Source organism: Zingiber officinale, chromosome 1B (genome assembly GCF_018446385.1).
Source record: "Zingiber officinale cultivar Zhangliang chromosome 1B, Zo_v1.1, whole genome shotgun sequence".
NCBI lineage: Eukaryota > Viridiplantae > Streptophyta > Magnoliopsida > Zingiberales > Zingiberaceae > Zingiber > Zingiber officinale.
This window is the reverse complement of record NC_055986.1, coordinates 140104025-140248203: the sequence shown is the minus strand read 5'-3', so window position 1 is coordinate 140248203 and position 144179 is coordinate 140104025. Positions and strand designations below refer to the sequence as shown.

Genomic DNA, 144179 nt, shown 5'->3' with positions numbered 1-144179 from the left:
TGTTTGGATTTCTTGTGGACTTTGTAAAGATAAACTCTCACTCGATCATCCGAGGGATCCAAGTGACAGGTGCAAGCCCATGTAAGGACGTTTGAGAGATAATCTTGAAGAGGAAATAGGAATATTCAAGAGAGTAGGATGGATCTTGTGATTAGTTTCTTGTATCTTGATAGATTAATAAGTTGTGGGCTTCTATGTTGATATCCGAGGAAGGCATAGTAATGGGTGCGCTTCTGTGTAAGGACAACGTAGGTTCACGTCTAATTGATCATATTTAGATACATTTCTCAGTCCTTAGCCGGTTATCTATTGCAAGAGAGAACCGGCAACTTTCTACAAGTGTTTGGCAATTGAGGGATAAGAATTGGTGAACCATTTACATTCAAGAAATCTTACAAAGAAACCGAAACTCCTAGAATCTCCCTTTATCATAACCCAAAACACTAAACTCTTGTTTGTTGATCTTTAATATTAGATTTGTTTACCTTCACTTTGCATTTGAAACAATTGGATAGTTGTTTAGCTAATTCGCATTGAGACATTTCTAGTACTTATTCCAGTCCCTGTGGATACGATAATCTTTTATATTACTTGTGACATTTCCGTACACTTGCGGAGCGTGCCAAGGATCATTTGTAATATACTTCAAAAGCTTCCTTGAGTTTAAAGATCTCTTAATATGAGTGGCCCAAGAAAAGTAATTAGATGAATTAAGAATCATAGATGAAAAAATATAAAGTTGTGTTGAACTTGCTTGTAAATCTCTCATATTTGTACAACGTATAAAGGTTCGTCAAGGTTGATCGAACTAGTGCCCAGAATAAGCTTGCAACGTCCTATCGGAATCAATCAACTTGCTCTGATACCATGTTGAAAATTGACAATGATTCAGATTGCATGAGATGAAGCACCACTCTTAAAAACTCACTATTGTATTCATAAGATATGTTACAAGGAGAGTATTACAAAGAGGAATAAAAAATTTCTCTCACAAGAAGGGAAGATTGTCCCTCTTGTTTGAGGATAAGAAACGTGGAGAAGGAGATGCTTAGCCTTTTTGTAGAAAATAGAGAATAGAAAAATAGAATTTCTTAATTCATCCAATGAGAGATGCAACTCTCATTTTATAAGGGATGAAATGATTATTTAGCCGTTGTCATCCAGTTAAATATTAATTGTATTATAGTCAAAATAATGACAACAATTAATGACTGATGTGGCACCAATTAATAGTTGATAAACTTATCAAAAGAAATTGATTTGACAACCAAACAATAACTAAATGACTGACTAAAATGATAAATTTCTATATATTTTATCTTCCTTATTTTCAACCTATAGACCATGTTTTTTTATTAAATACTTATGACTGTTCTGGTCCCTTCACCTGTAGGAGAACCATCCGGCCTGTCTCATGCAGTGGCTTGAACATGCATGCACTATCACAATCAAACACCGCAAGACTCCAAATTACACATCAACCTTTTTTGGGGTTAAAAATTAAAAAGTAGTTTTTGTAAAACCTATGCACGAACTGAAGGTTAATTAATTCCAAAGAGAAATCTAAACTAATCCGGATAGTGATAATTGATACAATTCCATCACCACAAGAATATAACTGCTACCTGAGAGTATGAATCAAACTGCATCTACCAAATGAATACAATTAAAGCCATGCAACTTTTGCACGCAGTACACTAGTCTTGGGAGTATACGCTCGCTCATTTGTTCTACCTCATGAGTTTTGTGGCTTTGGACCATTAATGGCTGTGGAGAAGAACTCATCGATCTCGGGGGACTTGAAGAAGCCCACAGATGGCGCCGTGCCACGGTTCTTTGGTCTCAATTTCCGTGGTGGCGGAGGTAAGCAAGGAGGATGCTCAGGGATCCTGCAGTTCGCTCCCTTGGGCGTCCTGCACTTCTCATCCTGCTCCTCCTCTGCCTCCTCCAGTCCTCGACACGGCATGTTAATTGACTCCCTGAGCAAGGATTAGCTCGAAGAAGGTGAGGTAGAAAGAAATGATGTATATGGAAGAAGGAGAAGAATAGTTGGGAGAATAGTTAGAACAGATAATAACGATGCAAGGATAACTCAACTTGTATTACATGACAATTTGCATGATACATTTTAGCTCCAGCTGTTGTTTTCGGAGTGACTCGTAATTGGGCCCCTGATAACGAAATTTACAAATGGGCTGGGCTTGATCGATCCCTCTACTTCTTTAGTTGGATCCATCAACCCAATCAATTTGTTTGTAAGTTTTCAATTGACTCGTTTATCCTGTACAGGAGCTTAGGAATACAAGAAGTCGAGCAAAAGACGCAGCTAGCGAGAAGAACGACACGGAAGAGAGCCGACGGGCTCGGTCGTCCGACGGACGAGGTGTTGTGGAAAAGTACGCGGGCGGACGAGAAGGAAGCGCGCGACGTTTTCGAAAGACGAGAAGTCAGAGCGGAAGGTTGCTCTAGAAAGCCGAAATTGGGTTCGGGTGAGCCTTATTTTGGTTAGCCGAAATCACCCAAACGAACGGAGCCGGAGTGGAAGACCAGAATCGAGGCGAGCAGCACCGGAGCAGAGGGTTCGGATCGAAAAAAAGTCAACTGTGTTGACTTTAGTGGTCAGGGCACCTGGAGCAATTCTAGGCACCCGGAACCCGATTTTGACCGGATCACGTTTGACTGCAATCAGTTGCGAAGGAGAGAAAACTTTATCCCCTTCCAACCGCCTGGAACCCTCCAGGGACCCCGACCAAGGCTATAAATACAGTCTTGGTCCAAAAGCTTTTCAATTCAACAAGCATTTGTAACAACACTTGTGTGCTTTCCTGTTTTGTTTAGCTTTCTTCTTTCTGTGCTTACACTGCTGTAAAAGAGGTTTCTCCGCCTGAAGGAGAATTTAGTGTGATCATCTTCCTGTTAGAACCCCACGGTGTTTTGATGTGATCAAACAAGTTAAGTTAGATCCTGTTTTGTCTAACCCTTGTGTCTAAGTGTGCAGGAGCTTAGGAACATAAGAAGTCGAGCGGAAGACGCGGCTAGCGAGAAGGACGACACGGGGAGAGAGCCGACTGGCTTGGTGCGTCCAAGGGACGAGGTGACCGCAGAAGAGTACACCGGTGGACGAGAAGAAAGTGCGCAGCATTCGAGGGATGAGAAACCGGGGAGGAAGACTGCTCGAGGAGAAGGCCAGAACTTGGATTCGGGTGAGCCCTATTCCGGATGGTCGAGATCACCCAAGCTAGCGGAGCCGGAACAAAAGACCTGGACCGAGACGTGCTGAACCGGAGCAGAAGTCGCGAACGAAAAAAGTCAACTTTTGTTGACTTTAGGGCTCGGGGCGCCTGGAACCATTTCGGGCGCCCGGAGCAGCCCGGGGCGCCCAGAACCCTTCCGGGTGCCCGGAATGAAGATTTTGACTGGATCGAAGCTTATCGCGATCTGAACGTTGGGGATAAAATTTTATCCCCCAATGGCGCCCGGAACCCTTCGGGGTGCCCCGACCAGTGCTATAAATATAGCACTGGTTTGCATAGATCATTCAACTCACTTGTAATCAGTTGTCTCTGTGCTTTCATTTCTGTTTCTTTTATTTGTGCTGTCAACGCTGTAAAGAGGCTACTCTGCCCGAAGGAGATCATCAGATAGTGCGCTTTCCTTGGATTAGCAATCCCCTGATTGCAAACCAAGTAAACCTCTGTGTCTGATTTACATTTTATTAGTCTCTTTATTTTGATTACAAGTTATTTTGAATTAGTTGAATATCTGAGAAAGGTTTGTGTTTTTTTGTAGGGCAATTCACCCCTCCCCTCTTGCCGGCCTCCAAAGGGACCATCACTTCCTTGGATTAATAACCTCCCCGGTTCTAACCAAGTAAACTCCGGTGTCTCTTTTCTTTTAAGTTTAGTCTTTAATTATTTATGCAAGTGCTATTTTAAAAGTTTGAGAAAGGTTTTGTTTTTGTATTTGTGTAGGGCTTTTCAACCCCTCCAACAGCCAGCTACCAACGGTCCCCAACAGCATGCTCTCACGCTCCAACAACCTCTCGGTCGGGATCCCAGACTCTCGCCCCAGCATGAGTTATAAGTGAGCATTCTCTCATGACCAACGACTTCTCGGTCGACTTTCCAAAGTCTTGCCTCAGTATGAGTTATAAGTGAGCATGCTCTCAAACCCAACGACTTCTCGGTCGACTTTCTAGACTCTCGCCCCAGCGCGAGTTATAAGTGAGCATGCTCTCATGCCCAACGACCTCTCGATCAATGTCCCAGACTCTTGCTCCAGTGCGAGTTATAAGTGAGCATGCTCTCATGCCCTACGACCTCTCGGTCGATGTCCCAAACTCTCTCCCTAGTGCGAGTTATAAGTGAGCATGCTCTCGTGCCCTACGACCTCTCAGTCGATGTCCCAAACTCTCTCCCTAGTGCGAGTTATAAGTGAGCATGTTCTCGTGCCCAACAGCCTCTTGGTCGGCTTTCTAGACTCTTGTCCCAGTGTAAGTTGTAAGTGAGCATACTCTTAGGCCCAACGACCTCTCGGTTGGTGTCCTAGATGTTGGTTGCTACTCGGAAAACCTATAGGTTCCACTGTACAAAAATTTTGTACAAAGGTCTGAACATTTTCCTAGCTACCATGTGTTCTTTTAAATTAAATTTTGGATCGCCTGCAGAACTTAACACGTTTGATCCAAAACTTAATCTATTTGTTCTTTTAGGTTTTGACTTGGATCTCCTGCGGAACTTTACACGTTCGACCCAAGTCTCCTTAAGTTATTAATTCCATTAAATATTAATTTCCATAATTGGTTCCCAGTACTGACGTGGCGAGGCACATGACCTTCTTGGATATGGGAGCAACCACCACCGACTAGACAAAACCTTTTATAGAAAGCTAATATTTAATTTCCTAAAATAACTTTAGGTTAACCAAAGAGAACAATCAAATCACAAGGAAAAGAAAAAACAAAAGAACACAGCATCGAAAAAAACATATTCGAAATTCTAGAACATAAGCCTCTTGTATTTGGTATTATTTCCATAAATAACTAGCATGATGCGGAAATAAAAATTACTAGTTATACCTTGTAGAAAAACCTCTTGATCTTCTACCGTATTCCTCTTCTAACCTCGGACGTTGTGTGGGCAACGATCTACCGAGATGAGAAACCACCAACCACCTTCTTCTCCTCCAAGCAAGGTTCGGCCACAAAGGAAAACTTCACCAAGGAGGAAAAAAACAAAATACTAACCAAGCTCCAAGAGATGCTAGCTTTCTCTCCTCCTTCTTCTTCTTCTCCAAGTAGTATCCGGCCACCACAAGAGCTCCAAGGGAGAGAGAGAGGTTCGGCCACCACAAGAGGAAGAGAGGGAGAGGATGGCCGGCCACACCAAGGAACAAAAGAGGGAGAGAAATAATAGATGTTGTGTCTCATGAAGGCACCCTCACCCGTTCTTTTATATTCCTTGGCCTAGGCAAATTAGGAAATTTAATTACAATAAAATTTCTTTAATTTCCTTGACATGATTTAATTGAGAAAAATAAAATAAAATTTCCCAATTAAATCTACATTGGCCGGCCACATCATTGGAGAACAAATTGAACAAGTTTCAATCAACAATTAAAACTTCCTAATTTGTTTCCGGAAATTTTAAAATTAAAATTTCTCTTTAAAAATCTCTACATGGTTAATAAAAGAAATTTCTATAATTTTAATTTTACAACATGTGAATAATTTTTAAAGAGAAAATAAAATATCTCACCAATCTACAAATAAGGAAAGAGATCTAATCTCTTTCTTTAATCTTTTGTAATTAACAACACACACTATAAGTGATATCATTTTCCAATTTATCGGGCTTATTGATTTATCGAACTAAATCTCACCCATTGATAAATTAAAGAAATAAATATCAAATATATGTGCTTGTTATTATATTAGGATTAAGAGCACACACTTCCATAATAACCGAGGTCTTTGTTTCTTTATAAAGTCAGTATAAAAGAAACGACCTCAAATGGTCCTACTCAATACACTCTGAGTGTACTAGTGTAATTATACAGTCAAGATAAACTGATACCTAATTACACTACGACCTTCTAATGGTTTGTTCCTTTCCATTTTGGTCGTGAGCTACTGTTTATAATTTATAAGGTACTGATAATATCATCTTCTGTATGTGACACCACATACTATATTATCTACAATATAAATTAATTGAACAACTACAACTAAATGTAGAAAATTTGACCAAATGTGATTCTTTATTCATAATGAATGTTTACAAAGCTTAGGCTTTGAGTATACACTCCAACACTAGACTCTTGCCCCTGCGCGAGTTATAAGCGAGCATGCTCACGCGCCCCAATGACCTCTCGGTCAGGATCCCAGACTCTCTCCCCAGCGCGAGTTATAAGTGAGCTTACTCTCATGACCAACGACCTCTTGATCAGTTTTCCAGACTCTCACCCCAGTGCGAGTTATAAGTGAGCATGCTCTCACGCCCAATGATCTCTCGGTCGATATCCCAGACTCTCACCCCAGTGGGAGTTATAAGTGAGCTTTCTCTCACGACCAACAACCACTTGGTCGGCTTTCCAGACTCTCGCATCGGCGTGAGTTATAAGTGAACATGCTCTCACGTCCAACGACCTCTCGGTCGATGTCCCAGACTCTCACCCCTGCGCGAGTTATAAGTGAACATGGTCTCACACCCAATGACCTCTTAGTCAGTGTCCCAAACTCTCTCCCCAGCATGACTTATAAGTGAGCATGCTCTCACACTCAACAACCTCTTGGTCGATGTCTCAAACTTTCGCCCCAACGTGAGTTATAAGTGAGCATGCTCTCACATGCAACGACCTCCTAGTCGGTATCCCAGAGTCTCTCCCTAGCGCGAGTTATAAGCGAGCAAGCTCTCACGGCCCAACGACCTCTCAGTCAGTGTCCCAGACTCTGGCCCCAGCACGAGTTATAAGTGACCATGCTCTCATGACCAACGACCTATCAGTCGGCTTTCCAAACTCTCGCCCCAACGTGAGTTATAAGTGAGTATGCTCTCACGCCGAACGACCTCTCAGTCTGGGTCCCAGACTCTTGGCCCAACACAAGTTATAAGTGAGCAAACTCTCACGACCAACATCCTCTCAGTCGGCTTTCCAGACTCTCGCCCCAACGCGAGTTATAAGTGAGCATACTCTCATGCCCAACAACCTCTCGGTCAATGTCCCAGACTCTCACCCTAGCGCGAGTTATAGGTGAGCATGCTTTCACATCCAACGACCTCTCAATCGGTGTCCCAGACTCTCGCCCCAGCACAAGTTATAAGCAAGCAAGGCCTTCCCAACTACCTCTCCGTCAGTATTTTAAACTCACTACATCTGGGGTGATAGACGGGTAGGGCCCTCACCATGGCTCAGAGAAGTAGTTTTTCTGGGGGCAATCAGCGTCGCTATCGTCACGTAATCCATGGATATTCAAAAATGTCCTTTCTGTTAAAGATGTCTACATGAAGCAAGGGAGTTCCAGTGGGAGAGTAGTAAAGAGATAGGAATAAAGACTGAAAGACGATCAGATCTACATTTAATTGATAAATTATAAGGGAGCACCCCTCAAAATCTCATTTTTAAATCGGTAAGAATATAGAGGTCATCTAAGTGCTTAGAATTCTCTTCTGGTGCCAGCCGTGAGTCGACACCTCGGGCAAAAGAAACCTACTTGATCTGCTTTCTCAAGATGGATTCGAGCCTGTTCTAGCTCATCTTGAGTTAACTGAAGAATGCGCTATTGTTGAGCAATTTTTTCATCTTTAATCTTTGCGTCTTCCTACAAAAGGGACATGGAAGAGGCGTTTTTCTCTTTCAAATAGATGATGAATGGAGTTTGGTTCTCCAGGTCTGAATGGGCTTTCTGTTTCAGCGCTACCTCAGCACAGGCCCGCGATTTAGCAACTAACCAGACTTCTTCAATTTCCCTATGAAGGGAAGACTAAAGATCCCTCTCTTGCATCATCTCTGCTAAGGTCGTATCCTTCTGGGCAAGCAGTGGGTCATATGAGTCAGTTGCTGGTGAAGGTGTTGCAGTTCATCAAACTCGGAGTTCAACTCCATGATTAGGGGACGACAGTTAAAGGAAAGTATGTCTTTGTGGGTGGAGGTTAGCCCCTTTTAAAGAGGAAGAGGGAGGAAGTCAACTTCTATAGAGATTAAAGTGACCCTTCCCCCGAGGTTGATTGAGCAATTAAACAGGTTACAATACCGATAGTCTGGGAAAAGAAGCAGCATTTATAGTCATAATAGCGAAGTAAATGAAACTCGAGTTTGGGTCTAGTCAGTCGGACTTGAACCTCCTTCGACTAGACTTGGAGGGGAGGCTTGTGATACGATGCATAAAGGTGGGGTTCGATAAGGCCAGATAGTCAGAAGTCAAAGGGACGTGGCAGTCAAAGACGGTCCAAAGTCAAGGGGATGTGACGGTCAGAAGTCAAAGGGACGTGATAGTCAGTAGTTAGGAGGGGAAAGAAAGAGTTAGACCGCCTAACGTCATCAGCCGCATAATTCCCGGTCGGGTATAGATAGATCAGGGGCCCAGACCTGAGACACAATATGCAACCTGAAGTAATACCTGACCTGCCCTGACTAGTCGGGTTTCCTCAGCTCGGGCCGCATAGCCAGACCTTATACTTTCAGTAAGATAACTCCTAGTCGGCCCTTCAACGATCTAAGCATGAAAGATGGGAACTTCGTCACAGCTCGTCTCCCTCATCAAGACTCGAGTCAGGTGGCACACCCAAACAGTCATCCCAAGCTGTCTGTAGCTAAACCCGGGCAGCATAGAAAACGCTAAACGACAAACAATGTCAAGGAATCGTAACTGCCTGTTAGAGAATAATTGTCATCAGCCAGGGAATATTCCAGTGGTCAGCCATTACCTGAGAATGGAACATTCTTTCAACCAATGAGAGGGCACCATGTGCCCTCCATCATTTGACAGACCCTGACACCCAACATTCTCTGACATCGGTCAGACTCCAAAGGTACACATTGGCATATAAAAAGGGATCGGAGGTCCTCTCCCTTGAGCAGGTACGTGCATATTCACACTCGTCTTCTACAATTATTTTTTCCTTCGTACACTTTTTTCTGGGAAAAAAGTACCTAACTTGAGCGTCGGAAGGCCTACGTCGGGAATTTTTCCCCTGGTTTCTTGTCTCTAACGTTCTGGATACTTGTCTGAATGTGCGTAGAGCCTAAGTACTGTCAATCTTGTCACCACTATCCTTGAGCTCTACGTGGGGATCTGTCTTTCCGATGCATATACGCTAGGTGTGTCTAAGTCGTCTCTTCGTCAATACTGACATGATCTTAGTCGGTCTTCGTCTGACTCAGATTCCGAACAAGATCACCTTCCATGTGTCGCCATCATCCTGCGCAGGTATAGTAATTCCTATTAAAAGAGATAAAAGAGAATTACTAGAATTGACCGGATCAAATCATTAAATCAAATCAAATTAGTTTTAGGATTATTCTAATAATTCTGTTATAATTATTAGAATAATTCTCAGAATAATTTTTAGAATTATTCTGTTATTTATTAGTTGGTTAATTGACTAAGTACTTGTTTAAACCCTATATATTGTATTGTCTTGAGGATAAGTATCAATGAACAACAAGATTTATTATTGCTCCCACCTCTTCCTATTATTCTTCTATCATGGTATCAGAGCTTTAGAGCCTCTGCTTTCTTCCTCTTCGTAACGCCACCACCTCATATTATTATTCCTTTTTCTTTTTCCCTCAAGGCAAGATTTACTATATTCTAATTTTTCCTTTCTTCCACTACGGTTTCTCTCACGGATCTTCTCTCTCCACTTATATTCGATTCAATTCACTTTTCTTATCTCTCTCCTATCTCTTATTTTTTAATTAATAAAGAGAAAAAGGTCTGAACCTAATGGAAGGTGTTGGTTGCTACTCGTAAAACCTAATGGTTCTACTGTACAAAAATTTTGTACAAAGGTCTGAACCTTTTTCCTAGCTACCATTTGTTCTTTTAAATTAAACTTGGATCGCCTACGGAACTTAACACGTTTGATCCAAAGTTTAATTTATTTGTTCTTTTAGGTTTAGACTTGGATCTCCTGCAGAACTTAACACTTTCGATCCAAATCACCTAGGTTATTAATTCTATTAAATATTAATTTCCAAAATTGACTTCCAGTACTGACGTGGCGAGGCACATGACCTTCTTGGATATAGGAGCAACCACCACCGACTAGACAAAGCCTTTTAAAGAAAACTAATATTTAATTTCCTTAAATAACTTTAGGTCAGCCAAAAAGAACAATCAAATCACAAGGAAATAGAAAAACAAAAGAACATAATATCGAAAATAAATTCGAAATACTAGAATCGCATGCCTCTTGTATTTGGTATTATTTCCAAAAATAACTAGTATGATGCGGAAAGAAAAAATACTAGTTATACCTTTTAGAAAAACCTCTTGATCTTCTACCGTATTCCTCTTCTAACCTTGGACGTTGTGTGGGCAACGATCTTCCGAGATGAGAACCACCTTTTCACCTTCCTTCTTTCTTCTAGATTTCGGCCACAATAGATTTCTTCAAGGATGAAGAATTTCGGCCACCACCAATGCTCCAAGGGATGCTAGAGACGAGGCTTGCTTTCTCTTCTTCTTCTCCTTCCTTGATCCGGCCACAAACAAGAGCTCCACCAAGAAGATAGGTTTCGGCCAACAAGAGGAGAGGAGAGAAATAGGGTCGTCCACCAAAACCAAGGAAGAGAGGGAGGAAAAGAATAGAGGTTGTTCCACATGAAGGCTCCTCTACCTCCTCTTTTATAATCCTTGGTCTTGACAAATAAGGAAATTTTAATAAAAACTTCCTTAATTCCTTTACCATGAAAAGAAAAAATTTATTTAATTAAAAATAAATTTTCTTCTCATTATTATAATGGTCGACCACACCAAATCTCTAAGCAAATAAAAATTTTAAACACAAATTAAAACTTCCTTATTTGCTTCCGGAAATTTTATAAAAAATTTCTCCAATAATTTTTATCCCTTCATGATTGGTTAAAAGGAAATTTTATAAATTAAATCTTTCTTTAGACATGTGGATAATTTCCGGAAAGTTATCTCAAAAATTAAAATCTCCTTTCAATCTACAAATAAGGAAAGATATCAAATCTTTTCTTAATCTTTTGTAGAAACTAATAAAAGAGAATTATTAATTTTTAAACTTTCTTTTAAATCATGAACATGGTTAAAAGGAAAATTTTTACCAAAATTAAAATCAACCTTTTAATCTACAAATAAGGAAAGAGATTTAGCTCTTCTCTTAATCTTTTGTAGAATCTTATAAAAGGAAAGATTTAAATTTTTAAACTCTCTTTTAAATCATGTTATCCACATAAGAAAATTTTAAAAAATAAAAATCCTTTTATTTTAATTTGGGCCGGCCACACCAAGCTTGAACCCAAGCTAGGGTCGGCCACCTTGAAGCACCCATGAACCAAACTTTGGTCGGCCCTAGCTTGGTCTCCAAGCTAGCTTGGCCGGCCCCTATGGGATGAGTAAGAAGGTGGGTATAGGTGGGTATAGTACTCTATAATTAAGAGGCTACGATAGGGACCGAGAGGAGGAATTGGTTTTGGTCTCCCGATAAAATTAAGCATCCCGTGTTCGCCCCGAACACACAACTTAATTTTATCAATAATAATTCATTCCACTAGAGAACTATTATTGAACTACCGCACCAATCCCAAATTACATTTTTGGGCTCCTTCTTATTATGAGTGTGTTAGTCTCCCTGTGTTTAAGATAACGAATGTCCACTAATTAAGTAAGTTACTGACAACTCACTTAATTAATATCTAGCTCCAAGAGTAGTACCACTCAACTTCATCGTCATGTCGGACTAAGTCCACCTGCAGGGTTTAACATGACAATCCTTATAAGCTCCTCTTGGGGACATTCTCAACCTAGATCACTAGGACATAGTTTCCTTCTATAATCAACAACACACACTATAAGTGATATCATTTCCCAACTTATCGGGCTTATTGATTTATCAAACTAAATCTCACCCATTGATAAATTAAAGAAATAAATATCAAATATATATGCTTGTTATTATATTAGGATTAAGAGCACACACTTCCATAATAACTGAGGTCTTTGTTCCTTTATAAAGTCAGTATAAAAGAAATGACCTCAAATGGTCCTACTCAATACACTCTAAGTGTACTAGTGTAATTATATAGTTAAGATAAACTAATACCTAATTACACTACGACCTTCCAATGGTTTGTTCCTTTTCATCTTGGTCGTGAGCTACTGTTTATAATTTATAAGGAACCGATAACATGATCTTCTATGTGTGACACCACACACCATGTTATCTACAATATAAATTAATTGAACAATTACATTTATCATAAATGTAGACATTTGACCAATGTGATTCTTATTTCTAGATAAATGTTTATACCAAAAGCTAGGCTTTTAGTATACATCATAACATCACGGATCTTCTCTCTCCACTTATATTCGTTTCAATTCACTTTTCTTATCTCTCTCCTATCTCTTATTTTTTAATTAATCCTTCTCTTCTTCTTTCATTTATAAAAAAGTCTTGTGCAACTCACCCCACCTGCCACATGCTCGCTCAAGATGCTGTGATTTACCTCCCTCGTGATGACCCTGGGTCGGGTGCGGCGGGGGCGCTGGGGGCGAGCGATTTCGCCTTTTGCCACATTTTCTTATGCTTTCGTTGCAATTCCACCGTCTTCTATCGCAATAAACCACCAGCACTGTTCATGTCACCTGTTGGCAGTCCTAGTTTGGCATCGGCTAAGCAGAAGGCAAGAGATGGCAGCAACTTCTTCTTTCCTTCGGTGTCGCCGCTGCTCGCCGAGGGAACACGGTGCCGCTGCAACTTCTTCACTGCACTTCCGTCTCTGCCCAGGAAGCCTTTGGCAGGGGATCTCTCTTCTGCCAGCATCCCAGAAGAGAAGCTCCGGCTGTTCACATTGCTCACAACGCAAATTTGTTCTCTCCTTCACCACAGATAAGTTTGCATTACACAGCTCATTCCTTTTATAATGTCAGAACTTTCTTCTCCATCTTCCACCACAGAAGCAAATTTTGCGACACAACTCTCTTCCTTACCCCTAAATGTCATGTCTTATTTACCCATCAAACTCACCAATGATAATTATATGCTTTAGAAGATGCAATTTATTTCGCTACTTCGTGTTCATGATTTACTCGGAATTATTGATGGCACTTCTCTTAAACCGCAAGAAGATGATTTAGGCTCTACTATATAGAATAAGAAGGATCAACTAATTATGACATGGCTGATTTCAACAATTAGTGAGCCTATACTTCCTGCGATTGTAGGGCTTGTTAGCTCTCGTCAAATATGGGAAACTCTTGCTCGAACCTTTGCTTCATAGTCTCAAGCACGTGTGCTTCAACTTCACATGCAGTTACAATCAGTGCACCGAGGAGACAAGTCCATCAATGAATATATGCAATCAATCAGAACCATTGTCAATAATTTAGCTACGATTGGCCATCTAATTTTAGATCCAGATTTATTAATACATGTTCTTGCAAGATTGAGGCCTCAATATGATAGCTTTATTCCTAGCATAACTACTCGCATCGATCAAGTGTCACTTGATACCCTTCATGGCTTGCTCTCTTCACATGAGATACTTCTTCAATTACAATCTCAAAGGGTTTCAGATTCTCTTGCTCTTACGGCATGCAAGACTGATAATACTATCCACCAAGGAAATCAAGGAGGTCGAGGACGAGGACAAGGTCGAGGACGAGGTCAAGGACAAGGACGAGGTCAAGGACGAGGATGAGGACGTTGTCAGATTTGTTTCAAGATTGGTCACTTTGCTCATCAATGTTATAAGAGATATGATCCAAATTTTATTGGAGGTTTTGCATCCACACCTCAAGCATCAACCTCAACTTCATCATATCACCCAGGGACATTTTCTCTTGCAAGCAACCCTTATGTACCTACGACAAATTCTTCAGTCTCAGGATGACATCCAGATTCTGGAGCAACTCATCACGTTACATCAGATTATGACATTCTTACAGAGGCCTCCTCCTATCATGGTCCTGATACTGTACAAGTAGGCAACGGTTCAGGTTTGCAAATTGCTCACCTTGGAAACACATTTTTTCATTCATCTGGTCGACTCTTTTCCATCCGTAATACACTTCATGTTCCTTCCATCACTAAAAATTTACTCTCAGTCCGTCAATTTACTCTTGATAATAATGTGTTTTTTGAATTTCACCCTCACTATTGTCTTGTGAAGGATCCCACAACCAAAACCACCCTGCTCAGAGGAGAAATTAGAGATGATCTTTACTATCTTCAACCTACATCCGCCAAAGCTCTAGTTGGAGAACACACAAATAAAACCTCCTGGCATGCACGACTTGGTCATCCATCTCTACGTCTTGTTCAAGGAATCATTAATCGGTTTGGCCTACTGACATCTTTATCATCCTCATCTCATTCTTGTGAAGCATGTTTGAAAGCAAAAAGTCATAAATTGCTCTTTGTTTCTTCTTCTCATATGTCTAGTTTTCCTTTAGAACTTATTCACTCTGATGTTTGGGGCCCTGCTCTTATTTTGTCAAATCAAGGTTTCCTCTATTATGTGATTTTTATTGATGACTTTAGCAAGTTTACTTGGATATTTTTCATTTGAAGGAAATATGATCTTTTTGATATCTTTTGTTAATTCCAAAGACACGTAGAACGTTTCTTTAATCAAAAAATACTTTCTCTCCACTCTAATTGGGGTGGAGAATATCAAGCGCTTCATCGTCATCTGGGCTCTTTGGCCATTCTTCATCGAGTCTCATGTCCTCACACTCCCGAACAAAATGGCTCTGCAAAAAGGAAACATCGTCATATAATCGAAACTGCCTTAGCTCTTCTCAATCATACATCAGTTCCACTCAAATTTTGGGATGACGCGGTTCAAACTGTTGTTTATCTTATTAATCGTCTACCTACTCCATTGCTTCACCATAGAAGCCCTATGAAAAAACTCCATAATCAATCTCCTAACTATACCTTCTTACGTATCTTCGGTTGTGCATGTTATCCATGGCTACGACCTTACTCTAAACATAAACTTAATCCTCGTTTTCAACAGTGTGTTTTCCTTGGTTATAGTAATTTGCACCATGGGTACCGTTGTCTACATATACCGACAGGGCGCATATATATATATATATACCTCGGTATGTTATTTTTGATGAATCTCTGTTTCCTTTTGCAGCCACAACAACAACTCTATCCTCAAGCAGTGGTACCTTCTTACCACCACCTAATATCCCATCTGAATTACCACAGGTTGCTCATCCAATTAAACACACTGGAAATGTGAGAAGAGATGGCATCCTGGGTTCTGCTCCAGAATTCTTTACAAATTCTCCTAGATCACCAGAATTGACCCGAGTGACTACTCTATTAAAACCAGGGCATACTGATGAGAGGAATAATGCTATGGAACCTATTCCGTGTCCAATCTCGGAAGCCTCGCCAGCTATGGATAATATATTCTCTAACTCTGGATCGTCAAATAATACAAGTCCATCATCGGAATCACCATGTCAAACTACTTCCTCTTCCTCGTCAACAAGTGATTCGAATGATGGTCATCTTCGTCACATGCTTCCCTTAAGTGACATATATGCATGATGCCCTCAAATAACAACTCGACATCCCCTTCCTCGAGCTTTATTGGTTTCTTCTAAGTCTATTGAACCAACTTGTTTTACACAGGCAAACAAGGATCAAAATTGGCGTAATGCAATGACTATAGAATTTGATGCACTTCTTTACAATGGAACATGGAACCTAGTTCCGCGTACTCCCTCCATGAATGTGGTGGGCTCTAAATGGGTATTTCGTCTTAAGCATCGAGCTGATGGTTCTCTTGAAAGACACAAAGCTCGACTCGTAACCAAAGGATTTAGTCAACAACCAGGTATTGACTTCAATGACACTTTTAGCCCAGTCATCAAAATTACATCTGTCAGACTATTGTTATCAATAGTTGTTAGTTCTAATTGACCCGTACGACAATTAGGCATTCCAAATGTGTTTCTCCATGGTCATCTTGAGGAAACTGTTTTCATGGAGCAACCACCTGGGTTCATTCATCCACAATTTCCATCTCATGTTTGTCAACTCAAAAAATCCTGATACGGTCTTCGACAAGCTCCTCGTGCATGGTTTCATCAATTATCTAATTGGTTACAAACTCAAGGATTTTTTGGATCGAAGACTGACTCGTCTTTATTTTACAAAAATCATGATGGATTTATGATATTTTTTCTTATCTATGTGGATAACATCCTGATAACCGGTAATGATCATAAGGGTATCACAACTTTATTAAGTCTTCTCAATCAAGAATTTTCAACTCGAGATTTGGGCATTGCTCATTTTTTTTCTTGGTATTAAGTTTATTCCACATGAGGATGACTATCTTCTCTCTCAGAACAAATACATTACTGGACTTTTTTAAAACCCCAAAATGGATGGGGCACGTCTGGTCTCTACACCAATTGCTGTAAACAACTCTCCATCTTCATCCTCTCCTGCTCTGTCTGATCCACAAATTTATCGACGTATTGTTGGAGCCTTACAATATGTCACTATCACACGCCCCTGATATTACTTTTGCAGTAAATCGTGCTTGTCAATTCATGCATGCTCCGACTGAACAAAATTGAGCTAATGTAAAAAGAATACTTCGCTATCTCAAAGGTATTATTTTGCATGCTTGTATATCGCCAATCATCTCGAGATCTATATGCTTTTAGTGATGCAGATTGGGTTAGTTCTCCTGAAGATAGACGCTCTACTAGCGGATATGCGATATTTCTTGGATGAAATCTTATCTCATGGAATTCAAAAAAGCAACCTACGGTATCTCGTTCAAGTACTGAGGCAGAATATAAAGCTATAGCAAATACAACATCTAAGATTATTTGGCTTCAATCACTTCTCTCTGAACTTCATCTTGCATTAAATATTGCACCAAAAATTTGGTGCGATAATATTGGAGCAACATATCTCTCAGCAAATATGGTCTTCCATGCTCGTACAAAACATGTGGAGATTGATTTTCATTTTGTTCGTGAACGTGTGACAACTCAACAATTATCCGTCTCTTATATCTCTGCTGAGGATCAAATTGCTGATATCTTTACTAAACCATTATCTAGACAACGTTTCAACAAGTTAGCAAGCAAACTCAACGTCAAAGATCTCCCGTTAAGTTTGTCGGGGGGTAAAAGAGATAAAATAGAATTACCAGAATTGACCGGATCAAATTATCAAATCAAATCAAATTAGTATTAGGATTATTCTAATAATTCTGTTATAATTATTAGAATAATTCTCAGAATAATTTTTAAAATTATTCTATTATTTATTAGTTGGTTAATTGACTAAGTACTTATTTAAACCCTATATATTATATTATCTTGAGAACAAATATTAATGAACAACAAAATTTATTATTGCTCCCACCTCTTCCTATTATTCTTCTATCACCTATATCACTTCATGCGTCGTCAGCTCTTGGTCCCTCGTAGCTTCTACGTCACTCTACTCCATCTTCGTATACTTATCTGGATCGTCAGTATAAATACCCCACGAGCAATTAACTAGCTCCCAGGAGATATCAAAAATACCAAGCAGATCCATAGAGGATAAAGTAAGGAGGCAGTAATTAATTAGTTTGTTCCATTTATAAATCGATTCCCGAGTATGTCTGCGAAGGTAAGAGTTCGTTAATGGCCTGCACGTAGAATTAATTATATTTCCAATTGAAAACCATACATGCAGTTAATTAACGTGCTAATTTCTGCAGAAGATAGTACTGAAGGTGATCATCATGTGCAACAAGTGCAAAGTGTACGTGATGCGCACCATCGCCAAGTTCGACGGCGTCACGTCGGTGGCGTTGGACGTCGAGAAGAGCACGAATCGTTGGCACCGCTGACGCTGTGCTCATCGTGAAGGCCCTCCGGAAGGCCAAGAAGCAAGCGGAGATCGTCACGGTGGGAAAGGCAGACAAGAAGGACGAGAAGAAGCCGGAGTCATGCAAAGATCTGCCGCCGTGCTGCAGGGCTGGCACTTACATGGTGTATGATGATTACCAGCCAAATCTATGCATCATTACCTAATTAATAATCAATTGATTGATCAATGTGTACACCCTGTGCCTCTCATATACAAAATGAGCACTCTACCATATCAGCTAAACCCCCGCTCTACCAAATAATCCAAATTCTAGTGCTTAATGGTTCATAATTATCTTCGATAATTTATTAAAAAAAATTTCTGTAACAATGATATATATTAACCATTATAACGGTAGGTAAGTCGTTGAGTGAGTGGAACCGATCGAACGTGTGATTAGGTTAATTGGACTAGCCAAACTAAATTGACTTTTTGATAAAATTAGCTAAAATAAAACAAACTAATCAGGCAAGCCGGAAGAGTTGACTTATCGAAACGTTGGCAAAAGTCAAGTGGTTGATTCATTTTAGATTGAATTAAATCGTACAATTAATGCAGGACATAAATTATTCATAAGCACATAGTATAAAATTTTTAATCATGAAAATGTAATTACTTATCGATTTGTTTATTCAGTACTAAAAAGACATATATATATATTATTTCTTCTGTAATATTAATAAAATCTATAACAAACTCTCTTTGCATGATGCATCTCCTAAGCCTTGTACATTCGAAGAAACAAGCTTTAAAGTGTCAATTAAAGTAAAATAAAATAATCAGAAATACGGAGATAATTAATAACACAAGGCCACATCAAAACCAACCGAAGAACAGCTCAACAAAGTGAGACGACGACAGCAACCAACACAATCAGCGGATTTAACAAAAAGGCAAATTGAGGATTCAAGACGTTGACCTTTCAAAGGCCGCTTTTTTTGAAACCACTGAAATTAACTTTGGAGAAAACGAAGGTTGACTTATTGTGTAAAGAGAGGGCAATATCTCTCAACCTTTTTGAACCGCGGAAGAAGAGGAAGAGAGAAAAGAGATCGCGCGGAACAACAAGACAAAGACGCACAAAAGAAAGCAAACACCAGGAAGGAGAAGAAGAAGAGAAAGAAAAAGAGTTACCGTGGTTCGGCGACTTGCCTACTCCACAAAACGGCCGAAGCTTTATTAGAATTCTCTTCTCCACAAGAGAATCACATCTAATGATTCTTGTGTTGTCTGATCTCCAATGAGTTTACAATGATCCCTATAAATACTGCTAAACCTCCAGACCCGATAAAATCGTAACAGAATTTGTTATGAAAAACATAACAAAATTTTGTTATATAAAATCTTAACAGAATTTTATTACGAAAAATCTTAACAGATTTTTCTTCCATGACATCCCTTCATCCAAATATGAGCTACTCGTCAACAATCTCCACCTTGGCGAATATTCACCCCTTCGAAGAATACGAATATCTGGACAAAACTCCATCTGGATCTCTGGGTCTGGGCTTTCTTCCTCTAGCATCTAGAGATATGGATCAAGTTCAAGCAATGCTTAAACTTCTCTGTGGTCACTGGCTTTGTCAGCATATCTGCAGCATTGTCTGCAGTGTGAACCTTCTCAAGTTGGATTTCCCCGGAAGCAATCAACTCTCTGATCTTGTGAAACCTCACATCAATGTGTTTGGTTCTCGCATGATACACCTGATTCTTCGCCAAATAGATAGCACTCTGACTATCGCATAACAACTTGACTCTATCGTGCTGATCACCTAGTTCTCTGACCAATCCTGTAAGCCATATAGCTTCCTTCGTTGCTTCAGCTGCTGTCATGTACTCGGACTCCGTAGTAGACAATGCAACAATAGATTGTATCATAGATTTCCAACAAATAGGTCCTCCCGCCACGGTGAATACGTATCCTGTAGTAGACCTCCTGTTATCTAAATCTCCTGCATAGTCTATATCTACGTTCCCAGAACTAAAGGATCTTCCGGTTGTCTACTGAACATGATGCCATAATTAGTTGTATTTCTCAAGTATCTGAAAATCCATTTCACTGCATCCCAATGTGGTCGACCAGGATTTGAGAGAAACTTGCTTACCATACTAACTGCTTGCGCCAAATCTGGTCTCGTGCAAACCATGGCATACATCAGACAACCAACTGCACTGGCATAAGGAACCTTTGACATCTCTTGGATCTCGTCATCCGTCTTTGGACACTGTGTACTAGATAACTTGAAGTGATGCGCCAGGGGTGTGCTCACCGACTTTGCATTCTTCATGTTGAATCTATCCAACACCTTCTCCACATAGCTACGTTGAGACAACCATAATCTCCCTGCAACTCTATTCCTGTGAATCTCCATCCCAAGAATATTCTTGGCCTCTCCCAAATCTTTCATGTCAAATTCCTTGCTCAGTAGCCTCTTCAATTTGTCAACCTCTCTCATCTTCTTCGCAACAATGAGCATGTCATCTACGTATAGTAGTAAGAAAATCAGTGATTCATCTTCAAGGCCCTTCACATATATGCAGCAGTCATACTCGCATCTCCTATATCCGTTTTGAATCATGTATGAATCAAAACGTTTGTACCATTGCCTAGGAGATTGTTTCAGTCCATAAGGCGATTTCTTCAACTTACAAACCAACTGCTCTTGTCTGGACTGACTAAATCCCTCAGGTTGTGACATAAAAATCTGCTCCTCCAAATTTCCATGAAGAAATGCCGTCTTCACATCCATTTGCTCCAAATACAAATCGTGATGTGCCACCAAAGCCAATACCGCTCTAATTGACGTATGTCTTACCACTGGAGAGAAAATTTCTTCATAGTCAATCCCCTTTCTTTGTGAATACCCCTTTGCTACCAACCGAGCCTTAAACTTCACTTCTTCTCCCTCTGACATTGCTTCTTTCTTCTTGAATATCCACTTGCACCCTATAGCTTTCTCTCCTTCAGGAAGTTCCACTAGATCCCACGTTTGGTTCTTATGCAACGACTCCATCTCCTCTGCCATAGCACTCGTCCACCTGTCCTTCTCAGAGCTATGTATTGCCTCCTGAAAAGATGTAGGGTCTCCGCTACTAGTGGTAAGTGCATAAGATACCAAGTCTTCGAATCCGTATCTAGTGGGTGGTTTTACGACTCGTCTCGTTCTACCACTAGCTATAGTGCGATGCTCCATGTGCTCTGAGCTAGAATCATCGAAGTCATGAGTCTCTAGCTCCACCTGCACAATATCTTTCTCTTTGTTGCTTTGTGGTGTTTCCTTTCCTTCTTCCTGAGTACGTTGTAACATAGCTTTCTCGTCAAACACCACATCTCTGCTGATCACCACCTTGTTTGCCTTAGGATCCCAAAGCTTGAAGCCTTTAACTCCTTTCTGATAGCCCAGAAAAATGCATTGCTTTGACTTTGCATCCAGCTTTGATCTTTCCTCACTAGATATGTGCATATAGGCTGGACATCCAAAAACTCGAAGATGAGAGTATTCTACTTGATTCCCTGTCCATACTTCCTCTGATACTTTGCCTTCTAGTGCTGCCCTTGGTGATCTATTAATGAGATAACATGCCATGTTAACTGCTTCCGCCCAGAAATTCTTTGCAAGCCCTGCATTCAGCCTGAGACATCTTGCCTTCTCAATGATTGTCCTGTTCAACCTTTCCGCTACCCCATTCTGCTGAGGTGTCCTGCGAACCGAGAAGTGCCTCATTATCCCATGCTGCTCACAGAATTCCTGAAACTTTGAATCTGTGTACTCGGTCCCATCTAAGGCATTTGATCTTCCTTCCAGTCTGGTTCTCTACTTCAGTTTCTACATCTTAAACTTTGCGAAAGTTTCGAGCTTGAGATGCATAAAGTATACCCATACCTTTCGTGAGAAATCATCAATGAAACTCACAAAATACAAGTGCCCTCCACGTGATGCTACACTGGTCGGTCCCCAGAGATCCGTATGTACGTAGTCCAGAATTCCCTTCGTCTTGTGTATGTTTGTCTTAAACTATACTCTGCTTTGTTTTTCAAGAACACAATTCTTGTAGAACTCGAATTTGCACGTCTTAACACCCTTCAATAAATTTCTTTTATGAAGTCTAGCATCCCACACTCATTTATATGCCCCAGCGCATATGCCACAAGATTGTCTTATCTGATTCAGATTCCATAGCGACTCCACCTACAATTGCAACATGTAGATGTTTCTGCTACCTTTTGTCCTTTCATTACCGTAGAGCCCTTGCTGACTTTCATCACCCCACTCACCGATTTGTAATTACAACCAATACCATCCAGTGTGCCTAGTGAGATCAAGTTCTTCCTTAGCTCTGGTATATATCGAACATCACATAAAGTTCTGATCACACCATCAAACATCTTGATTCCGACATTCCTATGCCGATAACTCTTGATGATGCATCGTTTCCATCAACACCGAACCAGAATCCACTGCCCTATAGGTGTCAAACCAATCCTTGTTTGGAGTCATGTGATATGAACATACAGAGTCTAAAATCCATGCATCTGTCAGCTGCTCCGAACTTGACATAACTGATAGCATATCTCCATCACCGCTTTCTGAATTTTCTTCTTCAACTATGTTTGCAGACTTTACCGAACTACTTTTGTTCTCTGCAACATATTTCTTTATCTCTGGACAATTTCTCTTGATATGACCTTTACCTCCACATTTGTAGCACGTGATCACCTTCTTCCTTCTCGACTTAGAACGAGTCTTGTTGTTGTTGTCATATCCATGTCGAGATTTGCTCCTACCACGCTCTTGGTTGCTATTTACCACAAGTCCTTCTCCTTGAGAAATTTCATCGCTTGTTTTCTTCCTTTGGTGAAAACCTAGCAACGCACTTGTGATCTCCTCCAATTTGAGAGTTTCCTTACCCCACATCAAAGTAGTAACCAAATTCTCGTACGTAGGAGATGAAGGTAGAGAATTCAACAACATCAGCGCCTTGTCTTCGTCTTCGATCTTCACATCAATCCGCTTCAGATCACTTACAATCTGGTTGAATACGTTGATGTGCTGGCTCAGATCGGTTCCTTCTGTCATCTTCAGCCCGAATAATTTCTGCTTGAGATACAACTTGTTTGTCAATGATTTTGACATGTACCGGCTTTCCAGCTTTTGCCAAACTGTCACCGGTGACTCCTCGTCCATGACATAGTACATCACGTCATCCATAAGACAAAGCCTGATTGTTGCTACTGCCTTCGCCTGAAGTTCTTCCCAATCTGATTTCTCCATGCTTTCCGGTTTTCTTTCTCCTAGCGCCTTCACCATGCCTTGTTGCACCAACAAGTCCTTGACCCTTCTCTGCCATAATCCAAAGTTTCCGGTTCCGTCAAACTTCACCATATCAAACTTCGCAGAAGTCGTCCCCGACATGTTGAAGAAATCTGCCAAAAACCTGGATGATACCAATTGTTGTGCAAAGAGAGGGCAATACCTCTCAACCTTTCTGAACCGCGGAAGAAGAGGAAGAGAGAAAAGAGATCGCGCGGAACAACAAGACAAAGACGCACAAAAGAGAGCAAACACCAGGAAGGAGAAGAAGAAGAGAAAGAAAAAGAGTTACCGTGGTTCGGCGACTTGCCTACTCCACAAAACGGCCGAAGCTTTATTAGAATTCTCTTCTCCACAAGAGAATCACATCTAATGATTCTTGTGTTGTCTGATCTCCAATGGGTTTACAATGATCCCTATAAATACTGCTAAACCCCCAGACCCGGTAAAATCGTAACAGAATTTGTTATGAAAAACATAACAAAATTCTGTTATATAAAATCTTAACAGAATTTTATTACGAAAAATCTTAACAGATTTTTCTTCCATGACATCCCTTCATCCAAATATGAGACACTCGTCAACATGACTTTTATAGAATAGTGCCATTGACTAGCTAGCTACAACTATCAAACGAATACAAATTTTATGAAGCTGTTAGATTGGGTGAAAGTTGTTGATCTCGATTATTGACTAATAAAGTCATCTAAAATCAAATGTTAATCTCATGATTTATTCCCTTTGGAGCTATCATGAAGGGGCTGGTTACGGCTCCACCTCTATTTGAGTATTTGCCACTAATAATGGAAAAGTTGTTGTGACTTTATCGTCAGCTCATGGCCCCTCAATCAGGCAAGCATTCGCACGTTATAAATATCATCCATTAATAATCCATCGAGGAATAGATTAGGAGGCAGCAATTAATTATGTCAGCCAAGGTAAGGGTTCGTTATAAGTTAATCGAATCCTGCATGCATAGAATTCCCAAATTGAATTAAACCATGCACACGATATTAATTAATTAATGCGTTCGTTTCTGCAGAAGATCGTGTTGAAGGTGAGCATCATGTGCAACAAGTGCGCAGTGTGCGTGATGAGCATCATCGCCAAGTTCGACGGCATCACGTCGATGGTGTTGGACAAGGACAAGAGCACTGTCACCATCGTCGGGACCGTCGACGCTGTGCTCATCGTGAAGGCCCTCAGGAAGGCCAAGAAGCTGGCGGAGATCGTCACGGTGGGGCAGCCAGACAAGCCGGCGGATGACAAGAAGCCGGGCACCGGGAAGAAGCCGGACGATGCCGAGAAGAAGCCAGAGCTATGCAAAGATCTGCCGCCGTACTGCAAGGCCTGCACTTACGTGGTGTATGATGATTACCAGCCAAATCTATGCATCATTATCTAATTGTATAAATGCGATAAGGGATTAATTCTCGACGGATTCCCATGTTATGTTTTTGGGAAAAAAAAATCCTTCCACCCCTAATTAACTTAGCGATCAACTATAAGCTTACACTTCCTTTTACATAATTTAAGCGCTTGAAATTATTGTAATCATCTTTACTATAATAAACTGAAATAAATCAATCAAGATACATGTGCATGTATTAGCGTGAGTAAATATTTGTTCTTGGAGTAAAAGGTGACATTGTTCACCCTAAGCAATTCAGATATTAATCTAAGACCTGAATATCTACATTATAAAAAAATTTAAAAAAAAAATCTCATTGAGGCTTGAAGAGAGTTTGTTAGGGTTAGACTAACAAATTTGTCCTGATTTCAGCAAGGAAAGGAAATCACTGTAGTCAACTAAATTTCCATGGTTAATTAGGTTGATATATTGTTTGCTATTAGATTTGAACCAATGATTATGAAAGCAATACTATAATCACTCAATTAAGTTAAGTAGGTCTTCCATCACTTCAAAAATTATAGATAGAATAAAATTTACAAACAATACAAATTTCTTTATATTAAGCTTAAATAAAATTAATTAATTAATTAGAGAGCTATTATATATGTGGGATTACAAATATCTATCTTGGTAAGAAATTAATATATATATATATATATATATATTTTTTAATTTCTTACCGAGATAGATATTTGTATATATATATATATATATTTAAAATAGCTGTATTCTCTTCATTTACCAGTGGTTTTCAAAGAAGCTAAAATGCTTAATTACAAAGGGTATGATATGAACTCATTTATCTTGTGTATTTCAAGTATTGGACTTTGCTTGCCAAAGGCTCGAGCAGGGGTGTGATCCATGTTTGGGCCAAGTTATTATGGGTCGTGCCTGTCATGCTGAATACATGGTCAATGACTCGCACAGGTTCATGCATTGCCTTGTATGGTTCAAATCTAGGTCATGCCAAAGACCTATATATTTGTATAGTGGATATACATTAAGTGTCGTTGGGAAGGGTTGGTTTACATCAATTTAAGGATGGTGATTGGCTAACAATAATGTTTGTACATGACTAATCGAATGATCTTGTTCATACACTACAACAAATAGGTTTTCCACCAGACAAAACTGCCATGGCACGTCAGGGAATTTTTCATCATGTCATGTAAATTAAATTACGATTAATAACTAATTAATTTTCGTAGATTTATCGATAATTTAAAGTTTACCATGATAAAATACATAATGCCATCTAGGTATGGAAGAAAATGATAAACACCTTAGAATCAAGTAATCACATACACAATTATTAAACAGTAAAAATCATTGTGAAAATTATTTATGATACACCCTTTGTGTGGTAGTGCTTATGGTAACTGCGACAGAGTTGACAATCACATAACTTGAATTTTTTTTAATAATAAATACATAAGAAAGAAAGAAAAAAAATATATATTAGGCACTACAAGAATTTTTGCATTCAACAACACCCAATAGACAACGCTTTTTAATAAAAACGTTGTCGTTCTTTGTTTTACAACGCTTTTAGTGAAAAGCGTTGTCTATGGTATTTACTTTTTACTAAAGACAACGGTTTTTAATGAAGTATTGTCTTTAGTGTTGTTGTTTATGGTCAAAGACAACATTTTTTTAAAAAACGTTTTTTAAAGTGTTGTGTATGTTTCCCCTAAACTCACTTAAAATAAATTCGCAGCCCTCGCTTTGCTAAACTCTAAACCCTCAACGCGCGCGCGCCTTCTCCTCACCACTCCTCTCCACTCCTCTCCACGAGTGCCTTCTCCTCTCCTTCTCCTCTCCACGAGTGCCTTCTCCTCTCCACTCCTCTCCACGAGCGCCTTCTCCTCTCCACGAGCGCCTTCTCCTCTCCTTGCCGCGTGATCTCCTCTGAACCCTAATCTCGACCCAAACTCCTCACGCAAAACTCCTCACGCCGGCCCAACTCCTCCAAGTCGACCCAAACCCTCAGTCTCTTCCTCTTCCTCCTCTTTCTCCCTCTCCTCCGCCTCCCCCTTCTCCTTCGCTCCCACCGCCGCTGGCGCCGCCTCATCTTCCGCCACTGGTTTCTCCCTAGGCGCTTCTTCCTCCGCCGGTTCCTCCCCATCTCTCTTCGGCCTCTCAACCTTTGGCTCCTCATCGGCCGCATCCTCAGCCTTTTCTACCTCCAGTCTTTTCTCGACGTCTGCTCCATCTTCCGCCGCTTCTACCTTCAGTCTTTTCCCGCCATCTGCTCCATCCTCCGCCTCTACTACCTCTAGTCTTTTCTCGCCATCTGCTCCATCCTCCGCCTCTACTACCCCGGTCTCTTTTCCTCGCAGGCGGTCTCTTCTCCCAAACCCATCCCTTTTCCCTCAGCATCCGCCGCACCTTCCGCTTCCTCAAGCCCTAATTTTGGTTTTGGATTGGGGGCTTCGACTCCCAACTTCGGCTTCGGTTCGTCTTCCACTGCTGCCTCTCCGTTGTTTGGTACTTCTGCTTCCCCTCCGCACCTTCGGTGCCTTCGTTTGCTACGTCCTCATCTCCCCCCGCCTTTTCTGTGCCGACGACGTCTGCTCCAGCTCCATCCTTCGTATCCCCGTTTCCTGCCTCCTCCTCTGCGTCCCCTCTATTCTCTTCTTCTGCTACCGCTACCTCCTCTCCTGCCATCACCAGCATTTCGACCTCTCCTTTCTCCTTTGGAAGTGGCAGTTCCTTTGCTCTGAGTTCGTTCGATGTCGTGTCGTCTGGTAGTACTACTTCGTCCTCACCTGTTACTACCACGTCCACCTTGGCAACTGGCTTTTCTTTTGCGACTCCGACATCTGCTGTGTCCCAACCTTCCTTTGGGTTTACCAATGCTGCTACATCAACTCCCTCCAGTGCATCTATGTTCTCCGCTCCTACTGCTGCAAAGCCTTCAACTCTGTCATTTGGATTTGGGGTGCATGGGACAATTCAATTGATGACAAAGGCAGTTGCTCGGTGAAGTTTCATCAGAAGAATATTGAAGAAGATGACGTACAGATTGTGGGTAAAGACGAAGTTTTACAGGTAAAATACAAGTTATAGTGATATTCATTATTATTATAGCATTATAAACTAAATATAATCAACATGTTTTTTTTTTAATATTTTAGGGTCAATCAGTTGCATTGACATTGGAATCTTGCTCAAATATTGCTGCATATGGTACAATTGTTTGTTTCAATGGCATGGAAAAAATGCTTCATGGTATTCCATTTCCCAAGAATTGCATTCGAGTCTCCATTGATCAAGCAGTGGACAAATCCGCTCCTTTGCCATATCCAATTCCAAGTGAATGTGAAGTAATTGGTGATGCCATAGGAACTGTTGTGGCTTGGCCTGAACAGCAGATTGTGAAGCAAGATGAGGTATATGAGATATTATATTTCTAATTATATTGTCACTTTATTATTATATTTCTAATTATATTGCCACTTTATTATTATTCAACCTAGCTATATCTAACTTGTTTATATTTGAAATTATTAGAAGCCTAGAAGGAAGAAGTTTGAACGAAAAAAATCAAAACCTACTTTGTCAACAAGTGTCCCAAGAGCATTACATATGTTATATTGTTACTGGAAGCATGCTCTAGATGGAGGAAAATGTATATCAATGTGCTTAGATAATGAAGTGTTTGATGAAGATTGTGAACTTTTTCTTGACCTTGAGGACATCAATTTTTTGTATCATTTGGAGTCAATTTCAGGAAATTTGATCGTTGCCTACATATGGTAAGTAAGTTTATTTAAGCAATTTCAGCAACTTTTTCATCACATGTTTGCTTCCCAATTTTAGCAACTTATTATGGTTTATTGTTACAATTTCACCAACTTATTATGAGTGATCATTATTTTTTAATCCACATGATTGTTTTGTATCTAAATTTTATTATTTAGTATCTAAATATTATTTTCTCAGTTGCAACTGCATTGCTTTACTTATGCTGGGAAATTACTGCATTGCTTTATGTTTGCTGGGAAATTCTAATATCTAGCAAGACAGAAAATCCCTGATTTGAACTGCAAGAAGTTTACTAATATTGTTGTGTGAACAAGTTTACTCTTGAAAAATTCAACTTCTAGTAATTTTCTCATACCATGTTATTCTCATTAAGTTAATAGTTCATCATTTCTATTGAGAGGTTTACTAATATCAATTGATGTGGTACACTTTACATAAATATAGCTCATTCATTTTCAACCGGCCCTTAATGTTTGCCTTCTGCCATTTGTTCTTCTAGACAGGAAGTACTTTGCTCATATCTTTTTCTTGTATATTTTTAAGTATCTTAAATGTGCTTGTCCTCAAGAAATAAAAGAATTTGCATGTATACATTTCTGGTATGTTTAATATGCAAGACTGTTCATAGTAAGTTCTCATGTATGGATGTTACTATCATCGACCATAACTTAGTGTTATGAGTGATCATTATTTTTCCAACTTATTATGAGTGTTTTGTATCTAAATTTTATTATTTAGTATCTAAATATTTTTTTCTTTGCAATGATAGGTGTCTGTATAAAAGATGGTGAAAGATACCAAGACAAAGAAATTCAGATTTATGAATCCTCACAAACTCCCATATCTGGCAAAAACGGCACAAGACAAATCAGTTAAGCTTGAAACCCCGAATCAAAGGGCAACTCTTTTAGCAGATAAGGTGACAAGTGCATCAACAGATCAACTAGTGTTAGTGCCATGTAATGTCGGGTAAGCAAGAAGTAAAACATCACTTTCAATGGCTTCCTTTCGATAATTTATTCAATTTTCTGATCTAGTCCTATGTATTTGCCTAGTTTCCATTGGGATCTAAGGGTTATTGAGCCTTACAAGGATGCTATTTACTTGTTGGATTCCCTAAGTTGCCGCATTCGCGATGATGATTCAAAATACGTAATGGAAATGTGAGCTCAGACTTCTTTTAGTAAATATTTATTATAATAAAAATCTTATTTATCAAATATTCTTAACGTATGAAGGGCCTTAAAATTGTTTAATTCAACCAAGGAAAGGAAAGGAAGGAAAAATGTTCAGTGGGAAGTAGTTAAGGTATGTGTACTTTTGTTTAACATATATTGTAATGTATAATTTTCATTAACAATTTGACTCTAATTACTATATATAGGCTCCTCAACAACCGGATGCGAAACAATGTGGTTTTTTTGTGATGCGATTTATGAGAGAAATTATTGAAGAAGTTGAGACTATTGAGAGAGATTCGCTGCAATCAATAGTAACATTATTTAGCTTATCTCAAATTATTTGACATAAACTATTTAAAATTGCAAAGTGATCAGTGTTGATTATTTTTTCCATTAGCATAAATTGTGTATGCTCACAGTTCACAAAAATAGGGTACTCTCGTGAACAAATTGATGAGGTTCGGTCCGAGTTGGCGGAGTGCATACAAGATCATATTTATGAATAGGTATGGAATGATAGTTGCCATAATTCTATTTAGATTTAAGTTCATGGAATGGTGGTTTTTTTTTGTGGAATCATAGTTAATGCCAATTTTTTTGATGCAGTGCATAGTTACCAGATCGACCTTGAGCAGTTGACCCCAAAGAAAAGTTGTCACTGAAGTTTAAAAACTTGTGAAAATTTTTAGTGAATGATGATGTTTTGTGAATGATGATGTTTTGGAAAAATTGTCACTTAGGTGAAAGGATGTTTTCTGGATTAATATGCAAGTACAAAGCAGTGTATTATATGTTATTCTGTAAAGTTACGTCGGTGTAAATTATCTAGTTTCTTTATCTAGCTTTTGTTCCACTATTGGGTTTGTTTTTCTAATAATTACTCGTGCAGCAAAATACTGAGCAAGAAGCTGTAGATCTTATAATCAGGTAAAGTAGAAAAAGTTAACTACTTCATTATGCTTTCATCTTAGTATTTGTATATTTGATTTGTCTTCTTTGAACCAGCTTCAAGTCAAAAAGCCAGATCCTCTAGATAGCTGTTAAAAATAAGGTATTATTTGGTTTGTCAGTGATCTTAATATTTGGTAATATTTGGTCTTTGATGCTCACGACAGAGTTCCAACGCTGCATGATTACCTTGTTCAAGCAGATTGCTCGCTGCCTCAGTAGCTCGCATTTTCAGAGTTCCACAGCTCTTCTTTCTTATGATGATCTTGTTCTTGCAGATTTGTGTTTCCTCTGTGGACCCTTTGGCATTTCCTTCTGCAGTGGAAGCAGGTGCCCAAATGGTTAGGATGCGATGAACTTGACTGGTTTCGATCGGATTGTCTGTCATACCAAACATTAAAATCCTTGTGCTAAATGCAGGTGGAAATTGGAAATTATGATTCTTTCTACGAGATGGGAATTCAGTTTTCCCCTGAACAGGTATATGAATCATGATCGTACTTTTCCTTGCAGTTCCTCGAGTATTTTCAGCTATTTCTATCTCGTCACTATTCTGTGGTGCCATTGTCAGATTCTAAAGCTCACTAGAGAAACTAGAAGGATTCTTCCATCCATTACACTGTCTGTAACCGTGCCACACATGCTTAGTCTCCCTGATCAGGTAGCTCATTTATTTCCTCGTAAACTGAGATTTGTCACTAACACAATCTCTCGTTGTTTTTTGTTCAATTTAAAAAGGTGAAGCTAGCAGAGTTGCTGGAACAGGAAGGTGCTGATATAATCCAAACTGAAGGAGGGAAATACTCAAGTCCATCAAAACCTGGTGTCCTTGGTTTGATCGAGAAGGTAACAACAGTACGAATAAGAAATCTTAGCACACTTGTGATGAAAAATGTGATATTTTTCCTCTTTAAAATGTAGGCCACACCAACGCTAGCAGCTGCATACTCCATTTCCCGAGCAGTTCAGATTCCAGTTATGTGCTCATCTGGATTAAGCGCTGTCACTGCACCTATGGCTTTAACAGCAGGAGCAGCTGGTGTGGTATGCGTTCTTTTGCTTTCTAATCTAATCATTATCTGCTACTAGTGAAAGAAATATAGACTCTTTCAGATTCTCTTGTGTTCTTGATTATCTGCTACTACTTCATTGTCAGAAGTAGTTGAACACTAACACTTGGACGCCAACATTTTTGAGTTGGCGCCTAGATTTGACCATCTAACAGACACGGCTAAAGGATCAACTTCTATGAACACCCTTAATAACTTATACAGATATTTGTGAACAATTAGGTTGGTGGCTATCATTTATCCTCCCTTTTGTTGTTTTTTCCATGTACCCAATGCAGCTTTCATTTCAAAGGTTCCAAGCTGATGAACAAGGATGGGTGGACACAATCAAGTCAGTGCGATTTGGAGGAGCTGTCAGGATTAGTACCATGGATTGGCTTGGGCAATCTCAATATTTGCGTCAAACTGTCTTCTGGCCTTCCCTATCATCTGCAGTATCTGAGGTATACTATGCACATTTACCGTGAATTTTCCTTATTGAGCTTGGGCTAGTGATGATGAATGTATTTTATTTCAAGAACCGTATAAGCAAGTGTTCGTGCATCTAGTTTTATAACAATGCACTTCATATCTTTGATCTAAAAAGCTTCTGAAACAAGTCATCTTCTCCAAGCATGCCCTGGTCAACATGCTAGTCACCTACTGGAGTCATTTCCTCGATGGCACGGATGAATACCTGAAATCCATCCTCTACTCCACCATTCTTTGCCACTCCTCAAGCCGAAACAACTGCAAAGGTAGAGTCAACATCAAGTATTACATTGTGCCTGGCTACAAGAAGACCGGGGCCGCAAAATCCAATAAAGACAAGTCAAACATCAAGTAGCATTTTGTAACTTATTCCTCTTAGGTTATATGCTTGGTTAATATATATGCTTAGAACTTGTAAAGACAGGTCAAACATTAATATGCTTGGTTAATATATCCATCTACAACACTCCGCTTTTTCCTCTAAATATGATTTTCATTTAGCACAGAACTAATGCCAATTTTTTTATTTTGATGCAGTGTTTAAAGAGCTTGAGTAGAAGTTGGCCCTATAAAACTTGGTTATGATATAAACACACTTACGGTATGAATTACATGTATATATAACATTGACATATTATTTAGTACGAGATTTACATGTATGAAAGTTTTCATACAAAATTTCTTGATTGCCTACAACCCCAGGTGTCTTGATGACAAGTTGAAGAAGATGGCTCTAAGAGTGATAGCTGAAAGCCTTTCGGAAGAAGAGATTCTTGGACTTAAAGAAGCAATTCCATGCGATGGACACCAACAACGGTTAGTCAATGATGAGGTTTTGTAAAACGTGTGTGTTTGAAAAATTATTGTCATGAAGTTAAGGATAACTTGTATGATACAAATTTAATTTGTGGATCAATATGTATACATTTTGTTTGTATAATATAAAGTTTTATTTATTTGTTAAATAGTCTTATTATAAAAATGATTGTGGTTGTGGATATTCAATTATATGTAAATTTTGAGTATTTTTATAATTTTGCTATTTAGAAAAACACTATTTTTATAAATTTAAAAGACAACGTTTTTAAGTAATAAAAGACAACGCTTAAAAAACAATGTCTTTGAGACCAACCACAACGCTTTTAAAGCGTTGTCTTTGATATGTGCATTTTTACAACAACATCTTTAACAACGCTTTTTAAGAACGAATAGACAACGCTTAAAAAGCGTTGTCTTTGTGACCAACCACAACGCTTTTAAAGCGTTGTCTTTGATATGTGCATTTTTACAACAGCATCTATAACAACGCTTTTTAAGAACGAAAAGACAACGCTTAAAAAGCGTTGTCTTTGTGACCAACCACAACGCTTTTAAAGCGTTGTCTTTGATATGACTTTCTACAACACCATCTACAACATCACTTTTTAAGTACATATGACAACGTCAAAAAAGCGTTGTTGTTTAGCTTTTTTCTTGTAGTGAGGTATGGGATAGAGATGCACCAATTTATTCTTATCTTCATTTCGTAAAATATTATAAAAAGCACGTAAGGTGTATTTTTTACAATAATAATTATTTTATATAAAATATTTTATTTGACTTGTCTAACTCATCATAGACTTTATCAAGAATGGCTTACCTAACATGCAATTTTGGCTTGATCAACCAAACCAATGTGGCTATCTAGATCGGTTTCCTTAGGCCTAGCTAATCACTGCATTTCCCAATTAATCGACCATTTTGTTGGATCAGAGTCATCAGACTGAGATCAAATGGGTGGGTCAAGCAACGTAACTCATGTGGCACGAACCAATCATCCACTCGCTTGGCGCACTACTTTTCTTCTCTCATGACTGATTGGTTTGAATTGCGACCATTTTAATTTCTGCAGAAAATGGTTTTATATTGAAGTCTTCGGTGTCGTCAGCTCGTGTCCCACAGCTGCGCTGCGCCACTCGCTCTACTGACTACTCCCTCTTCGTCTTCGCACTTATCGTCAGTACAAATACCCCGCGAGGCACGAGCAATTAACCAGCAGTTCCCAGCTGGAGAGATCGATCAAATATAGCGACGACAATTGGCCAGCAGCTCCATCATTCCGATCCATCGAGGATTAAGTTAGCTAGGAGGCAGCAATTAATTAGTTTGTTCCGTATATATATATATAAGTTGATTCTAGCTCCAGTATGCCTGAGAAGGTAAGAGTTCGTTAATGGTCGAATTAATTATATTCCCAGTTGAAAACCATACATGCAGTTAATTAACGTGCTAATTTCTTCAGAAGATAGTGCTGAAGGTGATCATCATGTGCAACAAGTGCAAGGTGAGCGTGATGCGCACCGTCGTCAAGTTCGACGGCGTCACGTCGGTGGCGTTAGACGTGGAGAAGAGCACGGTCACGATCGTTGGCACCGTTGACGCTGTGCTCATCGTGAAGGCCCTCCGGAAGGCCAAGAAGCAAGCGGAGATCGTCACGGTGGAGAAGCCAGACAAGAAGGACGAGAAGAAGTCGGAGTCAAGCAAAGATCTGCCGCCGTGCTGCGGGGCCTGCGCTTACGTGGTGCACGATGATTACCAGCCAAATCTATGCATCATTACACAATAATCAATTGATCCATCAATATGCACAAAAGTTAATATATATTGGCTAAAGCCTTATTTTCTTCAAAAGTAAGTGGTCCTTTTTTTAAAAAATAAATTAATTTAAAAACCTCCAATTATATATATATAGAGAGAGAATTAGAGTTAATTCTCAATTTAGTCCCACATTATTTGACATGGTGCTGATTTCGTCCTAATTTTTCAATTGACCAAATTTAATCCTTCAATTTTCGAACTTTTTCCCAAATTGATCCTTTCGTCCAAATTCCCGTTAAAATAGACGGAAAGACTTGTTTAACCGATGGAAGTGACCAGTTACTTACTTCCTCCTCTTCATCCTCGTGGTGACCGCCTCTATTTTTGCTTTCTCACGCCTCACTCTCAACGTCGATCCCTCTGCTTCTTCCTCTCCGCTTTCTCGCTTCTTCTCTTTGCCTGCGGACTCTTCGCTCTCCACGCCGCCGCCGGCGTCGCGTTCCTCAAGAGAAGATGTGGCGGTGAGCGAGGGTTTGGCGGATTCGTTGCTGGCGAACCGAGGAGTTAGTTCCGAGAACGAAAATGGCGGTGCCAATTCTTTTTCTTTGGAAAAGACTTGTTTTGAAGGACGGATTTTTGAGAAGAGCAGAACTGAAGACCAAGATCTCCAAATTACACATCAAGAGCCTGATGAGAAGAATTGAACAGATGGAGAAAAGATTAGCGGTTTAGTCGTGAAGACTCCTCCTCCTCCTCCTCCTAATGCAGCCGCTACAGTCCTGTCGTTGCTGATGCTACTGCATTAATAAGGAACGAGTCCATTCCTCCTGCCGAGGTGAAGGCTCAGAGCATCAGCAGGCCTTGTTGCTGGCCTCCTATCCTCCTGGGATGAAAGTATTGAATCCTTCTTGTTAGAAATGAGGATAGTGGGGAACGTGGCCCATGTTCCCCACTACACATAATGGAAATGTCCATTATGCCCCTAGGGTATTTCCCTATATAAAGGGGGTCCGTCCAAGGCTCAGTGTGTGAAATCGCGATCGTGCGACGAGAGTCAGAGGAGAACATCCAAAGCGGCGGGATTTGGTTTGTGGAATTGCGGAGGGCTTTCCGATCCTGTGATCGCTCTTCCGATAGCAAATTTCGTCATTGCCGATTGCAGATCTGCGGGAGATCGCTGTAAGTTTTTACCGCATTTAATTAATTCGTCTATCATGCATTTAGAAAATATTTTCTACATTGGTATCAGAGCCAAGTTATTTGTTCTAAATGTATGTGCGATCTCCTGTTTAAAATTGCTGCCGTGAACGGAGTCCGTCTTCCGTCTAGTTTTGCCGTAGCCAAGCATATTGCGTTCATGTTGCAATCTGCTACAGTCGTCGGCATCAAAAGCAACCGTAATCAACGTCTGTTGAAAGGTCTCGAATGAACACTCATGGAGTTTGTCTCTGTGTGTTGGCCAACGGCGTACTCGAGGCTGCCTTTGAAATTTCTGTACAGCGTTCGTCGCTGTGAACGGCGTGCGTGGCTTGAGCGGCCTGTGCAACGTGGGCAGTTGCGAAGAAATCGGCAGAATAACGAAGCATAGTGCTTCGTGTGAGATAAAGTTTGATTTTGAAAAATCAAATAATAAAAAAAAAAACCGTGAACGAAAATACTGCATGCATATGAAATTAAGAAACATAATATGCTTATGTTTTTTAATTAAAGTATAATTTTTGTTTGCCATATGATGCATCGTTGAAATATGCTAATGCATGCTTATTGTTTCATGCTAATGTATGCCTACTGTAGCATTTTTTTTTTAATTTGGATGCATGCCTACCGTAGCATTAATTTCAATTTGGGTGCATACAGTAATTAATTGAAAATAAGTTCAATTAATTTCATCATTAATGATAAATGATCAAAAATAAATTTTGGTCCATTTAGATCCGGTTCAGGTTTAAATCATTAGTTGGTTTAATCGAATCAATTTGATCCAAACCCAAAATCAATTTGGGTTAATTAATTGGACTTAGACCAAATATGATCAAAATTCAGATTTGATCAAAACAATTAGATTTGTTCTAATTGGTCGGACTTAAACCAATGGACATTGGTTTGATCAAATGGATCTGAGTTTGATCAATAAGTCTGAAATTGGTTGAAATGGACTTAGAGGAAAATTAACAGAACATAGGTACAAAAATCCCTGTCCAATTAGATTAGTTCTAATTAAGGACAATGGACCAAGCTTAGGATCTGGATCCCTAATCAACCGATCCGATGGGTTTGACCAATTAGATTAGTTCTAATTGTCGATTTAACTCCTGAAAATCGAGAAGATTTGTTTTTCTTGATTGATTATGTTGTTGGTATTATGCCTGTATAAATTGAAATAAGCCGGTTTTGTACTGGTTAGTCGGTTTTGTACTGACTTATTTATTTTCAATTTTTCAGATGGCACGGACGATTACCACATTGACTCGTCGCGAAGTGCGACGAAATCAGCTCAGGGAGCAGATTCAGGAGATAGAGTATAACTCTACTTATGGAATCGACGGACACATTGGACGGCTTGATGATCTGTTTTGGAAACTTGAGCGAGAAGAGTTTCCAGTCCTGGACAGTTATAGGATTTGGGCTTTGATGCGTTCATTGCCAACAAATCCTAGGATGATAGCAGACTATATTTGGGGGCGTCATCAAGGACGCGTCACATATTCTGTATTATGTGAGGAACTGCTTTATCAGATGACTGAAGAGGATCCGGAAGAGTTTGAAGAGGACCCGGAAATGATCGAGGAGGAACCAGAAAAGGATCCAATTGTGGATCCAATAGAGAGCCTTGAAGCTGTCCTGCCTGTAATTACCCCAAATGAGTCCAGGCTGAGAGGGATTATATTAGCCACTGCACTAGTGTCTGTCCTAGTGGGAGTGGTAGTTGCCTATCTAGTTGATTAGAGTTCTGTTATTTTTATTGTCGTTTTGTATGAACAATAGTTAGTCCATTTCATTCATGTCAGTTGGTTATATGTTAACAATTTGCAGCATAATTTTATATTAATGATATGTTCATTTATTTATGCTGTTTGCTTGACATGATGCATGATTAGTTCATGATGTATTAAATGATTAGTTCATTTAATTTAAAAAAAAAATACATGATATGTTAAATGATTAGTTCATTTAATTAATGAATTCATGATATTATAAATGATTAGTTCATTGGTTGGGATGTATGTAATAGAATTGATCAATATTAATTTGATTGGTCATATGAATGATGAGTGAAAATATTGTTGTCACTTGATTTTGTAAACCAACTCAAATTAATATTGAGTCAATCAGAAATTGCATGCATATGAATTACATTGAATACTAAATAATGTGTTTATTTATGATAGATTATGGCAACCAAAAATATTATAGCTGAACTTAACAAGGGTGAAAAACTTAATAGGGATAACTATAAGATCTGGCACCTCAGGATACAATATGCACTTGAGGAACAAGAACTTCTAGAGGTTGTAAATCAGGTTATGATAGAACCTGTAGATGGTCCAACTGCACAACACAAACGAGATCTTGATGCCTATAAGGCATGGAAGAAAAAGGACTCCACTACGATGGGCATATTGATTAGTTCAATGGTAGACGACCTAGCTTTTGAGTATGAGTCGTATCTTTCGGCTCATGCAGTCTGGATAGCCCTTAAAGAAAAATATAGTGGAGTAAGTGTGAGCAAGCTTCGACAGTTGACAGTTAAGTTTGATAGCTACAAGAAGTGACCAAATATATCAATGGTTCAACACCTAAGGGAGATGTCGAATATGATTCGGGAGCTTAAAACTGCTGGTCATGAGTTGACCGATGAACAACAGGTTCAAGTAGTTATTCGTTCACTTCCAAATTCTTAGGAGATCATGAAGCATACCCTAACTCATAGTGAGAGTATCAAGACTTTCACTGATGTCTCACGCCATGTAGAATTGGAGGCGGAGAGGTTGAATCCGCAAGGATTTCTGGACAAGCCTATGTAGCTGTAGGTTCTGCAGGATCATATGGATCCAAGAAAAAGAAATGGTTCAAGAAAGGGAAGGGAAAGAAGAAGGAAGCTGCTGGTGTGGGACAGGGCCCAATCAAGAAGATAGTCAAGAAGACTGGAAAGAAACCTAAAAACAAGTTGACTTGTTTTAACTGTGGCAAAAAGGGCCACTTTGCTCGGGAGTGCACTGAGCCGAAAAAGGTAAATCCAAGTGTGTCTTCTTTTCAAGAGCTTTTTGTTGCTAGTTCAGTGTTGTTAGCTGATTCTTATCCTTTGTGGATTATAGATTCGGGAGCAACCAACCATGTAGCTCGGGAACGAGTTACATTTGTTGAGTACCGTCGGGTACCAGCTGGCAACAAGTGGATCTATGTGGGAAATAATGCAAGAGTTGAAGTCAAAGGAGTCGGCACTTGCAAACTCAACCTACGTGGTGGTAGAGTTTTATTTCTACATGATGTCCTGTATGCTCCTGAAATTCGACGGAATCTTGTTTCCGTTACGTGTCTTCTTGATTTAGGGTATTGTATTAATTTTTTCAGTCGGTCTGTTGAACTTAAGATTGACTCAGTGTCAATCGGATATGGTTTTTTTTAACAAATGGTTTTATGGTTCTTGATGTAGAACCAGATGTCAATTATGCTATTGATGGTTGTTTTTCAAACATTGCTTTAACTAGTGATGCAGATATAACTGATGAGGTTTTGCATGCTAGATTAGGACACATAGGACAAGAACGTATGAATCGATTAGCTAAAGAGGGTTTATTGGGCACTCGAGCTAAGATTCAATTGTCTATATGTGAGCATTGTCTTGCTGGAAAAGCAACTAGGAAACCATTTGGTAAGGCTATTAGATCTGAATCAACATTACAGTTAATTCATTCGGATATTTGTGGTCCAATGAATGTGAAGGCTAGACATGGAGCTTCCTATTTCATTACATTTATTGATGATTTCTCTAGGTTCGGTCATGTGTATTTGATTTCTCACAAATCCGAAGCATTAGATTGCTTCATTCGTTATATGAACGAAGTTGAGAATCAAACGGAACGTAAAGTTAAGACTTTACGCACTGACCGTCGTGGGGAGTATTTGTCTGATATGTTCAAGACAATATGTAATGATAGAGGGATTATTAGACAACTGACAATCCCTGGAACTCCACAGCAAAATGGGGTAGCTGAAAGAAGAAATAGGACTCTTCTTGAAATGGTTAGGTCTATGATGGCGCAAGCTAATTTGCCAATCTCCTATTGGGGAGATGCATTATTAACTGCAGCCTATATACTTAACAAGTCAGTTCCATCAACCCCATATGAACGTTGGACAGGCAGAAAACCAGATTTGAGTAATCTGAGACCTTGGGGGTCAGCTGCTTATGTTCATGATAGTTCTCACAAGTATGGAAAACTAGGGCCTAGAGGTAAGAAATGTATCTTTATAAGATATCATGAGACCTCCAAAGGTTATGTTTTCATAGGTGAGTCACTAGATGGAACCATCTCCGAAATAGACTCGAGAGATGCGACTTTTCTCGAAACAGAGTTCCCAATCAGAGGTGATGTTGATAAAAATGTTCCTCTATTTGAGGAGGATGAGATATTATCAACAAGAGAGGTGTCAAAAGGGATACCTGAGTCTAGTCAACCGAGTGGGAGTGATATGCCGAGTCATGAGTTGACTTCTCAACAGCCCAACTTACGGAGAAGTGTTCGTAAGATCAAACCTAAGAAGAGGTTTGATATTGAGAATGAGGCATTGGTTACACTTCCAATTGACGACGACGAGCCTCAATCCATTGAGGAAGCATTGGGATGTAGAGTTAGAGAAAAATGGAAAGCTGCAATGGTTGAAGAGATGGAGTCCATGATTCAAAATCATGTTTGGGACTTAGTCGATCTTCCTCCGGGCCGAAGGGCTATTGGGAATAAATGGGTTCTCAAAATAAAGAGGAAAGCAGATGGATCGATTAACAGATACAAAGCTCGTTTAGTTGCAAAAGGATATACCCAAATGGAGGGTATTGATTTTGAAGAGACATTTTTTCCTGTAGTGAAATTTGTATCAATAAGAGTTATTTTGGCCTTTGTGGCACATTATGACTTAGAATTACATCAAATGGATGTAAAAACCGCTTTCCTTAACGGTGATCTTGACGAAGAAATCTATATGGTTCAACCAGAAGGTTTCATTGCTGAAGGCCAAGAGCAAAAAGTATGTAGACTTAGAAAGTCTATATATGGGCTAAAGCAAGCGTCAAGACAATGGAACATAAGATTTAACGAAGTCGTTTTATCTTATGGTTTCGAGATGATCAATGAGGATCATTGTGTTTTCTGAAAAGGAAAAAGGAAAATATGTCATTTTATCATTATATGTTGATGATATCTCGATAGCTGGAAATGACATAGGATATGTGAATGAAATCAAGAAGTGGTGTCATCACAATTTGATACAACAGATATGGGAGAAGTGAATACATCTTAGAGGTGAAGATCATGAGATCGTCCTAAAAGACTTTTGGGTCTGTCACAAGAGTCTTATATAAATAAGATGTTACATCATTTCATGTCTAATTGCAACATAGAACATACACCTATTGTGAAAGGTATTGTGTTGAGCAAGAGTATGTGTCCTAAAACTCCAGAGAAAATAGTGAGATGAATAAAAACCATATGCCAGTGCTATTGGTAGTTTGATGTACACTATGTTGTGTACACGTCCCGATATCAGCTATGTTGTGGGCTTGGTCAGTCGCTTCCAGTCAAACCCAGGACCGAGACACTGGAAGGCAGTAAAAAGGATATTCAGATATCTGAAGGCGACAACAGATTATTGTCTCTATTTTCAAGGATCAGATATGAGTCAGAAAGGTTTTTCAGATGCAGATTGGGCTGGAGACCTGGATGATAGAAAATCCACATCAGGCTATGCATTCTTGCTGAATGGTGGCGCCATCTCCTGGAATAGCAAGAAACAAGCTTGTGTAGTTTTGTTGACTATGGAAGCTGAATATGTGGCATGTTCAGCAGCTGTGCAAGAAGCAGTCTGGTTGAGAAGGTTTCTGAAGCATCTGAAAATTACTGAGGATAGTGGCAGTCCAGTAACTGTCTACTGTGACAGTCAAGCTGCAATAGCTTTTTCCAAGGATCCCAAATATCATAGCAAAGGCAAGCATATAGAAATTAAATATAATTTTGTAAGGGATATTGTGGCTAAAAGAAAAGTCATTCTTGAGTATGTCCCTACACGTGTTATGCTTGCAGATCCTTTTACTAAGCCAATGACTAAAGAGTCATTTAAAGAACATGTAAAGTCTTTGGGACTTCGTAGAATGTAACAATATTGAAATAACAATCAGACTTTGTGTTATGATTATGTCATTTGCCATAATTTATTCAGTGTATATGTTGTATTTGTTACATTCATGTAAGATCTCGGTGAGCATGTTGGCAGGTGAAGATTGGTCCACTCACATGGACAATCATCTCTGTTTGTTAAGTACAAATAGGGGTAAGACCGTTACTTATGAAACAGCTTACGTAGCTGAAATTATGAAATTAGAGACAGATTCATAAGTTGAGGTCGTCTTGATAATTGTGTCAAGATGAGATCATTTATGTGTAAATAATGATCGAAGTAATGAACCCACCATTTACTGAACCTGTTGAAAGCCAGATTAGAATTCATATGTTGAATTCAGGATTAAACGTTAGGTATGTCTAGATCGAAATCTGTACGATGTTAAATTTGAAGACAACATGCACTCTTTTTAGTAAAGAGAATAACATCGTAGCATGTGATTCATACCACATGTGCTATTGCGACAATAAAGGTAGTAGGAGAATGAATCTCTGTTTCTCTACTATGTGAGACCTTTGAGATTATATGTTAATCTCAATTTTTGCCTTAGTGACTATTTAGCTGTCTACTTGAAGTTTTAATCTGTGTCTGCTACTTTAGCGTGTATCCTATGGCTATGGATGATTCGGTCTATGGAGCATAACTAGGAAAGCGACTGATTAAAATGAATTGATTCTAGCTAAAAAGGAAGATTAAATATATCTTTTGTTGTTATTCACTGGTCGACCCATTTTTGTTATGTACGGAAATGAATGTGAATATTGGATATGGAACATGCTCATGACAAAATGGTCATTATAAGGGATTAGAGATGTTCATATCGATGAAAATGAAAATTATTTAATCTGGGTAAATAGCAAGACATGGATATCTTCAAGATAATGACTGTGTGTCATTTGAAGATTGGATGGATCCTGGATAAAGGCTATGTGCCACCAGGAAAGTGGCTAAGTGCCATAAAGAGTGTGTCTCTAATTTATTTGAGCAGCTAAGCAAAGTGTAACAACTTTATTAGCATTGATTGCTCAACGAGCGGCTAAGTCAAGGTGTAACAATCTTCTTAGCAACTATCGCTCAGTGTGCTTGCTGTCGCACGAACCATTTTCTCTAAGTATGGATTGGATGTTCTCATATGGTCTATGGGACCAAACTCTCTAATAGTCTATGTGACTTATTAAGTCTTTGTGACTTACCTGAATGAACTAGTCTTAGTGACTTACCTTGGACGAGTGGGAGATGTTAGTAATGGGGATAGTGGGGAACGTGGCTCATGTTCCCCACTACACATAATGGAAATGTCCATTATGCCCCTAGGGTATTTCCCTATATAAAGGGGGTCCGTCCAAGGCTCAGTGTGTGAAATCGCGATCGTGCGACGAGAGTCAGAGGAGAACATCCAAAGTGGCGGGATTTGGTTTGTGGAATTGCGGAGGGCTTTCCGATCCTGTGATCGCTCTTCCGATAGCAAGTTTCGTCATTGCCGATTGCAGATCTGCGGGAGATCGCTGTAAGTTTTTACCGCATTTAATTAATTCGTCTATCATGCATTTAGAAAATATTTTCTACACTTCTATCCTCCTGGATCTTGTCCTTACATTGATGACGACTTCAATTGCCATAAGAATGGGAGCTTGTCTTGCCGAGGTGAAGGCCTCGTTGCTGGCCTTGATGTCTCAGTCAGTGCTTCTTCGGAGCTTATAAACCAACAAAGGAAACAAATTTCTAAATCTTGAACTCAATCAATGTCAGGATTAGGGAAATAGCGCAAGAATAATAGTAACTGATCATTTCCACTGGTTAAACAAGTATTCCCGTCTATTTTAACGGAGATTTGGACGGAAAGATCAATTTGGGAAAAAGTTTGAAAATTGAAGGACTAAATTTGGTCAATTGAAAAATTAAGGACGAAATCAACACCACATCAAATAATGAGAGACTAAATTGAGAATTAACCCGAGAGAATTATATTATTACCCTGCACATCAGTTCGATGAGCAATGTATGAATGACTAAGTGATTTGAGGTGTCCTTCCAAGTACCTTATGTTGGTGCAACATCCCTCAGGTCAAGGTTGACCTGGTTGACCAAGCTGAGTCTTGGTTTGGGTTTAGATGTTTGACAATAAGATATTGATTGAAGAAGAGTCAAGTAGGTCAAGGATGACCGGATACTTGACTGGGAAGTCCTAACTGGGATGTTAGGCAGGAGGAAAATCCTGGTGAGTGAAGCCAGGTGAAAGACCTAGTGAGTGAAGCTAGGCAATTGGGAAGTCCTAGTGAGTGAAGCTAGGCAGGAGAAAAATCCTGGTGAGTGAAGCCAGGTGAAAGACCTAGTGAGTGAATCTAGGCAATTGGGAAAGTCCTGGTGAGTGAAGCCAGGCAAGAGAAATCCAGATGGGTCAAGGTTGACCAGACATCTGGTGAGAGTCCAAGTAGGTCAAAGGGATTGACCGGATACTTGGCACGAGGAAGAAAAGTCCAAGTAGGTCTTAGGGAGTGACCGGATACTTGGCAAGAAGAGAAAAGTCCAAGTGGGTCAAAGGGATTGACCAGACACTTGGTGAGAGAGTCCTAGCTGGCCAAGGGTGACCGGATGCTAGGTCTTATGTACCAACAAGTCATGGTTGACTAGATGTTGGTTTAGGGGACTTTGGGCTTGGTTTTAGGCAAAAACCAAGGTTTGGATTGATCCGTGGATTGATCCAGCAGGTTTGGATTGATCCGTGGATTGATCCAGCAGGTTTGGATCGATCAGTGGATCGATCCAGAAGATCTGGATCGATCCGTGGATCGATCCGGTGAGTCCTCACGAACAGAACCTCTCTGGATCGATCCGTGGATCGATCCAGAGGTCCCAATCGATCAGTGGATCGATTGGGACGCTGCTGCTTCGCGCGATAAGTGCTGGATCGATCCGTGGATCGATCCAAAAGTTTTTCCAGAGCACAGAGGCGCTCTGGATCGATCCGTGGATCGATCCAAAGCCTCCCCAATCGATTGGGAGCAATCCAATCGATTGGGATTCGACCGTTGGCGTCGTTTATAGCTGTTGGCGTGCGATTTCTTCAGTAGAACTTCAACGATTCACTCCAGATCTCTCGCCAACTCCTCCACAGCGCTCTCAAAGATCAGATCGCCAGTTCTTGAAGGATCTTGGAAGCTTTCCAAGTCAAGAGGCGGATCAAAGGCAAGAAGAGAAGCTAGGGTTAGGGTTTTCTGTACTCATTGTAAGCTTTGCGCTTGTATTTTGTTTCCCTTTCCTTTCTTCTTGTACTGAGAGTCTTGTAGGGCTTCTCCGCCCTCGGTAGTTACCGAAAAGGAGTGTTTTCATAGTGGAGGGTGCGTGCGTGGTGTGGATCCTTGGACTAGTCACCTCTTGTGAGGTGGATACCAAGTAAACCAACCTTGTTAGCGTTGTGTGATTTGTTTCTTTGTATTTTCCGCTGCACATCTTAGAAGAAACAAGCAACGCCGAGCAACGAGCACGCGACGAGCTATTCACCCCCCCCTCTAGCTACTTTTGGTCCTTACAAGTGGTATCAGAGCAAGGCCGCTCTTCACCGGAATCATCGCCGGAAGGGTCAAGCATATCAAGAAAAGCTAGAGGGTGAAGAAGTTGGAGCAAATTCTTCAAGTTCAAGACTTTATCAAGCTCAACTTCAAGATGCAATTCCAAGATGGGCTTGGATTTGACACAAGGGTGGCTCCACCATACACTTCTACGAGTTTCGATTCTTGGAAATCAAGAATCGAAAATTTTCTTATGATGGAGATAGAGCAATGGTTTGCTTTAATGGAAGGCTTCAAGGCTCCAAGAAATTCAAAGGGCAAAGTTCTAAAGAAAAGCAAATGGAGCCCGGAGCAAGTCCAAAGGTGCGAGGCCAATGACAAAGTGACCAAGCTTTTGGTCAATTTATTGCCAAGCACCATCCTTTGCAAAATTGGAGAGTTTGAAGATGCAAAGGAGCTATGGAGCAAATTGGCCAAGCTTCATGAAGAGATCCCCTCCACTGTACAAGATCATGAAGAATCCAGAGAGGGTGACTCTTTGGAGCAAGACCAAGAGGAGGACTCCGAGGTTGAGAGATGCTCAACCTCCGAAGAAGAGGAAATCCAAGAAGCTTCATCCTCAAGGGAATGCAACGAAGGGAACAAGGAGGGAGCATACTCCTTGTTTCATGTTCAAGATGATGAAGCCTCCACCTCTAGGATTGAGGGGGAGCAATCCTTGGTGACGCCGAATCAAGAAGAAGGAGAAGCTTCTACATCCGGGTCAAGAGACGAAGAGGAGGAAGAAGATTCTACCTCCACAAGTCAAGAAAAAACAAATGGAGGAGAATCAAGGTCCGATCAAGAGGAAGCCTCTACCTCCGGATCCAAAGGAAAAGATGCCACCCCTACAAGCAAAGGTATAAATATTTCAATTAATAATAAAAATCATATTATATGCTTTGAGTGTAGGGAACATGGGCACTACAAGAGCAAGTGCCCTAAATTGGCCAAGAAGAAGGGCCAAGTGGCACAAAAAGGTAAGGTGAAGCCCAAGGAGACCATCCCCGGAACAAAGAAGAGCAAGGAGCACATTGTGTGTTTCTCTTGCAATCAAAAGGGGCATTATCGGAGTCAATGCCCTAAGGGGAAGAAGATGGTCAAGGCTCAAGGAGGAAGCTCAAGTCAAGGGGGAGCCTCTAAGGTAAAAAGGAAGGTAACATTTATTGAGCCTACCCCTTTACATTATGGTAAAAAGCATGATAGTTCTAACTTTTATCATTTTAATGCGATTTACCATAAGAATAGGAAGCATGAGGGCTTTAAGGAAAAGCATGTGGCCCTACATGTTAAAACTACTACACCTAAGGTTAGGAGTGTAGGTAAAAGTCTAGGCAAGAACTCTAAGGATTGTAGCTACAAGCCTAGAAACAAAAATGCTCATGAACTTAATGGAAAACCAAAAACTAAGGACTTAGTGATGGAAAATCAAGTCTTGAGGTCAAGACTTGATAAAATGGAAAAGACCCTAAAAAGGATGGAAAATATCCTATTAGGGCAAAATGAGCATAACCTAGGTTTAGGGGTACAAAAGCCATCAAATGGCCATAGAGGTTTGGGATACAAACCAAAGGCTAAGAAGGATGTGCCCTCTTACCATAGAGTTCCATATAGTTATGGAACAAACCCTAGGTCTAGTGGTCAAGCCAAAAATACTCGGGAAGTCATCCCTAAGAGTATTTTTGCAATAAATGTGACTAAGGCTTCTAAGAAGTCTAAGAAAGTCACAAATAAGGTCACAAGGGAGGCTATCCCTAGAGTTGACCTAGAAAGTGTGACCAAGGCCTCCAAGAAGCCAAAAAAGGTCACTAGGAAGGTATCTAGGGAAGTTATCCCTAGTGAATACCTAGAGCATCCAAGGAGCACCAATAGGTGTTGGGTTCCTAGGAGCATCTTCTCTACCCCATAGATGGGTTAGAGAGTGTCAACTCCGATTAGAAGGGTAGTTAACCCAACTTTGAGGAAATTGACACTCAAGGAGCATTTTCAAGGTTTTGTTAACCTTGGAAAATGAAATAGAATTATTATTTACTCCTTGAAAGAGTAAAATGTGCCTAATGGTGGAAAATTGATTTTATCTTAAAAAGGCATAAATTGGGAAAACCTAGAGAAATACCAAGTTGGGATTTTGGTATGTTCTTAGGAAATTTAAGGCAATCCGGGCCTTAATTTAAAAGTGCTACTCTTGAGGAAAAATGGAATATGCCAACATTTGAGGATAAGCTTAATTTCAATTGGCATAAATTAATCAAGAGAATTAGAAATGCCCATTTAGGTTTTGGCACTCTCTTGAAGCACTTTGGGCAATCTAGGGTTTAAGTTTTAGGATTAGCTAAGATTAACGATACTTAGATAGGTAATCTAGGTATATCTTATTTATGCTAAACCTTGCCATGATTGTTTGCTCATAATATGCCATGACATCATATTTTATCTTATGTGTATTTTGCATTCATGACTTATCATGAAAAATACAAAAATACCATGTCATGCCATACATACATCATGTAGTTATAGGAATCTTTCTTTTGAAAGCTATTTTATTTTGATGTATGCCATAACATTATCATGCATTATGTTTATTTCCTTAAAAATTAAGGACATATGGCATTAGTTAAACAAGTGACATTTGTTTACAACAAGTGGAATAAACAAGTGACATTTGTTTAACAAGTAAATCAACAAGTAACATCCTTTGTGGATGTCTACCTCTCAAAATGCCTAGATAGATATGCATGATCCCTAGAATAGGGCAAAACCAAAATCTTACATCTCACAAAGACCTATTAGATGACTTGTATGTGTTTCAGTGCACATTAGATACAAGTGAGATGTTAGGATGATGAACAAAACTCAAGATGTTGATTTAGTGCATTCTTTTGAGTTTTAAGTTCATCAAAACACATAGTTATGTGTTTTCCCATCATTGGGAAAGCTAATGTACAAGTCATGTGCATTATGCCCAAGGACCATGATGGGATATTGGTTTTGAAAATATTTTTAAATGTTTTTGGAAAACCTTGGTGAAGGCTGTCTTTTGATAGTAATCACCATTGAATAGTTAGACACAAACTTGAAGAAAACACTAAAGTTTTTGCAAGTTTTCAAGTTTGTGTCAATCTTTGAAAATATGATGTATTTTCATAGAAAACTATTTTTCCATGATTAAGTATGCCCTAAATAATGTCTACACGAAATTTCATGATTTTTGGATTTTTGTAGAATTTTCTAGGGGTTTCGAAGTTGATGAAATGGAATTTCAGCAACTATCAGAACTCCGATCGATCCATGGATCGATTGGAGTTCCTGAATCGATCCGTGGATCGATTCAGAAGGTAAATCTCGCGAGCAGAAGCTCGCTGGATCGATCAGTGGATCGATCCACACATACTGAATCGATCAGTGGATCGATTCGGTTGGTTCAATCGATTGGATCCCAACTCCAATCGATCCAAGTTGCTGATTTTGGCTGGGAAAGCCTGACTTCAGCATCTTTGAACCATGGTTAGTCTATGTAACCATTCCAAACCCTTAAAATACATTTGTATACATAAAAAGGGTGTTTTCGTATTGAAAACAAGGATGGAATGATTAAGGAAGACTTCATTGAAGTTTAGGTTGAGGTTTGTTTCAAATTTTGAACATTTGAACCTCAAAACTTCTAAATCTGGGTTTCCTAAAGGTTTAGGGATTCCAAGTCATTGTTGGTGCAATGACAGAAGTTACCACCATGTCTTTAGGGGGAGGGACTCTTTAAAGGCATGAAAATTATTTTTCATGAACCTTGGAAGGTGGTTAACCTTCTTTAAAGAAAATGCTCATGGACGAGCTCTTGAACTTGAAATGGGGAGTGGATATCCTCATTATTTCAAGTGGGAACTCAAAATGTTAGAAAATGCTTAAGGTTGGGTATTTGTCTACATTGAGGAAGAAGTTAAGGATAAATGAAGGGTATGGGACCTTCATTATCATGTTGGTTCAACGAGTGAAGTTGTAACCAATGATGAGCAACTCTTCAGGGGGAGAGTTTTCAACAAATGGATTTGTTGAAGTGTGCCCAAAGAGGGGGCATAGGTTGATGTGTGCCAATAGGGGGAGAATGAAAGGACGTGTGAAAGGGAGTAAGTTAGGCTTTCATTATCTAAGAGGGAGTTTTCCCTCTTAGGGGGAGAATGAAAAGCTTAACTTATGCTTTCATTACCTAGTGGCATGAAGAATGAGGCTATGGGATTAGCCTAACTTACATGTGGCATTGTAAGTGTTATTGTGGTATTGTCAAACATCAAAAAGGGGGAGATTGTTGGTGCAACATCCCTCAGGTCAAGGTTGACCTGGTTGACCAAGCTGAGTCTTGGTTTGGGTTTAGATGTTTGACAATAAGATATTGATTGAAGAAGAGTCAAGTAGGTCAAGGATGACCGGATACTTGACTGGGAAGTCCTAACTGGGATGTTAGGCGGGAGGAAAATCACGGTGAGTGAAGCCAGGTGAAAGACCTAGTGAGTGAAGCTAGGCAATTGGGAAGTCCTAGTGAGTGAAGCTAGGCGGGGAAAAATCACAGTGAGTGAAGCCGGTGAAAGACCTAGTGAGTGAATCTAGGCAATTGGGAAAGTCACGGTGAGTGAAGCCGGGCAAGAGAAATCCAGATGGGTCGAGGTTGACCAGACATCCAGTGAGAGTCCAAGTAGGTCAAAGGATTGACGGATACTTGTACGAGGAAGAAAAGTCCAAGTAGGTCTTAGGGAGTGACCGGATACTTGGCAAGAAGAGAAAAGTCCAAGTGGGTCAAAGGGATTGACCAGACACTTGGTGAGAGAGTCCTAGCTGGCCAAGGGTGACCGGATGCTAGGTCTTATGTACCAACAAGTCATGGTTGACTAGATGTTGGTTTAGGGGGCTTTGGGCTTGGTTTTAGGCAAAAACCAAGGTTTGGATTGATCCGTGGATTGATCCAGCAGGTTTGGATTGATCCGTGGATTGATCCAGCAGGTTTGGATCGATCAGTGGATCGATCCGTGGATCGATCCGGTGAGTCCTCACGAACAGAACCTCTCTGGATCGATCCGTGGATCGATCCAGAGGTCCCAATCGATCAGTGGATCGATTGGGACGCTGCTGCTTCGCGCGATAAGTGCTGGATCGATCCGTGGATCGATCCAGAAGTTTTTCCAGAGCACAGAGGCGCTCTGGATCGATCCGTGGATCGATCCAAAGCCTCCCCAATCGATTGGGAGCAATCCAATCGATTGGGATTCGACCGTTGGCGTCGTTTATAGCTGTTGGCGTGCGATTTCTTCAGTAGAACTTCAACGATTCACTCCAGATCTCTCGCCAACTCCTCCACAGCGCTCTCAAAGATCAGATCGCCAGTTCTTGAAGGATCTTGGAAGCTTTCCAAGTCAAGAGGCGGATCAAAGGCAAGAAGAGAAGCTAGGGTTAGGGTTTTCTGTACTCATTGTAAGCTTTGCGCTTGTATTTTGTTTCCCTTTCCTTTCTTCTTGTACTGAGAGTCTTGTAGGGCTTCTCCGCCCTCGGTAGTTACCGAAAAGGAGTGTTTTCATAGTGGAGGGTGCGTGCGTGGTGTGGATCCTTGGACTAGTCACCTCTTGTGAGGTGGATACCAAGTAAACCAACCTTGTTAGCGTTGTGTGATTTGTTTCTTTGTATTTTCCGCTGCACATCTTAGAAGAAACAAGCAACGCCGAGCAACGAGCACGCGACGAGCTATTCACCCCCCCCTCCTCTAGCTACTTTTGGTCCTTACACCTTAAGTAATGGAAATCACACTCAATCACGAGTGTTGTTATTTGTAAATTATCTTAGTACATTAACTTATATTTTTTTCCTCAATTTTTATCATGTTATTTACAAATTAATATTCTTAGTATATGAACTTACATTTTTTTTTTCTAGTTTTAGTCATGTTATCTACCCATTCACTTTTTTAGCTCCGTAACTTGTATTTTTTTTTTTTTTTCAAATTTTAATTATTTTTTTTACCCTGAATTCAAATTGATCATATGTAACTGCCTAGCTTACAACAACAATACTAATATGGAAAAAAATGAATTTAAGCATTTTTGCTTATGATGGAGAAGAATGGTGGATTGTCATTCAAGTTCCATACGTAGGGGTGAGTATTCGGTTAAAACCGAATCGAACCGAACCGAATTAACCGAACCGAACTGAACCGATTTGTTTCGAATAAACCGAACCGAACCTTCGATAAAAACCGAACCGAACCGAACCGAATTTCCAAGAAAACCGAACAAACCGAACCGAACAAACCGAATAAACCGATTTTTTCTAAAAATTTGGTTTAGCTTAATAAAAATTTGGTTTGGTCTAAAATTTATGGTCTAAAAAACCGATTTGGTTTAAAAATTCGGTCTATTCGGTTTATTCGGTTTAACCGAATAAAAAAAATCAAAACCGAACCCGAACCGAATTAACCGATTTTTTAGAAATAAAAAACCGAATTTCCGAATAAACCGAACTGAATTTTTAAATTCGGTCGGTTTAATCGGTTTATTCGGTTTAACCGAATTTTTGCTCACCTCTATCCATACGTGTATCGCCGCTATCAGCTAAGCAATTATTGATGATCAATTCGAATTCTAAGCCAAAAGAAAATTGAAATTGGAAAAAAAATGTTGTAAATAACAAGATCAAAATTAGAAACAAAAATATAAATTAATGTACTAAGAAAGTGAATTTGTAAATAAGATAACTAAAATTGAAAAATATATATATATAAGTTCAAGTATTAAGAATGTGAATTTATAGATAACATGATTAAAATTGAAAAAATATAAATTATTAGGACTAAAAATGTAATTTTCCATATATATATTCTTACATACCCTTGTTCTCCAGTATTATTATAGCCTATCTCAATATAAAGTAAAATTACTCCAACTCAATAAAAATTACTAGACAAATTATTCATTAATTAAAGTTATTTAAATTTAATCAAAATTACTTTGACATTTTTATTGCAGTTACAGAGTAGCTATAAGTTATAGTTGTTTTGGTCATAACCGCATCAATTTTTTTTTGATAAATAGTGAATAATGTTTTGATATAATAGTAAGTTGATTTACGTGTTGTAATAATTACATTTTTAGTTACTATAATAACGTTGAAAATAATAATTTTTTTTTGAATAAAATCGTAACAAGTTGTTCAAGGTACTGGAATTAATTCAAGGATATATGTGGAGCCCGACCTAGAAGGTCGTTAAGATGACGATTCCATCTTTTTGTAATGGAATTAATTCAAGCACGACCTCATAGGTCATCCGAGTTAGTATGTAGTGGGATGCTTGTCACATGAGGTCGCGGGGTCGAAACTCAGGGTAATCGGGGGTGTAAATCCGTGATGATCTTGGGTCGGATGCGATGGGGGCGCTGGGGGTGAGCGATTTCGTCTTTTTACCACATGAAATTAATTCAAACACTTCGATTTTTTTTTAAAAATTTTTTTTGTCGAGACGTCTGAATTTATTCTTTTTTTATATTTTAAAAAATAATTTTTTTTTTAAATCTTAAATTTAAAACATCCTAACTACAAATATTATATCTAATGAGCATGTAAAATTTTTAATCTTGATAATGTAACCTAAAAGAAAGTTTGAACTCCAGGAACAAACTGTATTGACTCAAATATATTATAACTCCATTCCTATATATATATATATATATATATATATATATATATATATATATATATATATATATATATATATTTTAAAAATAATGATACATATAAAAAATCATAAAGATAGACATATAAATTCATATATCATTTAGTCCTATTTATTCTTATCATAAAGATAGACATATAAAGATAGTATTTTATTAAGATTCTTTTATCATTTTTCATATTTTTTATCATGCATGTACCAACTATCGTAACGTCACAATAGTTTAGGTTTTAACTCTGCCTTCATCCAAATGCATGCTAATGCTTAAAGGTTTATAATTATCTTTTGTAAAATAAACATTTCTGTGAATTTTGTAAAATATTTATGGAACATTAGTGATATATATTAACAATTAATCTAATGCTAAGTGAGTGGAACAAGTCTAACATATTAATTGGACTAGTCAAACACTCATAAATTTAGTAAAAATAAAACAAATTAATAGGTAACCCAGAAGAGTTGACTACCATAAAAATACACTAATTATTTTTATCTTCATTTCATGAAACATTAAAAAAAGTAAATAAGGATACATGGTTTTTGCAGTGATAAATATTCGTATATAAAATATATTTTATTTGATTTGTGTAACTCATATAATTTGTCAAGAATGATTTGCCAATCACTTGGGCAATTCATTCGGCCTTGTTCAAACCTAGCTTTTTTTGGCTCGATCAGTCAATGGGGCTATCTAGATCGGTTAACCGCGGTAAGCCTAACGACTGCTTTTCGCGATCAGACCATTTTATCGGATTAGACGGACAGTTAGCTCGAATGAGGGTTTCGCCAAGCACCACGACTAATGCCTGTTTGACTTGAATTGCGACCAATATTTATTAAATGCATGGAACTGCTAGATGCATTCAACTAACGATCCTTGGCCTGTGTTACCCACCATGCATGTGATGGCATGGCAATAATGACCAATATCGTGCATTCTTTATCATCACCAATTTACAGAAATGGTCGAAGGAGCTTTCATGTGAACCCATGTTGTGTAATTAATTTTCTTTTCTAAAAGCAAAAAAGATTGATAAAATTATATTAAAATCGTACTAAAGCAAACAGTACAAGGACTAAATTAATTTGTTTGAGAGTTTAAACTTATGGCAAAGTGGATGAATACAGTACTGGCAAATTTATATTTCCTCTCCTTGAGGATCGATCGTATATGGAATATTGAGTTGTATTCGGCTGTAATTTTGAAGGGTGAAAAGAAAAAGCTAAACCAAAATATCACAACTGTTGATCTGTTGATGATCCAAACCAAAAACTACGTACTAAATCAGTTTCTGAATCTTCATGCATGTTTATGTCCTCGAAGCCAAGCCTCTTGCTTCAAATCCCTTCATTATCCTCAACTTCTTGCATGAAGAGATGAACATCCTACGACCCAAAAGTCCAAGGAAGGGATTACTATATGATTAATTAATTATCCCTTAAACGTGTTCGTAAATCAGATTAACAAGTGTATATATATATAAATTATACTTACTCCCATGGTACATCTCCAGCCAGCATCCAGTCCCCATCTTTATCCTCATATGTGATCGCGAATCCACACTCATCGCCGTGCCCTTCCAAGCTACCTGCAAATACATATTACGTATTTTAATCAACAATGTTTTCCCCTTTTTAGCCACTCATCATGTAATTAATTAATTGTCGAGATCATATGAATCTTTAACCTGGGGAAAAACATTCGAACATGCTGTTCAATGCGTGGGTGAGATCCTTGTAACCCTTACACAGCCTGAGATCCAGTTTCCTCAAGTAAGGAGCTCCATCCATGCTCACCTTCACGTATATTCCACCATTACTGCTCTTCTCCTTCTCTGCTGTGATCTCCATGTTCTTCCTTGCCCTGAAGCTGTTTGTCCTGCAAGATCTCACCGGCGGCCACCCCACTGCTTGTGCCCTGCATACAAAATCTAATTAATCTACGTCGACATTCAATAAGCCATCCTGCTACACTCAGATCATGCATATACTGCACGTACTTGGCTGGAGGAACAGTACTACTCTGCTCACTGTTGCAGCTCTCTTCATGAGATCGCTTGCCGGTCACCTGTGACGGCTTCCTCGGCGCATCGGAGCCGGGGAGACTAAGTGTGAGCTCAGTTGCCTTGAAGTTGTCGAGATCAACCTCCATTTCCGTTTCTAGTCGGCGATCCACTGAGCTGATCAGATTAATTGTATATATAAAGTCAAGGTTTGTTATCTCTCAGGCAACTGAGCAAACAGGTAGCGGGCAAAGGATCAAAGTGGGAACGGCAGCGTGTCGGAGGGAGCGGGTCCGGCGGGAGGGGGTTGCCGGCCATGTGGGCGGCAAGGCGGCGGTGGGCCGCGTGAAGCGCCTTTAAATATGAATGCCTCGAGCCAGTCAGCCAGCAGACTTGTCTCCTTGTTGAATGACATGATAAGTTGTTTAATGATTTCCATCTCTCCTCAAGATGCTTACTTTGAATTTATTTTTTATTGTACTAGGCAGAGTGATTGCTTGGTTGGGAAGTTAATTTGATCATGATGGCAGGATGACGGACATTATAAGTTACATATTCACATTAATTTAGTGTGGAATGCATATTAAAAATGTGAAGGGATTCGTTGGCTGATTTTGGTGTATATTTTACAAAGATGCTGGATCGTTCTTGGATCGCACAGCACGAAAATGGATTAACTGTTTCTGATCCAACTGTCTACCAACTGTTCAGTCGAACGGATTCGAATCTGCTTGGATAACGGCAAAGTTGATCCAAACCGGCCGGTCCATCTTCCGACCCAACTGAGTGTTAGATAAAAATGAGAGGAGGAGAAGAGGATAAGATGAATAAGTAAAACATAATAAAAAATTTTCTATCCAACACATTAAACACGTAGCCTATTTATAAGCTACTTACATAACTCATGACAACCCACTAATTCCACAATTCACTCCACTAACTCAACTATTCTACTTTACTAATTCCACAAATGTAACCACTACTACCTCTCATTGCCACCTCATCAATCCATTCACTCAATAGTTAATTTTGAATCATTATATTTTATCAACACTCCCCCTTGATTCAAAATTACAAATGCCAAGACATGATCTAAAATAAATAAACTTGTCTCTTGGAAGCGACTTCGTCAAGATATCCGCCACTTGTTCATGTGTGCTCCAGTGCTCCAACATAATTTCATTATTCACAACTAAGTCTCGAATGAAGTGTAAACGAATATCTATATGCTTAGTCCTCGCATGGAAAGCCGGATTTTTTGTTATTGCAATTGTCGCCTTGTTATCACAAAAAATAATAGTTGCATCTTTTTGTTGTTGGTGAAGATTTGCAAGTAATCTTCTAACCCAAATTGCTTGACATGCTGCTGAAGTTGCTGCTACATATTCTGCTTCTGAAGAAGATAAGGCTGTAGTAGCTTGTTTCTTTGAACTCCATGAAATTACTCCTGATCCAATGTTAAAAACACTAGCTATGGTGCTCTTTCGATCATCCATTGAACTTGCCCAATCACTATCAGTGAACCCGTAAAGATCAAATTTTGAAACTTTAGTATAATAAATTCCATAATCCACCGTTCCAACAACATAGCTAAAATCCTTTTAGTTGCTCCAAGATGATGCTTCGTAGGATTTTGCATAAACTTGGAAATTATGCCAATAGAAAAAGCAATATCTGGTCTAGTATGAGTTAAATAAATTAAATCTCCAACTAGGCTTCTGAAATTTTTTGCATTAGCTTTTTCTGAACCATCTTTCAGTTACAATTTCTCATTTATATTCATAGGTGTAGTAGCTGGATTGCAATTAAATAAGTTGAACCTTTTCAGAAGATCTGTCGCATATTTTCGTTGTGAGATAAAAATTCCATCAACTCCTTGCTTCACTTCAAGACCAAGAAAATAATGTAATATTCCCATATCTGACATCTCAAATCTCTTCATCATATTAGATTTAAAATCAGTCAATAGAGAATCAGAAGAACTCATATAAATTATATCATCGACATAAAGACACATAATAAGATAATCATCTCTACCTTGTTTCTTCACATAAAAAGTGGGTTCATTTTCACTTCTCGTGAAATCATTTTGTCGAAAATAACCATCAATCTTGCTATACCATGCCCGTGGGGATTGTTTTAACCCATAACGTGTCTTTCTCAATTTTTACACCTTTGTCTCTTTCCCTTCAATTATAAAACCTTCTGGTTGATTTACATAAACTTCTTCTTGTAAATCGCCATTCAGAAATACAGATTTAGCATCAAACTGATAAACAGACCAATGCAATTGTGCAGCTAATGCTAGGATAATTCTCACAATTTCAAATCTAGCAACCGGAGAAAAGGTTTCTTCGAAATCAATACCTTGTTGTTGCGAATATCCTTTTGCAACAAGTCAAGCTTTGTGTTTCTGAATGGTTCCATCAGCATGATATTTTGTTTTAAACACCCACTTGAGACCAATCACATTCTTGCCTTCAGGTAGATCTACCATCTCCCATGTTTCATTTTTATGGATTGCAATTAACTCTTCTTTCATTGCATTCCTCAATTCCTCTTTTGTTATTGCTTCTTCAAAGGTTGTAGGATCTATAACAAAAAGAGCAAATTGACTTGACTCATATATTTCTCTCAAAGATCTAACCTTTGTTGGAGGTGTTTCATCAGAAGATTCTTGTAAAGAGGATGAACTGCTACTTCTTGAATTTGATGGTGAGGGAACTGATGATCCCAAAGGAGATGATTCAACACCTTCTATTGTTGGAGTTTTGTTCTCAATTGGGATGTGAACTTGAGTGATCACCTTGTGTATTCCAATTCCACCTTGAATTTTCATCAAAATCTACATCTCTCCTTATTATTAATTTGTCGGTAAGAGAATTATACAACCGATATGCTTTTGATTGATTGCAATATCCAACAAATATGTATTTTTTAGATATTTCTTCTCAAGTTTATAACGAAATTGAGAGTTAATCAAAGCATATGTAATACAACCAAAAATTCTTAAGTGATTTACCGATAGTTTTCTACCTCGCCATGCTTCATATGGTGTTTGATTTAAAACATCCCTTGTTGGAGAAATATTCAGCAAGTAAACTGATGTGGTCATTGCTTCAGCCCAAAAAATATTTGGAAGTCCTTTGATATTCAACAAACTTCTAGCCATTTCTACAACGGTTCGATTTTTTCGTTCGGCGACACCATTTTGCTCCGGTGTATAAGGCGTTGTTAACTCCCTGTGAATACCATGTTCTTCACAAAATTTACTAAATTCTTTAGATAAGAACTCACCTCCTCGATCTGTATGAAGAGTCTTTATTAAAGTACCATTTTGATTTTCCACAAGCGCATTGAATTTTCTGAAATTTTCAAAAGTCTCTGACTTGTCTGCTAGAAAATATACCTAACTCATACGACTAAAATCATCAGTAAACATTAAAAAATATTTACTCCCACCAAATGATGTAGTTCTCATAGGACCACATAAATCAATATGAATTAGCTCAAGGCATTCTGAAGCTCTCCATGATTGCCCACTTGGAAAAGACTTCCTTGTTTGTTTTCCATAAATGCATCCTTCGAATAAACCAAGAGAACTAATTTGAGGTAATCCAAAAACCATACCTTTCTGATTTAAAAGTTGCATGCCTTTGATGTTGAGATGCCCATATCTCAAATGTCACATCTTGGATTCATTATCTTCGCTAGCAATAAAAGCTTGGTTTCCCATATTAGAGATCTTCAGTGGAAACATCTTATTTTCTGTCATTTGCACGCTAACAATATGTTGTCCAGAATCTTTGTCAGAAATAACACAAACTCCGTTATCAAATATAATAGCATAGTCACCCATCATCAATTGCCCAACACTCAACAAACTATGTGTCAAATTAGGAACAAAATAGACATTGTAAAGCAATTTTACTTTACCATTGCTAGTCTCTACGATAATTGTGCCTTTGCCTTCGACTTGTATCTGCATATTATCTCCAAGTCTTACTAGCATTTTCTGTGATTCATCAAGCTCTTTAAATAATGACTTATTGCCAGTCATGTGATTTGAGCATCCACTATCCGAAAACCAAATATAATTTTGATCTTCGTTAGATTGAGAATGAACCATAAATAACTTACTTTCTTCATTTTGTTCTTTCACATAGTTTGCTTGTGAGCCATTTCTGCAATTTGCCTTTATATGCCCAAATCTTTTGTAGCCATAACACTGAATGGAATTTTTATTCCATTTTTTATCTCCGTTGAATTATTTCTCTTGTCCATAAAAATGGTTTCTTCCTTTGCCCCGTCCTCTACCACGAAAACCCCCTCTTCCACGACCTCTGCCAGCGAAGTCTTCTTTTTTTTTCTATCTCCCCCTTTACTTGAGAAGCTTGAAATGCTTTTTCTTCATCCTTCTCAGCGGATCTATTTCAGCTTGCCTCATGAGCTTGCAAAGAACCCATTAGTTCATCAAAGGACAAAATTGAAAGATCTTTTGCCTATTCGATCGTAGTTACTATGTAATCATATTTAGGAGTCAAACTTCGCAAAGCTTTCGAAACAATAATTGCATCAGTGATCTTTTCTCTATAAGATCTCATTTGACTGATAATCGAAATTACTCTAGATAAAAAATCTTGTAAAATTTCATTACCCTTCATAAGCAAGGCCTCAAACTCACTTATGAGAGTCTAGAGTTTCACTGCTATCAACCTATCACCTTGGAGGAGTCTTGGAATTCTTTCTGCAATATTTCACATGTTTCTTTGGAAAATGAGGCAGTTGCAATTCTTGAGAAAATCGTCTCATGTACTGCTTGTTGAAGAATGAACAGTGCCTCCGAATCTTTCTTTCTGTTCTCCTTCAATCGACCTTCATCGGCATCCTCGTCATCAAAACCTTTCTCTACTAAATCCCAAAGATCTTGAGATCTAAATAGAGTCTTCATTTTGATACTCCAAAATTCGTAGCACTATCCTTTGAAAATGGGGATGAGGGGTTGAGAAACTTCGTTGATTGCCATTGCGAGCAACCTAGGACACGTCAAACTTGGCTCTGATATCATTGTTAGATAAAAATGGGAGGAGGAGAAGAGGATAAGATGAACAAGTAAAACACAATAAAATTTTTCTACACAACACACTAAACATGTAGCCTATTTATAAGCTACTTACATAACTCATGACAACCCACTAACTCCACAATCTACCCCACTAACTCAACTATTCTTCCCCACTAACTCCACAAATGTAACCACTACTACCACTCATTGCCACATCATCAATCCACTCATTCAATAGTTAATTTTGAATCATTATATTTTATCAACACTGAGTGCATTCATAAATGTTAGTGAAATCAGATCCTTGTTCATAAAAAAAAAAATAGATCAGAGGATGAATTACTTATAGTTATGGTCCACGATCCGATCATAATTAACGATCCCTCTCTGGATTCATCATCCTCCAAATTATAATTTGGATCAGCCGACCTCTGATCATCCACCCAACTTAAATTATAATTTAGAGACGATGAAACCAGGATTATAATCAATTATGACCAGATGATCATCTCAATCTAACCACAGTTACACATTGTGCAAAAAGGCGGGTCCCGCCGCCCAGCGGCCCCCAAGGCCTGGCCCCACAGGGATCCTAGGAGGAGGTAAATCAGCGGTGAATGCTGGCCCGGGTAAAGCGTGGTGTCTCCGGAATTTAACACAGTCGGCCCACATTATTCATCCAGTGTGTGTCCGTGGACCTTCGACCCTATTACTCATTGTGCAAGGATGCCACGCCTTAAACGATTGATCCACCCGCGGGGAAGTGGTGGATCGACTGGTCCCCTTGTCTTCTTATGGACCAGGGATCTTCTGGCCTCTCGCTCCCCGAATGGCCCCGAATGGTGATACCTAGAATTTTGTCAGCTGCGGCGACCATCCGGTGACCCCGCTCAAATGGAGATGCGGTGCCCGATTGGTGCGGAAGGCAACTACTTGCTCATTCTACTCTATGAGGTACGCACGCCTTCTTCGTCAGACGCGTCGGCGGCCGCTTCTGGATTCTTAACGCCTTGCGGTCGCAGGGACAAGATGACGAAGCGAGGGAAGCGGAAGAAGATGATTGATCGGATCGAGGGTAGGGTGGAGGTCACCGAGTCCGCAACCGGTGGCTGGCTCAGAGTTTTGTTCTCCATCTCTATTGGAAAAATATTCTTCATCTATGTTTTTGTGACCGTGTTATTCATCACTCAGATAAAGGTCTGCATTGTATGTGAGTTTCAGAAGTTGGGATTCAAGACGAAGGTGTTAACTGGTAAGATTAGATTCTGAAATAGTGTTTCTTTGAGTTCCTTGTTTTTCCTTTTTTTGCCATTTGGTATGTTATATCATAAAAAGGGCAGCCCGGGCAGACTTACCTTCCTTTGCAAGAGCCTGGTATGTTATATCATAGAGCAAGCTTATTTATTTTGAATGAAAGAGCCTAAATTTTGCTTTTTTTAATCATCAACTGGACATTGATAGTCACTCAATAAAACATGGTGGCAGACTGTATACACTAGCTCAGCATATTTTTGTGAACAATTTTCACTTAGCATAGTCATTTAGGAAATTCTACATATATTTGAGAATTATTGTTCAAATAAATCACTAAGATACATTTCAGGAATCACATGATAAGAGTAAACAGTTGGTCTGAGTCCTCTGGCATATGGGTAGGATTTTCCATAGTCATTTGGAAAACCATGGATGAACAAGATTTCTCCAAAATGCAAAAGTTCAATAAGATTGTAATTTCATTTTGGATCTTATAAAAGATTGCCTTATAGCCCTTTCACTAGAAGTCTTTTGTCAATAGGCAATCAACCTCTTATTAGTTTGACATGGGAAAAATACTTTCTACTCTACATCCACATCTCTATATCTTCTGCTATATCCATTTGGTTTAAGAAACTTGGAATACCAGTCACCAGAATATCTACGATACCTCGTTCTGTTTTGTACACTAAATTTGACTCCAATGAGACCATAGCGACTACTATAGCCATCAACAAGCTCAAAGCTATCCACAAAGGACCAAGCAAAATAACCCCTGGCATTCGTTCCATTCCTGCAGTATCATCAAAACTTTCGAGTCAGCTAAGAATTTTAAACGTCAATCCTTTGTAGTACTAAAGTACAAGAACTAAATGGATTCTGGAAAAAAAAAATTGGAAGTACCTTATGGAAAGAAGCATGCTTTCTATGTAATCTTTCATGTAGTTTGCTCTGTGCTCGTCATGATAGTTATATTCAGTAGTTGCAGGATCGATGTTGTACTCTGGATATCCTGAAATTACCCACTGTAAATATATTAGAATCAATGCTAGAATGTGATGCTGTTTTTATGGCCGTCTTTGTGAACCAAACAATTACCATTTTCATGGATAAAGACAGGTGGATTTCCGTACTTGTCTCTGATATAGTGGAGCAATCTTTGCATAGCCCATGGTGTCGAAGGGATTGTAGGAGGATCTTTTAAAACCAATACCTGATAGAAGTTCCATTTCCTGTTAGATTAATTAGTTTCTAAGAAATTCCAGGAAGATAAATCACTTGACATTTATTATAGTTTTGTGCACCTTTGTAACATTTGTTTGTGGAACTGCAGGAACAGAAAAAAAATAGTTAAGGTATAATCACCGCCTAATACCAAGACCAATTTGTGAAATAAGATCGTCAATCAGAACTTCGAAAGTAACTTACATGTTAAACTGGCTGACATGTCAGTGTACCAATCTCTCAAGATGTCATCTGGATTACGAGTTACCTCTTGCACAAAAAACTCCTGATAGTGATTAAATCCAATGAAATCAAAAGATCCTCTCAATATGGCCGACTCTTCTGGTTTGAAGGATGGTAAGCGAGATCCAACAAACTTCCTCATCACAAAAGGGAACCTTCCATACACTATAGGATCAATGAACCTGCCGCAAAGCCCATCGAATTCAGTACACGTCACACAACTTCTGTATGTCTAGATTGAGCACAGAGAAGAAATCTCCAGTATATTGTTTGGTTACTCACCATCCTATTAAGAAATCCAAAACTCTGTTAGCTGCTGCTATATCCTCCGGTAGAGTTGTGAATGGTTCAAACCAGGGAGCAAATAAGGTAATTCCGATATAACCTCTTTGTTTTGGCTTTTGTACGAGAAATAACACTCTTGTTCAGTTAACATTCTGAATAATATTAATAACATTCAACAAAATTGAAACTCATGCTGAAACCTGATATTTCTTTCTGTACAAGGAGACTGCTGATGCATGAGAGAGCAAAAGGTTATAACCAGCCGCATATGGCTCAACAGATGAATTCCCTTTGGTGCAATTGAGTCCATATAAGGAGGCCAAGGAAGAAGAGCAATGATTTGGTGGAAAGTTCGCAAGATCGTAGCCTTGGATAGAGTAAGCGTTTGGCTCATTGATAGTGACCCAGTATTTTACACTGTCCCCAAACTCTTTGAAGCACACATCGGCATAAGAAGTGAAGTCTTCTCTGCATCCGAATAGACACCATCTCAGACACGGTTACAAGAGAATCAAATGAAATGGGAAATTGCCAAAGTTTACACAATTTTTGGGCTCAACACTCCTGAATATTCATCTTCCAGGGCTTGGGGAAGGTCAAAATGAAGAAGAGTGACATGAGGCTCAATTCCTGCATGCAAGTATAGTTTGGGGAAATTGTGAATGTGGAATTCTTAAGGTATGATTTGTTATTCTAGTAGTACCATATTTCTTGAGCTCATTGATCAAATTGTTATAGTACTGCACCGCCTCTGGATTAACAGGCCCTCTACCATCTGCAAGCATCGCACCCACTAGACTCATGTAAACTTCAACTGTTTTGTCTGGAAAAGAAATTATGGCAAGTTGAATACTAACCAGGAATGAGTCTACTCCATGAGATGGAGAATCTATAGGCATCCAGGCCCATTTCATGCATCAACTTTACATCTTCCTGCCGCCAAAAGAAACCAAAATTATATACACCGTCATTAGATCACCATAGATGGGTATAGCTTTGTATGCAAAACTAGGGATTTACCTTATACATGTGATACTGATCAGCAGCTACGTCTCCTGTTCTCTTGTCCGCAGTTCTCCCTATGATTCTTAAGACATTTAGTTGTTGCAGATAACAACTATGTGTTTATTTCTTGGTAAACAAAAAGTTAACCTTCATGTGCATATGTGTCCCAAATGCTGGGTGTTCTTCCTCCCTCTGCAGCTGCCCCTTCAACCTGAATGAGAACTTCAAATAAAGATTTAAAAGAAAGAGACGGGGATAAAGATTAGAGAGAGAGAGAGAGAGAGAGAGAAATGACCTGGTAAGCAGAGCTACCGGCGCCGAAAACAAAGCTAGTGGGAAAGTCATCTCTCCTGCTGCTGCTCGCCGGAGCTGCTGCTGCTGCTAGTATCATTAATAGTGCCCAAAGCAACACCGGAGAACACCGCCTATTACATTGCCTCTCCATCTCTGTTGCAACACCGGAAATCTTCATTCATACTACGACAAGACGATGACCACGTCTGTGGATGTGTTTTTCTCATGGCACTTTGTGTGGCGGTGGAGGGTGCAGCAAAGGACGACAGAATGTACCAATCCACACTCCGTGGACGAAGGAAAAAGTAAGTGAGAGGGAGGAAATTTTGGGAGGCGGAGTCTTGAGCCTTGGTTGGCATTTTTGTGCGTGTTGGTTCTATTTTGGATTACTAGGCCTATTCTCCCAAATCCAGTTATTCGGTTCTTACAATCTAAAATGACTGTCAGATTCTATGAAATTTTTTTACCGGCCATCGTTATAAATCATGAAGTGAAGATGGATCTTGACTGGCATCACAATTTTTTCAAACGGAAGGACCTACCTAACTTTTTCATTTATTCAACAAATAGTTTTAGGAAACCTCGCAGGTTGAATTTCAAAGCTTGGGATTGCCCCGATAACTGCCTTGGATGGATTGACTTGGTCGGCCAAAGACAATGATTTGAAAGCCACCTTAACAACTAGTTCCTCACGGATAGGAGGGCGTGTGCAGATCTCGGTCTAGCTCGCAAAACTAACACTGATTGGCTTGATAATCCTGTAGTCGGCAAAATAAACTTGGAGAATAAAATGGTGGATTTGCTTTGGTTGATATCACTGTCAGGCTTAAGCAAAGTGGTCTAGCAGGATGTTTCTAAATGTTTCCATTATGATTTTCTGACAGGAAGTTCGATAAGTTTAGTAGATTTATTAACTTAAAAGACAATGGTAAATTTATAAAATTAAATAAAATTTATAATGTAAATTCTTGAATAAGTATAGCCATGTTTGTCTGCATTGATTTTTTTTTTTTCGCCCCTTAAAGCTGTAGCATAACTAAAAGGCAAAACCAGTGTTTGTGTTTACTTCGGATAATGGCAGCCATTTGATATGCACAGTCGAAAATTATTATTCAAATAGATCAACGAAGATATATTCACGTTTGGATCTTACAGAAGCATGCCTGTACATGGCTGAAAGTTTTAGACATTCTACTTTTTAACTGCTTAAGTTTAGATGTAAGATATTTCTACTCAACATTAACATCTCCATATCTTACCGTAAATCCTCCATTAGGTTTAAGAAATTTGGAATACCAATCTGCAGAATATCTACGATACCTTGTTCTGTTTTCTACACTATAGTCAACTCCAATGAGACCATAGCGACTTCTGTAGCCAGTTAAAAGCTCAAAGTTATCCATGAAGGACCAAACAAAGTAACCCTTGACATCGGAACCATTCCTGCAGAATCATCGATGAGAATATGAAGTCAGATACCATAGCTTATTTGTGGTGCTTTGTTGTTTAGTCTTTCAACAGCCAAGAAATTTAATAGTCAATCCTTTATGTTTTGTATGTGCATGAACTAGAGGTCTAGTAACAAACAATAGAAGCACCTTATTGGTAGAAGCATGCTTTCTATGTAATCTTTAATGTAGTTTGCTCTGTGCTCATCATAGAACTCATGGCCACAAGTTGCTGGATCTATGTTATACTCCGGATAACCTGAAATCACAAACGATAAATATATGAGAATCAATGCTAGAGAGTGATACTGTATTTCGTGATCAGCTTCCTGAATTGAACAATTACCATTTTCATGGATAAAGACTGGTGGATTTCCATATTTGTTTCTCATGTAGTCGAGCAGTCTTTGCATAGCCCACGGTGTGGAAGGTATTACAGGAGGATCTTCTGAAACAAAAACCTGATGGAAGTTCCACTTCCTGTTAGATTATGTAGTTTTCCAGGAGGATGTCACTTAAGACTTAGTGCAGTTTTGGGCACCTTTGTAACTTTTGTTTGGGGAACTGCAGGAACATAGAAAAAACAAGGAGAAAAGATAGAATCACTGCCTAATACCATAACCAGTTTGTGAAATAAGAGTCAATCAGAGCAGTGAAAGTAACTTACATGCGAAACTGACTGACATGTCGGTGTACCAATCTCGGAAATCATCATCTGGGTTATCAGTTGCTGCTCGCAGAAAAGCCACTGAATAGTGATTAAGTCCAATGAAATCAAAAGATCCTCTTAGCATGGCTGACTCTTCTGATTTGAACGATGGTAAGCGGGATCCAACAAGCTGTTGCATCACAGAAGGGTACCTTCCATACACTATTGGATTTACAAACCTAAGCACAAGAGACACCATGTAGGCCTCACAATTTTTTGATTTCAACATTCAGTACAAAGAAAAAGATTTCAGTGTATTGTTTACTTTACTCACCAGCCTACTAGGAAATCCAATGCTCTGTTAGCTGCTGCTATATCATCTGGTAATCTTGTGGCTGGCTCAAACCAGATACCTAGTAAGGTAATTCCAATATAGCCCCCTTGATTTGGCTTTTGCACAAGAACAACACTCTATTTTAGATAACCCCCTGAATAACATTTAGATCATTCAATTAAAAGTGAAACTAATGCTGAAACCTGATATTTCTTTCTGTACAGGGAGACAACTGATGCATGGGAAAGCAAAAGGTTATGACCAGCTACATATGGCTCAACAGATGAATTCCCTTTGCTGCAATTGAGGCCAAGGGAAGAGGCCAAGGAGGAAGAGCAGTGATTTGGTGGAAATATTCCCAGATCATGGCCAAGGATGGGTTCGATGTTGGGCTCATTGACAGTTATCCAGTATTTTACTCTATCCCCAAACTCTCTAAAGCACACATCAGCATAAGCAGTGAAGTCCTCTCTGCATCACAATGGACACAATCTTCTTAGACACTATTCCAGGAGATGCAAATGAAAGGGATGTAGTAGAAATTTACACAATCTTTGGGCTCAAGAGTCCTGAATATTCATCTTCCAAAGATTGGGGGAGGTCAAAGTGAAGAAGAGTGACATGAGGTTCAATTCCTACAGGACAAACATAGTTGAGTAAATTTGTGATTGAAAATTGTTTAGGTATGGCCACTAATCTAATTGTACCATATTTCTTGAGCTCGTTGATCAAATTATTATAGTAATGCACCCCTTCTGGATTAGTTGGCCCTCTACCATCTGCAACATGGCACCAATTAGATTCATGTAATGCTTAAACTATTTGGTCAGGAAAAGAAATTATGGCCAGTTGAATGCGGACAAGGAATGACTCTGCTCCAGGAGATAGAGAATCTGTAGGCATCCAGGCCCATGTCATGCATCAACTTCACATCTTCCTGCCAACAAGAAAAACCAAAATTTTATATGCCTACAGTTCACAAGATTGCATAATTGCCTCAAAAACTCAGGATCGACCTTGTACTTGTGATATTGATCAGCTGCTACGTCTCCTGTTCTTTTGTCCTCGGTTCTCCCTGAGATTCTGAAGACATTTTAGAGTTTGCAGTTATTAAATTAGCGTGTTTTCTTGTTAAACGAAAAGTAACCTTCGTGTGCAAATGTGTCCCAGATGCAGGGTGTTCTTCCTCCCTCTGCAGCTGCCCCTTCCACCTTCGTGAGATTGAGACCCAAAATATTACACCATGAGAACTCAAGAAATTAGTTGAACTCTCGACTTTGAGACAAATTAAGAACTAAAGAAATTGCACCATGAAAACCTGTTACTTTTGGTAGTCTGTGAGGTAAACTGATATTGTGGAAGCGTGAAATGCAGGTATGCAAAAACATAGTAGAATAAATGTAAAATTTAGAAAAATGAACAAAAAGATGCAATTTTTAGGTATCGACTCCTTTCAGCCTTCTCTTACAAGATTTACTTTAGAAAACAAATTTCTGAAGATACTTGACTTGTAAAAAATCAGCAAGCCAAAAACTTCAATTTAATTTCTTTTATTTTCTCCTATTTTTAAACAAGGAAAATATATTTTCATGCTTTTAGACTTGTCCTATTTAAAGCTTTTTGATTGTCAATATTTATTTGGCATTGGTTAGCTATTGTCGCTTGTTTTTTGGTTGATTTGTTGAAATTGTAAATGATGTTTCAAAATAAAAATGAAAATTAGAACGAAGATCTCTCTTTTTAAGTTCTTTTTTTTTAAAATTAATTTTTTCAAGAAGGGAAAAGATTGTAGAGTGAAAATTTCCTTGTACTGAAACTTGTGTCCTTTTCCTCCTTGTAAAGGAGTTCCTCAGTACTTTTCTGGGAAGGTCGGCTACAATTCAACACTCCAAAGTGCAGGTAAAAAAAGATAAAAAACAAAGAGAGCAGGAGTAAAACAAAACAGGGAGAGAGATCGCAAATGGTCACCTGGTACGCGGAGCTGCCGGCGCCGAAAATAAAGCCAGAGGGGAAGTCGTCTCTGCTGATGCCGCTCGCCGGAGCTGCTAGTGCTACTAGTACTATTAATAGCACCCGAAGCAACGCCGGAGCACACCGCCTGATGCACCTCCTCTCCATCTCTCTTTTCTCTAGCAACGAAAGAAAACGCTTAATCTTCCCCTGCTTTAAACACCACCGTCATACCAGGGAATATCAAGGAGGACCTCTATGCTCTCTGGACGTTGCTCTACTTGTCGCCACCTGCCACAGAGCCATTGCACCAGCTGACCACCTGCCACAAAGCCATTGCACCAGCTGACCAGCCATGTAGCAGAGAAATCCTAGAAAAAAAGACCGGTCGAAGGATAGAACGGGTTGAACATACTAATTTCTTAATATTATATATATATATATATATATATATATATATATATATATATATATATATATATATTCTCTTAGATAACATCTCAATCTTATTTCTAATCGGACTATCATAATTTAGTCCCCTCATTTACCCTGAACATCATCCCAGTTTTATTCTCAGTTCCCAATTGGCTTCTTAGTTAATCGGACTCTTAGAGCTTAATCTCCTCATTTCTCCTAGGCATCATTCCAATCTTACTCTCTGTCGACCTCTTAGCCGGTCGAATCTCAGGATTCAATCCCCTTACTTCTGGGCATCATCCCAGTATTAGTCCTAGCTAGCCTCTCAGTTAATCGAACCCCAAGACTTAGTTCCCTCACTTCTACTGGGCACCATCCCAGTCTTACCATCGACTGACCTTTTAGTTGGTCGAACCCCTAGGGGGACAATACTGTTAAAGAATCGCAACAACTTATCAAAAAATAACATGTATTCATCAAGGAATATTCTAATATTCTGCCACATACAAATCGCAGAACCTTCACCCACCTAATGGAAGTCCGTCGTATATCTTCTTTCACCCGCCACCCATTAACATGCGGCATTCTCTAATGTCTTATGATTGTAGAGGTTACAAAAGCCAGTAAAAAAATGGAGGTCTTCTCATTGGCTAAGGACGCGCTAGACAACAATTTTACTTACACACATATATTTATTGCTCTTCATCTTTTTCCACTCGGTCTCTCTTCTAACTCGAGCGTTAGAGGATCTGCGCCAGAGACCTCTTCTCTAGTTCTCACTTTAACGCTTTCGGATGCTTGGTCTGTGGTATTTGCAGGGTTATGGGTACCATCAGTGATGCTCTTTACCAAGCCCTAGATCCCTCTCTTCGTCAATGTTCTCGCTATCATCACCTGCACCCCATCTAACTTAGCTTCTAGATGAGATCTAATTTGACACCGTCTGTGAGAACACATTCACTTGCTCTGGAACGTGAAAATGGAAGATACAGGTAAAATCAGCATCACTATGACAACCCGGGAATATGAGTTATTCAAGGAGGCCAAGATATGTGTGGCTTTAAAACAAACAGTAGATTTTTATCCGCACCGCGCACTTGTGGCTTCTAAGGATGAACCCTCTGCCTCAAATAGAAGGTCCAAGAGGATGCGGCCATGTGAATTCCCCCGGGCATTGTATCGAGCCCCTGGAGAAGGTGGCAACATAATGGAGCAATCTCAAACCTCATCGGCCAGAAACTCACCCTTAAGGGGCCCAAAGAGGGGAAAAGCTCCATCTATTCAGGAGACGCTTGAACTGTTAGGACCAAAAGTAGCTAGAGGGGGGGGTGAATAGCTTGTCGCGTTCGCTCGGTGCGCTTCGTTGCTTGGCGTTGCTTGTTTCTTCTTGGATGTGCAGCGGAAAATACAGAAACAAACACAAAACGCTAACACTAGGATTTTACTTGGTATCCACCTCACAAGAGGTGACTAATCCAAGGATCCACACCAACGCACACACCCTCCACTATGAATAACACTCCTTTGTGGTAACTACCAAAGGCGGAGAAGCCCTACAACACTCTCAATACAAGAAGAAGAAAGGGAAATACAAGTTAAGCAAAAGCTTACAAGATGTGCAGTAAAAACCCTAACCCTAACTTCTTCCTCTTGCAATAGATCCGCCTCTTGACTTGGAAAGCCTCCAAGAACCTTCAAGAACTGGCGATCACGTGCTTGTAGAGAGCTGTGGAGGAGCTGGAATGAATCTGAGAAGAGCTCGTGAAGAGATGCCGAAGACCACGCTCGCTGCGGCTTTAACCGACGCAACGGTGGATCCCGATCGATTCAAATGTTCCGAATCGATCGGGAGGCTGGATCGATCCACGGATCGATCCGGCGCTTGCTAAGCGCTGGATCGATCCACGGATCGATCCGGCGCTTATCGCGCGAAGCAGCCGCCCATCGATCGGTAGCGACCTGGATCGATCCACGGATCGATCCGAGTTTCCAGAAGAATCCGGATCGATCCACCGATCGATCCACATCTGAATCGCACGGATCCAGAGCTTGGGTTTTGCCCAAACCAAGTCCCAAACCTCCTAACCAACATCCGGTCAACCTTGCCTGTTGGTACATCATGCCTCGCATCCGGTCACTCCCTTGACCTGCCAGGACTCCCCACCAGTGTCCGGTCAATCCCTTTGACCCACTTGGACTTTTACTCGTCGTGCCAAGTATCCGGTCACTCCATTGACCTACTTGGACTTTTACTCGTCGTGCCAAGTATCCGGTCACTCCATTGACCTACTTGGACTTCCACCAGATGTCTGGTCAACCTTGACCCATCTGGACTTCCTTCCTTGCCAAGTATCCAGTCAATCCCTTTGACCTACTTGGACTTCCCAACACCAGATGTCCGATCATCCTTGATCCATCTGGATTTCCTTCCTTGCCTGGCTTCACTCACCAGGACTTTCACCTAGCTTCACTCACCAGGATTTCCTTCTGCCTAGCTTCACTCACTAGGACTTCCTTCTGCCTAACATGCCAGTTAGGACTTCCCAGTCAAGTATCCGGTCAACCTTGACCTACTTGACTCTTCTTCGATCAATATCTTATTGTCAAACATCTAAACCCTAACCAAGACTCAGCTTGGTTAACCAGGTCACCCTTGACCTGAGGGATATTGCACCAACAATCTCCCCCTTTTTGATGTTTGACAATACCACAATAACACTTACACTCCCACATGTAAGTTAGGCTAATCCTATAGCCTCCTTCTTCATGCCACTAGGTAATGAACCCATAAATTAAGCTTTTCATTCTCCCCCTAAGAGGGCAAACTCCCTCTAGGTAATGAAAACCTAACTTACTTCCTTTCATTCTCCCCCTATTGGCACACATCAACCTCCTACGAATAAACCACATCAACCCATGCTCCAATTTTGGGCACACTTCAACAATTCCATTTGTTGAAGACTCTCCCCCTGAAGAGTTGCTCATCGTGGTCACAATTTCACTCATTGTGATCAACTCAATATTGAAGGTCCCATACCCTTCATTATCCTTAACTTCTCCCTCAATGTTGACAAATACCCAACCTTGAGCATTTTCAACCTCTTGAGTTGCCACTTGAAATGATGAGGATATCCACTCCCCATTTATCCCCATTTCAAGTTTAAATGCTCAACCTTGAGCAAGTTCACAACAGAAGGTTAACCACCTTCCAAGGTTCATGAAAAATAATTTTCATGTCTTTAAAGAGTCCCTCCCCCTAAAGACATGGTGGTAACTTCTGTCATTGCACCAACAATGACTTGGAATCCCTAAACCTTTAGGAAACCTAGATTTAGAAGTTTTGAGGTTCAAATGTTCAAAATTTGAAACAAACCTCAACCTAAACTTCAATGAAGTCTTCCTTTACCATTCCATCGTTGTTTTCAACACGAAAACACCCTTTTTATGTATACAAATGTATTTTATGGGTTTGGAATGGTTACCTAGACTAAAATAGGTTCAAAGTGCTGAAATCAGGCTTTCCCAGCCAAAGTCAGCAACTTGGATCGATTGGAGTTGGGTTCCAATCGATTGAACCTTTCTGAATCGATCCACTGATCGATTCAGACTACCTGGATCGATCGGATGATCGATCCAGCGAGCTACTGCTCGCGAGATTTGCCTTCTGAATCGATCCATGGATCGATTCAGGCACTCCAATCGATCCATGGATCGATAGTTGCTGAAATTCCATTTCAGTCAACTTCAGAAACCCCTAGAAAATTCTACAAAAATCCAAAAATTATGAAATTTCGTGTAGACATTGTTTAGGGCATATATTATCAAGGAAAATTAGTTTTCTATGAAAATACATCATCTTTTCAAAGATTGACACAAACTTGAAAACTTGCAAAAACTTTATTGTTTTCTTCAAGTTTGTGTCTAACTATTCAATGGTGATTACTATCAAAAGATAGCCTTCACCAAGGTTTTCCAAAATCATTTTGAAGACCTTTTTCAAAACCAATATCCCACCATGTTCCTTGGGCATAATGCACATGACTTGTACATTAGCTTTCCCAATGATGGGAAAACACATATCTATGTGTTTTGATGAAACTAAAACTCAAAAGAATGCACTAAATCAACATCTTGAGTTTTGTTCATCATCCTAACATCTCACTTGTATCTAATGTGCACTAAAACACATACAAGTCATCTTATAGGTCTTTGTGAGATGTAGATTTTGGTTTTGCCCTAATCTAGGGATCATGCATATCTATCTAGGCATTTTGGATATATTAGACACCCACCTAGGATGTCACTTGTTAATAAGTGTTGTTAAATGCCTTTTGTCCTTAATTACAAGGAATTAAACTTAATGCATGATAATGTTATGACATACATCAACAGGAAATAATTTTCAAAAGAAAATATCCTATAACTACATGATGTATGAATGTCATGACATGGTATTTTTGTATTTTTCATAATAAGTCATGAATGCAAAAGTAGACATGATGTCATGGCATATGATGGGCAAACAATCATGGCAAGATTTAGCATAATTAAAATATACCTAGATTAACTATCTAAGTATCCTTAAAACCTTAGCTAAACTTATAACTTAATCCTTGATTGCACTTAAGTGCGTCACGAAAACGCCAAAACCTAAATTGGCATTTCTAATTCCCTTGATTAATTTATGCCAATTGAAATTAAGCATATTCCTCAAATGTTGACATATTTCATTTTTCCACAAGAGTAGCACTTTTAAATTAAGGCCCGGATTGCCTTAAGTTTTCTAAGAACATACCAAAATCCCAACTTGGTAGTTCTTATGAATTTCCCAATATGTGCCATTTAAAGACTAAAATCAATTTTTCACCACTAGGCACATTTTACTCTTTCAAGGAGTAAATAATTGTTCCATTTCATTTTCGAAGGTTAACAAAAACCTTGAAAATGCTCCTTGAGTGTCAATTTCCTCAAAGTTGGGTTAACTACCCTTCCAATCGGAGTTGACACTCTCTAACCCCCTCTATGGGGTAGAGAAGATGCTCCTAGGAACCCAACACCTATTGGTGCTCCTTGGATGCTCTAGGTACTCACTAGGGATAACTTCCCTAGATACCTTCCTAGTGACCTTGTTAGGCTTCTTAGAAGCCTTGGTGACATTTTCTAGGTCAACCCTAGGGATAGCCTCCCTTGTGACCTTGTTAGTGACTTTCTTAGTCTTCTTAGAAGTCTTAGTCACTTTGGTTGCAAAAATACTCTTAGGGATGACTTCCCTAGTATTTTTGACTTGACCACTAGACCTAGGGTTTGTTCCATAACTATATGGAACTCTATGGTAACTGGGCACATCCTTCTTAGCCTTTGGTTTGTATCCCAAACCTCTATGGCTATTTGATGACTTTGATTTTCCTAACCCTAAGTTATGCTCATTTTGCCCTAATAGGATATTTTCCATCCTTTTTAGGGTCTTTTCCATTTTATCAAGTCTTGATCTCAAGACTTGATTTTCTATCATTAAATCCTTAGATTTTGATTTTCCATTACACCCATGAGCATTTTTGTTTCTAGGCTTATAACTACAATCCTTAGTGTGATTGCCTAGATTTCTATCTACCTCCCTAACCTTAGGTGTGGTAGTCTTAGCATGTAGGGCCACATGCTTTTCCTTAAAGCCCTCATGCTTTCTATTCTTATGGTAAATTGCATTAAAATGATATAAGTTAGAACTAGCATGCTTTTTACCATAATGTAAAGGAGTAGGCTCAATAAAAGATACCTTCTTCTTTACCTTGGAGGCTCCCCCTTGACTAGTGCCTCCTTGAGCCTTGACCATCTTCTTCCCCTTGGGGCATTGACTACGGTAATGTCCCTTTTGTTGGCACAAAAAGCACACAATGTGCTCCTTGCTCTTCTTTGTTCCGGGGATGGTCTCCTTGGGCTTCACCTTGCCATTTTGTGCCACTTGGCCCTTCTTCTTGGCCAATTTGGGGCACTTGCTCTTGTAGTGCCCATGTTCCCTACATTCAAAACATATAATATGATTTTTATTATTAATTGAAATATTTATACCTTTGCTTGTAGGGGTGGCACTTGTTCCGGATGTAGAAGCTTCTCCATTTGATTTTTCTTGACTTGTGGGGGTTGAAGCTTCTTCCTCCTCTTCTTCTCTTGACCCGGATGTAGAAGCTTCTCTTTCTTCTTGATCCGGTGTCACCAAAGATTGCTCCCCCTCAATCCTAGAGGTGGAGGCTTCATCATCTTGAATATGAAACAAGGAGTATGCTCCCTCCTTGTTCCCTTCGTTGCATTCCCTTGAGGATGAAGCTTCTTGGATTTCCTCTTCTTCGGAGGTTGAGCATCTCTCAACCTCGGAATCCTCCTCTTGGTCTTGCTCCAAAGAGTCACCCTCTCTGGATTCTTCTTGATCTTGTACAGTGGAGGGGATCTCTTCATGAAGCTTGACCAATTTGCTCCAAAGATCCTTTGCATCTTCAAATTCTCCAATTTTGCAAAGGATGGTGCTTGGCAGTAGATTGACCAAAAGCTTGGTCACTTTTGTTAGGACCAAAAGTAGCTAGAGGGGGGGGGGGGGGGTGAATAGCTCGTCGCGTTCGCTCGGTGCGCTTCGTTGCTTGGCGTTGCTTGTTTCTTCTTGGATGTGCAGCGGAAAATACAGAAACAAACACAAAACGCTAACACTAGGATTTTACTTGGTATCCACCTCACAAGAGGTGACTAATCCAAGGATCCACACCAACGCACACACCCTCCACTATGAATAACACTCCTTTATGGTAACTACCAAAGGCGGAGAAGCCCTACAACACTCTCAATACAAGAAGAAGAAAGGGAAATACAAGTTAAGCAAAAGCTTACAAGATGTGCAGTAAAAACCCTAACCCTAACTTCTTCCTCTTGCAATAGATCCGCCTCTTGACTTGGAAAGCCTCCAAGAACCTTCAAGAACTGGCGATCACGTGCTTGTAGAGAGCTGTGGAGGAGCTGGAATGAATCTGAGAAGAGCTCGTGAAGAGATGTCGAAGACCACGCTCGCCTGCGGCTTTAAACACGACGCAGCGGTCGGATCCGATCGATTCAAATGTTCGAATCGATGAGGCTTTGATCGATCCACGGATCGATCCGAGTTTCACCCGCTGGATCGATCCACGGATCGATCCAGCGCTATCGCGCGCAGCATCGTCCCGATCGATCGGCCGATCGATCGGGACCTCGATCGATCCACGGATCGATCCGAGCTTCACGGAAGTATGTCGGATCGATCCAGCGATCGATCCACATCCTGGATCGATCCACGGATCGATCCAGCACTTGGTTTTTGCCCAAAACCAAGTCCCAAACCTCCCTAACCAACATCCGGTCAACCTTGACCTGTTGGTACATCATGCCTCGCATCTGGTCACTCCCTTGACCTGCCAGGACTTCCCACCAAGTGTCCGGTCAATCCCTTTGACCCACTTGGACTTTTACTCGTCGTGCCAAGTATCCGGTCACTCCATTGACCTACTTGGACTTCTCCCAGATGTCTGGCCAACCTTGACCCATCTGGACTTCCTTCCTTGCCAAGTATCCAGTCAATCCCTTTGACCTACTTGGACTTCCCAACACCAGATGTCCGATCATCCTTGATCCATCTGGATTTCCTTCCTTGCCTGGCTTCACTCACCAGGACTTTCACCTAGCTTCACTCACTAGGGTTTTCCATATGCCTAGCTTCACTCACTAGGACTTTCACCTGGCTTCACTCACCAGGATTTCCTTCTGCCTAGCTTCACTCACTAGGACTTTCACCTGGCTTCACTCACCAGGATTTCCTTCTGCCTAGCTTCACTCACTAGGACTTTCACCTGGCTTCACTCACCAGGATTTCCTTCTGCCTAGCTTGCCAGTTAGGACTTCTCAGTCAAGTATCCAGTCAACCTTGACCTACTTGACTCTTCTCCAATCAATATCTTATTGTCAAACATCTAAACCCTAACCAAGACTCAGCTTGGTTAACCAGGTCACCCTTGACCTGAAGGATATTGCACCAACAATCTCCCCCTTTTTGATGTTTGACAATACCACAATAACACTTACAATCCCACATGTAAGTTAGGCTAATCCTATAGCCTCCTTCTTCATGCCACTAGGTAATGAACCCATAAATTAAGTTTTTCATTCTCCCCCTAAGAGGGCAAACTCCCTCTAGGTAATGAAAACCTAACTTACTTCCTTTCATTCTCCCCCTATTGGCACACATCAACTCCTTACAAAAAAAACATCAACCCGTCTTTGGACACACATCAACCTATGCTCCAATTTTGGGCACACTTCAACAACTCCATTCGTTGAAGACTCTCCCCCTGAAGAGTTGCTCATCGTGATCACAATTTCACTCATTGTGATCAACTCAATATTGAAGGTCCCATACCCTTCATTATCTTTAACTTCTCCCTCAATGTTGACAAATACCCAACCTTGAGCATTTCCAACCACTTGAGTTGCCACTTGAAATGATGAGGATATCCACTCCCCATTTATCCCCATTTCAAGTTTAAATGCTCAACCTTGAGCAAGTTCACAATGAAGGTTAACCACCTTCCAAGGTTCATGAAAATAATTTTCATGCCTTTAAAGAGTCCCTCCCCCTAAAGACATGGTGGTAACTTCTGTCATTGCACCAACAATGACTTGGAAATCCTAAACCTTTAGGAAACCCAAATTTAGAAGTTTTGAGGTTCAAATGTTCAAAGTTTGAAACAAACCTCAACCTAAACTTCAACTTAGCCTTCCTTTACCATTCCATCCTTGTTTTCAACACGAAAACACCCTTTTTTATGTATACAAATGTATTTTAAGGGTTTGGAAAGGTTACCTAGACTAAAATAGGTTCAAAGTGCTGAAATCAGGCTTTCCCAGCCAAAATCAGCAACTTGGATCGATTGGAGTTGGGTTCCAATCGATTGAACCTCTCTGAATCGATCCACTGATCGATTCAGACACCCTGGATCGATCGGCTGATCGATCCAGCGAGCTTCTGCTCGCGGGAAATGCCTTCTGAATCGATCCATGGATCGATTCAGGCACTCCAATCGATCCATGGATCGATCGGAGCTCTGATAGTTGCTGAAATTCCATTTCAGTCAACTTCAGAAAAATCCAAAATTATGAAATTTCGTGTAGACATTGTTTAGGGCATATATTATCAAGGAAAAATAGTTTTCTATGAAAATACATCATATTTTCAAAGATTGACACAAACTTGAAAACTTGCAAAAACTTTAGTGTTTTCTTCAAGTTTGTGTCTAACTATTCAATGGTGATTACTATCAAAAGATAGCCTTCACCAAGGTTTTCTAAAACATTTTAAAACATTTTCAAAACCAATATCCCATCATGTTCCTTGGGCATAATGCACATGACTTGTACATTAGCTTTCCCAATGATGGGAAAACACATAACTATGTGTTTTGATGAACCTAAAACTCAAAAGAATGCACTAAATCAACATCTTGAGTTTTGTTCATCTTCCTAACATCTCACTTGTATCTAATGTGCACTAAAACACATACAAGTCATCTTATAGTCCTTGTGAGATGTAAGATTTTGGTTTTGCCCTATTCTAGGGATCATGCATATCTATCTAGGCATTTCAAAGATATTAGACATCCACCTAGGATGTCACTTGTTAATAAGTGTTGTTAAATGCCATTTATCCTTAATTACAAGGAATTAAACTAATGCATGATAATGTTATGGCATACATCAAAAGGAAATAATTTTCAAAAGAAAATATCCTATAACTACATGATGTATGAATGTCATGACATGGTATTTTTGTATTTTTCATGATAAGTCATGAATGCAAAAGTAGACATGATGTCATGGCATATGATGGGCAAACAATCATGGCAAGATTTAGCATAAATAAAATATACCTAGATTAACTATCTAAGTATCCTTAACCACTTAGCTAACTCAAAATACCACTAGTTTCAACTTAAACCTAGATTGCCCTAAAGTGCTTCAAGACAATGCCAAAGCCTAAATTGGCATTTCTAATTCCCTTGATTAATTTATGCCAATTGAAATTAAGCATATTCCTCAAATGTTGGCATATTTTATTTTTCCACAAGAGTAGCACTTTTAAATTAAGGCCCGGATTGCCTTAAATTTCCTAAGAACATACCAAAATCCCAACTTGGTAGCTCTTATGAATTTCCCAATATGTGTTTTTTAAGATTAAAATCAAATTTTCACCACTAGGCACATTTTACTCTTTCAAGGAGTAAATAATAGTTCCATTTCATTTTCAAAGGTTAACAAAAACCTTGAAAATGCTCCTTGAGTGTCAATTTCCTCAAAGTTGGGTTAACTACCCTTCTAATTGGAGTTGACACTCTCTAACCCATTTATGGGATAGAGAAGATGCTCCTAGGAACCCAACACCTATTGGTGCTCCTTGGATGCTTTAGGTACTCACTAGGGATAACTTCCCTAGATACCTTCCTAGTGACCTTGTTTGGCTTCTTAGAAGCCTTGGTCACATTTTCTAGGTCAACCCTAGGGATAGCCTCCCTTGTGACCTTGTTAGTGACTTTCTTAGACTTCTTAGAAGTCTTAGTCACTTTGGTTGCAAAAATACTCTTAGGGATGACTTTCCTAGTATTCTTGACTTGACCACTAAACCTAGGGTTTGTTCCATAACTATATGGAACCCTATGATAACTAGGCACATCCTTCTTAGCCTTTGGTTTGTATCCCAAACCTCTATGGCTATTTGATGGCTTTGACTTTCCTAGCCCTAGGTTTTGCTCATTTTGCCCTTTTAGGATATTTTCCATCTTTTTTAGGGTCTTTTCCATTGTATCAAGTCTTGATCTTAAGACTTGATTTTCTATCATTAAATCCTTAGGATTTGGTTTTTCATTAAGTCCATGAGCATGTTGGTTTTTAGGCTTGTATCTAAAATCCTTAGAGTTATTGCCTAGACTTTTACCTACATTCCTAACCCTAGGAGTGATAGTCTTAGCATGTAGGGCCACATGCTTTTCCTTAAAGCCCTCATGCTTTCTATTCTTATGGTAAATTGCATTAAAATGATAAAAATTTGAACTATCATGCTTTTTACCATTTTGCAAAGGAATAGGCTCAATGAAAGTTACCTTCCTTTTTACCTTGAGGCTCCCCTTGACTAGTGCCTCCTTGAGCCTTGACCTTCTTCTTCCCCTTGGGGCGTTGACTACGATAATGCCCCTTTTGATTGCAAGCGAAGCATATAATATGCTCCTTGCTCTTCTTTGTGTTGGGGATGGTCTCCTTGGGGTTCACCTTGCCCTTTGTGCCACTTGGCCCTTCTTCTTGGCTAATTTAGGGCACTTGCTCTTGTAGTGCCCATGTTCCCTACATTCAAAGCATATAATATGATTTTTATTATTAATTGAAATATTTATACCTTTGCTTGTAGAGGTGGCATCTTTTTCTTTGGATCCGGAGGTAGAAGCTTCCTCATGATCGGACCTTGATTCTCCTCCATTTGATTTGTCTTGACTTGTGGAGGTAGAAGCTTCTTCCTCCTCTTCTTCTCTTGACCCGGATGTAGAGGCTTCTCCTTCTTCTTGATCCGGTGTCACCAAGGATTGCTCCCCCTCAATCCTAGAGGTGGAGGCTTCATCATCTTGAATATGAAACAAGGAATATGCTCCCTCCTTGTTCCCTTCGTTGCATTCCCTTGAGGATGAAGCTTCTTGGATTTCCTCTTCTTCGGAGGTTGAGCATCTCTCAACCTCGGAATCCTCCTCTTGGTCTTGCTCCAAAGAGTCTCCCTCTCTGGATTCTTCTTGATCTCGTACAGTGGAGGGGATCTCTTCATGAAGCTTGGCCAATTTGCTCCAAAGCTCCTTGGCATCTTCGAATTCTCCAACTTGAGCCAAGATGTGGCTAGGCAATAAGTTGACCAAAAGCTTGGTCACTTTGTCATTTGCCTCGCCCCTTTGAATTTGCTCCGAGCTCCATTTGCTTTTCTTGAGAACTTTGCCCTTTGAGTTTGTTGGAGTCTTGAAGCCTTCCATAAGAGCAAACCATTGCTCTATCTCCATCATAAGAAAGTTTTCGATTCTTGATCTCCAAGAATCAAAACTTGTGGCAGTGTATGGTGGAGCCACCCTTGTGTCAAATCCAAGTCCATCTTGGAATTGCATCTTGAAGTTAAGCTTCTTGAAATCTTTGACTTTTGATGATTTTGCTTCAACTTCTTCACCCTCTAGCTCTTCTTGTTATGCTTGACCCTTCCGGCGATGATTCCGGTGAAGAGCGGCCTCGCTCTGATACCACTTGTTAGGACCAAAAGTAGCTAGAGGGGGGGTGAATAGCTCGTCGCGTTCGCTCGGTGCGCTTCGTTGCTTGGCGTTGCTTGTTTCTTCTTGGATGTGCAGCGGAAAATACAGAAACAAACACAAAACGCTAACACTAGGATTTTACTTGGTATCCACCTCACAAGAGGTGACTAATCCAAGGATCCACACCAACGCACACACCCTCCACTATGAATAACACTCCTTTATGGTAACTACCAAAGGCGGAGAAGCCCTACAACACTCTCAATACAAGAAGAAGAAAGGGAAATACAAGTTAAGCAAAAGCTTACAAGATGTGCAGTAAAAACCCTAACCCTAACTTCTTCCTCTTGCAATAGATCCGCCTCTTGACTTGGAAAGCCTCCAAGAACCTTCAAGAACTGGCGATCACGTGTTTGTAGAGAGCTGTGGAGGAGCTGGAATGAATCGAGAAGAGCTCGTGAAGAGATGCCGAAGACCACGCTCACGGCTTTAAACAGCGCCAGCGGTCGGATCCCGATCGATTCAAATGTTCCAATCGATCGGGAGGCTTTGGATCGATCCACGGATCGATCCAGCGCTCATCGCGAAAGCGCTGGATCGATCCACGGATCGATCCGGCGCTTATCGCGCGAAGCAGTCGATCGATGGATCGATCGGGGACCTCGATCGATCCACGGATCGATCCGAGCTGCCCAGAAGTATCTGGATCGATCCACTGATCGATCCACATCCTGGATCGATCCACGGATCGATCCAGCACTTGGTTTTTGCCCAAAACCAAGTCCCAAACCTCCCTAACCAACATCCGGTCAACCTTGACCTGTTGGTACATCATGCCTCGCATCTGGTCACTCCCTTGACCTGCCAGGACTTCCCACCAAGTGTCCGGTCAATCCCTTTGACCCACTTGGACTTTTACTCGTCGTGCCAAGTATCCGGTCACTCCATTGACCTACTTGGACTTCTCCCAGATGTCTGGCCAACCTTGACCCATCTGGACTTCCTTCCTTGCAAAGTATCCAGTCAATCCCTTTGACCTACTTGGACTTCCCAACACCAGATGTCCGATCATCCTTGATCCATCTGGATTTCCTTCCTTGCCTGGCTTCACTCACCAGGACTTTCACCTAGCTTCACTCACTAGGGTTTTCCATATGCCTAGCTTCACTCACTAGGACTTTCACCTGGCTTCACTCACCAGGATTTCCTTCTGCCTAGCTTCACTCACTAGGACTTTCACCTGGCTTCACTCACCAGGATTTCCTTCTGCCTAGCTTGCCAGTTAGGACTTCTCAGTCAAGTATCCAGTCAACCTTGACCTACTTGACTCTTCTCCAATCAATATCTTATTGTCAAACATCTAAACCCTAACCAAGACTCAGCTTGGTTAACCAGGTCACCCTTGACCTGAAGGATATTGCACCAACAACTTTGTCATTGGCCTTGCACCTTTGGACTTGCTCCGGGATCCATTTGTTTTTCTTTAGAGCTTTGCCCTTGGAATTTGTTGGAGCTTCGAAGCCTTCCGTAAGAGCAAACCATTGCTCTATCTCCATCATAAGAAAGTTTTCGATTCTTGATTTCCAAGAATCGAAGCTTGTAGAGGTGTATGGTGGAGCCACCCTTGTGTCAAATCCATGTCCATCTTGGAATTGCATCTTGAAGTTGAGCTTGATAAAATCTTGAACTTGAAGAATTTACTTCAACTTCTTCACCCTCTAGCTTTTCTTGTTACGCTTGACCCTTCCGGCGATGATTCCGGTGAAGAGCGGCCTTGCTCTGATACCACTTGTTAGGACCAAAAGTAGCTAGAGGGGGGGGTGAATAGCTTGTCGCTTGGCGTTGCTTGGCGTAGCTTGTTTCTTCTTGGATGTGCAGCGGAAAATACAGAAACAAACACAAAACGCTAACACTAGGATTTTACTTGGTATCCACCTCACAAGAGGTGACTAATCCAAGGATCCACACCAACGCACACACCCTCCACTATGAATAACACTCCTTTGTGGTAACTACCAAAGGCGGAGAAGCCCTACAACACTCTCAATACAAGAAGAAGAAAGGGAAATACAAGTTAAGCAAAAGCTTACAAGATGTGCAGTAAAAACCCTAACCCTAACTTCTTCCTCTTGCAATAGATCCGCCTCTTGACTTGGAAAGCCTCCAAGAACCTTCAAGAACTGGCGATCACGTGCTTGTAGAGAGCTGTGGAGGAGCTGGAATGAATCTGAGAAGAGCTCGTGAAGATCTGCCGAAGACCACGCTCGCCTGCGGCTTTAAACCCGACGCAACGGTCGGATCCCGATCGATTCGAATGTTCCGAATCGATCGGGGAGGCTTTGGATCGATCCACGGATCGATCCAGAGCGCCTCTGTGCTCTGGAAACGCGCCTGGATCGATCCACGGATCGATCCAGCGCTTATCGCGCGAAGCAGCATCGTCCCGATCGATCGGCTGATCGATCGGGACCTCTGGATCGATCCACGGATCGATCCAGAAGCTTTCTGTTCGCTGGGAAGAATCTGGATCGATCCACTGATCGATCCACATCCTGGATCGATCCACGGATCGATCTAGCACTTGGTTTTTGCCCAAAACCAAGTCCCAAACCTCCCTAACCAACATCCGGTCAACCTTGCCCTGTTGGTACATCATGCCTCGCATCTGGTCACTCCCTTGACCTGCCAGGACTCCCCACCAAGTGTCCGGTCAATCCCTTTGACCCACTTGGACTTTTACTCGTCGTGCCAAGTATCCGGTCACTCCATTGACCTACTTGGACTTTTACTCGTCGTGCCAAGTATCCGGTCACTCCATTGACCTACTTGGACTTCCACCAGATGTCTGGTCAACCTTGACCCATCTGGACTTCCTTCCTTGCCAAGTATCCAGTCAATCCCTTTGACCTACTTGGACTTCCCAACACCAGATGTCCGATCATCCTTGATCCATCTGGATTTCCTTCCTTGCCTGGCTTCACTCACCAGGACTTTCACCTAGCTTCACTCACCAGGATTTCCTTCTGCCTAGCTTCACTCACTAGGACTTCCTTCTGCCTAACATGCCAGTTAGGACTTCCCAGTCAAGTATCCGGTCAACCTTGACCTACTTGACTCTTCTTCGATCAATATCTTATTGTCAAACATCTAAACCCTAACCAAGACTCAGCTTGGTTAACCAGGTCACCCTTGACCTGAGGGATATTGCACCAACATGAACAACTCAACATTCCTTTCTCCCAAGAAGTGCTAGACGAGAAATTTCCTAGGGGTTATAAACCCCTGTCTATTAGAGAGTACGGAGGTAATAATAATCCGAAGGATCATCTTCGAAAAATTGGGAATGCTACTCTATTAAATCAATATAGTGACACAATAAAAATGTCGAGTGTTTCTGAACACTCTCCGACTCAACACAAGGATAGTTTGACATACTGTCAGTCGGATCCATTACTTGTTTCAAGAAATTTATGAATGCTTTCTTGTACCATTTCACTAGTAGCAGGAGATATTAGAAGATTAATCATAGTCTGTTTGTGCTCAAATAAGGGGCTATGGAGTTCTTAAGAGCATACATTAAGCATTTCAACCAAGTGACTATGAATGTCCCGTCTGCCACCTCTGAGATATTAATAAGTGTCTTCTCTCAAAGCTTGTTAGAGGGAGGTTTCGTCTGAGTCCTCATCCGGAAACCTGTAAAGGACTTTGATGATTTGCAGGGAAAGTGGCCAAATATATTAATGTAGAGGAAACTCAAACTACCCAGTAGAAAGAGATAAAGACCCCCGCTCTAACTGGTCGGTCAGAGAGGAGGCCACCACTGCCTTTTGTCTGTTCTAAGGATCCCAGGCTGAATTTTTCGCCGATTCAAGAAGCAAGGGTGGCGCAGTAGGTCGGGGCCATTCGAGCTCCTATCAACTAGTTTGCCACATGGGAGGCTTGGTATTGCACTTACCACCGATCTTACACTCATGACATAGAAAATTATCTCCAGTTCGCTCGGGATTCTCGCCAAGCAGCCGAACTAGGCCTATCTTTGCTTGAAATCACCCCTCAACTTCTAAGATAGTAGGCCAACAACCCTAACATCTCAACTTGACCGACTGATCCGGGTGGGCCGTCAAGCGGTAGAGGAAAGGAAATGAAGGAAACCCGGGAGGAGGAGAATCGGGGAAATGCCGCCATTCGGGACATTCTGTAGACATGTCCTCTACTCGGTCAAAAAGTCATGTAGTGCCGATCAGAGATGTAACTAAGTTAATACCCTATGAGTATGAGTTGTAGAAAATCCTCAAGGGGCTTGGGTCTAAAATGTTAAAGGTAAGAAGTTGGATCGCTCAGAGAGCATGAATTACCTCCAGCCTTACTATGGTTGAGGATCATTCTCTATCTATATTAACTTTTATATAATGAACATATTCCTGACTCTCACCTCTGTGTAAGTTATAAGTGAGCAAGGCTCTCGCGTTTCAATGACCATCCGGTCGGATTCCAAAGTTTCGCCCTAGTGCGAGTTATAAGCGAGCAAGACTCCCACCTCTTAATGACCATCTGGTTGGATTCTAGATTATCGCTATAAGTGAGCAAGGTTCTCTCGTCTCAATGGCCATCCGATTGGATTCCAAATTCTCACCTCAGTAGGAGTATAAGAGAGTAAGACTCTCGAGTCTCAACGACCATCCAATCGGATTCTAGACTCTAGCCCCACTACGAGTTATAATCTAGCAAGGCTCTCGTGTTTCAATAACCCTCTGGTCAGATTCCAGACTCTTGCCTCTATGTGAGTTATAAGCGAGCAAGACTCTCGCATCTGAACAACCATCTAGTTGGATTTCAGACTCTCACCCTAGTGTGACTTATAAACGAGCAAGGCTCTCATGTCTCAATGACCATCCAATCGAATTCCATACTCTCACTCCTGTGCAAGTTATAAGCGAACAGGACTCTCATGTCTCAACGACCATCGGGTCGGATTCCAGACTCTCACCCTTGTGTGAGTTATAAACGAATAAGGCTCTTGAGTCTCAATGAACATTTGGTCAAATTTCAGACTCTCGCCCCTGTGCTAATTATAAGGGAGCAAGACTTTCACATCTCAACGACCATTCGGTCATATTCCAAACTCTTGCTCTGGTGTGACTATAAGCGAACAAAGGTCTTGCGTCTCAATGACCATCTAGTTGGATTCCAGACTCTCGTTCCCGTGTGAGTTATATGCAAACAGGGCTCTCACATCTTAATGATCATCTGGTTGGATTCAAGACTCTCGCACCTGTGTAAGTTATAAGCGAGCAAGACTCTCGTATCTCAATGACCATTCAGTCGGATTCTAGACTCTTGCCCTAGTGTAAGTTATAATTGAGTAAGACTCTCACGTCTCAATGACCATCCGATTAGATTCTAGACTCTCACTCATGTACGAGTTATAAGCGAGCATGACTTTTGCGTCTCAACGACCATCCGGTTGGATTCCATACTCTCGCCCCTGTGCGAGTTATAAGTGAGTACGACTCTCGCGTCTCAACGACCATCCGGTTGGATTCTAGACTCTCGTTCTTGTGCGAGTTATAAGCGAGCAGGGCTCTCGCATCTCAATGATTGCCCGGTCGGATCCCAGACTCTCTCCCCAATGTGCTCTCGCATCCCAACGATCATCTGGTCAGATCCCAGACTCTCACCCCTGTGTGATTTATAAGCGAGCAAGGCTCTCGCGTCCCAACGATCGCCTGATTGTATCCCTAACTCTCATCCCTGTGCGAGTTATAAGCGAGTAAGACTCTCGAGTCCTAACAACCGCCTGATCGGATCCCAGACTCTCACCCTAGTACGAGTTATAAGTTAGCAAGACTCTCACATCCCAACAACCGCTCGGTCGGATCCCAAACTCTCGCCCCTGTGCGAGTTATAAGCAAGAAAGACTCTCACGTACTTACGATCGCCTGGTCAGATCACAGACCCTCGCCCCTGTGCGAGTTATAAGCAAACAAGACTCTCACGTCCCAATGACTGCTCGATCGGATCCTAGACTCTCTCTCCTATGTGAGTTATAAGCGAGCAAGACTCTCACGTTCCAATGAACACCCAATTAGATTCCAGATTCTCGTCCCTGTGTGAGCTATAAGCGAGTAAGGCTCTTGCATCCTAATAACCACCCGGTCGGATCCCAGACTCTCACCTCTGTGCAAGTTATAAACAAGTTATAAGTGAACAAGGTTCTCCCGCCCCAACGATCGCCTGACCGGATTCCAAACTCCCACCCCAGTGCGAGTTATAATCGAGCAGAGCTCTCACGCCCATAACTTCCCAGTTAGGATTAAAACATACTTGGATCTCATTTAAACAGTCGCTCTGTCTGACTCTTATCTCTACAGCCGCTCTGCCCAGCTCTCATCTCTTCTACTGTTCTACCCGACTCTTATTTCTACAGTTGCTATACTCAGCTCTCATCTCTTCAGTCGCTCTGCCCATCTCTTATCTCTTTAGCCGCTATACTCGACTCTTATCTCTATAGCACTCTGCCCGGTCATCTCTATCTGCTGGATCTTATCCCTCTGACCTATCTGGTTTTTAACTCAATAGCTGCTCTGCCCGACATTTAGCATGATTGTGGCGATGCTGGAAATATACGCATATTGTAACCCTTCAACACCACATCCCTAACCTCATGATTTGATCAATGCTCAAGCATAAGAGTTAAGTATTTTTCTATGAGAGAAGAAAAGAGTGAACCGAACGATGATTTAGGATAATAAAGTTGATCAATAAGCACACAACACAAAGATAGTCTAATTAATCAACACCTAGAAAAAGTAGCTTCTAGTCTTTCTCCTACATTTCTTTCATGGTCCAAAAGATTTATCGAGTGGATCAGTCGTTAGGCATCCTTCCTCGCGGGGGTGTCGGACTGATCCTCTAACCCCATATATCATATATGAATGAGTAGCTGAACTATAGCTCGAACAGAATTAGACTGCTTGCCCCATCCTCAAACATTTATTCGATTACCCTTGTAGACCTGCAAGGAAGACTCCAACTCAAATTTGGTTTAGTCTAATTCAGCTTGTAGAGAGCTCAAGTCGATCGCTTGCAAGTCCAAGTCCTGCTATTGTTGTAGTATTGTTAGATCCTTGGTCTTTGCCTCCCTAGTCATACTAGAGATCACAAAAGCATGCGTCATTTTTAGATCATATAGTTATGTAGTCCTTTGCGTTAAGTCCATAGAAGTTTTTTTCTTCATGACAAGCTTGGTTCAGACTTTGGACTGGGCTGCAAACAGACGCGCCTCGAGTTCCTTTCGATTCAAGTGTTGGAGATTCAGGGCTTGCAATGCCTCCACTAAGGATTCCTCCTTCTCAGCGAGTAGTTGAGTTCGGTGTTGCGCTTCTAGCTGTAGCTGTAACGTCCCGGTCGGGCGGGCCCCACCCGAATCGAACCGGGCACGCCACCATAATTGCCCATCGGGTTGACGACTAGCTCCACAGGCCACTAAAAGTCCTTTCAGTGTGCTTTGTCCTCACTCACACGCACCCTGGTAAACTTCCTAGGAGGTCACTCATCTTAAAATTTCTTCAAGCTAAGCACGCTTAACTTCGGAGTTCTTAAGTTTGAGCTTCCGAAAAGGAATGTGCACCTTGGTGATATGGATAGTACCATCTAACCTTTTAAGCCATACTTAACCAGAATCACATAACCGGGATATTACAATCACCCTCACTTAAAGACACAACGTCCTCGTTGTGTAACCATGAATCACACCACAAACAAATCCCATAATCTCCCTCGCTGGGTGGTGCCCTGGGTGCTCCTGCCACAGGCGTACTCACGATCGCAAGGTCGCTCTGATACCATCTGTAACGCCCCAGCCCGGGCGGGCCCTACCCGGACCGAACCGGGAACGCCACCAGAATTGCCCATCGGGTTGACGACTAGCTCCATAGACCACCAGAGGTCCTTTCAGCGTGCTTTGTCCTCACTTACACGCACCCTGGAAAACTTCCCAAGAGGTCACCCATCCTTAGATTTCTCCAAGCCAAGCACACTTAACTTTGGAGTTCTTAAGTTTGGGCTTCCGAAAAGGAAAGTGCACCTTGGTGATATGGATAGTACCATCTAACCTTTTAATCCATACTTAACTAGAATCTCAGAACCGGGGTATTATAATCACCCCCACTTAAAGACACAATGTCCTCGTTGTGTAATCACGAATCACACCACAGACAAATCCCAAAATCTCCCTCGCTAGATGGTGCCCTAGGTGCTCCTGCCACAGGCGCACTCACGGTCGCAAAGTTGCTCTGATACCATCTGTAATGCCCCAGCCGGGGGGTGGGGGGGCCCACCCGGACTGAACCGGGAACGCAACCAGAATTGCCCATCGGGTTGACCACTAGCTCCACAAACCACCGGAGGTCCTTTCAGCGTACTTTGCCCTCACTCGCACACACCCTGGAAAACTTGTCAGGAGGTCACCCATCCTCAGATTTCTCTAAGCCAAGCACACTTAACTTTGGAGTTCTTAAGTTTGGATTTTTCGAAAAGGAAGGTGCACCTTGGTGATATGGATAGTACCATCTAACATTTTAAGCCAAACTTAACCAGAATCTCAGAACTGAGGTATTACAGTAGCTGTTGGATCTCTTCAATTAAGGTCCCAAGATGAGATTCTAACTCCATTACTTTGAGGGATTCGCTGAAAGACAAAGAAGAAGCACAACAAGGTCACCTAAAGATAAGGAAGAAACATAACAAAGAGGAGAGGCAGATGTTAGGAGTTGGGGGAGGGGGCCCTTTTTAAAAGAATGATTATAAGACAAACCATATGATCTCATCGGGAGGAGAGCCACATCCTATAACCATTGGATCAAAGGGGGTATTGGAAAGGAGTGATAGTTATAGCGACAGCAGAAGGCAAAGAGGCACGCCATCACGAGGTTCTTTTTTTTACTTTGAAGACGTCTGCAATCTACCAGTCCAGTCGGCAACATATGAGCATCTCCCGCCCGGCTAAACAACAAGACAGTGAACAAACTATGGTCTAGTCAGTCAGATATGAGTCTCCTTCGATTGACTTGAAGGGGACGCTTGTGATACAAGAAATAGTGGATGACCCCACTGCTAGGACAGAGACAATGGTCAAGATGACATGATAGTCAAAAGTCAGAAGGATCTGACGATCATGTTTAAAGACTACATGTCCAAGACTCCCAGGCTTAGTCCACTCACATCTCTTAGGCATCATCCCAGTCTTACTCCCAACCAACCTCTTAGCCAGTTCAACCCCCAAGGCTTGGTTCCCTTACTTCTCTTGGGCACCATCCCATTCTTACTACCGGCCAGCCTCTTAGTCGATCAAACCCACAAGGCTCAGTCCACTCACTTCTCCTAGGCACTATCCGTATTCTTATTCTCGACCGATCTCTTAGTCGGTCGGATCCTAAGGGCGTAGTCCCCTCATTTCTCCTAGGCACAATCCCAGTCTTTCTCCCGGCTGGCCTCTTAGTTGGTTGAACTCCCAGGACTAAGTCTCCTCACTTGTCCTGGGCATCATCTCAGTCTTACTCTCGGCCGACATCTTAGCTGGTTGGACCCCAAGACTTAGTTCCTTCACTTCTCTTGGGCATTATCTCAGTCTTACTCTCGGTTGACTTCTTAGCCGGTCGGACCCCAGGGCTCAGTCCCCTCACTTCTGTGCACCATCCTAGTCTTATTCCCAGTTAGCCTCTCAGCCAGTTGGACCCCAGGGCTTAGCCCCCTCACTTCTTCTGAGCAACATCCCAGTCTTACTCTTGGCCGACCTCTTGGCCGGTCGAATCCCAGGCGGACAACGCTGTTAGGGAATTGCGACAACTTGTCAAAGAATAACAGATATTCGTCAGAGAATATTCCAATACTCTATCATATACAAACCGCAGAACTTTCCTCCACCTAATGGAAGTCCGTCGTACATCTTCTTTCACTCGACACCTCCTGACATACGACATTTTCTGATACCTTATAATTACAGTAGTTACAAAAGACACTATAAAAAAGGAGGTCCTCTCCGTTAACCAGGGACACACTAGACAACAATTTTACTTGCACACACAAATTTACTATTTTTCATCTTTTTTTTGCATCTTTTCTGACTTGAGCATCGGAGTGTCCGCACCCGGAACCTCTTCCTTGATTCTCGCTTTAACACTTCCGAATGCTTAGTCTGTGGTATTTGTAGGGTCATGAATATCATCAGCGATCCTCTCTCCTAGGCTCCAGATCCCTCTCTTCGTCAATGTTCTCGCCATCATCATTAGTACCCCTATCTAATTTAATTTCTAGACGGAATCAATATATAAAGTCAATGTTTGTTCTGTCTTAGGCAAATGTGCCATAATTCATAGAATTACGATCCGATTTACAGAACGATTCTAATTCGACGATCTGGGAGTACTAAATCGTCTCTTAGATCATTTGGAATCTGAATCGATGAGATCGCATATGAATTCATACGTTCCTATATTACAATGGTTCTATATAATTTTTTTATTAGGTTGTTCTATCGGCCTTTAAATTGGGCCATTTTATAATTTGCTTTTAGTCCAAGGTCCTAGATTTTAAAGATGTGATCCTCGAACGATTTGATCTTATCCTAAATCGATTCGGTCCTAACAACTATGGTAGATGGCAAGAATCGAAGTGGAATCGGCAGCGTGTCCGGTGGAGCGGGTCCCGCAGGAGGGTGGTGCGGCCCATGTGGGCCGCGTGAACCGCCTTTGAATATGAATGCCTCGAGAGAGTGGAACGCGTTGTTAACTTCTCTTCTTGAAGTGCATACTTGTTTAATTATTTCCATCTCTCTTATTCCTGATGCTTACGTTAACTTTGTTTTATTAAATTATGCTTAGCGATTGCTTGGATCACACAACACTATTATAATAATAATAATAATAATAATAATAATTAAAATTATAATTTGGAAGTCAAAATCATGAAGGTCAACGATAAAAGATCAGATATTGAGGGGCCAAGTGGATCTTTCTAACAGTGACCGATCGGATATATAATGCTCGATTGGCAAAGGACCGGTCTAAGCGAAGCGCCCGTTCAACCAAGATCATCAGACAATCGTCACAAAGCAAAGGAGCGTACATATAACCAGAGCGTTAGCCCGGTCGGACGGAAACAAACTATCAAGACCTGTAGTCACGCGGAAGAGCAACTGAGTCCGACCGAACGAAGGAGTACTCAGCCGAGCGACTATCTCGCTCGGCCGAATAGATGGATCACTAACGTATCCTTCGGGGAGATAGCGCCACTGACACAAGACATAGTCAATGGGTGGATCGTACGAAGGAAGCTTCTACTGTCTTGTTAGGGATATGCATGTCTGTTAAGATATGGTGTCAAAAGTACTTTCCTGACATGTCCTTTCATAGGACAAATTGGAGAACGTGCCCACAATCAATTGGAGAATGTGCCCACGTCTCAAGAGAAGTGCGTACGTCGCATATCAGAGTATTATATAAAGAAGGTCCATATACCGACAGAGGTATGCATTATTCACTATTCATACCGGTATCTATTGTTGCTCCATCTTTTTTTTCTTTCCGATGATTGACTTAAATATCGAAAGATCAACGTTAGGGACCCCTTCTCTGACTTAGCACTAATATTTTTTATGTTATAAAGTGAAGTAAAATTTAGATCCAGTCAACGCGGTAATCATATATCTAACCTGCCATCTCTATGATTTTAGAATCGGATCATATTGATGCGTTACTTTGATGAAAGCGGCGGCGTCGCCGACAAATAAATTGGAGATTTTATGTTAGTTTCAAAAGAACAAATACAACAGAGTTGCCCACTAATGTCGCATTGGTATTGACAATAGGTGGAATTGAAAAGGGTTTGTCATAATGAATGTTCCATGGTTTCTCCGTGCAACTGAGTGGTAAGCTTAGATTCTTGAATAACCATCTCTGTATGCATTCCTTGATTATCATTTTTCCTTATAGCTGTAGCACAACTAAGATGCAAAAATATTGTCTTTGTTTACCTCGGTTGATGAAGATTATTATTCAAATAGATAAGATTGAATAGTTGTTCTACATAACAGAACATTAATTCCGTTGGAAAATCATGAAAGGATAGCAGAGAAAAAATTGAATAGAATTTTATTCGCGTTTTGAGTCTTATAGAAACATGCCTAATGGTCCCATCAGCATAAGGCTGAAGTTTTAGGCATTCGACATTCAACTCCTTAAGTTTAAATGTAAAACATTTCTACTCAACATTAACATCTCCATATCTTACTGTAAATCCTCCATTAGGTTTAAGAAATTTGGAATACCAATCTGCAGAATATCTACGATACCTTGTTCTGTTTTCTACACTATAGTCAACTCCAATGAGACCATAGCGACTTCTGTAGCCAGTAACAACCTCAAAGCTATCCATGAAGGACCAAACAAAGTAGCCATTGACATTGGAACCATTCCTGCAGAATCATCGAAGAGAATATGAAGTCAGATACCATAACTTATTTGTGGTGCTTTGAATTTAATAGTGAATCCTTTATGTTTTGTATATGCATGAACTAAAGGACTTGTAACAAACAATGGAAGCACCTTATTGGTAGAAGCATGCTTTCTATGTAATCTTTAATGTAATTTGCTCTGTGCTCATCATAGTACTCGTGTCCACAAGTTGCTGGATCTATGTTGTACTCTGGATATCCTGAAATCACAAAACATAAATGTATGAAAATCAATGCTATATTTCCAGGTCAGCTTCCTGAATTGAGCAATTACCATTTTCATGGATAAAGACTGGTGGATTTCCGTATTTGTTTCTCATGTAGTCGAGCAATCTTTGCATAGCCCACGGTGTGGAAGGCGTTATGGGAGGATCTTCTGAAACAAAAACCTGATGGAAGTTCCACTTCCTGTTAGATTGTGTAGTTTTCCAGGAGGATATATCACTTAAGAATTAGTGCAGTTTTGGGCACCTTTGTAACTTTTGTTTGTGGAACTGCAGGAACATAGAAAAAAAAACACAAGGAGAAAAGATAGAATCAGTGCCTGATACCATAACCAGTTTGTGAAATAAGTAAGAGTCCATCAGAGCAGTGAAAGTAACTTACATGCGAAACTGACTGACATGTCAGTGTACCAATCTCGGAAATCGTCATCTGGGTTATCAGTTGCTGCTCGCAGAAAAGCCAATGAATAGTGATTAAGTCCAATGAAATCAAAAGATCCTCTTAGCATGGTTGACTCTTCTGATTTGAAGGATGGTAAGCGGGATCCTACAAGCTTTTGCATCACGGAAGGGTACCTTCCATACACTATAGGATTGGCAAACCTATGCACGAGAGAAACAATTGATGCCTCACAATTTTTTTATGTCACCAGTCAGTACAAAAACAAAGATTTCAGTGTATTGTTTGCTTTACTCACCAGCCTATTAGAAAATCGAGTGCTCTATTAACTGCTGCTATATCATCTGGTAATCTTGTAGCTGGCTCAAACCAGATCCCTAGTAAGGTAATTCCAATATAGCCCCCTTGATTTGGCTATTGCACAAGAACAACACTCTATTTTAGATAACACCCTGAATAACATTTAGATCATTCAATTAAAAGAGAAACTAATGCTGAAACCTGATATTTCTTTCTGTATAGGGAGACTGCTGATGCATGGGAAAGCAAAAGGTTATGACCAGCTACATATGGTTCAACAGATGAATTCCCTTTGCTGCAATTGAGGCCAAGGGAAGAGGCCAAGGAGGAAGAGCAGTGATTTGGTGGAAATATTCCCAGATCATGGCCAAGGATGGGTTCGATGTTGGGCTCATTGACAGTTATCCAGTATTTTACTCTATCGCCAAACTCTCTAAAGCACACATCAGCATAAGCAGTGAAGTCCTCTCTGCATCACAATGGACACTACTATCTTAGACATTATTCGAGGAGATGCAAATGAAAGAGTTGTAGTAGAAATTTACACAATCTTTGGGCTCAAGAGTCCTGAATATTCATCTTCCAAAGATTGGGGGAGGTCAAAGTGAAGAAGAGTGACATGAGGTTCAATTCCTGCGGGCCAAACACAGTTTGGTAAAATTGTGACTGAAAATTGTTAAGGTATGACCAATATTCTAATTGTACCATATTTCTTGAGTTCATTGATCAAGTTATTATAATACTGCACCCCTTCTGGATTAACTGGGCCTCTACCATCTGCAACATGGCACCAATTAGAATCATGTAATGCTTAAACTATTTGGTCAGGAAAATAAATTATTGCAAGTTGAATGCTGACTAGGAATGACTCTGCTCCAGGAGATAGAGAATCTGTAGGCATCCAGGCCCATGTCATGCATCAACTTCACATCTTCCTGCCAACAAGAAAAACCAAAATTTTATATGCCTACAGTTCACAGGATTGCATAATTGCCTAAAAAACTCAGGATCGACCTTGTACTTGTGATACTGATCAGCTGCTATGTCTCCAGTTCTTTTGTCCTCTGTTCTCCCTGAGATTCTGAAGACATTTTAGAGTTTGCAGTCATTAAATTAGTGTTTTTTCTTGTTAAACGAAATTTAACCTTCGTGTGCAAAGGTGTCCCAGATGCAGGGACTTCTTCCTCCCTCTGCAGCAGCCCCTTCCACCTTCATGAGATTGAGACCCAAAAGATTACACCATGCAAACTCAAGAAATTAGTTGAACTCTCAAGTTGAGGCAAATTAAGAACTAATGAGACTGCACCATGTAAACCTGTTCCTTTCGCAGTCTGTGAGGTAAACTGATATTGTGGAAGCGTGAAATGCAGGTATGCAAAAACATAGTAGAATAAATGTAAAAACTTAGAAAATGTATTTAGAACAAAAAGATACAATTTTTAGTTATCGACTCTTATCAGCCTTCTCTTCTTGCAAGATGTACTTTAACAAACATATTGATAATTTCTGAAGATATTTGACTTGTAAAAAATATCAGCAAGCCAAAAATTTCTGTTTGATTTCTTTAATTTTTTTCTCCTATTTTTCATGCTTTTAGATCTGTTCTATTTACAGCTTTCTGATGGTCAATATTTATTTGGCATTGCTCAAATGAAAATTAGAACGAAGATCTCTCTTTATAAGTTTTTTGTTTCGAGAAGGGAAAAGATTCTAGAGTGAGAATTTTCCTTGTATTGAAATTTACTGTGTCCTTTTACTCCTTCAAAATGGTTTGAGTTTCCACTGAAAATTCCTTTCAGACTGTAATAATTCTAATGTTTTATTGCAAGCCAGATCGGTGGCTCATCACTTTCACAGAAAAACCACACCGTCCGACGATATTAACAAGATCTAGGTCACCTAAATTAACGGTCTCCTTTGCACGAGGGAGGTGCGTTGTTGTCTCCTAAAGTGGGAGAGGGAACGTTCGTCACATTAAGAAGATAGATACTGCAGACAGGATCTTAATTATAGCCAGAATAATATCTACGAAAGGTCAAATCTACGAAAGATGATTTAGGAACGAAAATATACTTCACGGGTGCCTTAATTACAGAAGTTCTTTTCTTTATATTCTTAAATTTCACAATCAGAAAGACAATTTAATTCAGGACCATGGAAATTTTAATTTAACTTCCTGTTCTTCTAACATAAAAATAGATTAAAGGAAATTCTTAAGAGAGTTTTGAAGTTAGAACTAGGAAGCAAGCATTAATTCTCCAGCACTTAATGCGCAAGAAAGATCGAAACTAAAGGATTAGCGAGGTACTAAATAAAAATCATTTATGTATCGAAGTTAATACTGAACAAAATAGTGTAAAGGAGTTCCTCCCCCCTTCAGTTTTGTTCTTCAACTCTCCAAAGTCCGAGTAAAAAAGATCGCAAATGGTCACCTGGTACGCGGAGCTGCCTGCGCCGAAAATAAAGCCGGAGGGGAAATCATCTCTGCTGATGGCGATCGCCGGAGCGGCTACTGCTACTAGAACTATTAATAGCACCCAAATCAACGCCGGAGGACGCCACCTGATGCACCTCCTCTCCATCTCTCTTTTATCCGAGCAACAAAAGAAAACGCTCAACTTTCCCCACTTTTAAACACAATCGTCATACAGGGAATGACAAGGACGACTTCTCTGCTCTCTGGACGTGTTTCACCGATGCCACTCCTGGTGCGCGGCTGGGGACAAAAAGCAACAAAGGTGTATCAGCACTGTAACAAATAACGTACGTGGAATTTGGAAGCAAAAGTCAGACAAATTTGGCATGTATCATCTAACACTTCAAAGAATAACTAAAATACAAATTTAATGTTTTATATTTATTAGAAGAATCATTTATTTTCTGAAGTACTCTGAATAAAAAATAAAAAAATAAAAAAATAAAATTGGCTATCAAATCAGAACCAGACAACTACAATCATACGTAAGATTTGACCGTAATTTTACAGCGTCTGTGAGTTTTATTGTGAACCCATTGCCCTAAGTGCTCATGATTTTAAAATCGACGATCAGAATTCTCCAAAGTTTTTTTTTATAATTTTATTTTTTATTAGGAGAAAATTATTTAAAAATAAATATACTTATGAAAGTTAAAGTTAGATACGCAGTTTGTGTATGTTTTTAAGATCGAGATCTTTGTTTACGAAAATTTGTCCATTTGTAAAGGAGTTAAAAAGGTCAGAGGATACGACGTGTTGAACATCCTCATTTCTAGATTTCTCCACAGACGTGATTATCTAGGCATCTTTTGTTTTTCTTTGAAAAGGAAAAGAGAAGGAAGGGAAGGCGACTTGGCATCGTTTTGTTTTGTCTCGGTGCGGGCAGTGACGTAAATGACGGAAACGTTCAAGCAGTCTTATTTGCCATTTAGCCATTTATTTACGTATCTGCGAAAGCAATGACGAAAGCAGGGACGAATGTTTCCATAAAGGCCTTTGGTAGGCACCTACTAGATTCATGAAGAGATTTTGAGTGTCAGAATCTTAAAGAGGTGTGGACTCATATTCCAGGGGCAACTGGTGGCTAGGAAGTCGATCAGTTTCCTGTGATCGCAGCTGAAGATGGATGTTTGCGTTGCACCATTGCCAGATGACAATTTCTTCAAGTAACAATTTCTAACACGGCGCATGCGGTTAAAAACTGTAATTTTCACAAAATTCACGGAGATGGAGACCAAACAATTTCTTTAAGTAACAACTCTGTTCCCATATTTGTTTCCCACGCAAACCTGCTCATTTAAGAGCATGGAGAGAGTGAACGAAAACACCCTGTGAAAGGTTGAGCCGTCGGTAGACCTGTCCCCGAGCCGGATTTTAATTAGACTCGGCCGGGCCCATAGACCTGGCTACCATGCCTAAATCGTAATCGGCCCATCCAGCCCTTAGTTGGATCAGTTATGGTTCAATGGTCCAATTAATCATGAACTGACGTGCTACATAAAAAATAGACAATTATGGATGAAGTGAGAGAAAGTTCATTAACTGAAAGGGAAGGGAGGAAAAGGAATATTATGGATGGAGTGAGAGAATGTTCATTAACAGAAAGGGAAGGGAGGAGAAGGAATGAGAAGTGAAGTATTTAACTTCTCATTGTTTGAGAGGGAGGGAAGGTTCATTAACATAACATATATTACTTTATTTGGGAGGAAATGAAGGGGAATGAAGGTTAAATAGATAAAGTTAAAAAATATCCTTACTTTTTAAATTAGACATTTTTCATAATATTAAATATTTATTTTATGAATATAAATTAGATATTAATAATAAAATTAATTTTTTATATTATTATTTAAATTAGTTATTTTTTAATAAAAAAATTAATCTTTTTATACTATTCATAACAAAATAATGAATTATCAATAATCAAGTAATTAAATAAGAAATAATAAAAATAATGATTTTAGAAATCTTAAATAAAAAAAATTAAAAATCCTGAAAGATAACGCTGATAAAAATTTGAAAGATATAATGAGAATTCCTATTCTTTAAAAATTTATTAAATTTTGATAGGAAAATTTTAAAAAAAATAGTATATATCCTGTCAAAATTTGACGAAAAAAATGATTTCTCTCTTCAATTCAGTTAGAAGATGTATCAGAGCCCCTCCTCTAAAGGCGAGGAAATTGGACTCCGGCGACATAGCAAAATTAGAAATTTGAACATTTTTTAAACTATTAAGAACAAGGATAAAATTAAAATAAAAATCTTTTGTTTTCCCTTCCCCTTCCTTACACCCCAATTCGGAGTGTAAAAAAATCTCTCTTTCCATGGGTAACGAAGGTTACAGCTTACCCTTCCTTACCTTTCTTTCTCTTTCCTCACTCCTTCTCAAACAAGGTTCAAAGTTTCCCTTCCTCTTATTTCCCCTTCCTTCCCCTTCCCTCACCTCCTCCCAAACAGACCGTTAGGGGCAAAATTTTGGGACAAAAATTATTCGTCATAAATTTATGACGAATTTCGCAAGAAAAATAAAATTCGTCGCTAATTGACAATGAAAAAAATCATCACAAAATAGCAAAATAAATTTTCATTGTAAAATTCGTTACAAAATTTGCAAACTCTGCTAGAAAAAATATCTTCGTCACATAAGTTTGCACAAATACAACAACTTTTGTGGCAAATCATTGGATTCATCGCCAATTGATGACGAATCTAGGTTTGTCGCCAATTAGCGATGAACCTAGGGATTTGTTGCAAATTAAAAAAAAACTAAATAAAAAGAAAATCTTCCTAAATGTAGCAGATGACCTTAAAGATCTCAGAATGACATGAAACAATTTTCAATGTATTTGTATCAATCTCTAGATAATATAAATAGTCTCAAATATCAATTCCATCTAATATATTAACTTTCCACAATTTTTTAAAAATGAATTAGTATGAAAAATCTAATTCTAGTTATAAAAATTATTAACATAAAAAAATTGGGTAAATTGATATTTGAGTCAATTAATGTGATTAGGAGATTAATACAAATAATAAGAAGTTGTTTCATATCATTATGAGATCTCTAGATCCATCTTCAACATTTTTGACACATTTTTATTTTGCTTTTTGAAAAATTAAAATTTTGGGATAAATTTCCAAATTCGTTTCCAATTTTTTTTTTAAAAAAAATAATCCTAAAAATGGAAGATGAACATAGAGAACTCGAAATGACATGAAATAAGTTTGTATATATTCGTATCGATCTCATGATTACATTAATAACCTCAAAGATGAATTCCAACTAATATATTGATGTTTATAAATTTTGGAACAAGAATTAGATATTTATTACTCATTCGTGTTAAAAATTTTATAAATCTCAATATATTGGGTGAAATTCATGTTTAAGACCGTTAATGTGATTATGAGAACGATATGAAAATATAGGAACTTGTTTTATGTCATTCTGAGTTCTCCAGGGTCATCTTCTAATTTTATAACACATTTATTTTTTTTGAAAAAAAAAGAATTTTGGGATGAATTTCCAAATTCATCCCAAATTTAGGACGAACTTGAAAATTTATCGTCAATTTGGGACGAATTTACAAATTTGACCCAAAATTTTAATTTTTCAAAAATCAAAATAGATGCATCCAACATGCGGAAGATGGACCTAAAGATCTCAAAATGATATAAAACAAGTTCTTTTGTGTTCGTATCGATCTCTTAATCACATTAATGACCTTAAATATCTAATATAATTTTTTCATAGTTAAATTAATTAGATTGACTTTATAAATCATATGACTTAGTGAAAAAAAGTTAAAGTTTGAAAATATTAAAGTAATTTTGATATTTAAAAATCAATGATCTAAATGTATTGGGTGAAATTAATGTTTGAGGCAATTAATGTAATCAGGAGATCGATACGAACATATAGGAAATTATTTTATGTCATTCCTAACTCTCTAGGTCCATCTTGCAATATTATGATGCATTTCTTATTTTTTAAAAAAAAGATTGATTAGGAATTTTCAAGTTCATCCCCAATTTGGGACAAATTTTTAAATTTGTCTCAAATTATTTTTTAAAAAATAAATGCATCCTAAAATTGGAAGATGATCCTAAAAAACTCGGAATGACATGAATTAAATTTCTATGTATTTGTATCGATCTCCTAATGACATTAATAGCCTCAAAGATGAATTCCACCAAATATATTGATGGTCATAAATTTTTAGAACAAGAATTAGATATTTATTACTATTCATATTAAAAAGTTTATGAACTTTAGAATAATACGAACACACAGAAACTTATTTCATATTATTTTGAGCTCTCTAAAGTCATCTTTCATTTTTAGGATGTATTTTTAAAAAAAAAATGGGATGAACTTGGAAATTTGTTGCTAATTTGGGACAATTTTCCAAATTTGTTACAAAATTTTAATTTTTCAAAAATCAAAATAAATGCATTCAAAATACAGATGATGAACCTAAAGATTTCGGAATGACATTGATCCTGCCCTAAAGCTGAGTAGATGGCCACCAGGAAATAACGCTGAGCTGGGTCTTCGTCTGTGGTGAAGGTGCTCCGCTCCTACAATCATAAGTCGTTAGTGCCAAGCCGGGAAGAGGTTCCCGTCGACGACCCTCCGACGGTCAAGTCACACAACAACAGAAGGAGAAAATAAAGCAAGTAAAGAAGTGAATAGTGGTGCCAAAAGACGTCTATGCGCGTACCTCCGCAGATGGCCGCCTCCCTTCTTTTATAGAGCTTCAGTGGGCTGACTACACACTTCCCGGGCAAACGCGTATTCCCAAACTTTCCCCAAAAGCAAACATCAAGAAAGGGTCCCTGATGTCTTACTATAACGGGACAAACGCATCCCTGTCAAGGCAGCGGAATCTTCTCCCGTACGATTTTCTGTCCATCAGCGTCGTCAGCCGGCAGCATTGACTCCCAAAAGAATGTTGGCACGTACCCCCCGTCTGATTTGTCGACCGTTAGTCTGGCTGAACTTCTCTTGATCGACCCGGCCAGCCAATTCCCTAACCTCCTTTGAGTATATCTTAGCCGAGTGGCGTGAGTGCCTTTTGTCACAGTGCGTTGTAGGCTCAACCAACCCTTCTTGAATTCTGTAGGCCGATCGGGTTGTAGGCTTGGCCCACCTTTAGTGAACTCTCCCGGCCGATCGCCGAACTCTTTCGGCCAACCGGCTTGTAGGGACTTCGGCTCGGCTAGTCCCTTGGCTGGCCACCTCTTGACTTTGACGACCACCTAAGCGTTGAATTTCCTTGGAGATGGGCCCTCCAGAATTATCACCGGATCACATGCCCCTCTTTAAGTCTAGTCGAAGGAGGCTGTAAGTCTGACTGACTGGACAAAATGTTGCGCAGATGTGATTTCCTGCAGGTGTGTCAGTCAACCATGCCGGTCGGCCCACCTTCATCAAACTCTTTCCCCCCTTTTTTTTCTCGAAGGGGTGCTTCAGGCGAGCTGGTCGGACGACATGCAGGATTGTCTATCCACAAGCTTTCTATCCTGGCTCGGTTGGCTCCTAGAGCCGTTGCCAGGGCGCTCTTCGCAAAAATCTCTTGGAGCGCACACCAACCTGAGGCATTGATGTGAAGCACGCTTCCTTAATTACTCTGACAACTGCCTTATCGATGCACGCCACGCGTCGCCACCTGCCGGCGCATGTTTGAAGTGACAGGCTGGGATGTGACCTTTGGGTTTTTTGAATTTTAACGGCCGGATTTGCCTCTAGGTGTTCGTGTTGTTGATTGGACGGCTAGGCGAGGTCTCTTGATGTTTATAAGCTCGTCGCCACCGCCTTCCTTCTTCCGTGCTTTCATTTCCGACGACTTCATCCGTGTTCTTTAGCGATTTTTCTCATGTTCTCCTGCGAATCCTTCGTGCTCTCCAGCAAATCCCTCTGCTTCCCTTGTTGTTCCTATCTCGGGTGAGTCTATTGCCTTTTTCTGTAGCTCCTTACTGCTCTGTCTTCTTCGATTTTTCGGCGAGCCCCTTCTCTTGCCCCTGCCTCCCTTTTCTTTTTGCACTTCTTCCCGACTCCTCTTGTTTCCTTCCTCCTGCCATGGCCGGTGCATCACAGCCTTCGTCTTCTGCTTCGGGCCCTTGGTACGATACTATGGAGTCCCGGTTTGACGAGGATGATGCCAAAACCCTAGCCAATACCTTTGAACTCCCTCCCGGCTACGAGATCCATGTCTTGCTAGCCACCGATCGGCCCTCCGCTCCGCTGACCGGCTATGTCTGCTTCTTCTGCGACCAATTTGTGCCGGTCTGCGGCTTCCTCTTCATCCCTTCATCCTTGATGTTTGTAAGTATTTTGGTTTATCCCTTTCTCAGCTAGTCCCGAATTCCTTTCGCCTTTTGTGCGGGGTAATTATCTTATTCCGCTTACATCGCATCCCTTTGACCCCTTCGATTTTCCACTTTTTTTATTACCCCAAGCTGTCCGATCAGCCGGGCACCTTTCTTTTGCAAGCTCGACCGGGCTTGGTCTTTTTTGACAGGATGCCTTCCTCCAATAAACATTGGAGAGAATACTTCTTTTTTGTCCACTTCCCTGACCGGCCCTCCTTCCAAACCACTTGGCAACTTTTGCTGGGGCCTCAACCTTCGCTGCCTCACTACAAGAACACTCCTGCCTACTTACTTGCTGCCTCCATGCTAACTGGCCAAAAGTTCAACATTCACAAGCTGTTGGAGGAAAGAGTCTTGGCAGTTTTTGGCCTTAGTCCGATCAGCCCAGACGAGCCAATCAACCTAGGTACACCATTAATTTACCTCTTTTCTATTTATCTAATTGATTTCCTTCTTTATTTTGCAGCCGACATCATGATGCGAGCGCACTTGGTTGGGCAATCGAAGCTTACCACTGTCGATGTTGACCATGTAGTGGTTGAAGTCTTGGCCGAACGGGGGTTTCAGCCGGAAGATATCCCCGGACCGATACTGCCCGAACAGGGGCCTACTCAGGAGGCCAGTGGGGAGTCGAACTTGATGCCAGTTGGAGCAGCAGCAGCGGGAGCGCCAATCGCAGAGCTTTCGGTGGATCAACTAGCTCCAGAAGAGGGCTCACAATCGGAAGTGCCACTTGAGAATACGGGCAAGAGGCGTCGAGCGAAGAAAGCTGCTCGCTCCGCATCTTCAGTAGCGAGGGTCGCCGATCAGACTGGCACTTCCGGCCAGATATTGTCGGAGACCGCCAATATCTCTTCTGATCGGACACCTTCCGCCCCTCTCGTTGCCTCTCCCACCGCTATTCTGCCGCCACTATCGGCTCAGGGCCGTATTCTAAGGTCAAGCATCAACCCCGTACCCTCTTCTTCCCACGCCGGCCGATCAGCCTCTTCCCATTTGGCCACGACCCGTCGGAGACACGTCACAGCGACCCTCCACCTTCCTACCGAAGATCTTTCAACGCCGGGAAGCTCAGCCGATCAGACTGAACATCGGATTATCATTAGAGGCCATTTGACCGAGATATGGGAAGATGCATGCGCCCGGGCAGCGGTCGTGCCTCCGGGTGTATTAGCGAACAGCTATACTAAGCAGATTACCGGCGTGAGTTTTTCTTTTAGCTTCCATACCGATTAATTTGGCCTTGTTTCTGATCCCCTTCCAATCATGACTTTCACAGTTTTGGGTGGACGGCCTGGCTATGAGCTAGAGACTCGCCTTTGTGGAGGATGAGCTGAAACGGCTGAAGGAAACCCCCGGCCAGTCGGGTACCACTCATGGTTTAAACGACACTCAGGTGGCTCAACTGCAGGCCGACTTGGCCAAGAGTGAAGAGCTGCTGGTCGCCGAACGGGGTAAGAGCGCTGAGCAGATCGGGTATACTGACCGACTCAAGAGAGAGATCTCCACCTTCGAGGGCAAAATCACTCTGGCCACCAACCGCAAGCAAAGGGCTATTGAGGATATGGAGAAGAAAAATATGGAAGCTCGGGCTCTCGAGTAGAAATTAAAACAGACAGAAGATAAGTTGAAAAATGTCGAAGGTCTGCTGGTGTCCGAGCGACAAGCCCGCGAGTCCGAAGAAGCCACTTTAAGAAGCCAGCTATCCAACAAGGACGCCGATCTGGCGGTAGTTAAGGAAGATCTGGAGAGCGCCCGGTCAGCTTTGGAGGCCCATAAAGAAAGCGAGCCTAGCCGTTTCGAAGAGATGAAGGTGGCTTACATCCGGTCCGACACCTTCGTGGATAAGTTCGTCGCCCGAGTTCTCTGACTCTTTGGCTGCACCGTGGACAACATTTTTGATCAGCTCAAGAAAAAGGGGCACCTGCCTGCCGATCTGCCCGACTCTACGATTGATCGCGACCAGCTCAATGACTCTATCCCCGACGATGCCCTGGCTTATTTGGATTGAACCCTTGAAAGTGTTTCTTTTTGCTCGGTTGGCTAAATGATCTTTTGAACTGTACTTGTCTGCCACCATGTGTATCCGGTCGACATAAACTTTTAAGGCATAATTTGATCTTGTCTTATCTTTGACGATTTTCTTCGATATTTCGATGGTCTTTGAATATGGTTGGGCTATCGTCTTGTCCTTACTTGTCGGTCGATCATACGAGGGCATGCTTTAAGCCGCTCGACCGTCATAGTCGCTCGACTGTCGATGAAGCGAGGGTTTAAGGTCGTCGCTCGACCGTCGATGAAGCGAGGGTTTAAGGTCGCCGCTCGACCGTCGATGACGCGAGGGTTTAAGGTCGCCGCTCGACCGTCGATGACGCTAGGGTTTAAGGTCGCCGCTCGACCGTCGATGACGTGAGGGTTTAAGGTCGCCGCTCGACCGGTTTAAGGTCGCCGCTCGACCGTCGATGACGCGAGGGTTTAAGGTCGCCACTCAACCGTCGATGAAGCGAGGGTTTAAGGTCGCCGCTCGACCATCGATGACGCGAGGGTTTACGGTCGCCGCTCGACCGTCGATGAAGCGAGGGTTTAAGGTCGCCGCTCGACCATCGATGACGCGAGGGTTTAAGGTCGCCGCTCGACCGTCGATGACGCGAGGGTTTAAGGTCGCCGCTTGACTGTCGATAACGTGCTTGATAAGAAATGCACTGGGGGGAATCGAATTATCTTGTTTTCTTCCTGCGTTCAACAAGAATACATACATGCCCGGGTACATGAATTCATTTGCGCACCTCTCATCCAGCTCTGTAAGGTTGGAGGTGGTTGACGCTCCATGGTCGATCCAGCCTTCTTCCTTCCGCATCTTCTAAATAGTAGGCGCCCGATTGTAGCCTCTCCACGACTCTGTACGGGCCTGCCCATGGGGCCTCCAACTTTTTGACGTCACGACCAGCTTAACCCTTTTCCAAACTAGATCGCCCACCTGAAAGGATCTGGGGATTACTCTACGATTATAATTTTGCCGCATCCTCTGTCAGTATGCTGCCAGCCGAGCAGCCGCCTTGCTGCGAGTTTCGTCGATCATATCGAGTTCTATCCGTCTCATTTCATCATTTCCCTCGCCATAATGCACCACCCGATCAGACTCGACGCCAATTTCTACGGGGACAATAGCTTCCCCTCCATACACCAGATGGAAAGGAGTAAAACCGGTTCCTTCTTTGGGGGTCGTTCGGATTGCCCATAATACGCTAGATAGCTCGTCCACCCAAACCGGCTGTGGACGTTTTTATTTCGGTGGTCGGTCAGTGTGTCAAATTGTGATACTTTTGATAGGACAAACAGGTGGCCACCATGCAGCTCGCATCCTCTTGGAGAGTCAGCCAGAAATATCCTGCCAGAATGATCTTCCTCGCCGGTGATCGTCCGCTCGGATGTCCCCCGCAAGAACCTTGATGTACTTCTCGAAGGATGTATTCAGCATCTTCAGCATCCACGCACTTGAGCATGGGACGTGAGAACGCCTTCTTATATAACTACTCCCCCACTAATGTGAACCGAGCAGCTCTTCTCCGAAGAGTTCGATCGGCCTCTCGGCTGATTACTTGACTGGAGGAATTCAATAATGGGCGTTCGCCAATCTTCCGGAAGTAGTATCCCTCCTGTTCGGTCAACATGAGCCACCAGGGAGACATGTTCGATTGGGCCACTGGCTACGATCAGAATCACTGTGCTGGCGAGCTTGGCCAGCTCGTCTGCTGCTTGGTTCTCTGACCAGGGAATCTTCTGTATAACAACCTCCTGGAAACTCCCCTTGAGCCTCTCGAAGGCCTCCGCGTATAGCCTGAGCCGCGCGCTATTGATCTCGAACATTCCGTTTAACTGCTGGCCTGCTAACTGTGAGTCTGAGTGTAGGAGTACCTTGGTGGCACCAACATGTCGAGCAGCTTGCAGACCGGCTATGAGCGCTTCATACTCAGCTTCGTTGTTGGTGGCCCGGTAGTCCAGACAAACGGATAACTGCATCCGATCTTCTCTTGGAGATATGAGTAATATGCCAATCCCGCTCCCCTGACGAGTTGACGATCCATCCACCTATATCCTCCATGTGGTTTCTGGCTCAAGACTTTGCACTTCCGTGACGAAGTCCGCCATCGCTTGTTCTTTTATGGCCGACCGGGGTTGACACTGGATATCAAACTCACTGAGCTCAGTAGTCCACTTGATTAGCCAACCCGATGCCTCGGGATTGAGCAGTACTCGACCCAAGGCGCTGTTGGTCATTACAATTATGGAGTGGGCCAAGAAATAAGGCCGGAGCCTTCGGGCGGCCAAAACTAATGCATAAGCGAGCTTTTGGAGACCAGTGTAATGCAACTCGACATCTTTTAATATGTGGCTAAAAAAGTACACTGGTTGTTGTATTCCCTCCTCTTGCCTGACTAATGTCGATCCAATCGCGTACTCGGTGGATGATAAATAAATCCAGAGAGGTTCTCCTACGATCAGCTTGGCTAAAATGGGCAAGGAGCTGAGATATTGCCTGAGTTCTTCAAAAGCCCGGTCACAGCCTTCGTCCCATTGGAACTTGGTTGCTCGCCGCAGAATTTTGAAGAACGGCAGGCTTCGGTCGGATGATTTGGAGATAAATATTGACAAAGCTGTGATTCTTCCGGTCAGCCTCTGCACCTCTTTTAAATTGCGAGGCGGGGGCATGTCTTGGAGTGCTTTTACTTTGCCCGGGTTTGTTTCGATCCCTCGCTTGGTGACGATGTAGCCCAAGAAACGCCCGCCTTTAGCGCTGAACAGAGGCTGGGTTGAGTTTGATCTCGTAGTGCCTTAGAGTCTGGCAAGTTTCTTCTACATCTGCACATAGGTCGATAGATTGTAGGGACCTAATGAGGATGTCGTCGACGTATACCTCAAGATTTCGCCCGATCTGCTTCCTGAACACTTTATTCATCATCCGCTGGTAAGTGGCTCCGGCGTTCTTTAACCCGAACGACATGACCCTATAGCAGAACCTCCCGTTGGTCGTAACGAAGCTGACTTTTTCTTGGTCCTCGTGCGCGAGAGGTACCTGATGATAGCCCTGATATGTGTTGAGCATGCAGATCAACTCGTATCCGGCTATCAAGTCCACCATCTGATCGATCCGCGGTAAGGGGTAGAAGTCCTTGGGGTATGCCCTGTTCAAATCTCTGAAGTCAATATACACTCGCCATTTATTACTTGGCTTGGAGACCAACACAACGTTGGCAAGCCATGCGGGAAACTGGATCTCCCTGATGTGTCCGGCTTCTAGCAGCTTATCAACTTCAACCCGGATGATCAGATCTTGCTCGGTGCTGAAGTCGCGCTTCCTTTGTTTGACGGGTCGAGCGTCTGGGCAGACATGCAGTTCATACTGTGCCACGCTTGGGTCAACTCCAGGCAGCTCATGGGTTGACCAGGCGAATACGTTATGGTTCCTTCGAAGGCAGGCGACCAGCTCCTCCTTCTGCTGGTCCGGTAAGTCGGATGCTATGAAAGTAGTGGCCTCCGGCCGGCTTGGGTGTATCTGCACTTCCTCCTTGTTGTCGTATGTCAACGGGGGAGGCTTCTCTCGGATGGCATTTACCTCCAACCGGGAGTATTTCCGGGCTACTTTAGCTTCCACCTTGACTATTTCAACGTAACAATGTCGAGTCGTCCCTTGGTCTCCTCTGACCTCGCCCACCCGGTTCCCCACAGGGAATTTGATCTTTTGGTGATAGGTGGATACTACTGCCCGGAATTCATTGAGGGCTAGCCGGCCCAGTATTACATTGTATGCTGAGGACACATCAACTACGATGAAATTCGTGGTGCGCGTCCTAACCAAAGGCTCTTCTCCAAGTGAGATGGCTAGCCTCGCCTGCCCGATCGGCAAGACTTCATTTCCCGTGAAGCCATATAGTGGAGTTGCCATGGGTCGGAGTTTGGCCCGATCAATTTGTAATAAATCAAATGCTTGTTTAAAAATGATATTTACCGAGCTTCCCGTGTCGACAAAAGTTCGGCGAACGGTGTAGTTGGCGATCATCGCCTTGATGATTAGCGTGTCATCATGAGGAACCTCCACTCCCTCCAAGTCTTTTGGGCTGAAACTAATCTCGGGCCCTTCTGCCTTCTCCTTGCTGCATCCCACGACGTGAATGGATAACTGCCGAGCATGGCTCTTTCTGGCTCGGTTGGAGTCCCCTCTAGTTGGGCTGCCTGATATCATTCCAATCTCTCCGTAGGAAGCGTTCCTTCTGTTTTCTTCTTCTCGTGTAGGATGTCTGTTTCGCTCGGCAGAAACTCTAGCTGGGCTTCGGTCTCGCGGATGATGCTCCTACCGCTCGCGCGTCCTCTGACCACTTGCTCTCTGATTGGTCTTGCGCTCGGGATGCCGATTCGGAGTAGGGGACCGATGTCGATATTCCTTGGGCTTGGGTTGGTGAACCATGGGGTCACCATGACATTTCCAGGTGTTGTGTGTTCCCGACTGGTGGAACTTACAGAACATTGGTGTCCATTTTTTGCCCTTCTTCTGCCGATTAATCTCCGAGTGCACCACATTCGTCCCTTGCTCAGGGTACTGTGGCGCCCCTGCGCCTCGGGGCCCTCTTGGGGGCTGATGGCAGCTCGGTACTCTCCGTTCGGACGACGCATGGGGCTCGATGGGCACTTCTTTTCTGCGGGCCGCCTGTGCTTCCTCTACATTGATATACTCCGTGGCCTTTTTTTGCAGATGAGCGAAATCCCGTGGCGGCCTACGGATGAGTGACCTAAAAAACTCACCTTCCACCAGTCCCTGGGTGAAAGCATTCACCAGCACGTCCGAGGAGACTGCGGGTATGTCTATCGCAACTTGGTTAAAACGCTGGATGTAGGCCCTGAGCGTTTCTCGCTGGCCTTGCTTCAGGGAGAATAAGTTGACACTTGTCTTCTGGTGTTGGCGACTGCTCACAAAATGGTGCAGGTGTTAGAGTGTATACTGAAAGCCTAAGCTTTTGTAAACATTCATTTTGAATAAAGAATCACATTTGGTCAAATTATCTACATTTGTTTATAGTTGTTCAATTAATTTATATTGTAGATAACATAGTATGTGGTGCCACATACAGAAGATGATGTTATCAGTACCTTATAAATTATAAACAGTAGCTCACGACCAAAATGGAAAGGAACAAACCATTGGAAGGTCGTAGTGTAATTAGGAATTAGTTTATCTTAACTATATAATTACACTAGTACACTTAGAGTGTATTGAGTAGGACCATTAGAGGTCGTTTCTTTTATACTGACTTTATAAAAGAACAAAGACCTTGTGCTCTTAATCCTAATATAATAACAACACATATATTTTATATTTATTTCTTTAATTTATCAATGGGTGAGATTTAGTTCGATAAATCAATAAGCCCAATAGGTTGGAAAATGATATCACTTATAGTGTGTGTTGTTGATTATAGAAGGAAACTGTGTCCTAGTAATCTAGGTTGATAATGTCCCCAAGATGAGCTCATAAGGATTGTCATGTTAAACCCTGCAGGTGGACTTAGTCCGACATGACGATAAGGTTGAGTGGTACTATTCTTGGACTAAGATATTAATTAAATGAGTTGTCAGTAACTCACTTAATTAGTGGACATTTGATATCTTAAACACAGGGAGACTAACACACTCATAATAAGAAGGAGCCCAAAAATGTAATTTGGGATTGGTGCGGTAGTTCAATAATAGTTCTCTAGTGGAATGAATTATTATTGATAAAATTAAGTTGTGTGTTCGGGGCGAACACGAGATGCTTAATTTTATCGGGAGACCAAAACTAATTCCTCCTCTCGGTCCCTATCGTAGCCTCTTAATTATAGAATACTATACCCACCTATACCCACCTTCTATACCCACCTAAAGGAGGCCGACCAAGCTAGCTTGGGGATCAAGCTAGGGCCGGCCTAAGCATGGTTTATGGGTGGCCGACCCTAGCTTGAACCCAAGCTAAAGGGGGCCGGCCCTAATGAAATTAAAAAAAATTTTAATTTTAATTTTTTCTTATGTGGAAGATATAATTTATTGGAGAGAATTAAAATTAAAATATCTCTCTTAAAAGGATCTACAAAAGATTAAAGAAAGAGATAAGATCTCTTTCCTTATTTGTAGATTGGAAAGATATTTTATTTTTTCTCTTTGTAAAATTATTCACATGTTGAAAAATAAAATTATAGAAATTTCTTTTTATCAACCATGAAGGGATTTTTGAAGAGAAATTTTATTTTAAAATTTCCAGAAACAAATTAAGAAGTTTTATTTTGTTGATTGAAACTCTCCTAATTTATCTATTTGAGGTGGCCGGCCATGATTAATTGATTAAGAAATTTTATTTAATTTTTCTTAATTAATTGTTGTCAAGGAAAGTTAAGGAAATTTTATTATAAATAAATTTCCTTATTTGCCAAAGCCAAGGAATATAAAATAAGGGGTTGGGGTGCCTTCATGGGTTACAACTTCTATTATTCTCTCCCTCTTTTTCCTTGGTGTTGTGGCCGGCCATCTTCTCTACCTCTCTTCCTCTTTGTGGTGGCCGAAACTCTTCCATTGCTTGGAGCTCTTGTGGTGGCCGGATACTACTTGGAGAAGAAGAAGAAGAAGAAGAAGGAGAGAAAGCTTGCATCCCTTGGAGCTTGGTTGGTGTTTTTTCTTCATCCTTGGTAAAGCTTTTGTTTTAGCCGAACCTAGTTAGAAGGAGAAGAAGGTGCTTTGGTGGTTTCTCATCTCGGAAGATCGTTGCCCACACAACGTCCGAGGTTAGAAGAGGAATACGGTAGAAGATCAAGAGGTCTTTCTAAAAGGTATAACTAGTAATTTTTCCTTTCCGCATCATACTAGTTATTTTTGGAAATAATACTAAATACAGTAGGCTTACGATTCTAGTATTTCGAATTTATTTTCGATGTAGTGTTCTTATGTTTTCTTCTTTTCCTAGTGATTTGATTGTTCTTTTCAGTTAACCTAAAGTTATTTTAGGAAATTAAATATTAGCTTTCCTTAAAAGGTTTTGTCTAGTCGGTGGTGGTTGTTCCCATATCCAAGAAGGCCATGTGCCTCGCCACGTCAGTACTGGGAACCAATTATGGAAATTAATATTTAATGGAATTAATAACTTAGGTGATTTGGATCGAACGTGTTAAGTTCCGCAGGAGATCCAAGTCTAAACCTAAAAGAACAAATAGATTAAGTTTTGGATCAAACGTGTTAAGTTCCGTAGGTGATCCAAAATTTAATTTAAAAGAACACATGGTAGCTAGGAAAAAGTTCAGACCTTTGTACAAAATGTTTGTACAGTGGAACCTCTAGGTTTTCCGAGTAGCAACCAACAGCAGGAACACCGCTCGGAAATCTTTGAAGCTACGGATGGACCCGCTCGGCAGCCGGGTGAACCATCGTTGTGCCGGTCCCGATAAGGTTGTCAAGAAGACCCTGCACTTAACCCCATCGGTATATTGGTGCAGTGTAGCCGCATTGTCGAACTTGGCCAGGTGGTCGTCTGGATCGGTGCTCCCATTGTATTCTCCGATTGCCAACGGAGTGTAGTGTCGGGGTAGGGGATCCTCTATGATTCCTCTTGAGAATTGATCGTTGATCCTCTCAGGCGAATCCTCCTCCCGCGGCGCTTTTCCCTTTCTAGCATCCCTTTCGGGCGCCTCGTCTAACGAGGAACCCCTGTCTCGGCGGGCTCGACCTCCTTCCTCCGAGGGCGTCCGAAACAAGGCTTGGTGAAAGAGGATCGACGCGTTGGGCGCTGGTCCGAACGTGTCTGACTTTTTGCAAATTTCCTGGTCAGCCACAGGCTTCGCTTCACGACCCAGATCTCCGGGCTGGCCAGATTCTGAGATGGATGGCTCTTACGCTGGGCGTTCGGCCAAGACTCGTTGTTGTTGCTCCATCGCCCTTGCCACTCCGGCCTGAATCAACTTTTCCAATTCTTCTGTCGTCAGCGTTACGAGCGTAGGTTGTCCGGCTTCTTCCATCTTCTACTTCTGGGTTCAGGTTGCAGTTCTCACAGACGGCGCCAATTTGATCCTGCCCTGAAGCTGAGTAGATGGCCACCGGGAAATAACGTTGAGCTGGGTCTTCGTTTGCGATGAAGGTGCTCCACTCTTGCAATCACAAGTCGTTAGTGCCAAGTGATGTAGCGAATCTGTCACATCCGCTAATCAAATTGTACAAATGTATTTATTCACTGAACCCCTTAATTAAACAATAATGTTGTAGTAATAAGCCCAGAATCGATCCGAGGAACCAACGGTAGAATATAATTTAGGATTGTATTTTTATTCCTATTTTTGGGGTTTTCGATATAAAAATGGAGTTGGGGGGATTTAAACTTTGAATATAAATCTACAAAGGAAAACACAGCAGTAAAGAAATTATTCTAATGCATAAATAAAACCTACCTATGTGCCAACAATCAAACCTTAACGCATTGTCACTCCTATATTGAGATTAAATCATTGACACACCCTTAAACTAAGCATAAACAACAAGACATGAATGAATACGTTCTAAAGCAAAATTTAAATCTTAACTACTAAAACTAAGCTACTCAACAGTACTGAAATTTAAGCTAAAGCTAAATTAACAACAACTTCAAAAGCAATTAAAACTAAATTACTCAAACACTTGAATTAAAACAATTAAGCTAAGAAGAACTATGTTAATGAATTCAACTAACATAAACCGAAATGTAAATCTATCAACAGTAAAAGAATGCAAAAATTAAACCCTAAACCATCTCAACACCAAACCAATCTTCTCGGCAACTTCTCCTTGCCGTCACACAAGGAAACAACGAAGAACACTCCAACTATAATCGGAGAAGACAATCTCAGTAGCTACACTCAGCCCAACCTTTACCAGCACCATCGGAGACCACTCTAAACGAAGCTGATGAAGATCGGAGCCGCCCAACTCGGGAAATCTGAAAATCTGTGAACTGCAACCTCAGATCTGATGTGGAGAAGATGATGGATGGAAGGTCGTCGGGAATGGTCCAGTAGCAGTGGAGGAACACCGCCAAAGCTCACTGATGGAAGCGGAACCACCGATTGGAGGAACACCTCACAATCGGCAGCGGCAGAAGCAGAGGTTTGCGGACACAATTCTCGCCGCAGGACCACCTTTGAACGAGCTCAGATGGCCGGAAGTTGGTCGCAAGCAACTGAGAACGTCGTCGCCGATGAATTCGCCGGAAAATAGATCGGGAAGAGGAGATGGTGGTCGGAATCCGAAGAAGATGCGCCACAGGACGCGAACAGTGTGTGGAGGACTCGACGAAGAACACGAAGCACTGTAGCTTCTCATTTAAACAGATCTCAGATTTGAACCGATGGCCGAGATTGATTCTGGGCTAAATCAACGGTAAAAAGTCATCCAAAATCTGATCCGAAGGTACTGATATGGATATCAAGTCTGGATCTACTCTCCTGTAGGTCGGATCGATCAGATCATCACTGGATGGTCCAGATCCGCCTAGTCTTCAATGAACGGTCCAGATTAATTCATCTTGATGAATGGCTAGATGAACTCAGATCTGGATCAAAACTTCTGGATCTTCATCAATGGCTTAGATCTCCTCCCCATTAAGTTGGATCAGCTAGATCTTCAACGGATGGTCCAGATCTGTCCTATTCTTGATAAACGACCCAAATCGACCCAAAGCTTGATATTGTCTTTTGAACTCCGATTCGAGCCCAATTCCAGTCCAAATAGATCCAAATCCAAGATCCTTTGATGCCTACAAAATAAGAATCAAATATTAGCATCAAATAATATAAAAATAAAGTAATTTATAATTAAGTCCAAAAATACACACAATGCACAAAATGTGATGTAACCATGATTTTAACCTATGAAATCAACATCAAACCATGCATATATGAATCAAAATAATGCAGTAAAATCATGGTTATCACCAAGCCGGGAAGGGGTTCCCGGCGACGGCCCTCCGACGGTCAAGTCACACAACAGCAGAAGGAGAAAATAGAGCAAGTAAAGAAGTGAATAATGGTGCCAAAAGACGTCTATGCGCGTACCTCCGCGGATGGCCGCCTCCCTTCTTATATAGAGCTTTAGCGGGCTGACTGCACACTTCCCGGGCAGACGCGCATTCTCAAACTTTCCCCAAAAACTAACATCGAGAAAGAGTCCCTGACGTCTTACTATAACGAGACGAACGCATCCCTGTCAAGGCGACGGAATCTTCTCCCATACGATTTTCTATCCATCAGCGCCGTTAGCCGGCGACATTGACTTCCAAAAGGATGTTGGCACATACCCTCCGTCTGATTTGTCGGCCGTTAGTCTGGCTGAACTTCCCTTGATTGGCCCGGCTAGCCAATTCCCTAACCTCCTTCGAGTATATCTGAGCCGAGCGGCGTGAGTGCCTTTGGTCACAGTGCGTTGTAGGCTCAACCAACCCTTCTTGAATTCTATAGGCCGATCGGGTTGTAGGCTTGGCCCACCTTCAGCGAACTCTCCCGGCCGATCGCCGAACTCTTCCGGCCGACCGGCTTGTAAGGACTTCGGCTCGGCTAGTCCCTTGGCTGACCACCTCTTGACTTTGACGACCACCTAAGCGTTGAACTTCCTTGGAGATGGACCCTCCAGAATTATCACCGGATCAGACATGAAAAAATTCCTATATATTTGTATCTATCTCCTGATCATATTAATAACCTTAAATATCTAATAGAATTTTTTTTATAGTTAAATTAATCAGATCGACTTTATAAATTATATGACAGTGAAAAAGAGTTAAAGATTAAAAATGTTAAAGTCATTTTGATATAAAAAAATCACTAATCTAAATGCATTGGGTGAAATTAATGTTTGAGACTATTAATGTGATCAAAAAATTGATGCGAACATATGAAAACTTATTTGATGTTATTCTGAACTCTCTAAGTCCATCTACATATTTTGGATGCATTTGTTTTGAATTTTAAAAAATTAAAATTTTAGGATGAATTTGGAAATTTATCCCAAATTGGCGATAAATCTCCAAGTTTATCCCAAATTTGGGACAAATATCCAAATTCAAACCATTTTTTTTAAAAAAAAAAAGGAAAAAGAAATGCTTCCTAAAAATGAAAATGACTTTAGAGAGCTCAGAATGATATGAAATAAATATCTATTTATTTGTATCAATTTTTTGATCACATCAATGACCTCAAAGATGAATTCCACTAATATATTGAGGTTCATAACTTTTTGAAACAAGAATTAGATATTTATTATTTATTCATGTTAAAAAAAATCATTAACATCAATATATTGGGTGAAATTAATGTTTGAGGTCAGTACTATGATTAGGAGATCGATATGAACACATACAAACTTATTTTATGTTATTCTGATATCTCTGGGTCTATCTTCCACATTTTGGACACATTTATTTTGAATTTTAAAAAAAATTTAAATTTTGGTATGAATTTGGAAATTTATCCCAAATTGGTGATGAATTTCCAAGTTCATCCAATTTTTTTTTTAAAAAAGAAAGAAATGTGTCCTAAAAATATAAGATGGCCCTAGAGAGTTCAGAATGACATGAAATAAGTGTCTATGTGTTTATATCAATCTCTTGATCACATTAATGACCTTAAAGATGAATTCCACCCAATATATTGAAGTTCATAAATTTTTGGAATAAGAATTATATATTTTTTACTCATTTGTGTTAAAAAATTTATGAGCTGAGATATTGGATGAAATTAATGTTTGAGACCATCAATGTGATTAGGAGATCGATATGAATGCATATAAACTTATTTCATGTTATTTCGAAGTCTCTAGGTCTATTTTCCATATTTTGAAAGCATTATTTTAAATTTTAAAAAATTTAAATTTTGGAACGAATTTGGAAATTCGTCCCAAATTTGTGATAAATTCCAAGTTTGTCTCAAATTTGGGACGAATTTCCAAATTCGGGACGAATTTCCAAATACATCCAATGTTTTTTTTAAAAAAAGAAATGCATCCTAAAAATGTAAGATGACCCTAGAGAGTTCAAATGATATGAAACAAGTTTCTATGTATTTATATCAATCTCCTAATGATATTGATGGCATCAAAGATGAATTCCACTTAATATATTGAGGTTCATAAGTTTTTGGATCAAGAATTTGATATTTATTACTGATTCATGTTAAAAAAATTATAAACTTCAATATATTGAGTGAAATTCATGTTTGAGGCTATTAATATGAGGAAGAGAACGATACGAACAAATAGAAACTTGTTTCATGTCATTATGAGCTCTTTAAGATCATCTTCTAATTTTAGGACATATTTCTTCTTCTTCTTTTTTTTCTTTAAAAAAAGAATTGTTGGACGAATTTGGAAATTCATCCCAAATTTGGGATGAACTTGGAAATTTATTGCTAATTTGGGAGAAATTTCCAAATTTGTCACAAAATTTTAATTTTTCAAAAATCAAAATAAATACGTCTAAAATACGAAAGATGAACTTAAAGATTTCAAAATGACATAAATAAGTTTATATGTGTTCATATCAATCTCCTGATCACATTAATGACTTTGAATATTTAATAGGATTTTTTCATAGTTAAATTAATTATATTGACTTTATAAATCTTAAGACTTAGTGAAAAAATAGTTAGAGTTTACAAATATTAAAGTTATTTTGACATCCAAAAATCAATGATCTAAATGCATTGGGTGAAATTAATATTTGAGGTCATTAATATGATTAAGAGATTGATACAAACACATAGGAGTTTGTTTCATGTTATGTCAAGCTTTCTAGGTCCATTTTATAATTTTAGGACATATTTCTTATTTAAAAAATATAGGATGAATTTAGAAATTCATTATAAATTGGTGATTAGTTTCCAAGTTCGTCCCAAATCTGGGACTAATTTCCAAATTCATCCCATTTTTTTTAAAATAAATGCATCCTAAAAAATGAAGATAACCCTAGAGTGCTAGAAATGACATGAAATACATTTCTATATATTCGTATCGATCTCTTGATCACATTAATGACCTCAAAGATGAATTTTACCTATTATATTGAGGTTATAAATTTTTTAATATGAATGAGTAATAAATATCTAATTCTTGTTCAAAAAATTTATAACCTCAACATATAGGGTGAAATTCATGTTTGAGGCCATTAATGTAACTAGGAGAATGATGTGAATACATAGAAACTTATTTCATATCATTCCAAGTTTTCTAGAGACATCTTCTATTTTTAGGACACGTTTCTTTTTTTTTAAACAAAAGACTTTTGGGACAAATTTTGAAATTCATCCCAAATTTAGGATGAACTTAGAAATCCATCGCCAATTTTGGGTTGAATTTCAAAATTCATCCCAAAATTTTAATTTTTAAAAAATCAAAATAAATACGTCCAAAATGCAGAAGATGAACTAATAAGTTCATCTCTAAAGATCTCGGAATGACATGAAATAAGTTCCTATGTATTCGTATCAATCTCTTGATCGCATTAATGGCCTCAAATATCTAATATTTTTTATAGTTATATTAATTAGTTCGACTTTAAAAATCCTATGACTTAGTAAAAAAGAGTTAAAGTTTGAAAATGTTAAAGTTAGTTTGATATCCAAAAATCACTCATCTAAATGTATTAGGTGAAATTAATGTTTGAGGTCATTAATATGATCAAAAGATTGATATGAACATATAAGAACTTGTTTCATGTCATTCCTAACTCTCTAGGTCCATCTTCCATATTTTGGATGTATTTATTTTAAATTTTGAAAATTTTAAATTTGGAGAAGAATTTCTAAATTTGTTCCAAATTTCTGTTTTTTTTTTAAAAATAAACAAATGCATCTTAAAAATGGAAGATGACCATAAAGAGTTCGGAATGACATAAAATAAGTTTCTATGTGTTTGTATCAATCTCTTGATCACATTAATGATCTTAAAGATGCATTCTACCAAATATATTGAGGTTCATAAATTTTTGGAACAGAAATTAGATATTTATTACTCATTCGCGTTAAAAAAATTTATGAACCTTAATATATTGGATGAAATTAATGTGATTAGGAGATTAATATGAATACATAAGAACTTATTTTATATCATTTTGAGTTCTCTAGGTCCATCCTCCACATTTTGGACACATTTATTTTGAATATTTTAAATTTTGGGACAAATTTTGAAATTCATCCCAAATTGGCGATGAATTTCCAAATTCATCCCAAATTTGGGATGAGTTTCCAAGTTCGTCCCAAATTTGGGATGAATTTCCAAGTTCGTTCCATTTTTTTTTTAAAAAAGGAATGCATCCTAAAAATGGAAGATGACCTTGGAGAGGTCAGAATGATATGAAATAAGTTTTTATGTGTGTTGTATTGATCTATTTATCACATTAATGGTCTCAAAGATGAATTCCACTCAATTTATTAATGTTCATAAATTTTTAGAACAAGAATTAAATATTTATTACTTATTCATATTAAAAAATTTATGAACCTTAATATATTGAGTAAAATTCATGTTTAAAATCATTAATGTGATTAGGAGAATGGTATGAACATATAAAAACTTGTTTTATGTTATTTCGAGCTCTCTAGAGTCATCTTTCAATTTTAGGACACATTTTTTTTAAAAAAAAGGAATTTTGGGCCGAATTTAGAAATTCATCCCAAATTTGCGATGAACTTAGAAATTTGTCGTCAATTTGGGATGAATTTCCAAATTCATCCCAAAATTTTAATTTTTAAAAAATCAAAATAAATACGTCCAAAATGTGGATCATGGACCTAGAGATCTTGGAATGATATGAAATAAATTCTTATGTGTTCGTATCGATATTCTGATCACATTAATGACTTTAAATATCTAATGGAATTTTTTCAAAGTTAAATTAATTATATCAAATTTATAAATTTTATGAGTTAGTGAAAAAGAGTTAGAGTTGTTGGTACCCCAAGATTGTTTTGATGTGATCAAACAAGTTAGGTTAGGTCCTGTTGTATTTAATCCTGTGTTTAAGTGTGCAGAAACTTTAGGAGCATAGAATATCGAGCAAAAGACGCAGCTAGTGAGAAGGATGACACGGGAGAGAGCCGACGGGCTCGGTGCATCTGAGGGACGATGTGGTGTGGAAGAGTACGCGGGCGGACGAGAAGGAGGCGCGCGGCGTTTTCAAGGGACAAGAAGCTGGAGCGGAAGCTTGCTCGAGGAGAAGGCCGGAAGTTGGGTTTGGGTGAGCCCTATTCCGGATGACCGAAATCACCCAAGTGAGCGGAGCTGGAGTGGAAGACCTGAACCGAAGAAAGCGAAGCCGAAGCTGGAGGCCCGGAGAGAAAGTCAACAAAATGTTGACTTTCCCCTTCGGGGCGCCCGGAACCCTTCTAGGCACCCGGAGCAGTCCGGGCGCCCGGAACCCAAGTTTTATCACTTTCGACGTGGCCTTTGACCGTTGCATCGGGGATAAGGTTTTATCTCATTCTAGGTGCCTAGAACGCTTCCAGGAGCCCCGAGAAGGGCTATATAAATAGTCATGCTCCCAGAAGCTCAGTACAACGAAAAATACTAAGAAACAACACTTGTGCGCTTTTAGTTCTTTGTTTAGTTTCTTTTCTGTGTGTTCATTGTTGTAAGAGACTTCTCCGCCCAAAGGAGATTTTTTAGTGCACTTTTTTTGCCTTGGATTAACAACCTTCTCGGTTGTAACTAAGTAATTCAATGTGCCGCTTTCTTTTCAGTTTCTTTATTATTCTTTTATGCAAGTGTTTATTTTATTTAAGTTATAAGCCGAGAAAGGTTTTTGTCTTGATTTATGCAGGGGCCTATTCACTCCCCTCTAGCCACCCACCAAGGGTCCTAACAAGTGGTATCAGAGCAAGGACATTTCAGGAGGCCTAACCGCCGAACGAAGCACATGAGATGACCGGACCAAGCATATACCCATCGAAGTTCGAGGGGGAGCTCGCGAGCTGAAAAAAGAGAATGCAGATATTCTTCAAAACTAATTTTGAATTGCTTTTAATAATGAAGTTCAGTTTTGTAGCGCTCGAAGGAAAGGAAGAATACCAGTGGACGAAAAAAGGGTAGGCCGACTACGTGGCAAATGACAAAGTAGAGTTCCATCTGTTGAGTGTCCTTCTGCCACAAGAAGTCAACCGGATCGGCACCTACGACTCAACAAAAGAGCTTTGGGAGAACTTCCTTGAGCTACACGAAGGGACATCCGAAGCCAAGCTAGTAAGATGGAATCTGCTAAGGAACCAGTTAAGTAACATCAAATTAGAAGCAGAAGAAACCGTTGCACATCTTCACTCGAGAATGAAGGAAATCATCACCGGACTCACGAATCTCGGAGAAAAGGTAATCAACCGAGATTTGCTAAGGTACGCGCTTAATGCATTTCCTAGATCTACTGAGTGGGCATCATTAGTAGATGCTTACTATATTTCTAAATATTTAGATTTTGTTACCTTAGAAGAAATGTTTTCAACATTTGAAGTCCATGAAACGAAATGTGCAGATTCGAAGAAGGAGCCGAAGCACAATGTTGCCTTTAAGGCAAGGATGGATGAACGAGATTCAAAATCCTCTCTGGATGATGACGAAATGGTAATGATGGTAAGATAATTTAAAAAATTATTTAAATCTAGAAAAACTAACCATCTATAGAGTAGAAAGAAAAAAATAATCAGATGCTACCACTGCAACGAAGAAAGACACGTTAAAGACAACTGTCCTAAGTTAAAGATCAAGGACAAGGATAAAGGAAAGAACAAAAAGGATGTCCAATCCAACAAGTACAAGACACTAAAGGCGACGTGGGACAAAACGTCGTCCGAATAAGAAGTTGAAGCTATTGCCGGACTTGCATTAATGGCAAATCATCAAGACGATGAAAATGAAGCAAGCTCATCCGAAATGAGCATTGAGAGCATCGATGAAGGGGGAGCTACATCGTAAGAAAGCAGTAATTCAGGGGGAGCTACGGATAACGAGATCGACAAGGTAAGTCAAGTACGATCTCTTCCTCTCGATAAGTTATTTAAATTTGTTAAATTATTATCTAAAGATTGTTGAAAATTAGAAAAAGAAATTAAATAGTTAAAATTAATTCTAGCAAAATCTTGTCCATTAGAAGAATTTGATAAAATAAAATTAGAAAATAATAATTTATAAAAAGAAATAAAGAACTTGAAAAATCATGCATGCTTAAATGTTAAAATCAAAATATTAGGAAATATAATAAATTGAACTGGTATTTTACTTACCACAAGGGACAAATTAGGAAACTTTCTCAGAAAAATATTCCTAATTAAGAGATTTTTAATTAACCCAATTGGCTGGAACTTATATTGGTTCCAAAGTCGTCTAAATTAAACTATAATTAGACTTAGTGCTTTCAGCGAGAAAATTAAATGTTTAAATTTCCTTAAGAGGCATTGTCTAGAAAGTGGTTGTTGCTCTAATAACCAAGAAGGCCTAGTACCTCGCAAAAGCCTGGAAGCCAATCAATGAAATAAAATGTTTAATTGACTAACTGATAAAGCATTTAATTGTAATTAAATAATACTTTAAATAGTTACTCAAATTTTTTCAGTGTTTTTAACTTAGAAATATAAAAAAAAAACTTAAAGTTTTTTTGGAAGTATCAGCTTTACTTTACCAACATTATTTCTACAAAATTAGTTTTTGCAAATTTAGGAAATTATTGATATTTTTTTTGGTGATATCAAAAATATTTTTTACTTAGAAATTGTAACAACCCAAATTTCCTTATTACGAGTCCTAATAGTACTTAAAAATATTTAGAAATGCTTTAGAAATATTCTAGAGATTTTTAGAAATTTTTAGAGTATTTTTATGCAATTTTTGAAGTTCGTTTGGTATTTTTACCAAAAGAAACATATTAGAGGCAAAAAGAGGTCGAGCCGAGGATCGAACCGGAGACCTCTAGTTAAGCAAAATCTTAAGTTGTTTCGGATGACCAGGAACCAGTAAGGTTATGCTGATAAAATAGATAGCAAAATTAATTTAAGCAATAGTAGATAACAGAGTACTCTAGTTATAAAGGGAGATAAAGAGAGAACTTAGGGATTATTTTTCCCCGTGACCTAAATTTCCTCTCCTCCTCTCGCGCGTGGCGTCGGTCTCTGCTCGGGTGAAAATGAAGCCAGATCTAGGGCTTCGTCTCCGCCGGCCGGCCAAGGGTCAATCCGAGGGTTCTTCACATCACCGCGATCACCTCGTCGAGGAGAACGTGTAGATGTGAAGAAGTTGCTGGAATCTCAAGCTTCTCTGAAACCCTAGAGTCTAATTCGGTTGTAAGTTCAAGATCAAGGGTAAGTGCTTTCTCACCTGCGGTAAGAGTAGTTTCAGATTCATGTTAGCTTCTTGTTTTTTTTTTCGAAGCATGTTGTAAGGAGCAGTGCTTTTGAAGTTTCTTTCGTGGATCTCAAAGGAAGAAAGTAATTGTATAGTTAGACATATGGTTTGTATTTCTTCAGGCTCTGTGAGTAGTGTTTCAGATTTTTAGTTAGATTGTTCTGTTTTGAATTTTAATGGGCAGTTTGGTTTGAGCAATGAAAAGGGCACGAGCAGCTCCCTTTGGGGTTTGCTGTGCAATCCGGTCATTCTAGGCTATTAGGCAATGAACATGAGATAGTATGGATTTGTTTGTTTAGCATGAAGAATGGTTATGCTTGTGTGGTTTCCAGTAGCAAATTCCTTTCTAGTTGCAATGTGTATACACTACTATGTGTTTTGGTAAGCATACCGTGGGTTTTTATGCCTTGGTTTTGGGTGCATGTATCATGAACAAATAGCCTTAGTTTTTAGATTTTTAAAGTATGAAACAGTTTTTAGTTTTTAGGTTTGTTGTGACCTTAAACAGATTTAGTTTTTGTGTTGAATCATTGAGCATGAACAACCCTTTTGGAGCTAATGTGCAGTTTAGAATTGTGCCAAGAAAGGGCATGCACGAAAAACCTTGTTGTTTGGGTTCGGATTGTGCTATGCAATGAGTATGAACAATATATTTTTTTTAAGTTTACTGTTTAATTTATGAGGTATTCTTTTATTAGAAGTATTAACAAGTAACAAGTATTTTATTTGAAGAAGCTAGTACCCAACTTCCGAGGTTGTCGTTAAATAAATCCAGGTGACCGGTTCCGAGGTCTCGGCCCTGGTAAGACCAAGGCCTTTACCCTTGTAGGACTGGTGGCTCGCTACCTCAATTTCTATTAGAGAGCGCGCAATGGTACTAAGCCTGGGCCTAAGAGATTATTATTTTGAAGTATAAAAGTATAAGTTTTGAACAAATGGAATAAGCTTCCCATTGTTGGAGGAGCATCAATGTCGAACCCAGAGGAAGCATCTACATCAAAATCAAAATGAGAAAATGTCACCCCTACAAGCAAAGGTATAACAATTTCAATAGAAAATAACAAAAATCATATCATTTTCTTTGAGTGTAGGGAAAAAGGTCATTACAAAAGTAAATGCCCTAAATTGGCCAAGAAGAAGGGCCAAGTGGTACAAAAGGGCAAGGAGAAGCCCAAGGAGGCCGCTCCCGGAACAAAGAAGAGCAAGGAGCACATTGTGTGCTTCTCTTGCAATCAAAAGGGACATTATCGGAGTCAATGTCCCAAGGGGAAGAAGGCGGTCAAGGCTCAAGGAGGAAGCTCAACTCAAGGGGGAGCTTCCAAGGTAAAAAGGAAGGTAACATTTATTGAGCCTACTCTTTTAAATCATGGTAAAAAGCGTGATAGTTCTAATCTATATCATTTTAATGCTATTTACCATGAAAATAGGAGGCATGATAAGGTTAAGGAAAATCATGTAGCTTATCATGTTAAAACCTCTCAACCTAGGCCTAGAAAGGTAGATAGGAATTTAGGCAAGAACCCTAAGGATTCTAGGTATTTGCCTAAGAAGAAGAAAAATCAAGGTTTTAGTGAAAAACCTAAGGTTGAAGAATTATGGAAGGAAAATCAAGTCTTAAGGTCAAGACTTGACAAATTAGAGAGGACTCTTCGAAAAATAACAAATATGATACAAGGGTCCAAGAGTCAAAACCTAGGTCGAGAAGTATCAAAGTCATCCAATGGTCATAAGGGTTTGGGATACAAACCTAAAACCAAGAAGAATGTACTTTCTTACCATAGGGTTCCATATAGTTATGGAACAAATCCTAGGTCTAGTGGTCAAGCCAAAAATACTAGGGAGGTCATCCCTAAGAGTATTTTTGCAACAAATGTGACTAAGACTTCTAAGAAGTCCAAGAAAGTCACAAAGAAGGTCACAAGGGAAGCAATCCCTAGGGTTGACCTAGAAAAGGTGACCAAGGCTTCTAAGAAGCCAAACAAGGTCACTAGGAAGGTATCTAGGGAAGTTATCCCTAGTGAGTACCTAGAGCATCCAAGGAGCACCAATAGGTTTTGGGTTCCTAGGAGCATCTTCTCTACCCCATAGATGGGTTAGAGAGTGTCAACTATAAGTGAAATGGTAGTTAACCTAATCATGATGAAATTGACACTCAAGGAGCATTTTCAAGGTTATTATTAACTTTGAAAATGAAAAGGATAAAGGATTTACTCTTTGAAAGAGTAAAATGTGCCAAAATTTGAGAAGTATTGATTTTATTTTTTATTTTAAAAAAATGGCACATATTGGGAAAACATAAGGATATATCAAGTTGGGATTTTGGTATTTTCTTAGTACTACTCTTGTGGAAAAATGAAATATGCCAACACTTGAGGAATAAGCTTAATTTCAATTGGCATAAGTTAAACAAGAGAACTAGAAATGCCAATTTAGGTTTTGGCATTTTCTTGGAGCGTTTAGAGGGCAATCTAGGTTTAATTTTTAACTTAGCTAAGGTTTAAGGACACTTAGATAGGTAATCTAGGTAATTGATTTATGCTAAACCTTGCCATGATTGTTTGCCCATTATATGTCATGACATCATATTTATTTAATTGTGTTCGCACTCATATTTTATTATGAAAAAAAACACAAAAATACCATGTCATGACATACATACATCATGTAGTTATAGGAAATTTTCTTTTGAAAATTATTTCTTTTTGATGTATGCCATATCATTTCATGCATTAATTTTTAATTCCTTGCAATTAAGGACAAATGACATTAATTAACAAGTAACATCCTTGGTGGATGTCTATTATTCAAAAAATACTTAGATAGATATGCATGATCCCTAGATTAGGGCAAAACCAAACTTTACATCTCACAAAGACCCATAAGGTAACTTGTATGTGTTTTAATGCACATTAGATACAAGTGAGATGTTAGGATGATGAACAAAACTCAAGATGTTGATTTAGTGCATTCTTTTGAGTTTTAAGTTCATCAAAACACATAGCTATGTGTTTTCCCATCATTGGGAAAGCTAATGTACAAGTCATGTGCATTAAGCCCAAGGAACATAGTGGGATATTGGTTTTGAAAATCATTTTAAAATGCTTTTGGAAAACCTTGGTGAAGGCTATCTTTTGATAGTGATCATCATTGAATAGTTGAGCACAAACTAGAAGAAAACACTGAAGTTGTTGCAAGTTCTCTAGTTTGTGTCAATCTTTGAAAATATGAAGTATTTTCTTATAAAATTATTTTTCCATGATAATATATGCCCTAAATAATGTCTACACAAATTTTCATAATTTTTGGATTTTTGTAGAATTTTCTAGGGGTTTCTGAAGTTGACTGAAATAGAATTTCAGCAACTATCAGAACTCCAATCGATCACTCGATCAATTGGAGTGCCTTAATCGATCAGCCGATCGATTGAGAAGGTAAATCCCGCGAGCAGAAGCTCGCTAGATCAATCCACCAATCGATCCAGGAAGTTTGAATCGATCAGTGGATCGATTCAGCATGGTCCGATCGATTGGAACCCAACTCCAATCGATCGAAGCTGCTGATTTTGGTTGGAAAAGCCTAATTTCAGCATTTTTAAATCATGGTTAGTCTAGGAAACCATTCCTAACCCCTCGAAATATATTTGTATACATAAAAAGGGTGTTTTCATGATGAAAACAAGGATGGACTGGTTGAGGAAGACTAAATTGAAGTTTAGGTTGAGGTTTGCTTCAATATTGAATTTTTGAACCTCAAAACTTCTAAATTTGGGTTTTCTAAAGGTTTAGGGATTCCAAGTCATTATTGGTGCAATGACAGAAGGTACGACCATGTCTTTAGGGGGAGCTACTCTTTAAGGACATGAAAATTATTTTTCATACACCTTGGAAGGTGGTTAACCTTCTTTTAGAGAAAATGCTCAAGGTTGGGCATTGGGATTTAATGGAGAGTGGATATCCTCATTGTTTAAGTGGTGTTTGCTCATGGATAAGCATTCGATACAAATGAAGGGTATGGGACCTTCATTTGGGCTATACAAGTGGTTAATGCTCAAGGGTGAGCATTGATGATAATGAAGGGTATGAGATCTTCATTATCGTGTTGATCACAAGAGTGAAGTTGTGAACAACAATAAGCAACTCTTCAGGGGGAGAGGTTGTGATTGATGTGTGCCCAAAGATGGGGGCATGTTTATAATGTGTGCCAATAGGGGGAGAATGCATGGTTAAGTTAGGCCTTCAGTACCTAAGGGGGAGTTTGCCCTCTATAAAAGGAGAAGAATGAAGGGAATCATCATTCAGATATTGACATGAAGGGAGTTGAGGCTATGGGATTAGCCTAATTTCCTAACTTAACATGAGATATTGTCAAATATCAAAAAGGGGGAGATTGTTGGTGCAATATCCTTTAGGTCAAGGTTGACCTGGTTGACCAAGCTTGAGTCTTGGTTTGGGTTTCGATGTTTGACAATATATTGGGTTTAGATGATATGGACAATACAGGTGCAGTTGTTCATTTGGGGAGATTGTTGATACAATTCCCGTTTGGTCAAGGTTGACTAGTTGAGATGTGAAGGAGAGTCAAGTAGGTCAAGGTTGACTGGATACTTAACTGAAAGTCCTGGTGAGTGAAGCCAGGCAGAAGAAAATCCTAGTGAGTGAAGCTAGGTGAAAGTCTTGGTGAGTGAAGCCAGGTAGAAGGAAATCCTAGTGAGTGAAGCTAGGTGAAAGTCCTGGTGAGTGAAGCCAGGCAGAAGGAAGTCCTAGTGAGTGAAGCTAGGCAAAAGGAAATCCTAGTGAGTGAAGCTAGGTGAAAGTCCTGGTGAGTGAAGTCAGGCAGAAGGAAGGCCTAGTGAGTGAAGCTAGGCAAAAGGAAATCCTAGTGAGTGAAACTAGGTGAAAGTCCTGGTGAGTGAAGCCAGGCAGAAGGAAGGCCTAGTGAGTGAAGCTAGGCAGGAGGAAAATCCTGGTGAGTGAAGCCAGGTGAAAGACCTAGTGAGTGAAGCTAGGCAATTAGGAAAGTCCTGGTGAGTGAAGCCAGGCAGGGGAAATCCAGATGGGTCAAGGTTGACCAGACATCTGGTTAGAGTTCAAGTAGGTCAAAGGAATTGACCGGATACTTGGCACGAGGAAGAAAAGTCCAAGTAGGTCAAAGGGATTGACTGGATACTTGACAAGAAGAGAAAAGTCCAAGTGGGTCATAGGGATTGACCAGACACTTGGTGAGAGAGTCCTAGCTGGTCAAGGGTGATCGAATGCTAGATTTTATGTAACAACAAGTCATGGTTGACTGGATGTTGGTTAAGGGGGCTTTGGACTTGGTTTTGGGCAAAAACCAAGATCTGGATCGATCAGCTGATCGATTGGATCATGCTCAATCGATCGGCCGATCGATTGGGGAGTCTTCGCGATAAGCCTGTTAGGATGTATACTAAAAGCCTAGCTTTTGGTATAAACATTTATTTAGAAATAAGAATCACATTGGTCAAATGTCTACATTTATGATAAATGTAGTTGCTCAATTAATTTATATTGTAGATAACATAGTGTGTGGTGTCACACACAGAAGATCATGTTATCGGTTCCTTATAAATTATAAACAGTAGCTCACGACCAAGATGGAAAGGAACAAACCATTGGAAGGTCGTAGTATAATTAGGTAGTAGTTTATCTTAACTATATAATTACACTAGTACACTTAGAGTGTATTGAGTAGGACCATTAGAGGTCGTTTCTTTTATACTGACTTTATAAAGGAACAAAGACCTCAGTTATTATGGAAGTGTGTGCTCTTAATCCTAATATAATAACAAGCACATATATTTGATATTTATTTCTTTAATTTATCAATGGGTGAGATTTAGTTCGATAAATCAATAAGCCCGATAAGTTGGGAAATGATATCACTTATAGTGTGTGTTGTTGATTATAGAAGGAAACTGTGTCATAGTGATCTAGGTTGATAATGTCCCCAAGAGGAGCTTATAAGGATTGTCATGTTAAACCCTGCAGGTGGACTTAGTCCGACATGACGATGAAGTTGAGTGGTACTACTCTTGAAGCTAGATATTAGTTAAGTGAGTTGTCAGTAACTTACTTAATTAGTGGACATTTGTTATCTTAAACACAGGGAGACTAACACACTCATAATAAGAAGGAGCCCAAAATGTAATTTGGGATTGGTGCGGTAGTTCAATAATAGTTCTCTAGTGGAATGAATTATTATTGATAAAATTAAGTTGTGTGTTCGGGGCGAACACGGGATGCTTAATTTTATCGGGAGACCAAAACCAATTCCTCCTCTCGGTCCCTATCATAGCCTCTTAATTATAGAGTACTATACCCACCTATACCCACCTTCGTACCCATCCCATAGGGGCCGACCAAGCTAGCTTGGAGACCAAGCTAGGGCCGGCCAAAGTTTGGTTCATGGGTGCTTCAAGGTGGCCGGCCCTAGCTTGGGTTCAAGCTTGGTGTTGTCGGCCCAAATTAAAATAAAAGGATTTTTATTTTTTAAAATTTTCTTATATGGATAACATGATTTAAAAGAGAGTTTAAAAATTTAAATCTTTCCTTTTATAAGATTCTACAAAATATTAAGGAAGAGCTAAATCTCTTTCCTTATTTGTAGATTAAAAGGTTGATTTTAATTTTGGTAAAAACTTTCCTTTTTAACCATGTTCATGATTTAAAAGAAAGTTTAAAAAATTAATAATTCTCTTTTATTAGTTTCTACAAAAGATTAAGAAAAGATTTGATATCTTTCCTTATTTATAGATTGAAAGGAGATTTTAATTTTTGAGATAACTTTCCGGAAATTATCCACATGTTTAAAGAAAGATTTAATTTATAAAATTTCCTTTTAACCAATCACGAAGGGATGAAAATTATTGGATAAATTTTTTAATAAATTTCTGGAGACAAATTAGGAAGTTTTAATTAATTAAAACTCTCCTTGTTTGTAGCTTTAATATGGCCGGCCATTGTAAATTAAAAAGAAAAATTGTTTTTAATTAAATAAATTTTCCTTTTCAATGGCAAAAGAATTAAGGAAGTTTTTATTAAATTTTCCTTAATTGCCAAGATCAAGGATTATAAAAGAAGGGGTAGAGGTGCCTTCATGAGGTGATCTCTATTCTATTTTCTCCCTCTTTTTCTTCCTTGGTGTGGCAGGCCATCCTCTCCTCCTCTCTTCTCTTTGATGGCCGAACCTCATCCTTCTTGTGGAGATTCATATGGTGGCCGGATCAAGTTTAGAGAAGAAGAAGAAGAAGGAGAGAAAGAAAGCTTTGTTTCTAGCATCCCTTGGAGCATGGTGGTGGTGGCCGAACCTCTTCATCCTAGGAGAAGTTTTGATGGCCGAAACTTGCAAGGAAGAAGAAGGTGCTTGGTGGTTCTCATCTCGGAAGGTCGTTGCCCACACAACATCCGAGGTTAGAAGAGGAATACGGTAGAAGATCAAGAGATTTTTCTAGAAGGTATAACTAGTATTTTTCCTTTCCACATCATACTAGTTATTTTTGGAAATAATACCAAATACAAGAGGCATACGATTTTAGTGTTTCGAATTTGTTTTCGATGTAGTGTTCTTTTGTTTTTTCTTTTCCTTGTGATTTGATTGTTCTTTTCGGTTGACCTAAAGTTATTTTAGGAAATTAAATATTAGCTTTCCTTAAAAGGTTTTGTCTAGTCGGTGGTGGTTGCTCCCATATCCAAGAAGGTCATGTGCCTCGCCACATCAGAACTGGGACCCAATTATGGAAATTAATATTTAATGGAATTAATAACTTAGGTGATTTGGATCGAACGTGTTAAGTTCCGCAGGAGATCCAAGTCAAAACCTAAAAGAACAAATAGATTAAATCTTGGATCAAACGTGTTAAGTTCCGCAAGTGATCCAAGTTTAACTTAAAAGAACACATGGTAGCTAGGAAAAGGTTCAGACCTTTGTACAAAATTTTTGTACAGTGGAACCATTAGGTTTTCCGAGTAGCAACCAACAATTGGTATCAGAGCTAGGGTTTTGCCTCTGTGTATTTGGTATTAGTTTAATTATGCACATGTCATACATAATTTAGGCAGGTTAATAGTAGGATGTGCTAACTTTGTGGATGCAGGATCCAACTATTATGGCTTATAGTTATTATGTGTGTGATTGGACCCTTGGATATGTCAAGGGCATTTTATTGTGTGTGCATGATTGTATTATAAAATACAACAAGAGCTGTATTTAGTTTTATTAGGATTTTATTTTTTGATCTAGTTACATGTACATTCCTTTTATGGAATATAGGATCGATGGATGTAAATTTTATTTTATGTTCGATTTAGTTTAAATGTACATTCCTTCTAGGAATATAGGATCGAAAAATGTAAAATTCTATTTATGTCGCGGATCAAAACTTGCAAGGCGTGGAACCTTTTGAGGACCAGAGGCACAGCGGAACAAGGAGCAAGATGGATGCGACAACTAGACCCGGTGGCGGTGGCCAAAGATGGCAGCAGCTAGGGTTGGCGACACACGGAGGACAGCAATAGATAAAAGCCATAATAGTTGAAAATTAGTTTTTCTATTTATTATTTTTATGCTGTGTTGTGTGTGCTTGTTAGTATGCATGTTAGGTAGACTAGCATAGGCAAAATTCCTCACTTTAAATAACTAAGTGGGAGAGAGATTTATTTTTAAATAAATTCCACGGTCTCTATTACTGGTTTATAAGTGATGCAACAAGCTTGCGCGTTGGCTCTGAGTGTCTTCCTCCATATCGGATGAGCTTATTTGCGGATCACTAGCTTAAACTTCCATTTTGGATGACTATAGGAAGTTAATTAAGAGTGTGTGATCTTCCCCATCGGAAGGGGCACAATCTTATTAATGGACTTAGTGTCAAGTAATGGTATACACTTAGGCACATCTAATAGTATTCTCCCCATCGGAGTCACTGCTATTATTTGTGTGACCGAAGTAAACCAACTATTAATTTGTCAAATAAATAGGTTGACAAGATAATAAAATTAAAACCCTCTCTTACAAATGATTGATTTTGTATACGTCCACACTATCGTAGCATACAAAATTCACGGTGTTTGAGGTAATTTTATTTGTCATAAAGATTTATTGACAAGATAATTAATGGGTAAACCCCTCATCTTACAAATGTTTAATTTTGTATACGTCCACACTATCGTGGCATGCAAAATTCACGGTGTTTGAGGTGTTGGTAAATTTAAATAATATTGTTTGAGGAATCAATGTTATTTTAAATTCAAAAGGTTTTGACCAAATATTTGATTAAAGATAGATCAACTATTAATTTTATTCGTCATAAAGTAAAGTTGACGAGATAATAAAATTAATGGATAAAATCTCCTTTTTGATTTTGTATACAACCACACTATCGTGGCATACAAAATTCATAAGGATTTTAAAGAATTGATCTTGACCAAATATTTTTGTGATTCTTAGGATTTAAAATGTTTGTCGATCCCCTAGTTGTTATATTATAGAAAAGACTTAGTAGTCCCAATTGTAATGATTGGAAATAGGACTTGGACATTAAGGTAGATTGTCTTCTTAGAACTAAGAACAATTTAGGTGTATTTAATTAATTAGTTGAAACATGTCTAGTGGTGTTATCTACCATAACCTAGAGTGTAGATACAGATGCCATTAATCATGTCTGCAATTTATTACAGGGTTCCAGGAAACCCGACAACTAAATAAAAATAAAAAAACACCGTCCACATGGGCACTACTGCAAAAGTAGCAGCTGTTGCAGTGGGAGAGGTTTATTCTCTAATAGGAATAAAATTTGGATTATTAGAAATTGTCTTTACATACTAAGTTTAGAAAGAACCTGATTTCAGTTTCTAAACTATTATAGAATAGATATTGTGTCTATTTTGATAACAAAGTTGTTATCAAGAAAAATAGGGAAGTTATCTATTCTGGTATGTTGGTTGACAATTTATAATCCAATAACTCCCACGATACAATAAATGGAAATTAGTAACACATCTTCTAACTTTAAGAGAAAGCAACCTTCGGAAATGAACCAATTATATCTTTGACATCTAAGGCTAGGTTATATTAACTTAAGTAGGATTCATTGGTAGCTGATGAACTTTTGGGTTCATTAGTAGTGGAAATCTTTCCAACCTGCGAGTCTTACTTGGAAGGAAAATAACCAAGAAGCTTTTAAGTCTAAGGGGTATGGAGCCAAAGATATATAGGAATTGGTTCATTCTGATTTGTGTAATCCTATGACTATCCAGACAAGAGGTATTTTCAAATATTTTGTCTATTTTATAGACAACTATTTGAGATACGGATACATTTACTTGATATGCTGCAAGTCTAAGTACTTTGATTAGTTCAAAGAGTACGAGGCTGATGTGGAGAAATGTCAAAGTAAAAGTATCAAGACACTACGGTGAGATCGTAGTGGCAAGTACCTTTTTGGGAGAATTTAGGAGTCACTTATCAGAAGTAGGGATTCAATCCCAACTAACTACACCTGGTATACCCTAACAGAATGGTGTAGAAAAAGGAAGGTATAGGACTCTTATGGAAATAAGTAGATTGATGATGAGTTATTTAGAAAATTACCAAATTCATTTTAAGGATATACTCTGGAAACGGAAGTGAATATAGTACCTTCCAAAGTCAGAACTCTCTACTCATATAGAATTGTTGAATAGGCGTAAGCCTATTTTGAAGCATATTCGGATTCGGGTAGTCCAGCACATCTGCTAAAGAGAGACAATGATAAGTTGGACAGGAATTCACTTGTTTGTGGGTTATCCTAGAGAAATGAAAGTAGGTTTATAGTCTTAAAAATCAGAAGGTCATTGTTAGCATCAATGACCGATTTTTAGAAAAGGACTATGTAATAAACCACGTGCCCATAAGTAAATTTGTTCTTAAGGAAATAATAAAGGACATGTCTAATCTAGTACCAACTGTACAAGATGAAATATCACAAGGAAACTGCAACACGTATCACAAATGATATACAATTACAGAAAGTGTCTCGTCGTAGTGGGAGGGTTGTTAGGCAACCTAAAAAGATTCATGTTTTGGGAGAGTTTTTGGACTCGATCCCTGGAGGACATGAACCTGATCTCCGGACATATGACGAAGCACTCCAAGATAAAAATGCAACATCTTGGCAAAGAGTAATGAATAATAGAATTAGAATATATGTATTCTAATAAAATCTAGAAGCTTGTAGAACCACCAAATGGTGTAAAAGCCTTTGGGTGTAAAAAGGTCTATAATAGGAAAAGAGGGATAGACAGGAAGGTAGAAACTTTCAAAGCAAGGCTTGATGAAAAAGGAAACTTTTTCACTGGTAGCCATGCTTAAGTCTATCCGGATTCTTTTATCTATTTGGCAAGTGGATGTCAAGACAATATTCCTTAATGGAAGTCTTGAAGAAAGCATCCATATAAAGCAACCAGAAGGGTTCATTGCAAAGAGCTAAGAGCATATTGCGTGCAAGCTCAATCAGTCTATGGACTGAGGCAAAGCTTCAAGGTCTTGGAACATCCGGTTTATCAAAGTAATCCAGACCTATGGATTTATTTAGTAACCGGATAACTCTTGTGTATACAAAAGGTGTGATGGAAACGTGGTGGTATTTCTAGTACTATACGTAGATAACATTATTGGTAGTTGGGAACAATATCAAAATATTGTCAGAAGTAAGGGTATGGTTATCCAAACAATTCGATATAAAGGACTTGGGAGAATGTATATATTCTTGAGATCAAAGTAATAAGGGATCGCAAGAAAAGAATATTTTACTTATCCCAAGCTTCATACATCGGAAAAATCATTGCTCGTTTTAAGCATGCAAAACTCCAAGAAAGGTTTCTTACCTTTTTAGCATGGAATAACTTTATCTAAAGATATGTCTCCGTAGACATCAAAGGAGATAAAGGAAATAAAGGCAGTTCTTTATGCTTCGGCTGTCGGAAGCCTAATGTATGTTATGCACGAGATCAGAAATCTGTTTTACCAAGGGCATAGTTAACAGATATCAAAGTAACCCTGGACAAGGACAGTGAACTGTAGTAAAACATATATTGAAGTACCTTAAGAGGCACTAGAGATTATATGCTAGCTTACAAGGCAGTTAATTTGGTCCCTGTGGGTTGCACGAATTTTGACTTCCAATCGGATAAGGACAATAATAAGTCAACCTCGGGGTTTTGTGTTTACTTTAGGAGGTAAAGTCATAACTATGGAAGAGTGATAAGCATAGGTGTTTTTCTGGACTCCACAATAGAAGCTTAGTATATGGCAAGCCTCTGAGGTAGTCATAAAAGCTGAATGACTCAATAACCTCAAGATAGACTTAGATAGATTTCTGGTTTGTCCAAAGATTATTACAATTTATTGTAATAATAGTGGTGCAGTAGCAAACTCGAAGAAACCATGAGTCTATAAGGCAAGTAAACACAATAGAGCGCAAGTACCACCCAATACGAGAAATCGTATAAACGAGGAGAAGTTGTTGCTGCCTAGATTGCATCAGATGATGACCTATAGATCTTTTCACTAAGGTCCTTAAGGCGAGATTTTTGAAGGGTTGAGAATCAGATGTATGGCAGCAGATATGGCAGCTTAGTCTTTTAGTATAAGTGGGAGATTGTTAGGATGTATACTAAAAGCCTAGCTTTTGGTATAAACATTTATTTAGAAATAAGAATCACATTGGTCAAATGTCAACATTTATGATAAATGTAGTTGCTCAATTAATTTATATTGTAGATAACATGGTGTGTGATGTCACACACAGAAGATCATGTTATCGGTTCCTTATAAATTATAAACAGTAGCTCACGACCAAGATGGAAAGGAACAAACCATTGGAAGGTCGTAGTGTAATTAGGTAGTAGTTTATCTTAACTATATAATTACACTAGTACACTTAGAGTATATTGAGTAGGACCATTAGAGGTCGTTTCTTTTATACTGACTTTATAAAGGAACAAAGACCTCGGTTATTATGGAAGTGTGTGCTCTTAATCCTAATATAATAACAAGCATATATATTTGATATTTATTTCTTTAATTTATCAATGGGTGAGATTTAGTTCGATAAATCAATAAGTCCGATAAGTTGGGAAATGATATCACTTATAGTGTGTGTGTTGTTGATTATAGAAGGAAACTGTGTCCTAGTGATCTAGGTTGAGAATGTCCCCAAGAGGAGCTCATAAGGATTGTCATGTTAAACCCTGCAGGTGGACTTAGTCCGACATGACGATGAAGTTGAGTGGTACTACTCTTGGAGCTAGATATTAGTTAAGTGAGTTGTCAGTAACTTACTTAATTAGTGGACATTTATTATCTTAAACACAGGGAGACTAACACACTCATAATAAGAAGGAGCCCAAAATGTAATTTGGGATTGGTGCGGTAGTTCAATAATAGTTCTCTAGTGGAATGAATTATTATTGATAAAATTAAGTTGTGTGTTCGGGGCGAACACGGGATGCTTAATTTTATCGGGAGAATAAAACCAATTCCTCCTCTCGGTCCCTATCGTAGCCTCTTAATTATAGAGTACTATACCCACCTTCGTACCCATCCCATAGAGGCTGGCCAAGCTAGCTTGGAGACCAAGCTAGGGCCGGCCAAAGTTTGGTTCATGGGTGCTTCAAGGTGGCCGGCCCTAGCTTGGGTTCAAGCTTGGTGTGGCCGGCCCAAATTAAAATAAAAGGATTTTTATTTTTAAAATTTTTCTTATGTGGATAACATGATTTAAAAGAGAGTTTAAAATTTTAAATCTTTCCTTTTATAAGATTCTACAAAAGATTAAGGAAGAGCTAAATCTCTTTCCTTATTTGTAGATTAAAAGGTTGATTTTAATTTTGGTAAAAAATTTCCTTTTAACCATGTTCATGATTTAAAAGAAAGTTTAAAAAATTAATAATTCTCTTTTATTAGTTTCTACAAAAGATTAAGAAAAGATTTGATATCTTTCCTTATTTATAGATTGAAAGGAGATTTTAATTTTTGAGATAACTTTCCGGAAGTTATCCACATGTTTAAAGAAAGATTTAATTTAAAAAATTTCCTTTTAACCAATCATGAAGGGATGAAAATTATTGGATAAATTTTTTATAAATTTCTGGAGACAAATTAGGAAGTTTCAATTAATTAAAACTCTCCTTGTTTGTAGCTTTAATATGGACGACCATTGTAAATTGAAAAGAAAATTTGTTTTTAATTAAATAAATTTTCCTTTTCAATGGCAAAAGAATTAAGGAAGTTTTTATTAAATTTTCCTTAATTGCCAAGACCAAGGATTATTAAAGAAGGGGTAGAGGTGCCTTCATGAGGTGATCTCTATTCTATTTTCTCCCTCTTTTTCTTCCTTGGTGTGGCCGGCCATCCTCTCCTCCTCTCTTCTCTTTGATGGCCAAACCTCATCCTTCTTGTGGAGATTCATATGGTGGCCGGATCAAGTTTAGAGAAGAAGAAGAAGAAGAAGGAGAGAAAGAAAGCTTTGTTTCTAGCATCCCTTGGAGCATGGTGGTGGTGGCCGAACCTCTTCATCCTAGGAGAAGTTTTGATGGCCGAAACTTGCAAGGAAGAAGAAGGTGCTTGGTGGTTCTCATCTCGGAAGGTCGTTGCCCACACAACGTCCGAGGTTAGAAGAAGAATACGGTAGAAGATCAAGAGGTTTTTCTAGAAGGTATAACTAGTATTTTTCCTTTCCGCATCATACTAGTTATTTTTGGAAATAATACCAAATACAAGAGGCATACGATTTTAGTGTTTCGAATTTGTTTTCGATGTAGTGTTCTTTTGTTTTTTCTTTTCCTTGTGATTTGATTGTTCTTTTTGGTTGACCTAAAGTTATTTTAGGAAATTAAATATTAGCTTTCCTTAAAAGGTTTTGTCTAGTCGGTGGTGGTTGCTCCCATATCCAAGAAGGACATGTGCCTCGCCACGTCAAAACTGGGAACCAATTATGGAAATTAATATTTAATGGAATTAATAACTTAGGTGATTTGGATCGAACGTGTTAAGTTCCGTAGGAGATCCAAGTCAAAACCTAAAAGAACAAATAGATTAAATCTTGGATCAAACGTGTTTAGTTCCGCAGGCGATCCAAGTTTAATTTAAAAGAACACATGGTAGCTAGGAAAAGGTTCAGACCTTTGTACAAAATTTTTGTACAGTGGAACCATTAGGTTTTCCGAGTAGCAACCAACAAAGCCTCCTCCCAATCGATCAGTGGATCGATTGGGACGAGTACACGATCGCACAGAACAACCCTGGATCGATCAGTGGATTGATCCAGAGTCCTCAATCGATCAGTGGATCGATTGGGAAGTGCGATCTTCGCACGATAAGCCTTAGATCGATCAGCCGATTGATCCAAGCAATTCCTGAGAGCATAGAGGCGCTCTGGATCGATCAGCCGATCGATCCAAAGCCTCCCCGATCGATTGGGAGCAATTCAATTGATCGGTATCCGACCGTTGGCGTCGTTTATAGCCGCAGGCGTTCGATTCATTCCGTAGAACTTCACCGATTCATCTCAGATCATCACAGTGCTCCCACAGCTTCTCTACAAAGTTCAGATCGTCAGTTCTTGAAGGTTCTTAGAGGTTCTCCAAGTCAAGAGGTGGATCTACAGCTGAAGAAGAAAGCTAGGGTTAGGGTTTTCTTGTAAGCTTGTGCTGTATTTTGTTTCCCTTTCCTTTTCTTCTTGTAGTGTGAACTTGTAGGGCTTCTTCGCCTTTGGTAGTTACCATAAAGGAGGGTTTTCATAGTGGAGGGTGCGTGAGTGTATGGATCCTTGGATTAGTCACCTCTTGTGAGGTGGATACCAAGTAAAATCCATTTGTTAGCATTGTATGTATTTGTTTCTTGTATTTCCGTTGCACACCATCAAAGAAACAAGCAACGAAGAACACGAAGCGCACGACGAGCTATTCACCCCCCCCCCCTCTAGCTACATTTTGGTCCCAACACCCATAAGTTTATAAAATCAGCAAGCTTAGCTCTTTTATTCTTACATGTTTAGACTTTCTTATTGCTATTAGATAAGCATGAGCAGCTTTACATGTTTAGCATTTCAGTCTGTTTTGATTTCCTTGCTATTAGATGAGCATGAGTAGTATTTCTTTTAAAGCATTCAGTTTTTAAATTCCTTCTTGTTCACATGCATATTCGAGTTTTGTGAGTTAGATAGCGTTTACTAAGCATCTGCTTATAGTTGCATTTCCTCTTATTACATATAAAGGAAAAGGAAAGCTATAGTGAAGGAAGCCGACAAGGAGGTGTGGATGGATGTGTGATGCCTGGACTATGGAAGCCTTGGGATTTTGCTTAAGAATTCATTAAGATTTTGTATTTAGACTGTTGGGATTATTCTTTCATGTTGCTGGATTTGTTCATTGAATATTTTAAGTTTTAGAATTCTTCCTTTTATTTGCTATGCACATTAGTTCCGCTATCTGAGTTGTATTATTGTTGCATGCATGTTCAGATTAATATATAGTTTTAGCATGTTCAGATTAATATATATAGTTTTAGTTGAGAACAAATAATTGAGTAGAATGTATTAGATGAGTTATTTATGTTTCCAACTGTTACTTATTGTATCCTTTGAGTTTTTGAGAGTTTTAAGTATTGATATTTACATGTGAGCAACACTAGTTAAGTAAAGTTAATAGTCAAGTAACAGCAACACCCTCACAAACTAGTAGTGAGGAGGGTGGGGTCGTTACAAGTTGGTATCAGAGCAGTCCCCATTCTCCAGCATCACACACACATCAGCATCAGCCTTGCCATCTTCAAGTAAGAATGTATTTATACTTTATTTTATGCTTTTCTTTTATTATTTGCAGTATAGAGAAATCTTTAGAAGTGTTTACTTATATGTGCTTAAGTAAGAAAAAAGGCTCTAGTTTTGTTTTTCTATGTTTATATACATATATGTCTAGAGAGTATAGAGAAGATTTCAGGTTTTCTCTCTCTGTATGACTAGATGGCAAGAAGAGGACGTCCCCGTACCGCTCATACTGAGGACCAAGCACAGGAGAATGAAGAGCCCAGAGCAACTGAACCAAATCTCTCTGAAGTTGTTGCTCAACTCCAGAGACAAGTGGCAGAGCAACAACAAGTGATCGTCAATCTCATGGCGAATCGGCAACCAGTCCCTCCCACTCCCCCAACTATCAATGTGGAGACCCAGTGGTGACTGAAGTTCCACCAGCTGTTCTGGAAGTCGCCAAAGCACCTAAAAGACAAGAAGCATATCTGATACAGTGGCTGAAGCTGAAGTCAGAAAGTTTCTCAAGCACGACTGAGCCCTGGGATGCTCAGGCTTGGTTTAAGACACTAGAGAGCACAATGGAGCTTCTTGACTGGCCAGAAGTAGAGAAGGTCAAGTGTGCCTCCTTCTGCCTATCTAGATATGCTCGTATGTGGTGGGAGAGAGTTAAGAGCAATAGAGCAGCCAACTAGATGAGCTGGGCTGACTTCGAGACAGAGTTTTTCGAAGAATTCTTCCGCCAACGGATCACCAATAAACATTATGAGGAGTTTATAGAATTTAGACAGGGTGACCTGCCAGTAAAAGAAGTAGTCAAGAGATTCAACAGGCTAGCTCGTCTCTGCCTAGAGCTAGTAAGTACAGAGAAAGAACGAGTCAGACTGATGCTCCGAATGCTGAGGCCAGAAATAGCACTTAACGTGAGTAGTGGAACTCACTGACCATAGACTGGTGAAGAGCTGGTCAACAGGGCATTAGTCGCTGAGCACTATCTAAATAGCATCAAGGCACAACAAACGTAACTCAAGCCGATCAAGATAGAGGACGTGACAGCAGGGAGTCAGAAACCCCAGGCAAGCAAGCAGAATTGGAAGGGCAAAGATAACAAAGGAAACGATGGAATACAGGAGGCAACCAAAAGGGAGGTTCAACAAATAAGCAGGCCAAGTTCCCTCCCTGTCCTAAATGTGGGAGAGTACATCCAGGAGCTTGTCTTTTGGGTATGACTGGATGTTATTCGTGTGGTCGAGAAGGGCATCTGGCTAAGGTATGTCCTAACAAGCTCAAAGCACCTCAGCAACAGACAGCGTAATACGGGAACAAGCCTCAGTTACACTACATGCCTGCAACTCTGGACGGACCTCGGTTCAGTCAAGGAAGGTTGGAGGCCCCACCAGTTTCAGCCAATGCCAGAGTATTCTCCCTCACTAAAGAGGAAGCTGCTAGTGCCTCCACGGTCGTAACCGGTCAAGTAGTTATTTTTCAGCATGTAGCTACTATACTATTTGATACTGGGGCGACCCATTCTTTTGTATCCGTACCCTTTGCAAAGGGATTTTAGGTGCCTACAGAGAGCATGAACTCCAGGTTCTTGACAACCCTACCTTCCGGGGAAGTTATGGAGTCCAACCAGTGGCTTCGGATTGTACCAGTCAAAATTTCAGACTGAGAGCTATATGTTAATTTAGTAGTCCTTGTGATGCAGCATTTTGACATTATTCTGGGTATGCATTTCCTCAGTAAGTATAGCGCTTCAGTGGACTGCCGCAGAAGGAAAGTGATTTTCAGCCCAGATGGTTCACACCATCCTTTGAGTTTACGGGAGTGCTGAAGAGGAAGACCCAGAAATTCCTCTCTTCCCTAACAGCTCAGCAAATGTTAGCTAAAGGGTGTGCTGGTTTCCTTGCACACATTGTGAATACAGAAGAACAAAAAAGACCCAAGAAGGAAGATGTTCGGGTAGTCTGTGAGTATCTGGAGGTATTTCCAGAAGAGCTACCTGGACTACCTCCCAACCGAGAAGTGGAGTTTGAAATTGAGTTGGTTCCTGGCACCAGTCCAATTTCAAAAGCTCCGTACCGGATGTCTCCAGCAGAGCTGAAAGAGCTACAAGAACAACTCCAGGAGCTGCTTGACAAAGGTTTCATTCGCCCTAGTCATTCACCATGGGGAGCTCCAGTGTTGTTTGTTAAGAAGAAAGATGGATCTATGCGGATGTGCATAGATTATAGAGCGCTGAACAAAGTGACAATTAAGAACAAGTACCCTCTTCCCAGAATAGATGATCTATTTGATCAGTTAAAGGGGACAACAGTGTTCTCTAAGATAAACCTGCGCTCTGGATACCATCAGTTGAAAGTGAAAGAAAGTGATATACCCAGAACAGATTTCAGGACCAGATATGGACACTACGAGTTTGTAGTCATGCCTTTTTGGAGTGACTAATGCACCTGCGGTCTTCATGGACTTAATGAACAGAGTGTTCAGAGAATACCTTGACAACTTTGTCATCGTGTTCATCGATGACATTCTGATTTATTCAAGAACCCCAGAGGAGCATGACATGTACTTGAGAATAGTACTGCAGACCTTTCAGCAAAAGCAGCTTTATGTCAAATTCTCAAAGTGCGAGTTCTGGTTAGAGCAGGTAGCGTTTCTAGGTCACATCATCTCTGAAG

At 39.9% G+C, this 144179-nt stretch overlaps 7 protein-coding genes and 1 long non-coding RNA gene across 12 annotated transcripts; 3 read left to right on the top strand and 5 right to left on the bottom strand.

The window, feature by feature from the left end:
- Positions 1-25086: 25086 nt before the first annotated feature.
- LOC122042799 (cilia- and flagella-associated protein 251-like) lies at positions 25087-29657 on the bottom strand. Its single transcript, XM_042603112.1, has 4 exons — positions 29647-29657; positions 27319-27750; positions 26812-27173; positions 25087-25106 (listed from the first exon to the last, which is right to left on the bottom strand). Exons 1-4 carry the CDS (start codon positions 29655-29657, stop codon positions 25087-25089), a joined length of 825 nt encoding a protein of 274 aa, XP_042459046.1.
- Positions 29658-30984: 1327 nt separating this feature from the next.
- Positions 30985-31813, top strand: LOC122042788 (uncharacterized protein ycf23-like). The gene is made up of 5 exons (XM_042603099.1): positions 30985-31065; positions 31145-31204; positions 31296-31385; positions 31463-31570; positions 31646-31813. The coding sequence occupies exons 1-5, from the start codon at positions 30985-30987 to the stop codon at positions 31811-31813; spliced, it is 507 nt and encodes a 168-aa protein (XP_042459033.1).
- Positions 31814-34315: 2502 nt separating this feature from the next.
- On the top strand, positions 34316-34879 carry LOC122004201 (heavy metal-associated isoprenylated plant protein 2-like). Its single transcript, XM_042559154.1, has 2 exons — positions 34316-34463; positions 34547-34879. The coding sequence occupies exons 1-2, from the start codon at positions 34452-34454 to the stop codon at positions 34868-34870; spliced, it is 336 nt and encodes a 111-aa protein (XP_042415088.1). The 5' UTR covers positions 34316-34451; the 3' UTR covers positions 34871-34879.
- A 19709-nt stretch (positions 34880-54588) lies between these two features.
- On the bottom strand, positions 54589-55713 carry LOC122004103 (auxin-induced protein 22D-like). The gene is made up of 4 exons (XM_042559064.1): positions 55491-55713; positions 55179-55408; positions 54986-55079; positions 54589-54876 (listed from the first exon to the last, which is right to left on the bottom strand). Exons 1-4 carry the CDS (start codon positions 55640-55642, stop codon positions 54801-54803), a joined length of 552 nt encoding a protein of 183 aa, XP_042414998.1. The 5' UTR covers positions 55643-55713; the 3' UTR covers positions 54589-54800.
- Positions 55714-61360: 5647 nt separating this feature from the next.
- Positions 61361-68153, top strand: LOC121982272. Of its 5 annotated transcripts, none has more exons than XR_006112054.1 (6): positions 61361-61512; positions 61581-61633; positions 61750-61810; positions 63146-63648; positions 63790-64242; positions 67519-68153. It is a non-coding gene; the product is annotated as an uncharacterized LOC121982272 (long non-coding RNA). The 5 variants fall into 5 exon arrangements; XR_006112055.1 differs by having other exon boundaries at positions 63787-64242; XR_006112061.1 differs by having other exon boundaries at positions 61581-61663.
- On the bottom strand, positions 62465-65124 carry LOC121982265 (beta-glucosidase 31-like). The gene is made up of 13 exons (XM_042535256.1): positions 64865-65124; positions 64717-64780; positions 64585-64643; positions 64422-64497; positions 64268-64339; positions 64107-64194; positions 63765-64032; positions 63562-63677; positions 63241-63461; positions 63117-63139; positions 62911-63025; positions 62716-62837; positions 62465-62605 (listed from the first exon to the last, which is right to left on the bottom strand). Exons 1-12 carry the CDS (start codon positions 65039-65041, stop codon positions 62788-62790), a joined length of 1329 nt encoding a protein of 442 aa, XP_042391190.1. The 5' UTR covers positions 65042-65124; the 3' UTR covers positions 62465-62605; positions 62716-62787.
- Positions 65993-69607, bottom strand: LOC121982257 (beta-glucosidase 31-like). Its single transcript, XM_042535244.1, has 14 exons — positions 69499-69607; positions 69263-69423; positions 68442-68505; positions 68311-68369; positions 68156-68231; positions 68002-68073; positions 67842-67929; positions 67498-67765; positions 67295-67410; positions 66979-67199; positions 66853-66875; positions 66658-66772; positions 66462-66570; positions 65993-66306 (listed from the first exon to the last, which is right to left on the bottom strand). The coding sequence occupies exons 1-14, from the start codon at positions 69599-69601 to the stop codon at positions 66093-66095; spliced, it is 1689 nt and encodes a 562-aa protein (XP_042391178.1). The 5' UTR covers positions 69602-69607; the 3' UTR covers positions 65993-66092.
- A 24512-nt stretch (positions 69608-94119) lies between these two features.
- Positions 94120-98150, bottom strand: LOC121982251 (beta-glucosidase 31-like). The gene is made up of 13 exons (XM_042535231.1): positions 97864-98150; positions 96577-96640; positions 96446-96504; positions 96291-96366; positions 96137-96208; positions 95977-96064; positions 95633-95900; positions 95430-95545; positions 95114-95334; positions 94979-95001; positions 94782-94896; positions 94599-94707; positions 94120-94468 (listed from the first exon to the last, which is right to left on the bottom strand). Exons 1-13 carry the CDS (start codon positions 98011-98013, stop codon positions 94255-94257), a joined length of 1575 nt encoding a protein of 524 aa, XP_042391165.1. The 5' UTR covers positions 98014-98150; the 3' UTR covers positions 94120-94254.
- Positions 98151-144179: the final 46029 nt, after the last annotated feature.

Excerpts from the sequence above, each read along its gene's own strand:
- LOC121982251 (XM_042535231.1), bottom strand. The coding sequence starts at position 98,013 with ATGGAGAGGAGGTGCATCAGGTGGCGTCCTCCGGCGTTGATTTGGGTG. Across the intron at positions 95,901-95,976 it reads CTCTTGAGCCCAAAGATTGT|AGAGGACTTCACTGCTTATG; the intron begins GTAAATTTCTAC and ends ATTGTGATGCAG. Across the intron at positions 94,897-94,978 it reads CACAAACAAAAGTTACAAAG|GTTTTTGTTTCAGAAGATCC; the intron begins GTGCCCAAAACT and ends AACTTCCATCAG.
- LOC122042788 (XM_042603099.1), top strand. The coding sequence starts at position 30,985 with ATGATCTTGTTCTTGCAGATTTGTGTTTCCTCTGTGGACCCTTTGGCA. Across the intron at positions 31,066-31,144 it reads TGGAAGCAGGTGCCCAAATG|GTGGAAATTGGAAATTATGA; the intron begins GTTAGGATGCGA and ends TGCTAAATGCAG. Across the intron at positions 31,386-31,462 it reads TGCTTAGTCTCCCTGATCAG|GTGAAGCTAGCAGAGTTGCT; the intron begins GTAGCTCATTTA and ends CAATTTAAAAAG.
- LOC121982257 (XM_042535244.1), bottom strand. The coding sequence starts at position 69,601 with ATGGCTGGTCAGCTGGTGCAATGGCTTTGTGGCAGGTGGTCAGCTGGT. Across the intron at positions 67,411-67,497 it reads TGTACAGAAAGAAATATCAG|CCAAATCAAGGGGGCTATAT; the intron begins GTTTCAGCATTA and ends CTTGTGCAAAAG. Across the intron at positions 66,876-66,978 it reads CATGTCAGTCAGTTTCGCAT|TTCCCCAAACAAAAGTTACA; the intron begins GTAAGTTACTTT and ends ATGTTCCTGCAG.
- LOC122042799 (XM_042603112.1), bottom strand. Across the intron at positions 27,174-27,318 it reads GGTGCGGAGGGGAAGCAGAA|AGACCGCCTGCGAGGAAAAG; the intron begins GTACCAAACAAC and ends GTTTGGGAGAAG. Across the intron at positions 25,107-26,811 it reads GGAAGAGGAAGAGACTGAGG|ATATTCAGGTCTTAGATTAA; the intron begins GTTTGGGTCGAC and ends TTTATAATGTAG.
- LOC121982265 (XM_042535256.1), bottom strand. The coding sequence starts at position 65,041 with ATGAAGATTTCCGGTGTTGCAACAGAGATGGAGAGGCAATGTAATAGG. Across the intron at positions 64,195-64,267 it reads CAATGAGCTCAAGAAATATG|GAATTGAGCCTCATGTCACT; the intron begins GTACTACTAGAA and ends ACTTGCATGCAG. Across the intron at positions 63,026-63,116 it reads CACAAACAAATGTTACAAAG|GTATTGGTTTTAAAAGATCC; the intron begins GTGCACAAAACT and ends AACTTCTATCAG.
- LOC122004103 (XM_042559064.1), bottom strand. The coding sequence starts at position 55,642 with ATGGAGGTTGATCTCGACAACTTCAAGGCAACTGAGCTCACACTTAGT. Across the intron at positions 55,409-55,490 it reads AGTACTGTTCCTCCAGCCAA|GGCACAAGCAGTGGGGTGGC; the intron begins GTACGTGCAGTA and ends TTTTGTATGCAG. Across the intron at positions 55,080-55,178 it reads GTTCGAATGTTTTTCCCCAG|GTAGCTTGGAAGGGCACGGC; the intron begins GTTAAAGATTCA and ends ATGTATTTGCAG.